Raw genomic sequence first — 144,179 nt, forward strand, 5'->3', positions numbered from 1 at the left:
TTGAAATGGACCTTAATGGTAGTTTAGGTCACTTTGAGACGTGATTAAATCACGTTGTTTTGTTGTGGTCGTATTTTGAATTTTTGACCTGTTTGTGCCCGAATTGGCGTAAAACTGCCTTTTTGAGCTCTGAAAAATACCCATTTGTGTCAGGGATTTTTGTTGTTTATTTTGTGGGCCTTGTGTGGGCCTTGAGGTGTTGGGTGGTTTTTGAAATTTTTGTCGTTGTTTTGACTCATCTTTTGCTTGAAAAGAAGGGCGAGTCATTTTTTGTGCGATTTTTTTTAGAGTGTTTTTGTTGGATAGGTTTGGGCGAGTTTGCCCTTGTTCTGTTTTGTATTTGCAGGTGTGTTTTTTGGATTTGTCCATTTTGTGTCATCGCAATGCCGAAATTTCGGCTGACGTGTTTTGTTTTGTCCTGATTGCAGGGGAGTGTTCTGGGCCCACTGGGTCCGTTGCTGAGGCTTTCGAGGAGGAGGATGATCCAGGAGGAGGAAAGATGGCTGTTGCCTTGTCCTCATCGAGTTGTGTTTCTCCCAGGTGGCCTTTGTCCAACCTTTGATCAAGTGTTGATCATTGGCTGTTGTCTGCAGAGATTCGAACGTCTGATGATTGGGGGTTAAGACGGGTGCACCGTTCCATGTTACCGTCTTCGATCGTTGTTGAATTCTGATGATTGAGGTTCAACATCGGGGTGACGCCCTATTTCATGGCTCCTTCTCATCGCAGAATTCCGACGATTGGGGGTTAACGTCGGGGTGATGCACTGAGTCACAATTCCTGGCTGTCATGTCGTCCGAAATCTGCCATGCATTGTTTCCCTTTTTGTCATGGAGTAGGAATGAGGTATTACCGTCATGGTAACCACCTCTGCTTCCGTGATTAGTCCCTTCTTTTCCATGTTGCTTTTTTTCTTTTCCGATCAGAAGGAAAGGGAGTGCTTAGTTCGGTAGGTGGTGGATAGCCCCCAGTTCATTATTTTAGGCCAGTGTCTGTATGATAATTACTTGTACCGGATCCTGTTTGTATGGTCAGTTATTTGTATCGAACGTGTGTCGATGTATTTTGCGTGAGGCGGTATGTATACGTGTGTCAAGTGAACTTTCTCCTTGCTCCCCATGGTGTGGATATGTTGGCTCTTATCAACATTTCCTCAAACCGGTTGGATGTTAATGTTTCGAAGGTGGCTAGGAGAAGGGCTCTTGCCTTTTGCCTAGTGCATGCATACCTCTTTGTCAATGCCTTGAAGAAGGAGGGGTCAAAGTGTTATGGTAGTATGACCCTTGTGCATATAGTTGAGCAAATGGAGCATGGTAGGGATCCATCATGGTTGGTGCTTGGCGAGATCATCCAAGCTTTGGACAAGAAGGGCTTTTATAGAGAAGCTCCCTCATTCGGATCTCTAAGGATCCTCCAAGTGTGGCTATTGGAGAGGCTAAGGTATGTAGAGCCTCCAGCCAATTCTTCTTCTTAGTCCTTCCGTCACCTTACTGTGAGGAAGAAATTGTACTCGGATAGTTTTGCATCCACCGAGGCCTATTGGACCTCGAGATTGGTGGAGGAGGGTGGTCGTCATATCCGTTGGGTGGTGCCATGGTGGCACTTGAGGTCCTTCACGGGGTTGCCCGCCTCGGCTGCTAGTTCTTGTTCTTTGATGGTGGTAGGCTTGAAGGTTGCTTCCTTCATTTATCCCGAAAGACTTATGAGGCAAATGGGGCGTCAACAAAAGGTGCCTGCTCAAGATATTCTCGTCCAAGAGAGTGTTTTTCAAAACTCCGAGCTTGTGGAGGTCTTCGAAAGGTGGTGGACCACTTGGCCTATTTGGGAGGTACCAAACCCCGTTACCACGACATAGGTGACTCCCGCTTATGCCAAGTGGTCAAGAGCTCAAACCTTGGAGGAAAGGTCCAAGTCTCGTAAGGTTGAGGTCGTCGACTTGAAGTATAGAGAGGTTTGTAAGGCCGACCGTGCCTTCTTTGATGACTTTGTCGATGGAGCTAGCCCGGATGTAATGAGGCCACCAAAGAGGAGAATCTCGGGTCCCAAAGAGGTAGTGAGCCGTGTATGGGCTCGACTTGGACCGAGTATGGGGTCTTGCAAGAGACCGGAGGCCGTCGCCGTTGTAGATTCGTTGAGGATCCTTTCCGATGAGGAAGTTCAAGCTAGGTGGGCCAACAAGAAGAACAAGGGGAAGATGTACCCCGAGGGAAAAGGCAAGGGTAGAATGGAAGAATGAAGACCTCCGTCACCCGTTTTATTATTATGTTGTATTAGTGTTGTGAGTTTTTATTATGTTGTACTAGCTAGGTATTGTGTATTTTGTGCTAGTTTTATTATGTGGGATGTCTTAGTCGACATTCTAGCTTTGACAAGTTGTAGACTTGCTTAGCTTTATTTGTTGTCAAATTTGTAATCCTTCTCATTATTAATTAAATAAGAGGATTGCTTGTCTCAAAAGAAATTGTGAACGCTTATTTCTTCCATCCGTTTTGTAAAGGCAATTTGATTTGAATTATCCTAAACATTGCACTTGGGAAAGTGATTTTTGTGCGAAGGAAGAAAGGCTTCTTTTTTTTTTGTATTTTTGTGGAAAGGGGAATGTTTTTCCCTTTTCTTTTTTTGAAGTCGATATGGTCGATGTTTTTTTTTTGTGTGTGTGGGGATGGTTGTATCCTTCTTGTGTTAGAAAGGACTGCCTACGTATCCACCTGAAGAAGGTGAAATCAAACCACGCTCGTAGTTTAGGTGTTTTTGTATGAGTGCAAATGGATGTTGCCTTTGACAGATCAAAGGACGTTCGAAACATGGCAGGGTGCCGTGACTTAGACTCGGTAAAACATGCAATTTCAAATCAAAATGCGTTTGAGGAACTTGACTTGAAAGGGATATGGTGGTCACTAGTTGTGAAACTAGGGTAAGGTTTGTGGGTTGCTAGGTCTCAAGGGTAGTATTCCTTGAGTTGGTCTAGGTTGGTCGGGTATGTGAAATCCTCCCCGTCTAGATCACTCAGTCTCACTGCGCCCCGCGAAAGTATTTTCTTGACAAGGTATGGCCCGACCCAATTGGGTTTGAATTTCCCCCTCGGATCGACGGGTAGTATAATACTACGGATTTCTTAGGCTAAGTACTCGACCGAGTAAAGCCTACTCGACCGAGTAGTGTAGATTGTGTAGTCTGTTTGGCTACTGCCGAGGAATACTCGGTCGAGTATGATGAATACACGACCGAGTAGAGGATACTCGGCCGAGTATACTCTATACTCGACCGAGTATCCGGTCTGGCGAGTAATATTTCAGCGGTTTGATGCGGGAGTGTTTAGGGATTATTTATTCGATAAAGCAGTTTCTAAACATCATTTTACAAAACCTAATCATACTTACGACATCCTAATCACTCCTAAATCTCTCCTATGTGTGTGTGGTCATCGTAGCTTTTGCATTCAATCTTTCATTGTTCCGTCGGCGATGACTTCGTAGAGGAGCCGTTCTAGTGATTGTCTCCATCGTTGTTGATTGTTGCTAAGGTAGGGTTTCCCTACTCAGTTTCTTTTGGTTGATTTAAGATGTGTTTGCATTGTGATTGTTGTTATCTGCTGATCATCGGAGCTGTGGTGTTATGACGATTGTGATGTTGTGGTTTTGTGACGATTGTGATGTTGTGGTGTTGTGACGATTGTGGATGTTGTGGTGTTGTGATGATTGTGGTGGAGTCACTTGCGGGAGTGGCTTCACACCCTAGTTCGCCCTCCGTGGAACCCGCCACGGGAGGGGATGTGTACATTAAGGGACAGGGATATCGCTTGTTGATGAGCGGGGTTTAGGTGGGGATTAGCTGCGGTCCCCCACTGGCGGCGAGGATTACCTGTTGCAATGGGTAATCTGGCAGGGCTACAGACTTCAGTGTATAGTCAGTTACTGTGTGACATCGGAAGATTGGGGTTGGAGGATGATCAGCTGGTTGCTTTATACGCTTGTCTTATTTTGATTATGCAGAACTGACCCCGTTGTTGTTTTATAAAACCTGCGATGATCCATTCGGGGATGGTGAGAAGATTGTGACAGGTAATGCAGGTGTTTAGCTATGAGACCGTCATGGGGAGTCATCACTCGAGTTTAGCTTCCGCCGTCAAGAGACTTAGCTTGCATTCTTTGTAGTTGTTAGACCTTTCACAGTTATACTTTGGTTTGGTGTTGGAAACATGTAATCACTAACTCTTTATACTTTAATAAAGGTTGTTTGGAATTGGTAACTTTGATATACTAACCTCGGGAAATCGAGATGGTAATAGCCTTTCATGCTAGGGTAGTCCTTGGTAAGGTACCTTGGTATGAGGGGGTGTTACAAAGTGGTATCAGTGCCGAATATTCTGGCACCTAAAACTAATCAATCCAATGAACTTAGGGAGTCTAAATAAAATGAACCCGGGGAGAGTTGTTTGGAGCTACCGCAAAGACTTGGGAGACATCCCGAAGTCGCACTAAGGCCCTTACGATCTCTAACCGGTCATATGGAGGAGTCTTGGAAACTGTTGTATGTCGAGTCATGTATGTGTAGTACTTGTAACTTGAATTTTGTGATATGGATGGATGAAATGATTAGATAAAATGGTGAAAGTGATGGAATATGATAATATATGAGAGGTGGATTGTGAATTCGTATATGATGGATCTTGATTATGAAGAATGTGATCATTTTACCTGTTTGATAGAATCATGAGCATGAAGTATGGTAGTAGTATTTGTACATATGAACATAATGATGTTAATGTTTGGTTGTTGGTAGTAGCATGTGATTAAGGCCATGCATCTATATATATGAATGTCATGTTTAATTTTCATGTGGGTATGATAAAAGTTCAGCTATGCACTAGTTCTTAGAAGTGTTGGGTTGTTATTGTTGCATTATGCATGTTCAAATTGTGTTGGTTTAGAAAAGTCGATTTGTATGAAGACCAATTATTGAAGGGTTGTCTTAAAACTGTCATAAGTCGAGTTCTAGAAATGATATTGCTGTGATTCCAAGTTGAGGTGATAGCTTGTCTTCTTATGATTCTTACGATAGGTCACACGCCCAAAACGACCAAGTAACGAGTGAGATATGACTGTTTTACGAAAACTGGACGGTGCTGAGAACTGCGCCAATACTCGACCGAGTAGTCCCTACTCGACCGAGTATCTTTCATACTCGACCAAGTATTCCATATTCGGCCGAGTAATTTGTCTGTGATAAGCCTGTTCAGCTTCTGGAGTCGTGAACTCGGCCAAGTAGTCTCATTACTCGACCGAGTTTGCTGTACTCGACCGAGTACTCCATGTACTCGATCGAGTACCTCAGTGGGCGGTCATTATGAGTTGGTGGCTATGTTCTTACATTTGTTTTGAGTCGGTGGCTGTGTTCTTACATTTTTTTTGAGTCGGTGGTTATGTTCTTACATTTGTTTTGAGTCGTGGGGTATGTGCACCCGTATGTTTTGAGTCTTTACGCATTCTTTTATATATGTGACGGTCTTGATACGTAAGTTACCAAATGCTATGATAGGGAGAATGCCGGCTTATGAGGGATATGTGTTGGATAGGAAGGACATGAGTGATATGTGGTTGTGAGGGATAGTGGAAAAAGGAAAGGGAAGAATGGTGAGCTAATCGAGGTAAAGAGCATGTTTTGTGAGATATGGTGAGTGATATAGTCGAGTGTTGAGTAATATAAAAGTAAGTATATATGAGCAAGGGTGATGTAGGTGTACAGAAATATGAGAATGAAATATTGAGATGAGGGTGTGAATAGTGACAACTTGAGAGGTGTAAGGATTTATAGAGGGAGATGGTTAGGATTGTGTTGGTTAAGAATATATAGGTAATGAAAGGTTGTTATAGAGAAATTGAGAAGAAGGGTATTAAGTGAACCTAGATGGAGCTATATCGCGACATGAATTTGTAGAAAATGAATGCGTTTGGGAATTTGAATTATCAAGAGGCGAGCCTAGTGTATAATTCTTTGGGCAATTAACGGTATGAGGTGAATGGTTGGTTTTCTAGGGATACGAAAGGGAGATATAACTAATTAAAGGGTAACTGTTAGTTATGGGGACTTGATGGTGACAAGTGCGAGTGAATAATATGAAGGGAGAGGATCAATGATAAGAAAGAATGATAAGATATTGATATGAATTAATGGAATTAGAGTTGTGGAGTTACGAGAAAATAAACAAATTACGAAAGAGTTAGGTAGAAAGAGGAAGGAAATGAATTATTAATTGGTATTATTGCGTGAAAAGGGGGAAAGAGGGATGGAAAAAAGTAGGAAATTACGGAAATTTACGATAGCCTCATTGGAGGGGATGAGTTAATGGTTATATAGGAGAACAGGACGACATGCTAGCCATGAGTTTCGAGGTATTAAGGGAATAAGAATCTTGTAGAGTGTTAGCGCGATCTGAGATTTTGGTGGAGAGTTAGGTGACGATACTTTAAAGGATAGAATTAGGAATAATGTTGAGGAAAATTTTGTTGATGGATCAGATGCTCGTTATATGGGATGATAACTAAAAGAGGAGATAAACTGTTGTATAAAGAAGTGATAGTGAGAGAGCGGTCACATGAAGGATGGTGGTGTCGTATTGTTGTCACTAGATGATGTTACATTAAGAAAGTTAGTTGTCCTAATTGGGTTGATTATGTGGAGATTGATTAGTATGTATGGTTATGAGGGAGTACAAGAGGTGGATATATGAGGTGTTCGCTTGAAGTTGAGTACTGATGTTATGGCTACATTTGCCGGGGGGGGGGGGGGTGATAGTTGTGTGTATGAGAGAATATGTTTTAAGGGGAACCTAAGTTAAGTCCGGATGAGAGGTATTCATTATCAAGTGGTAACTTATGTGATCAGGATTGGCTAGTTAGATTCGATTATGGGTCCATGAGGTGTGTTAAACTTTGTGTGAGGTCCTGGCCTCATGAGTAATGGTGTGGCGTGATAGTTACGAGTCGTTATATGGGTGTTCTGCGTCATATGTTATACTTATATGTGTATGTATGATATCTGTAAGTAATGGTGTGAGGTTCCGGCCTTAAGAGTCTTGGTATGGATAATATTCATAAGGTTGGTATTTATGATCCCGTATAATATGTTGCGTCGTGATCTGGTAGAGCAGTTTTAAGAAAGTCTTGTGGTCAAGGAAGTTGTGCTCAGTCAGTGTTATGCGATTGTAAAAGTTGTGATGGCTATCGATCTGGTGTTGTGCACTGGGCACGGTAATTCGTGTTGTGATATGAGTATTTTCATGTTGTCACAGATTGTTGTTTCTTACTGTTGCTTGCTGTTAGTGTCGGTGTTGGCATATCGAGTGTTGTTTTATGTGTTAATGTTTCTTATCAGTTTCGGCTTCGGATTGAGGGTAGAGTGGGATATGGAAGAAAGTTGAGTATGTTTCCGTTGAGGTCATGGTTTAATGGCATTCTGTCAATGGGACACAGTTGTGAGAGGTTGTTAGAGTACTTTTGATCTCGTTTTAGATGAGGCATTGGTGGACATAGTTGTGGCAAGAAAATTGTGGAGCACGTGTGGCATTGAACTGGAACTACATGTGGTTTAGCACCTTTTCTTGGGACAGTGAGTACGGAGTTTTGGGACTTAGTATCATGTCAAGTCAAGGGTGAGTTTTGTGGTAATAAAAGAGATGAACTTGAGAAGCTAATGTCAGTATGTGTAATATTTTGGGGATTATGAGCTAAGATTGTGGAGAAGAGTGTATAAGTATATAGAAGTATGTCGTTTTGCGGTAATGGGGAAGAGATGGAGTAATGGTGGTACTGAGGATTTTATGATATATGTTATGTGAGTACAGAATAATTGGATGCACGAGAAGTGTTAGGGAAAGAGAGTCCTGGATATAGGAATGGTTGTAGGTCTTAAGGTTATAGTGGGTTATCGTTGACATACGATGGTAATGAGGTTTATGGGAGGTATAGCAAAGGACCTAGTATTAGTGAGTTACGAGGACGTAACATTTATCTTAAGGGGAGTAGAAAGGGAAAAGAGAGTTTGATGGTTGTACATGTTATAGTACATTTGGAAGTTTGAGTGTTGGTGTAGAGTAAAGGATGGATTCGTGTTGTGGTTGATTTTATTACAGGTAATAGTAGTGCTCGTAGTAGTATGATGTTTAGGTGTGGGAGTAAACTTCGAGGACGAAGTTCGTTTTAAGGGTGGTAGAATGTAACATTCCGTTTTGATGGTTGATCTTGTTTGGTAGATTGTCTTGGTATTGAGGTGCTAGTGAGAGTTATAGTAGTGAGACAGAGTTGGCAACACTTATGTTATGGTTATTCGATGGTATTATGGAGTTAGTGTCGAGAGGCTATGCTGTAGTTGAGACGATATCGTAAGTCGTGTTGTGGAAGTAAGCTTGGTTGGTGGAGTTAGTGTTAGGTATCCATGTTTTATAGGTTGGGTTGGAACTTCGGGGATGAAGTTCTTTTTAAGGGGGGAAGATTGTAATACTACGAATTTCTTAGGCTAAGTACTCGACTGAGTAGAGCCTACTCGGCCGAGTAGTGTAGATTGTGTAGTATGTTTGGCTACTGCCGAGGAATACTCGGCCGAGTATGATGAATACTCGACCGAGTAGAGGATACTCGGCCGAGTATACTCTATAATCGACCGAGTGTCCAGTCTGGCGAGTAATATTTCAGTGGTTTGATGCGGGAGTGTTTAGGGATTATTTATTTGATAAAGCAGTATCAAAACATCATTTTACAAAACCTAATCATACTTACGACATCCTAATCACTACCAAATATCTCCTCTATGTGTGTGGTCATCGTAGCTTTTACATTCAATCTTTCATTCTTCCGTCGGCGAGGACTTCATAGAGGAGCCGTTTGACAGGGCAGTAGTATACCTATAAAAAATAACCAACTGGCTCTAACTAATATAGCTAGGGAAGTCGGGTCGATCTCCACAGGGAGATGGGAAAATGTCGGCTTTAACTAAGTTCGTCACGGTAACCAATTTGGGGGTTTTAATTTGGTTGTTCTAAACTAAAGAGGTTGAGAAAGAGAAAAAGGCAAGAGAACAAAGATTAAGCAAATAAGGAAGAAGCAGCTAAGACAGTCGGTTCACCATGATCATTCAGTCAAGTAATCTAGGTCTCATATCAATGCAAGTATGGTCTATGGGGCAGTGAATATCTCCTTCCGGTCTCAATGTGCCCTAAAGCACAAATAGCTGAGCTTCCGCCCTCACTACGGTGCCCTAATGTTCGCTACGAGTCTCACCCTTTCCAACCTTCCGGTCCAGGTCAAGGTTTACTACGATAAAATGCCTAATTGTGTCGACTCAATTAGACAGATACAATTGATAGTAGTGATTAACAACAAAGACTACACAAGCATAAAACCTAATGTGGCGATTAATATTCCTTCATAATCATGGATTCCCTAGTCTTAGCAAGAGGGAATTAGCTACACATCATTATCGAATCAACAACAATAATATATAGATAATAATAATTGAACATGATAATAATAAACAAGAAGAATTCAAATAAGAAATCACAGAGATAAGAGAAGAGAAAGAAGTATTAGCAATAAGATCAATTAAGAATAAGAATTAAGAATTAAAAGGGAAAATAGTACCGATTACAAGTTCCGAATTCGAGCAATAGAATAGAAAAGAGTAGTGGAAAAAGAAGCAGTGAGTAAAGATGAAGTTAGGAAGAGTTACGCAGTCTACTCCTTAAAGTAGCACACGAAATCTCCCCTAAACCTAATCCAAAAGCCTAATTACAAAAGCCCATACGAAAATAGGCGGAAAAACATAATTACAGGGTAAAACCACTCGTTCGAGTGGAATAAAACCGCTCGATCGAGTAACTAAGCAACAAACCCTTCGATCCAGTGGAAATAAACCACTCGATCGAGTAACTCCTTATAATGCCTTCTTGATCGAGTAATATTTATGCTCGATCGTGTGATATTCATGATATAAAGAATTCGATCGACTAGAAAAGTGGTCGATCGAGCTATTTTGGCACGTTACGCACTATGACACCTTCCGAGTTCTCCATAAATGTATGCAAATGGGACGAGTTTGGGCTCGATTTATCTTCTTTTCGGTTTGAACCTGCAATTTACACAAGACAAACCAAAGTAGACTATTCGGGGGTATTTGTAGCTAAATGCCACGTAAAATAGTACAGAAATGCGTGTAAAAATGAGGTAAAAACCTTATATAAAATACACGCATCAAATCTCCCAAAACCAAACCTTTGCTTGTTCCCAAGAAAACTATGAATGCAACTAAGAATAAACAGTAGAACGAGACCAACGCATTAGCTACAAATCATCCGCCAAAACCAATTTAATGCAACAACTAACAAAGTGGCAGATGATAAGTGCAAACGAATTAAATCAATGTCTCAAACTTTACTGAACCGTCGACCTTGCAAGACTCAAAGATATCAGACTCTCATGGGTCGCTCATCACTCAAGCCTATGCACAGGGTGAGTATATATGTGAAAGATAAAAAGAAGTAAAGACACTCACCTAACTCGACCTATAAGAACATGCATGCAGTTAACATGAATAAAGTCTCTACAACCGTACATATGCATTCCAACCAAACTAATGACCAAGACACATACCGAGGACTTACATTTGGGTAAGTGAGGTAATGGGTAAGAAGGGGCTAAGATGAATTTGGAAATGTGGAGTTAATAGCCAAACTAGCAACACAGATCCAAATTATGAAACTGCATCCCAACTTCGTACTCAATATAACAATACAGAACGGTGCAAATTCGATGCACTCAACTCACAAAACACCATAAACTTGTCAACTCCCCATAAAATATAAATAAGACATGGAAGTGAAAATCATCTATACAATTTTTCATTTTTCGCATATGATTTTTCTTTCTTACTTTTCATTTTTCTTTTTCAATTCTTTTTTTTTCATTCATTTTTTTCTTTTTCACAACATTTTCTTTCTTTTCATTCCCTTTGATTCTTCTACCAACTTCTGAAATCAGATATATAACCAAACTGCAGTAAAGCATTCCAAACAGCTACTCATCACTAGCTTGGCTAGGGTAAACAGAATTATAGAATGTAGCTAATAGGACAAAAAGGCAATTTGGCTATGTGAGGCTCATGGGTAGAATGAAATAAAGGGAACTGTCTCTCCTAACATGTGTCACCAGCCACAGACCGAATGCATACGGGTATTAAGAAGACTAGACTCATGCTTATACAAATTGATGTTACATGCCTTACAGAGAGTACTACTCACATCCTTAATGAAACCGGTCATGAATGTCACCAGTTTATAAAGCTCTAACCTCAGAATGCATAGTAGCTTGCCAATATATGAGTCAAGTCTATTCATTCAGATAAGAGAGAAACATAAACTCGTAGATTATGCACATTATCATGCCGACTAAATGTCAAGAATATGCAAGGCAAAGGTAAAGATTCAATGTAGCGTCTAAGTTCAACCGTTCCGACTCAAATTAAACGTGCAAATTTTTGAAAATTTTAATTTTATGTGATTTTTGAAATTAAAAACGACAATGCATGCAGAAATAAATAAATGTACAAGCGGGAATGCAAGAAAACATGCAGACACAGATATGGATGCATACCTCCCCAAACCAAACCGTACAATGCCCTTATTGTACCAAAAATAGGGAAAGAAATGCAAACTAAGGAGAAAAGGATAACTGGAGTCGGAATACTTACAACACGTCATGAAGAGGGACCTCCCCAAACCGACCATGAACATGGGAGGTCATAGGTAGTCACACAACAGCTCAATAGACGAAAACTAGCAGCTGGAAGATGAATGGCTCGATCGAGTGGTTTGGTGTCAAAAATGCTCGATCGAGTAAATATATCACTCGATCCAGTGATTGTGAATATGTAGCTTGTTGATCGAGTATAATTGTTACTCGATCGAGTGATCATCAAAGCAAATATACTCGATCGAATGGAAAAACTTCTCGATCGAGCAGCTGCACATGCAAAACACGAGTAAGGAGCAAAGGAAATACAAAAGACGCATAGTTCAGCATTTAAAGTTCAACAAAAAGCTAAAGGCAAAGAAATAGTTCAACAAAAATACAATAAAACAGTCCGGGTTGCCTTCCGGAAAGCGCAGGTTTATGAGGTCCCGCACGACCTTTCTGGCATTAATTAACTGGCGCGTCAAGCTCGTCGAAGTACAAGACTTCAACACGATTGTCTGCTTCATTTGCTTCGTGATAATGCTTCACATATTGCCCATTCACCTTGAATCGATTTCCTTCGGGACCTTCTAGCTCAACGGATCCAAATTTAGTAACAACTGTCACCGTATAAGGACCACTCCACCTGGACTTCAGCTTGCCAGGAAATAATCGCAGTCGGGCATTAAACCGTAACACCTTCTGCCTGACATGAAATTCCCGAGGTAGAATTCTTTTGTCATGCCATCACTTCGCCTTTTCTTTGTAAATGCGCGAGCTATCATAGGCATTAAGCCTAAACTCTTCCAATTCATCTAGCTGCAAAAGACGATTCTGTCCACACAACTTAGGATCAAAGTTAAGTTCACGAATTGCCCGCCAAGCCTTAAATTCCAATTCAACAGGTAAATGACATGATTTCCCATAAACTAACCGATAAGGTGATGCACCGATCGGCGTCTTATAGGCAGTTCTGTAGGCCCATAATGTGTCTTCCAAATTAAAAATCCAGTCTTTCCGTGATTTAGAAGCTACCTTAGACAAGATCTCTTTAATCTCGCGATTATAGACCTCAACCTGACCACTGGTTTGGGGATGATACCCCAAACCACGCCGGTGTTGAACACCAACCTTAGACAGAATGGAAGTTAGTTTCTTTTCTTTAAAGTGCATTCCCCCATCGCTAATGACGACCCTAGAGACACCAAATCGAGGAAATATGACCTTTTTGAACATCTTAATCACGGTCTTGGCATCACAATGGGGGTGAGGTAATTGCCTCAACCCACTTCGACACATAATCGACAGCTACTAAAATGTACCTGTTACCTTTACTAGACGGGAACGGTCCTTGGAAATCAATGCCCCAGACATCGAAAATCTCAACCTCTAAGATACCATTTTGTGGCATCTCATGTCTCTTTGAAATGTTCTCTGATCGTTGGCACGCATCACAAGCCGAAACAAAAGCCTTAGCATCAGCAAACAAAGAAGGGCAGTAAAAACCGGACTGAAGTACCTTAGCCACGGTGCGTGATGGACCGTGGTGACCACCATAGGGAGAGGAGTGATAGCCTTCCAGGACTACTTTGGTCTTCCACTGTGGAATATACCGTCTGTAGAGACCGTCTGCACATTCCTTAAACAAATAAGGATCATCCCAAAAATACTGCTTAGCGTTTTACAGAAAACGCTTCCTCTGCTGATGAGAAAGGTCAGGCGGCAGCTTGCCACAGAAAACGTAATTAGCTATATCTGCATACCAAGGTTCTTGGTTAACAATAGAAGACAATACGGCAAATAAAAAATCATCAGAAAAAGACTCATCAATAGGTAAAGAATCTTCCCCCTCTTGTCGCGACAGATGATCAGCTACAATGTTTTCAGCTCCTTTCTTATCTTTTATCTGCAAATCAAACTCCTGAAGAAGGAGTATCCATCTCAATAGCTGTGGTTTAGCCTCCTTCTTAGCAAGGAGGTGCCTCAGAGCTGCATGGTCAGTAAAAACAGTAACTTCTGACCCAATCAAATAAGAACGAAATTTCTATAAGGCATAAACTACAGCTAGCAGCTCTTTTTCAGTGGTGGTGTACTTCACTTGAGCCTCATCCAGAGTTCGGCTCGCAAAGTAGATTGCATTTAAAGATTTGTCTTTCCTTTGGCCTAGCACCGCTCCTAATGCATATTCACTGGCATCACACATTATCTCGAACGGCAAATCCCAGTCGGGAGGCTGTATGATCGGCGTAGATACCATAACCTGCTTTAACCTGTTAAAAGCAGAAAGACACTCGTCAGTAAATACAAAAGGGGCATCCTTAAGTAGTAGTTGTGTAAGTGATTTAGCAATTTTTGAGAAATCCTTGATAAACCGGCGATAAAAGCCGGCGTGACCAAGGAAACTTCTCACTCCTTTAACATTAACAGGAGGAGGTAATTGCTGAATCACTTCCACTTTTGCTTTATCAACTTCTATTCCCCTATCAGAAACTAAGTGCCCTAAGACAACTCCCTCGTTGACCATGAAATGGCACTTCTCCCAGTTAAGCACGAGATTAACCTCAATGCAGCGCTGCAACACTTTATCAAGGTTAGACAGACAGTTAGAAAAATCACTTCCATAAACACTAAAATCGTCCATGAAAACTTCTATAATAAACTCGATATACTCTGAAAATATCCCCATCATGCACCTTTGGAAAGTGGCAGGGGCATTACATAAACCGAAAGGCATCCTGCGATAAGTAAACACGCCATGAGGACAAGTAAAAGTAGTCTTAGCTTGATCATCTGGGTGAATAGGGATCTGAAAGAACCCTGAATACCCGTCTAAATAGCAGAAAAACTTATGAGAAGCTAACCTTTCTACCATCTGATCAATAAAAGGAAGGGGAAAGTGATCTTTCTTGGTGGCGGCATTCAAATTGTCTGTAATCTATACACATCCGTCAACCAGTCACTACTCTAGTGGGTATTAACTCATTTTTGTCATTCCTAACCACGGTAGTCCCTCCTTTCTTAGGGACCACCTGCACTGGACTCACCCACTTAGAATGACCAACAGAATAGATAATACCTGCGTCGAGCAGCTTCATTACCTCAGCCATCACAACATCTTGCATCTTCTGATTCAGCCGGCGCTGACCCTGTCTGCAAGGTTTGTGATCTTCCACCAGCTCTATCTTGTGCATACAAATATCGGGACTAATCCCCTTGATATCGTCCAAGGAATAACCCAAAGCTTTCCTGTTTTTCTTAAGCACAGCTAACAAGGAAGTCAGCTGATCATTATCAAGCTTAGCACTAACAATGACTGGATATTGCTCAGTATCATCTAAGAAAACATATTTTAGATGAGAGGGAAGAGGCTTATGCTCAGGTACCTTTACCTCAATGGAGCAAAGGGTACTGATCATCTGTTCCACTTGCTCTCCCTCAACGTCGGTGAGTTCACGCTCATCTAAATCATCTTTAAGCAAATCCAATATAGCGTCATCGTCATCTGGGTTATCTGCACATTCATCCAAAAGCATAAGAGCCTCTAGTGGGTCCTTTATAAAAGAACCCGACCAGAAGTTATAAATAGGCTCGTCAATAATGTCAACAGAATAACATGTATCCTCTATCATTGGTCGAGCCAAAGTGCTAGGCAGACTGAAAGTGATCGCGACATCTCCTACTGCAAGAGTCAAACGCCCTTATTTGATATCAATAATGGCCCCAGCTGTACAAAGGAACGGTCTTCCTAATATAATTGAGGTCCGGGTGTCCTCAGCTATGTCTAGAACAATAAAATCTACTGGTATAAAGAACTTACCTATTTTCACAGGCACATCCTCTAAGACACCCAAGGGTCGCCTAACAGATATATTAGCCATCTATAGGGTAATGTTAGTCAATTTAAGGTGACCCATATTCAATTTCTTGCGGATAGATAGGAGCATGACACTGACACTGGCTCCTAAATCACAAAGAGCCTTATCAATTACCTCGTTGCCTATAATACAGGTAATAGAGAAGCTAACCGGGTCCTTCATTTTAGGTGGAGCCTTATTTAAATGTAAATTACTAGACTCTTCCAAAAATGAAACGGTCTCAAATTCACTTAACTCTCTCTTATGCGTCACAATATCTTTCATGAATTTAGCGTAAGTAGGTACCTGGGTAATAAGTTCGGAAAAAGGGACAGTTACCTGGAGGTTCTTGACAACGTCCACAAACTTACCGTACTGTCGCTCAACCTTTGTGTCCTTCAGACGACCTGGAAAGGGTACTCTGGTAGCAATGAGTGGACCCGCGACTTTCTCTTTACCTTTATCAGCACGTGACGTCTTCACTGCAGGGGAAGATGACACGGTAGTAGAATTAGATGTCAAAATAGGATTTTCGCTGGTTCTGGCACTCGATCGAGCACTTTCCTCACTCAATCGAGTGAATTTATCTTGAGAACTACTCGATCGAAGTGTTTGAGCCACTCGATCGAGCTCTTGTATTTCATGCTCACTCGATCGACCACAATTTTCACTCGATCGAGTTACTTCTTCTGCCAGATCACTCGATCGAGAGGAATATATACTCGATCGACCATCTTTCATTTGGGCACCTCTCGATCGAGTAATAATTTTACTCGATCGATCATCTGGATTGGATATTTCACTCGATCGAGTTGTATTTTCACTCGGTCGAGTACCTGGACAATATACAGTAGGGATATCGTCCGTAAACTCGTCCAACTCTTCTTCTGGGGCATTATAAGCTGTCACAATCCCATCTTTTGGCATTTTTGGTCCCTCATAAGCACGGCCACTTCGGATATTGATGGCGTTGACTGGGTCGCACATCGGTGGATGGTTAGCTTGGTCTTTCGCGAGTGTTAACTGCGCGACTTGTTCTCTTAACTCCACGATAACGGTATCATCCTTATTGCATTTTTCCCCAAACTGTTGTGTTAAGTTCAAAACCAAGGATTTCAGTTCGGCAATCTCCCCATTTGTAGAAGGTGGGTCTAGCTGCGGCACTGGCATAGAAGGAGTAGAAACATTTGTCATTTCTTCATATAATTAAGAAAAAGGAACTCCTTGCTTGTATTTCTGATAAGCAAGGACGCGCTCTATTCTCGCCATACAATCAATGGGGTCATGTCCCTCCATGACGCATCTACCGCATATCTCCACATGCTCAGTAATTGCACAAACTTGTGCATGCTCACCCATAGCCTCCGCAATCTCCACATTACCTTGACTTTTGCTAGGACTCTCCACTTCAGCTGCTACCAACTCGTTAACTTGCCCACTTCCTCAGGGATTTCCATATTCGGCAACATGGATGGCCATCTCCTCAATAAGACGCCACCATTGATCATCCTCCACGTTTTTCGTGAATCTCCCCTTAGCTACACTATCAAGGATAGGTCTCTGGTTTCGATATAACCCGTTGTAGAATTGGGTACATAGGAACCAGCGCTTGAAATCGTGATGAGGCACAGAACGGACGAGCTTCTTTTACCTAGTCTAAGCCCCATTCAAGTCTTCGGTGGGCAGTTTCTCAAATGAAGTAATCTGAGCTCTCAACGCATTAGTGCGCTGTGGCGGAAAATATCGCATGTAAAAGGCCAAGGCAAGGGAATTCCAGTCAGTTACACCGGCTGCTTCCCTGTCTAAATCCCTCAACCATTCCCGGGCATCATCAGCTAAAGAGAAGGGAAAGAGAACTCCCTTCACTCTATGTTGTGTCACCCCAGCAGCAAGAGGAATGGTAGAGCAATACTCTGTAAATAACTCTATGTGCCAGCACGAATCCTCTTCAGGTACCCTCTGAAGAGATTTCTCTCGACCAGCTGTATGTAGGATGGGTGGATTCCAAAAGTTCCCGATTCAGTAGTGTGTAGTAAGAAACCTTTTGGAAAAGAATCCACGTTAGGCTCTGAATGGCTGGCTATATTCGACATCCTGGCAGATAGAATTTATAGACTGGAGCAGGTATGACAATGTTCTCTTTCTAGAACAGATATCCTGCAAACTAATCAAAAACTTTGCAAAAATGAGATCAGTCTAAAGGAGTAAGTTTCTTGAGACGAAAGACAAACTTAAATAAAGCAACAAAATTATGCCACCTCCCCGGCAACGGCGCCAAAATTTGACAGGGCAGTCGTATACCTATCAAAAATAACCAACTGGCTCTAACTAATATAGCTAGGGAAGTCGGGTCGATCTCCACAGGGAGATGGGAAAATGTCGGCTTTAACTAAGTTCGTCACGGTAACCAATTTGGGGGTTTTAATTTGGTTGTTCTAAACTAAAGAGGTTGTGAAAGAGAAAAAGGCAAGAGAACAAAGATTAAGCAAATAAGGAAGAAGTAGCTAAGACAGTCGGTTCACCATGATCATTCAGTCAAGCAATCTAGGTCTCAGATCAATGCAAGTATGGTCTATGGGGAAGTGAATATCTCCTTCCGTTCTCAATTCGCCCTAAAGCACAAATAGCTTAGCTTCCGCCTTCACTACGGTGCCCTAATGTTCGCTACGAGTCTCACCCTTTCCAACCTTCCGGTCCAGGTCAAGGTTTACTACGATAAAATGCCTAATTGCGTCGACTTAATTAGACAGATACAATTGATAGTAGCGATTAACAACAAAGACTACACAAGTATAAAACCTAATGTGGCGATTACTATTCCTTCATAATAATGGATTCCCTAGTCTTAGCAAGAGGGAATTAGCTACACATCATTATCGAATCAACAACAATAATATATAGATAATAGGAATTGAACATGATAATAATAAACAAGAAGAATTCAAATAAGAAATCGCAGAGATAAGAGAAGAGAAAGAAGTATTAGCAATAAGATCAATTAAGAATAACAATTAAGAATTAAAAGGGAAAATAGTACCGATTACAAGTTCCGAATTCGAGCAATAGAATAGAAAAGAGTAGTGGAAAAAGAAGCAGTGAGTAAAGATGAAGTCAGGAAGAGTTACGCAGTCTACTCCTTAAAGTAGCACATGAAATCTCCCCCTAAATCTAATCCAAAAGCCTAATTACAAAAGCCCATACGAAAATAGGCAGAAAAACATAATTACAGGGTAAAACCACTCGATCGAGTGAAATAAACCTGCTCGATCGAGTAACTAAGCAACAAACCCTTCGATCGAGTGGAAATAAACCACTCGATCGAGTAACTCCTTATAATGCCTTCTCGATCGAGTAATATTTATGCTCGATCGTGTGATCTTCATGATATAAAGCATTCGATCGACTAGAAAAGTGGTCGATCGAGCTATTTTGGCACGTTAGGCACTATGACACCTTCAGAAAGCAGCTAACGCGTCTTCAAAGTGATAGATTCCAAGCTCCGATTGCTTGTTCTCCATAAATGTATGCAAATGGGATGAGTTTGGGCTCGATTTATCTTCTTTTCGGTTTGAACCTACAATTTATACAAGACAAACCAAAGTAGACTATTCGGGGGTATTTGTAGCTAAATGCCACGTAAAATAGTACAGAAATGCGTGTAAAAATAGGTAAAAACCTTATATAAAATACACGCATCACCGTTCTAGTGATTGTATCCATCGTTGCTGATTGTTGCTAATGTAGAGTTTTCCTACTCAGTCTTTGTTGGTTGATTTAAGATGTGTTTGTATTGTGATTGTTGTTATCTGCTAATCATCGGAGTTATGGTGTTGTGACGATTGTGATGTTGTGACGATTGTGATGTTGTGGTGTTATGACGATTGTGATGTTGTGGTGTTGTGACGATTGTGGATGTTGTGGTGTTGTGATGATTGTGGTGGAGTTACTTGCGGGAGTGGCTTCACACCCTAGTTCACCCTCCGTGGAACCCGCCACGGAAGGGGATATGCACATTAAGGGACAGGGATATCGCTTGTTGATGAGCGGGGTTTAGGTGGGGATTGGCTGCGGTCCCCCACTGGCGGCGAGGATTACCTGTGGCGATGGGTAATCTGGCAGGGCTACACACTTCGGTGTATAGTCAGTTACTGTGTGAGATCGGAAGATTGGGGTTGGAGGATGATTAGCTGGTTGCTTTATACGCTTGTCTTATTTTGATTATGCAGAACTGACCCCGTTGTTGTTTTATAAACCTGCAGTGATCCATTCGGGGATGGTGAGAAGATTGTGACAGGTAATGCAGATGTTTAGCTGTGAGACCGTCATGGGGAGTCATCACTCGAGTCTAGCTTCCGCCGTTAAGAGACTTAGCTTGCATTCTTTGTAGTTGTTAGACCTTTTACAGTTATACTTTGGTTTGGTGTTGGAAACATGTAATCACTAACTCTTTATACTTTAATAAAGGTTTTTTGGAATTGGTAACTATGATATACTAACCTCGGGAAACCGAGATGGTAACAGCCTTTCATGCTAGGGTAGTCCTTGGTAAGGTACCTTGGTATGAGGGGGTGTTACAGGTAGTGATGCTCGAACGGACTTGAGGACCAAGTCGCCCTCTTTGATGTTACTGGGTTTGACGTTTTTGTTGAATGCCCGTTGTATACGTCGTTGGTACAGATGGACATTGTGCAAGGCATTGAGTCGCCGTTCGACTAGAAGCGTGAGTTGTTCGAATCTTTAACGGGTCCATTCCGCCTCAGGAACTTGACTCTCTAGTAGGATGCGTAGAGATGGGACCTCCAACTCTACTGGTTGAACCGCCTCCATACCGTATGCTAGGTAGAAGGGTGTGGCTCCTGTTGGTGTTCGAATGGAGGTTCGGTATCCCCAGATTGCAAATAGGAGTTTGCTCGGCCAATCGGGGTAATTATCTTGCATCTTCTTGATAATGGTGACAAGAGTTTTGTTTGCTGTGTCTACCGCTCTGTTGGTTTGGGGACGATAGGGGGATGATCGATGCCGATTGATTTCGTATCTGTCCATCAAGGCTTGTGTTTCCGCCCGGAAGTGGGAGCCTTGGTCGCTGATGATTTCATGGGGTACCCCATATCTGTAGATGATGTTGTCCTAGATGAACTTGGCCACTTGTTTGGCGGTCAAGACTTTATAGAACTGTGCTTCCACCCACTTGGTGAAGTAGTCAACGGCGACGAGGATGAAGCAATTCCCTTTGGTGCCTACTGGGTTGACTTTCCCGATGATGTCGATGCCCCAGGTCGAGAAAGGCCAGGGTGATGTCATGGTGTATAACAGGGATGGTGGTATGTGTTGTATGTTGGCGAAGATTTTGCAATTGTGGCAATATTTGACGTAGTTTCTGCAATCGGCTTCTATGGTGGTCCAGTAGTAGCCTAACCGCATGAATTTTCGAGCTAGCATCATTGCGCTCATGTGAGGGCCGCATTCACCGTCGTGGACCTCTTCCATGACTTTTTTGGCTTTGTGGTGATCAATGCAAAGGAGAAGAATGTTGGAGTATGTGTCCTCAACAATAGTGCGATCACATGTTTAAATCTCAAATTAAGAATACGTAAGAGATGATTCATTTGTATAGTCAACTGATCAACATTAATCAGTAATGATTGGCTAACTAGAGTTTGACATTACTGTCGTTTGACGGTGGTGATTAGTTGATCCCTTAAGGTCACACCTAAAGGACAATTCCCTTAATAGACAAATTGATTAATTGTATGACAAATTGATTAAATCAGTTAATCAATTCCTTAAAATTAAACAATTCAATTGTGAGAGAGAATATTTATATCTTATTGTAATTTGATTAAATAAGATTTATTTTAGTAATTAAAATGCTTTATTACTAAAATTGATTATTGTTTGTGAAACAATTGAGATAAGAATGAATGGTTAATTATAATTAAAATATGTTGTGAATTATAATTATATGACCCATTTTATTTATGTGATCAAGAATCACTAGTCAATTCGTAGTATGTAATTTAATTAATATATAAAATGATATTTATTTGATAAATATGCATTAAATTAATTAATAACATGTAACATACTACATGTGACATATTGTGTGACAAATAACAAATTGACAAAATAAAATGGTAGTCCATTTTATATATATGGACCGGAATATTGAGGGTGGAAGGTGTTAGTGGGTGATTTATTTTATGTGATAAAATAAATTAATCAAACCTACTCTACTTATTCTTACATACCTACAATATTGAGAAGAGTAAAAAGCAAAAGCAAGATGCCATTTTGGCCTCATGCTACCCGGCCACACTCCTGTTTTATGAGTAGTTTTGGTTCTTATTTTTACTCTTACACATTCACATGCATTCATTCATATATTCTCTCCACCTCTCTCTAAAACAAGTTTTTAGAAACAAGAAGTTGTTCATCTAATATCATCAAAATATTAGATTACTAGTGTAGTAATAGTGATAATATTAGAATCTATTTTAAGGTACAATAATACGCTAATCTAGTTAATTAGTATATTATTTTGAGGGATTTGTCTTAGGTGCAATCAAAGGCGAATCTCTACATTGGGATTTTGGAGGATCATCCAATACATTTTAGCTCAATAATAAATAAGGAAGGTGACTTTATTTGTGCCCAATTTTTTGAGCCATATAACAATGTAAGGGACATTGTTTTTCATATTTAATCTCTTATTTAGTTATGCATGCACTAGATATAAAAAACTAATAATTAAAATGTTAATTTGTTCACTATTAGAAGAGTATAATAATAGGTATATGAACCTTTCAATTGATATAGAGCATAGGATGTTGCATGCATAATCGATTTATAGTTTTTTCGAGTTATTAGTAACTTAATTAAAACTAAAAATTTGTGATTTATTAGAGTAAGTAACGAAATCATGATGCATGTTACATATTCTGGTCCTAAAATGTTTTTAGGTCATTTTTATGATTTATGGTAATTTATTGCTCATTTTAATGATTTTTAGTGATTTTATTACATTTTTTATGACTAAAATGGAAATTAAAATGCTAAAAATAGTTAATGTAAGTTTCTAATCTTAAAATTTTCATATGACCTCACATGCATATTTTAATTATTGTATGTAAAATTTCGTATTAATGTGATTAATATTGCATGATTTATGATTTTTATGAGATAAAAATGAATTAAAAGGAGGTAAAATGGTTAAATATACTTAAACTTCGAATCAGGCCATGAAATTTTAATATGTTCACATACATGTTTTACTCACTGTGTGTAAAATTTTAAATGAACTTGATTCATTTAGCATGATTTATGAATTTTTAGAGTAAAAATGACATAAATAGTGACTATTTTAGCATAAATAGCTAAAACGAATTGCATGGCATGAGAAAATTATTTGAGGTTGAATTAATATCCCACTTATCAGATCTAAAGTTTTAAAATTGATTGGATTAATTTTTGTATATTTTAGATGTTTTATTTGATAAAACCGATAAATCGCAACTATATTTTCTCAAAATAAATTCAAAGATTTTAACCATAATTTTTGATATTATGAGTGTCGTGGATATATTCCAGAATATTCAAAAATTTAAAATTCAAAATTCAAAATTATTGTAATTTAATTTGGATTTATTTTATAAATGTTATGATTTTAAGGTAAAAAAATGAGCATAAAATTAAATCAAGTTGAATTATTGTCAAAAATTGAGTGATGACTAATTTTTGTGTCCTAATAGTGTTAGGATAATTAACTTGAGCTTAAATTTGATTTAAGTATTGATTTGTGGTTTTAATAAGTTATTATCACGCATTTCCATAAAACCGGGTTACATATACGATATAAGTTAAATAGGGCGATTTGGTACATAATTTGGCATGATAGACACATATTATAATGCTGCATATTTCAATTGTTGAATGTCTTTTTGGTTATATAATTTTGAATTATGTAATTTTATCTTAGCATGGCCTTAGTTTTAATCGATATTACCCATAATGAAAGGGAATATTGATTCGGTTGTAATTTAATGTAATCTCGTATCACTTTTATTTTTACTAGTTTTTCATATTACAAATTTATAATACGAATAGCTTTGTATTTTTATGTCATGGCATTGGAAATTGGATGAGGAAATGCCCCATATATTTGGGAAATATTAGGAATGGACGTGTTATTCCACTCGGTAAAATTCCTTCTGAAATTTATGTTATTGATGTAAATTTTACTTCCACTACAATGTGGGTATTAGATACCGGTTGCGGTTCTCACCTTTGTAATCATTTACAGGGGCTAAGAAACGTGGAAAAGTTAAACAAGGGTGATGTTGATCTCTGACTTGGGAATGGAGGTAGAGTAGCGGCCACATCCAAGGGAACTTATGCACTTGTTTTAGCAAATGGATTTGAGTTGTATTTTCATAATTGTTTTTATGTACCTTCTCTTTCTAAGAACATTATTTCAATTGCTATGTTAGACATAGAAGGCTTTAATTTTGCCATTAAAAACAATTGTTGTATTATTTCTAGAAATGACTTGGTCATAGGCCAAGGCTCTTATATAAATGGCATTTATGTTCTAGAGACTTCAAATCCAAGTAATGACATCTATAACATACAATCCAAGAGACTCAAATCAAGTGATCCAAATGATTCGTACATTTGGCATTGTCGATTAGGTCATATTAACGAGAATCGCATTAAAAGATTAGTTTCAACTAATGTTATTAAACCATTTGATTTTCAATCCTATGGTATATGCGAATCATGCCTCCTAGGCAAAATGACTCGTAATCCTTTTAGTGGTAAAGGGACTCGAGCTAGTAAACTATTGGGCCTTATACATACCGATGTGTGTAGACCAATGACTTTCACCGCTAAGGGTAATTATGACTACTTCATTACCTTCACCGATGATTTAAGTAGATATGGGTATATCTACTTAATGAAGTACAAGAGTGAAGCTTTTGAGAAATTTAAAGAATTTCAAAACAAAGTAGAAAACCAATTAAACAAAAAGATAAAAGCATTACGATCCGATCGTGGTGGAGAGTATCTTAGTAATGAATTTGATTCACACTTGAAAGGTTGTGGCATTGTGTCACAACTCACTCCACCCAGTACACCATAACTTAATGGTGTTGCCGAGAGGATAAATCGAACCCTACTAGATATGGTTTGATCTATGATTAGTCAAACCGAGTTACCCGACTCATTTTGGGGATTTGCAATCCAAACCGCAATCAAATCATTGAACATAGTCCAACAAAAGCAACCGAAAAGACTCCATATGAGATGTGGAAAGGAGGGGTTCCTAATATATCCTATATGAAGATTTGGGGATGTAATGCTTACGTCAAGGTAAAGACCGATAACAAGCTAGCCCCACGATCCAAAAAATGCATCTTTGTAGGTTACCCCAACACCTCTCGAGGCTATTACTTCTACAAACCTCATGAAAACAAAGTTTTTGTGTCTAGTGAAGCTGTCTTCTTAGAAAGTGAGTTTATTTCTAAGAGACAGAGTGGGAGAAATTTTGAACTTGATGAAGTTCAAGAGCCACAAACCGAAGTAGAGGCACATGAAGACATTCCTTCGTCGTCTAATTCGGTTATTATTCCTCAACCAAGGAGGCCTGGTCGAGTTTCTCGCCATCCTAATAGATATGTTGGACTTATCCAAGAGGAAAGGAGTCTTTATGTGTTACTTTTAGAAAGTGACAATCCCGCCACCTACAAAGCTGCAATCTCTAGTCCCAATTCAGCTTCATGGCTTGAAGCCATGGAATCCGAAATGAGTTCTATACATGAAAATAAAGTTTGGAACTTGGTGGATTTGCCTGAAGGAGAAAGACCTCTTCAATGCAAATGGATCTTTAAAGTAAAGAATGACATAGAAGGACATGATGATGTCTAAAAGGCTAGGCTAGTGGCAAAATGTTTTACCCAAGTTTATGGTCTTCACTATGACGAAACCTGCCCCTGTTGCCATGCTGAGATCCATTCGGATACTGTTAGCAATCGCCGCATTTCATGACTATGAAATATGGCAAATGGATGTCAAGACCGATTTTCTAAATGGGCATTTAGAAGAGGAGGTGTATATGATGCAACCTGAAGGTTTTGTAGATCCTAAAAATCCTAATAAAGTATGCAAGCTTAAGAGATCCATTTATGGTCTTAAGCAAGCATCATGAAGTTGGAATCATCGATTTAATCATGTTATAAAAGAAAATGGTTTTACTCGAAGTGTTGAGGAACCATGTTTATACATGAAGTTCAGTGGGAGCAATGTTGTGTTCTTAATATTGTATGTGGATGACATACTACTTATTGGATGACATTCCAATGTTATCCTCCGTCAAGGAGTGGTTGGGAAATAATTTCCAAATGAAGGATTTAGGAGAAGCACAACGCATATTAGGTATCCGGATCTATAGAGATAGACTCAAAAGGATATTGGAATTAGGTCAAGAATCTTATATTGATAAGGTTCTTAGACGCTTCAACATGGATCAGTCTAAGAGAGGCTTAATTCTTATGGGTAGTGGAATAATTTTGAGCAAGTCTCAATCTCCCTCCGAACCCGAAGATGTTGAACGTATGAAGTTGATTGCCTATGCTTCCGCTGTTGGATCAATCATGTATGCCATGATATGAACTTGTCCAGATGTCTCATATGCTTTAAGCATGACTAGTATATATCAAGAAAATCCAGGTGAGAGTCACTGGATAGCAGTTAAGAACATCCTCAAGTACTTGCGAAGGACTAAGGATTCTATCTTAGTGTTTGGAGGTGACTCTGAGCTATGTGTTAAGGGTTACACAGACTCGAGTTTTCAAACAGATAGAGATGACATGAAATCCCAGGCTGGTTTTGTTTTCATGATTAATGGTGGTGCGGTTAGCTGGAAGAGCTTCAAAGAGTCGGCCATTGCGGATTCTACAACATAGGCTGAGTACGTTGCAGCGTCTGAAGCTGCCAAGGAAGCCTTGTGGATTAGATAATTTTTGGAGGGGCTAAGGGTAGTTCCTACTGCCAAAGATCCTATCACGATCTTCTGTGACAATAGTGGGGCAATCTTTCAAGCTAAAGAGCCCAAGTCTAGCAACAAGTCTAGACACGTACTTAGAAAATTTCATGTAATTAGATATTTCATTGAAAGAAAGGAAATAGCGATTTGTAAGGTTGGGACGGATGACAACATAACTGATCCTTTAACCAAACCTTTATCGCAGGCTAAGCATAACCAACATGTTATTTCCATGGGTCTGAAACGCATGCCAAGTTTGTATTAGATTATGAGATATAAAATGAAAAACTTTGTTTATTGTTTATATGTGATAAATCGCATTTGTCGTTTGAGTTTCTTTGTACAAACTCATTTATTAATTACTTTGTTGTATCCAAATGGGTTCTTGAGATAATATTGAACCCCATTAAAGTGAACTGGATTGACATGGTATTCACCCCTAGTTACTTAAAGGAGGTGACGTCTCGAAGTTACTAGAGTGTGATGCGATTGATGGCAAGTTCAAGTGCCATAGAGTCATATGGGATGACTAGTCGATCACATAGATGGACTGTATGTGACACTCTGTCGGGCAGTGACCGCTTATAGAGTTCTGGTAATTCATAAAGCATGCTCGTGGTAAGAGCTACTATAGTATTCTTATGAGTCAATTCATTTGACTAGAGACTATTCGCCCAAGTTGGCACAAATTTATGAATGGCTTTAATATATGCTCTACGACTATCGTAACTGAGGTCAAATGAGTATATTTTGGGTCATTATGAACTGTGGCTATATGAAGGGAATGGTGCGATATGAATCGTTCACCCCCTTGTTAGGGTTATTTGAAATCTCAAGGCCACTCGAGGAGTAGTGAACTGAAAATGTATGGCCACGCTCGAAAGGTATCTACGGTAGATAATTCCGGTCAGACAGTTACTCTCCAGATCGACAAAACCACTCAAGATATGATCAAATACAAGTACGACCTACGAGACACCTTGCATTGAGTGGGAGATAGTAATAGGACAAGAGAATTGGTGACGCACACTTGTCTCGGACAAGTGGGAGATTGTTGGAGTATGTGTCCTCAACAATAGTGCGATCACATATTTAAATCTCAAATTAAGAATACGTAAGGGATGATTCATTTGTATAGTCAACTGATCAACATTAATAAGTAATGATTGGCTAACTAGAGTTTGACACTATTGTCGTTTGACGGTGGTGATCAGTTGATCCTTAAGGTCACACCTAAAGGACAATTCCCTTAATTGACAAATTGATTAATTGTATGACGATACAATTTAATCAATTCCTTAAAATTGAACAATTCATTTGTGAGAGAGAATATTTGTATGTTATTGTAATTTGATTAAATAAGATTTATTTTAGTAATTAAAATGCTTTATTACTAAAATTGATTATTGTTTGTGAAACAATTGAAATAATAATGAATGGTTAATTATAATTATAATATGTTGTGAATTATAGTTATATGACCCATTTTATTTATGTGATCAAGAATCACTAGTCAATTTGTAGTATGTAATTTAATTAATATATAAAATGATATTTATTTGATAAATATGCATTAAATTAATTAATAACATGTAACATACTACATGTGACATATTGTGTGACAAATGACAAATTGATAAAATAAAATGGTAGTCCATTTTATACATGTGGACCAAAATATTGAGGATGGAAGTTGTTAGTGGGTGATTTATTTTATATGATAAAATAAATTAATCAAACCTACTCTACTTATTCTTACACACCTACAATATTGAGAAGAGTAAAAAGCAAAAGCAAGATGCCATTTTGGCCTCATGCTACCCGACCACACTCCTCTTTTATGAGTAGTTTTGGTTCCTATTTTTACTCTTAAACATTCACATGCATTCATTCATATATTCTCTCCACCTCTCTCTAAAACAAGTTTTTAGAAATAAGAAGTTGTTCATCTAATATCATCAAAATATTAGATTACTAGTTTAGTAATAGTGATAATATTAGAATCTATTTTAAGGTACAATAATACACTAATCTAGTTAATTAGTATATTATTTTGAGGGATTTGTCTTGGGTGCAATCAAAGGAAAATCTCTACATTGGGATTTTAGAGGATTATCCAATACATTTTAGCTCAAGAACAAATAAGGAAGGTGACCTTATTTGTGCCCAATTTTTCAAGCCATATAACAATGTAAGGGACGTTGTTTTTCATATTTAATCCCTTATTTAGTTATGCATGCACTAGATCTAAAGAACTAATAATTAAAATGTTAATTTGTTCACTATTAGAAGAGTCTAATAATAGGTATATGAACCTTTCAAAGAATTCCTTGGGGTGTTCTTTTGTATAGTTATTCTTGGTTTATCACGAATTGTGATGCAAGTAAACGGATGACTCTTTGTCCTCTGGTATCAGAGTTGGGAGGGAATTCGTTTTTGGTTTTGTAGTTGAGGATAACTTGCTACCAAGGTTCGACATGGTTCTCCTCGTCGTTGTTGATGGCGCAGATGCGAGCTGGTTCACTCCTTATCTCGACACATAGGGGCATCGATGTCATGTTGTCAGGTATGTTGACGAGCGCGGCAAGTTTTGCCAGGGCATCAACAAATTTATTTTCCTCTCGTGGTAAGTGGAAGTAATCGACTTGGTCGAAGAACTCGGCCGCTTGATTGATTTTTGCTCGGTAGGGTGCTAAGCTGTCGCTTCGGATTTTCCATGATCCGGACACCTGATTGATGATGAGTGAGGAATTGCCGTGGACCCACAACTTTTTGATGCCAAGTGTTATAGCTGCTTGTAGGCCGATGAGGCATGCTTCGTATTCGGCGGCATTGTTGGTGACGACGAAGTCTAGCTTGACTGAGATCAGAACATGTTCTCCCTCTTGTGATATTAGAAGGATTCCTACCCCGAAGACTCTCAGGTTTGTGCTAGCATTGCTCCCATGGGTGTGTCGGTGACATTCAGGTATAGGGATAAGAGAATTCCTTGTTGAGGCGACATGAGGACAAGAGGTTTGGATAGGATTTCCTTTTTCCTGTCGAAGGCCTTTTGACAGTCGTCGTCCCAATCGGTGTGATCGGAGGCCCGAAGCTTCTTGAAGATTGGTTCGCAAATCATAGTGAGCTTGGCTATAAAGCGGCTGATGTATTGGACTTGATCGAGAAACCCTCGAATCGATTTCTCATTCTTAGGCCGAGGCATTTATTGAAGAGCCTTGATTTTGGTAGGATCAATTTCGATGCCTCTTTTGCTGACGAAGTGTCCCAGGTGTTTTCCGGAGGTAACCCCGAATGCACACTTCTGAGGATTTAGTCTCATGTTGTATTTTTGAAGGTGAGCGAAGAATTTCCGAAGGGCACTGATATGGCCGTCCCGCTCTTTATATTTGACTATCATGTCATCGACGTATACCTCCACTTCCTTGTGCATCATGTCATGTAGGAGTGTGGTGGCAGTTCTTTGATAGGTTGCTCCGGCGTTGATTAAGCCGACGGCCATGACCGTGTAGCAATATGTACCCCACTGTGTAGTAAATGCAGTCTTATGCTTGTCTTCCTCAGCCATTGTGATCTGATTGTACCCAGCATACCCGTCCATGAATGATAATAGGGCGTGCTCGGCGGTGTTATCCACCAGGATGTCAACATTTGGTAGAGAGAAGTCGTCTTTTGGACTTGCTTTGTCCAGATCAGTGAAGTCGACGTAAACCCGAATTCTCCCGTCTTTCTTGGGTACAGGAACTATGTTGGCCACCCAGTCAGAGTATTCGGACACTTTGATGAACCCGACTTTGAACTGTTTGTCCACTTCTTCCTTGATTTTCAGCGCCCATTCAGGGCGCAACTTCTGTTTCACAGGTTTAGCTCCGGGTTTGATGGGTATCATATGCTCTGCAATCTCCCTGTCGATCCTAGGCATGTCTTTGTAGGACCATGCGAATACGTCCTTATATTCGTGTAGGAGGTCGATGAACTGTTGTCTTTCCGAGGGGTCAAGGGTTGTCCCTATCCTAAGTTCTTGAGGTGCGTTGTCGGTCCCTACGTTAATAGGTTTGGTCTCCTCAATGATGGGGGTCCTATCTTCTCGTTTGTCAAATTCTTTGGCTAGCTGAGGTGGGTAGTCACTCAAGTAAAATTCCTCAAGTTCGTTTAGAATTGCATTGGAGTTAAAATGAGACGAGTCATAAGGAAACTTAGCGTTCATTAAGTCGACTTGAGCGAAAAGCTCGGATAGGACAGACATCTCATAGGCAGTCAGAGGCGACACAACAGAGGAGGTGGCCCCTGAAACAAGCTCCAGGTTGCTACCTTCCATGGGAGTAGGGATAACCTTAGTTGACTCGGCCTCTGATGCAGCCACAAGTTTGTAATAAAACAGTGGAAATGGGTCTTTGACCGGGAAATCAAGAGTATCAGGAGCTAAGACAGACTCTGACTCAGACTCAGACTCAGACTCCTCTTCACTTTCCTCTTTGAACATAGGGCCTTTTCTAGTCGTGACCTTGAGGATGCGGCTTTGGCGATCGGTCCACTTGACAGTTTTCCTCCAGCCTTGTGTAGCTTTCTCTGGGTCAGTATCAGAGATTAAGGCGGTGGGATTGAACTGGTCATCTTTTAGAGCAATGTTGATGATGTCCTCAAAGCCGAGGTGCTTGATATTGTCTTCCCCAAAGAGGAGACTAACGACTTGCCCGTCAAGGCATAAGGTCAACTCAGATTTTGTTGGCGCAGCATTGGTGTTGTCGGGGATGAAGTAGCAGTCTTGAAAGACTTCTACACCCGGGTGTTTGACCTTAGCTACGGAGTCATAGATTGGCTTGGGAAACCGGTGTAGAGCTCGGATTCTCCTTAGGGGATGAAGTATCCATTGAGAGTCAAATGGTAGGGACGGAGGATGACTCCGTGCTTTTTGCGCTTCTGTATTAGGAGGTTCATCTCATGGATGTCTTCATCGGTAGGCTCATAGCCTAGCCCGAAGGGGATGCTGGGGACCTTGGCCTGTTTCATAGGAGGCAAGGTGTTCTTCAGCGGATTGAGTGGTAAGCCCGGGAAGTAACCTTGGCACATCAGAATGCTATTGACTGTGAGGTTGGATAACGGATCACAATCAAAAGGTGCTGATTCGTCAGTTAGGGCATTCACAGCTTGGAATCCCAACATTTCACTGTCGTCCTCCTCAATGACCTGAGAAGCTATTCCCTTCTTCATGATAGCCTTGATCGGGGAAGCGGGAATTGTTATTGTCTTCCCGTTGAAAGGGACCTTGATTTTCTGATGAAGGGTTGAGGTGACGGCCTTGACGGCGTGAATCCAGGGGCATCCCAGGATCATGTTAAAAGAGGCGTCGATGTCGACCACCTGATAACTGGCTTGTCTTTCCAAGGGTCTAGTTGCAATGGTCAAGGTGATAAGCCCTGCAACCTTACGACGAGTGCCGTCATAGGCACGTACTCCTTGGCTGGTTGGGACCAAATCAGCTTCCTTGATACCAAGTTTGTGAGCCGTCTTGAGGGGAATGACATTAACCGCGGATCCGTCATCCACCAGAACCATAGACACATTCTTTTTGAGGCATTGTACGGTGATGTACAAGGCCAGGTTATGGTTGGCTCCAAATGGAAGGATATCTTCGTCAGAGAAGACAACCGGGTTGTTCAGGTCGGAGACATCCCTTGTCATATGTGCCACCACTTCTTCACGAGAGGAGGTAGAGGGAACTGTCAACTTTCCCAAGGCTTGTAGTAAAGCCTGCCGATGTTCAAAGGATGTAGCAATCAGTTACCAAATCAAAATTTCAGCCTTTGCTTTTTGCAGTTGTTTAAGGATCGAGTTTTCAGGAATCTTGGGTTCAGTGTCCACGTCCGAGACAATTCAGTCATTCGTCGTTGGAATGGCTGTTGAATTGTCTGGGTTTTGGTAGGGGCGTCCGGACCGGGTAAGATGACCGACCTCTTTTGCTTGTTTGCCCTATCCTGGAACTATATAGACATCCTCCGCATCGTCTCTCCAGATACCGTTGATTTCGGGATCACGAGGGTACCGTGCAGGGGTATTCCTCGGTGGGTAGTTTTTGTAGGGGATGTTTTTGTGGGGGTAATTTTTGTGGGGTCGATTATTGTGCGGTTGATTATTGTGGGGTTGATATTTTGGGGTTGATTATTGTGGGGTTTATTATTGTGGGGTGCGTGCCAGAATGGTCGCGAAGCAATCCTTCCTGGCGAGGACAGTTTTGGATGTTTGGAGGACTCTCCCTCGGGCACGGTGTTGGTGTTGGTGGGTTGAAAATAAACCTGTGGTAGGCGTCCTCAAGTTGGGTAATCATTTCTGAGAGACTGGCTATAGCCTCCTCAACTTGTTGGAACATGGTAAGCATAGTTGCGATGCTGAATACGAATATCCCTTCCGGGCTATCATTCTCCAAGGCATTCACCTCGTCATCAATTGGCAGGATGAGGTGTGAGAAATATAAGGTTGGCTCATCATCAGAGATGGCATGGATTCCCAAGGGGTTTCTTTTGTTGTTCGTTTTGGTTGGTGGAGGTAAAGGCAACTCCCCCTTTTCGATCATATCTTGGATGGCGTGCTTCAGTTTAAAGCAGGCCTCTGTGTCATAACCCTTTCCCTGGTGATACTGGCAGTAGGCATTAGGATTCTAGAAGCGGGTTTTCTTAGCCTCAGACGGGTCCAGAGTGGGCCCAATCGGTTGTAGTTTCCCTTGGCCCATGAGTCTTTTTAAGGCACTGGCATAGGTTGACCCCAAGTTTGTGAACACTCTTTGAGGATGCTCAGTTTTCTTTGTGGTTGGTTCGAGGAGATTGACCTCGTCAATTTTGTTTGTTTGACCATAAGCAATTTTGTTTGTTTGACCATAAGGACGAGATCCGTTTGATGTAGATCCCTGATAGCCTCTACCGGTGGTTTTTGCTAGGACACCCTTACGCAGATCGTCTTAAATGCGGGTCCCGAGGATTTGTAGGTCCTGGAACGTTTTGATGTTTTGATATCTCAACAAGTTGGCATAAACCGGGCGGAGGTTTTCCACCAGAGTTGATTCACTCTGCCTAGTGACCAATTAAGTGCTTACCCTCCTCCAACGGGTTAGGAATTCTGTGAACCTTTCCTTATCATTCTGAGTCAGGACCTCAAGAGTGAGGGTGTTAGCTTGGATTTCAACATTGTCGGCATACTGTTTGGCAAATTCGACGGCGACTTCATCCCAAGTAGTAAGGTTCTTGGGGTCTAGGGAATAGTACCACTGGCGGGGAATTGGTTCCAGGGATGACGGGAAGATCCGGGTGAAAAGTTCCTGTTTGACCCCCTTTATGGCCATGTAATCCTTAAAGGCCCGAATGTGATTGAGCGGGTCCTCCACTCCCTTAAACTTGGGTACATCAGTCAAGGTGAAGTTGTCGGGTAGTTGATCCCTAACGGGTTCGAATCTTCTATTGTTCTCAAGGTGGATGTTGTTACCACGGCCTAGGAGTTGTTCTTCCAAGAGTTTGAGCCTTTTCTCAGTTTCAGTCAAAGGCGGAGTGTTGTGTTATCCGGTTTCCTTGTTTTCTATGGTGTCGATACGGGTCTCGACACGGTCCAGGATGACCTTAAGAGCAGTGAGCAGGCTGGCTAGCTGAGCAGTTGTGGGATTTTTGTTGTCATTGTTGTTGTTGGATGAAGCTGAAGATGGGTCCATGGCTCTGAGGCAGAAAAATGGTTCACATTACATCCCAATCCGACATGGTTTAATGACTAAACGCAGACAACATGAGAGACGGAAAAACAGATCAGACTCGACAAGACGAGGGAGACCGTGTATGGTGCCTCGGTGGTGACACAATTTGTAATGTGACAGTGTTGACCGGACTTTGACTCGCGTCTAACGTAATGACGTGACGCCGTTAAACGAGTCTCGAGGTGAGATGACTTATAAGTAAAGACCCATAAGTACGCTTGCTTCGACTCGATAGACACGAGGCGGAATCGGAATGGTGGACTGATGTTTTATAAAATAGAGATTTTCAAAAAGATTCGTTTGTTGTTTTATGGACGGCTTCCGAAGAATGGAGATATTCGAAAGTCGGTCAGTTGAAAAGTTGTCTTAAGTTTGTTTTCAAAGGACGGTTTGAGTTTGAGTCGGCTCTGAAAACAATGTACTTTTTCCAAAGACGATTTTTGAAATTCAAAATTGTATGTTTTGAAAATCGAGTTTTGAAAGGTTTGAAAAGGTCTCGGGGACGATGTATGGTCCTCGGCATTTGAAAAAGTTTCGAAAAGGGGTGTGTGCCTTTTCGGGTTTTGAAAAAGCCATTGTGTCGGCGCGAAACGGGTTAAAATCCGTGTCTTGACGCGGCAATTATAACGGCGTAAAAAGGTGTTTTTGAAATGGTTGTAAAAACCGGGTTTGAAAACCGTCATTACGACGGCCTAAAAAGGCGTGTTGTTTTAAATGGTTGTAGATAACTAGGTTTGAAAATCGTCATTACGACGGCCTAAAAAGGCGTGTTTTTGAAATGCGACAGTCGGCGAAAGCCCGAGGTTGAAACGGCCATTATAACGGCGCAATAAGGGTTTTAGAAAGTTTGAAATGACACGGAAGGACTTATGATCACATAACACATAAGCACTCGCAGTTTCATTATATTATGCATAATGCTGACACGGGTTTTGGCTTAAAAGGGTGGGCTACATACCAAGCGATTAAACACCGATTTTGGAGAGGGATACCAATACAAACAAAATGTGTAAGAAGGGTGCCCTAACCTCATGCTCGAAGGTGATGAAAGCTCTTTGACGAAACAGAAATGTGTAACGTCAACGGTATGATTGACTCAATCGGGATTCAAAACGCGGGGATGAGAAGACTCACGCCGACGGGACGAGCCAATTGGTCGAAAAAGGTTAGGTTATGGGCCCTGACAAGGAACTCGACTATGACCGTAATATCAATTAACGCATTTAAACCAAGACCTCGTTCGAGTCTCAGCATCTAGGGATCACAAAGATAAAAGTGTCCTAGTTTTCCCCAGTGGAGTCGCCAATCTGTGGACATGCAGCAGTCGGAAAGCCACGCTCGGTGGCATAAAAATGCTTTCGATCGGATCGTTTTAGATCGGTCGGTTTCGTCTCGGCAGGGGTCTTGAAACGATGCAAGAGATGTTCGGAGTCGCCACCAAGAATTTGTGGGATGCTTGGAAACCGTTCGAATCCACTTTATACCTAGGTCAACCAAGGCAAAAAGCGGTGTTTAACATAGGTACTAAAGATAAGGAGACGTCCCTCTTTAGCATCCTATCTCTAGAATGACTCTCGTATGCCCTGGATAAGGTCGTCCACTATCCAAAGTTTCTAAGTAAGAGGTGAAGGTACCTATTGGGAAGCCCTTTAATCGGACACCCAATCTCGTCCGCGGTAGCGGTCTCTAATGATCAATCTTGGTTGGTTTAATGCGAAAGTTGAGAAAATGGGTAAATGCATGAATGCACATCCACAAGTTTGAACCTAACATGTGAGCCTTCTATGTCGGTTGTTTTATCCAAGTATCAAGTATTTGATGTCAAGTTGGATTTAATGTTGATTTGCATGCAAGACAGAAATTAAACATCTATTTACCGAGTTAGGTTTATGGTGCATAATGTGATCCATTTGTCTTAGTAAGGCGTTTTTGCAAATACAATGTAAAAAAGAGGATTTGTCATCTGATCCGTCCTGTATACGGGTTATCCGAAGTCAGGATCGTCCTAGACAAGTGCTGGAAAGAAACAGGGTTTGTATCAGGCAGCCTATATAGGCGCGAGCCATCCGACGATGCAAACAGGCATGTCCTGGTTTGAAAATTGGAAAATGATTAGCCTGTTTAGGCGCGAGTCAGCAGACGGTTCAAGGGCGTCTTCCGACTGTTAAAACATTTGTTAAAATGGTTTGAAAATGGGGTGTTTGAACCCGTCTTGGTTTGATAAGGTCGTTTATACCGCTTTTGTGTTGATATGAGGAATGGGACTTGAATAATCATCATTGTATTGATGATATTTGATGTCGGGTTCGGTTTTTCAAGCTTGACATGAATAGTTTCAAAAAATGATTATGAACTAATTGTTTTAAGTTCATTTATTTGTGATTAGTCAATGTTTATCATCATACTCGGGTTGAAACCGACATGGTATGTGGAACCAAGGATGATTTCGTATTTATGACTAATATGTTTGTTTTTAAAATGTAAAGAAATGAAATAAAAGATTTTAAAATGCCTTTTAAAATGTAATTAACCAAATATTATCACCGAAACACGAATTAAACCGTCATGGTATTAGGAACCAAGGGTGAAAAATGTTTCATGGTTAAAAGTATATTATGAAAATGATTTGAGATATTTAAAATGGTAAAAACCGACTGCAAATAAGAAATGGAATAAAGAGGAAGATGAGACCGAACACGGCTGGATTAAGGCCTGAAAGGGGGTTTAGGCGCGAGCCTACCTGCTATACAAGAAGCCCCTGTCTCCGGCTAAAATCCGGTTTTGGCTCATCTAACCTATTTGAATCATGTTATGCATGTTTTAGCATGTTATAGTCATAAAACGGATGAAAAACATGATAGAAGAGGATTTTTACACTCTCATACTTACATGCTAGGGTTGAGACGAGAAATCGACGAAAGTGTATCAACTTTTTTGGTCGGAAAACTCGGTTTAAAAACCGTTTTAGCAATGTAAAAGAGTGTTTTAAGTTTAGTGATGGTGTAGTTGGTCGAGATGGTCGGTCAAGTGATTTAATGCACGATGACGGTACCAAACAATGTGTAAGGCTTGTGTTTTCGATCGGTAGGTCGAAAACACGTGTCATTTTGTGACTTGATAAGTCGAGTCTAGAATTTTAAGGGAGAGATGAGGAGGCGGACACTCGCGTAAGGTGTTATGGTGTGTGAAGGTGGGTATATATAGATAAATGGGTGGTTGTGTGCGTTTTGAGCGACGTGGCAGCATGGGCTGCTCGAAGAGGCGCGAGCCATTTCGCGGATTTTCGAGGTGTCTTGTCACTATCAAGCAATTCAAATCATGATTTGTTCTATCCTATGTTTTGGATGACATAATTTGTACTTGACCATGAAGCATTCCCAAAATACTTAACATGGAAGTCTTGAAAAGTTTTGTTTTTTGTGTTTGACTCGGTTTGACTTGTTGTTGGAGTCGGGATTTGAATTTTTGAGTTGGTTTTTTGTCCGGTGTTCGTTTTGACTCTAGTTAGTGTCATTGCTACCCCGTCGTCATGCATTAAACACTCTAGGTACTTTTGAGAGGTTTTGAAAAGTTTTGTTTTCGAAATCGTTTTAAGTTTTCCGACGTATAGTTTTACAATAATGTCGATCAAACGCCGCGATTCCTAAGCATGTTGTAGTCTGATAATCATCGGGTATCTGTTGGAGACTCGACATATACTGGGTATCTACAATGCTCATTATAATTCATCTTAATAATAATACAAATTGAGGCTCGAGCTCGGCTCGGGAAAAGCTCGAGCTCGTTTTGTCATTATATATGTTCACCTTCTCACTTTTAAATCTAATTAAATATAAATATTTTTGAAAAACAACTAAATTATAAAATACTTAAGAATATTATATCATAATATATTTATATAAATGTCTAAATAACATATAATTTGAAATAAACATAATATTACAACATAAAGATGCATACAAAATAAATTTATAAACGAGCCCAAACGAGCTTTTGAGCCGAGCTTTGCTGAGCTCGGGCTCGGCTCGAGCTTGAGCTTGAGCTCGTTTTGACCGACCACTGTAGACACCTCATTTCTGCACCTCCCGCCTACCAACAGTGATGATTGGGCCGCATGTTTAATTACGCGGAGCGATTTATGACATTTCGTAAGTTCGTCGACACGAGATAGCTCAAGCAGTCGAGTCAACCTCATGGTTGTCATCTACACGCCGATACGGTCATTTTGATAGTAATTTGAGTTCCTTTGGAGTAAGGGTCAAAACCGTTTCCATTTTCTAAATCGTCTTAAACCTGAGTTGGAAAATTCTGGAATTTTCCGGAGTAATATTCTTAAATTTTATATATCATCACGAAAATATCTACCTTTTGAAATAGGGAAGCCTACATCTTCCCTAATTCCTAAAACCAACCGCGAAAATCTTTCTTGCATGACTGATGTGACTCTTAATTGCGCACATTTAGTTCCCTAATTGAGCCTATTTTGCATACTAATATAGCATTTCATGACCATTTTATCCGTCAATTCCTTCCTATTTTGCTTTCCTATTGCATTGTATGTCTTGTAGGAAAGAAGATAATGAGGCAGATTTCCCGTCTCTTGTGCATATTAGGAAGCTTGTTGACGATCTTGGATGGACTAGTATGAAGAGGAGGCAAGAACGAGGACCGACAAAGCAAGAATAAGGAGTAATGCGAAGATTAAAGGCCGTGAAGCAAAAGGATCACACTGTGCAACAATCCGAGCGGATTGGACACAAGACGAGCGGACTGGCATAGTATGATCCGAGCGTCCCGTGCAAGAGACGAGCGGATTCTCCCCTCCTGAACCGAGCGTCTCCAATCCTGGTCCAAGCGGATTGTGGTAGCACTCTCATCTCCTCGCAAGACTTGCATTTCCCCACTTTAAAATATAGCATTGTTATTTACTAATCTATCCTTACTTAACCTAATGATGTACCACTATATATACTCCATTTGTAATAATCAAGAGAGGGACTCTTAGCTTAGATTAAGTTCCCTTAGAATAAATCAAGTTCTCTTAGATTAGATTAGGAGTAGATTAGAATAGATTAATCTCAATCATTACACATTAATCTTTCCCCAATCATTGTTCAAGTTTATTATTATTGGGTAATTGAAAACTATTGGGTCATTATTGGAGAATTGACAACTCTTCATCAATCAATCAAGTTTTTTTCTATTATCCTTTGCTTTATTATTTGGATCACCCTAAGTTTGGTATAATCTCTTTACCCTTTATTTTTTATTTCCTCATTCTCTTATCATGTTTATACTTGTTGTGATGATTGACACCATTAATGACATGTATCCCATGATAATGAGTGAGTAGTCTTTTAGCTAGGATTAATGGGTAATTAGGGGAAACCAACACGTGGATTGATTCATGCTTAATCTAATATGTTTTCATAATTAATTTGCTTGCTTGTGGTGATTTCAACTTATGCACATGTTATGTTTGATGAAATGCTAGCCTATGAATCCTTGCATTTTTTACCCATCACCTATCTTTTCAATGAGGCTTGTATGCATATAAACCAATTTGAGTCTCATTATACCATGCATATAGTTGAATAAAAAGGATTAAGTCGACTTGTAGGTGTTGTAAAATCAAATCGATTCGGCTATGGGAATATAATTGAGAATATGTTTGTATGATCAACTCCCATGAATCCTCTATGATCCCATGACATCCTAATATCCTTTATTAATTGTCTACATCTTTATTCGCTTTATTATTTGTTTACTTTATTGCTTGCATTAGTCTAGGACACAACTACAAACCCAAATCAATTGTGACACTAGCATAAATTGAGATAGATAGACTTAGAACCCAAAGCACAACCGTCCCATGGATCGACCTCGACTTAACCACAAACTAGTTGTTTGTTGAGATTATAAATGTGTTTGATGGAGTGAACAACGACTCGCTTCTATCATCAAAATGGCGCCGTTGCCGGGGACGATGTTATGTGATTAAGTTCTTACTCGTTTGTCTATGTTTATTTGTGCTTTTTCTTGAGGAGCCTTGGTTCCTTGGGAATTTCGTTTCTTGTGCTTTAACCTTGAGGAACTGGTTCCTCAAGGTCGTTCTTACCATTTTCTTGTAGTTTCCATGCTTGTAGTTGTTTCCTTGTCTTAGCTATGATGATGGATCAAGACTTGACTTATGGAGTTTGTGATGGATCTTTTGAGTATGACTATGGGCATGGGGAGTTTGAGGAGCAAGTCAACACAAACCTACCTTACTACTCATACAACGAAAATCCTAAATACTACCCCAAATTTTCTCACAAAAATCACCAAATCCAATATCCACATTAACCACCCATCCAAGGCCCACCTTACAATGAATTCTAAATAACACAATACAACCACTCTTACACCCACCCACAACAAAAAGATGAGCCTAACTTTGACATCGAAAGTATAATTTTTCCAAATGACGGGAGATCAACAAAACTTCTTCAAATAAGTGCTAGAGGAGAACCAAAATAGAGACAATGTTCTTTAAAATATTGTCACCCATGGTGAGGAGTTGGCAAATCAAATTGCCTAAATGAAGGAAGCCCAAGTGGCTACTCCCCACCAATCCTTCAACGTTGTCCATGAATGCGAGTTTGAAGGGGTGGCCTTTGATATAGAAGATGAGAAGTGGGAAGAGCCAATCCCCTTGAGCTCTTATGAGTACGAAAGTGTTGTGTTCGATGGAGAAGACATGTGGTTGAGTAAACCAATTACTATTAGCCTTTATGAGTATGAGGGTGTGACTTTTGATGTGAATATTGAGATGGTGGAGGAAGGATTATTGGAGAGAGATGAAGCCCCATTTATGATTCTTATGAGGATAGCCATGATGATGAGACCGTGAAAGAAGCTTATGTGTTTTGCAAGGACTTTTGGAATAAGGAAGAAGAAACTTGTGAGATCACCTTAATTGAGGAACCCATCCTGAGAAATTTTAGATTTCTTATCATGAAGAAGATGATTGCCTCTTCCGTATTGCCTATGAAGACCATTTCACACCCACCATGGAACCTATGATTGTTGGAGATGATATAGTGGATCTTCTCCAAAAAGTCAAATCGACATATAAAGGGTACTTGGTGGAAAAGCTCAAGAACAAACTTGCAAATAAACTCACTTGTGGAGATTTGGCACCCACAATCTCAATTCCTAAGCTATCCCATCATCAATGTTGTGAAAATTCTCTTTCTACCTTGGAAGGATTGAGTAATCAAAGTGCTATCATCATCACCGAAATTGAGGAAGAAGATGGTAAGTAGAAGCCTCTGGACGAAAATAAGCCAAACTTCATTCCTAATATTGACAAGAATCATGGGCTTACTTATTGGAAGCATTGCAAATATTCAAGTGCCAAGAGCAAGGTGAAAAAGAGAATGAATGACAAACTACCTTGGCCAAGCTTTATTTTGAATTGGAGCAACCCATATCTATGCTTATTTGGGGCTTATTCACAAGCCTTTGACCTTTTTCTAAGAGCCTTGAGCTCTATGGACAAAGAATTCCGATACTAGTTTGGTGGAGTTCTATCTCAAACCACCAATTGTAATATATTCCTTCCCATAATCTTTGCATTATATAAATATTGTATATACCCTTGTTTTTCTTGCATTTTCTTACATGAGAGTGGTGAGAGAGGGTTTCTTACCCATTTATTAAGCATATTTTCAGAAAAAGATAAGAAGGAATCATAAAAGGGTGCAAGGGAAAGAACCCAAATGAAGGAAACAACGGATTGACGAAGAACGACACGAAACTCTCGTCCCGACTACAAGACGCTCGTCCTGAGCCTTGCCATGAGTTTAATTCAGCACTGATGTAATACCCCGTAATTTATTGGAATCCATATAACTAATTTACGTAATTCGAATAATTAATTAAAGGCGTTATAATTAATAATTGTATACAAGACGGTAATTAAATAATAAAATAATAAAGCAAGACGGGAATTGGATTGGGTTGCAAGTACTACTTCGGCCGTGTGTACTCGTGATTTTAATAGTAGTAATAATAATCGTATTTGTATAGTAATAATAATAATGATAATAATAATAATAATAATAATAATAATAATAATTGTGAACCCCCGCAATAACGCGGAAAATATAACTTATAAAATGCGGAATTTTAGGAAATTTTTAAAACTTTTAAAGTTTATAAAGCGCGGGTTCATAAAAAAAATCTAAAAGACAAATAAATAATGCCGAAATAAAGATTAAATTATACAAACGCGATAGTCAAAGGTGAAGGAAAATATATCCCTCGAATGACAAAAGATAAAAGGGGAGTCTAAACAATCCTAATAAACCAACTACTAGTCCAAGGTTTAGTTCTCGCTAGCCCACACGTCTTCCTCACGTAAGCAACTTCACAACCTGTCATTCATGTAAACATGAACGCCACAGTCAGTGGGGAGTAACTCAAGGTTCTCCCAGCCACAAAATGTCAAAACATAGATAAACAAGAACATATTAGAACATCATAGATATAACCATTTGATGCAAGCATTGAGACATGAGACTAACATTCAAAACATGCGTAGTAAATCGTATATAAGGCATATGATACATCCATGTGAGACAATCCAACCAAAACGTCATAAATGATAATACAATTATAAATACAATAGAATATCATATGTCACGGATTAACAAGATTACAAAATAATACATGTGAATGGAAACCTTAGCCATGAACTTAAAAACCAAATAACATACAATACACGAAATGGGACTACTAACATCACATAATAAGCAAAGCATCCGGCTCAGAGGCTACCTTTAAAGCATGTCCGAGATACAAATCATTAAGTACCTTGGCTCAGCGGTTACCTTTAAAACATGTCCAAGGCACGACCTCTAAAGTATATGGCTCAGCGGTTACCTTTAAAACATGTCCAAATACTACAAACAAGTGCCCGACTCAGAGGTTACCTTTAAAACATGTCCGAGGCACAACACATAAAGTATATGGCTCAGCGGTTACCTTTAAAACATGTCCAAATACTGCAAACAAGTGTCCGACTCAGAGGTTACCTTTAAAACATGTCCGAGACACAACATATAAAGTATCTGGCTCAGCGGTTACCTTTAAAACATGTCCAAATACTACAAACAAGTACCCGACTCAGAGGTTACCTTTAAAACATGTCCGAGGTACAACAAACAAGTATTTGGCTCAGCGGTTACCTTTAAAACATGGCCAAATACAACAAACAAGTGCCCGACTCAGAGGTTACCTTTAAAACATGTCCGAGGCACAACAAACAAGTATCTGGCTCAGCGGTTACCTTTAAAACATGGCCAAATACAACAAACAAGTACAACAAACAAGCACAACAAACAAGCACATAGAACGGATTTATTAATGTCACATTCATACTTATGGCTTGCATCTCACCATAAGTACGGATGGGAACATCAATCCCGACGAATCATATCGCAACTAGAGTACCTCTGGCTCACCCCTAGTATCCGATAGGACCAAGACACAGGGACGGGATGACTAATGTCACATTCATACTTATGGCCTGCATCGCCATAAGTACGGATGAGAACATCACTCCCGACGTTCATACCGCAACTAGAGGGCCTCTGGCTCACCCCTAGTATCCGGTAGAACCAAGACTCACACAACCGAACAATACTAGACATTATCTAGAGTATGACTCACTACAAGTAACTATTTATAATAAATATTTCATACAAGTATTATATTAATAAATATTTTCCTTCATAATTTAACATGCCGGTTAAATAAAATAAATAAAATATAATAAGTAGTAATGGATACTTTACGTGATGTGAATTTACGGAATACAAACAAATCTAATACAAGTGAGAAAATGAGCCCAACCATTAAATTGTGGTGAGCCCAACAATTTAATGATGGTGAACCCTAACACACCAAGAAAATGAGTCCAATTAAAATAGGAAAGTGAGTCCAAATAGAGTAAGAAATCGAGTCCAAAAGATACAAGAATTGAGGCCCAACAAGCAAATTCAAAATGAATTAAACAATGTAAGTTTAATATGTAAAAGAACGATATTTACGAGTGTCACGTTATATAAAACACGAGACGGAAATTAATAATTCATATACTAAACTTGGCGCCAAATGCACCCACAATATAAGTGGGGCCCAAAACTACAAGTCATGTTCAAGGCTTAAAATAGGACATAGGAAGGCATAGAACAGAGGAGGAAATACGGTTGCGAACTGCACAAAATAATGATGCGTGCTAATTGAATAACTAGAGCATCTAATGACCGACAGTACGCAAATTATGGCCTGGCCACTGCCCGTAACCAACTTGGCAGACCCTGCACAACCGGACGCAGCAGACGAAAGAAGCAAAGACAACAATATAGAACACACCAAAAAAAAACGCAGCATGCATTTAGTCCAACAACTCAGTAATTCCCCTCCTGTCCAGCCGTCTTGGGACGGTTTTCTAGGCCAAACTGAGAAGTATTTCACCCAAACAAAAGACCCAATCCAAAAATGTATATGCACTTGAGATAATAGCAAGGAAGTTGGTTCAATTTAACATAAAGAAACCCGTCAAAACAGCCCGCGAAAACTGCTCGACAAGGTCCATTTTTTTTACGGTTTATAAAGTTCTTTTGTGACGGTCTTAAGACGAATTTTTAAGCATGAAAAGGGTGAAGTTTCTCGCATACCACCAACCCATTACATACTTGGATATACATAGGAGGCGGAAATCAACTGTTTGGTTCAAATCATCTGTGGGATCGACTCAAAAACAGTCCACAAAAGTCACTCTTCATCAACTTATTTGGTTTTTCTAGCAAATTCATGAGGCCGTCTTAAGACAAGTTTTTAAGTATGTTACAAGGCCGAATCTATCCAAACAAAAGACCATATTCATTTATGTATATACACACAAGACGTGAGTAATCAAATTGACTCGAACCAACAAAAATTTCAGCTCACAAATCGCGTCCAAAAACACCCAAAACAGTCCCCTGTTTCACTTTTCATTTACCAGTTTTGCGTCCGTCTTAAGACAAGTTTTTAAGCATGTTACAAGGCGGATATTAACCACACAAAGGACCCATATCATACTTGGATATACCCTTGAGACAGAAATAAGAGAGTTGGTTCGAACCACCCACCAAAAATAGACCAAAAACGATCACAAAAATCGTCTCACAACTCATTCATTCACGTTTTTACTTGGCCAAATTTAGTTATATTTCGACCCCCATTAAAACAAGGTTTAAGACGGAGTTTAACACAATAAATTCGAGCATACAAGTGAGTAAAGCATAAAGAACCAATCTTTAACATATAAGAGCATGAGAAACGACATATAAGTCTAAATTTCGACATTTTGTCGAGTAACCTATCACCGTTACCTTAAACGCTCCTTATTCTTCGAATAAACTGTCCCCAAAACATGAGTCTTACTCCGGGTCTTCAAATCCTTCATTAAAGAGCAAGAAAACGGGATAAAGAACCTAAAATACGACACTTTTATAAGACGGAGAAAAACGAAACCACCACAAAAATGAGACTTTATTACCTTGAAAGATGAAGGAGGAAGTAAGGAGGAGAATAGTACAAAAATTAAGAGGAATGGTGAAGAAATGAAGACGAAATCTTGGTTTAAAGCTCCGCCAAAAATGGTGTCGTGGTCTCGTTTTGTAGCTGCAAGGTCATGGTTGTTTTTTTACAGGAATTTTCTAAAAAAGGAAGGGGGAATTAGAAAGGAAAACGGGTTGGGACTGGGCAAAAGGGTGAGTGTGTGTGAAACAATTATTAATATTTTAGTGAGTGGTAATAAAGCTAGGTAGATATGTGTTGTTGATACGGGATTGGTTGAGAATAGATTAGCCTCACATGTGAAAATGTGACGGTCTATAGCTAGACGGAATTTCATTTTAAACCTACTATAATCTAGGACGGAACTTTATTATTATTAATATTATTATTATCCGACAAAAACACGTATTTTTTTATAAATTCAACTTTAATATATTACTTTTATAGAAATTATGTTTAAAATACAATTAATAAAATTAAATAATATAAAAATATAAAATAAAGTAATTAAAAGGTTAAATAAATTATAAATATCAAAATGAGAAATTCGCGGGTGTTATAATAATAATAATAATAATAATAATAATAATAATAATAATAATAATAATAATAATAATAATAATAATAATAATAATAATAGTATGATCAGTACATATTTTCCTAATTGGTTTCCTTATAACCTTAACATACCAATATAAATAGATGGTAAACCTAACAATAATTTTAATTATTCATCAAATTTGAAGAAAATAATTCACATAAGAGAAAAGAGAAGAAAGAAACAAATTTAAAATCGTCATCGCGAGTAATTTTCTAATCGTCTCATAACATACTCGTCTTAGGACTAATATAACTTGTTAATTAGACCACCGTTGACTGACTCGAGACTATGACCTTGGCCGTGGACCACCAGGGTGTGACCGGACCCACCATTGACCGCCAATGACCTTCGAAATAGGGGTGTTTGAAGGGGGTTTTTTATGGGTGGTTGCTTATTTTATTTTACACGTTTTATACGGTTTTGAACCAAAACCGAGGCTTGGCTGACCTGGGTTTGGGGTAGGGTGGTTCCTGGTGTTGGGTAAGCTTATGTGGGTGGTTAAGGGTGCCAAAGGGGTGGGTGGTCGTAATTTCGAAAGTGGTTTATGGTTTGTTGTTTACATGTTAAAACCGGATTTACACTCCTTGTCGTAGTTTGCTTGAGTCGAACCTGGGTTAGTTGGGTCCGTTGAGGTAGGTCGACCATAGTGGTGGTTCTAGGGTCGTTGTTCGTGGTGGGTTGTGCGAGGGTTACCGGAGTTGCGCCAAAACAGGGGAAAAAAGGGGTTGTTGATTTATTGTTGAAGTCGTGTATATGGTAGTTGATTTAGGACCTTCGCTCTCGGCTTAGACCGTGACTAGGATGGGCTGATGCTAGTGGGACCACTATGGGTCAGAGGAGACCACGGTGGTGGCTGGTGGTGGTGTGTGGTGGCGGTAGTTGGCGAGTTGTATATGTTATTTTTGTTGGGTTGTTTGTTGTTGCCGTGGTGTAAGGTGTGGTGGTATAGTGTGTTCGTAGTGTGGTGCATGGTATGGTGCGTCGTACTCGGGTTCATTGGTTTAGTGGTTTTCCTTGTATGGAGTTGTACGTGCTGGTCATTTTTAATGCGAGCGAAAGAATGCTGTTGTTGGGTGATTACACTATAGATTAAGGATGGACTATGATGCATGTATGGCTTTGTATGATCCAATGGATGCATGCATGGCTTTGTATGATCCAATGGATGATAGGACATAGCATAGTAAGTTTACATGTTGTGACTTGTGACAAGAGTATATACATAGTACGTAAGTTAGTAGTTTCAGAGGGCAATATTAATGTATAACGTGTATGTGTTATTTAGCGTAAATCGTATTTTTAATTCGGTAGATTGTTTGATAGTGAGACTTACTTATTTTACGACGGGTTTGTATTATTATTTTATACGGGGAAATATAATTAAAACAATGAATTCTCTAATTATATAAATTGAGTAATTAGTAATTATAATTAGTGATTATAAATATTATTATTAGTTGTCTAGGTGACGGAGTTGTGAGAAGCTTTGTTATTGGATTTCTATTTACTTGGATTGCTTTAATTGGATTTGCCGACGAGGTAGGAAACTACTCAATCGAATGTTATTCTTATTGTCTTATTCCTTGTTTGGCGTATTGAGTTAAATGGATTGGATGTAGCTTAATTTATTATTATTATGAGTATTTGTATGTTGTGGAATTATTATTGTCTTGCTGGATTCTATTGTTGTTATAGTGGACTGTGTGTCCAGGAGTATTTAGACTGTGTGTCTGAGGCGGGACTGTGTGTCCAGTGAACTGTGTGTCCGGGAGTATGACTGTGTGTCTAGAAGTGGAGTATGACTGTGTGTCTAGAAGAGAAGTATGACTGTGTGTCTAGAAGTGGATGTGTGACTGGAAGTTATGTGCTATGGTATGGGTGGACGGATTGATAATTGTGGAACTTGTTTATGTAACATTGTTAAAGCTAATAGCTTTATATTATTCATTGTTTAGTTTTCTACTCAACCTCGTGGTTGACCGTGTTTTTGTGAACACCTGTGATGAACCATAATGGGGAGCAGATTTGACAGGTACTAAAGATTAGCTGACTTGGGAGTATTAGGACGTGAGCTCGAGGTGGACCATAGTTGCTGTCTAGATCACTTAGCTGACTTATACAACTTTATTTATGTAATTTCCGCTACGTAGTATATTGCAATGTTAAGGTTTAAATTTAATCGGTTGGCAATGTAATAAAACCATTATTTCAGTTAAAGTTATTAAAGTACTTTGGTTTGTTTTAATTTGTATCATTTACCTCGGGCAACCGAGATGGTAACAGTCTTATTTATTGGGAATGACTTGCTAAAGGCTTCTAAATAAATGGGGGTGTTACAAAGTGGTATCATAGCAAAACGATCCTCAGGCCTAACAAATGAATATAATAATGAATTTAGGATGTGTCTAATAAAATGAACCCCGGGTAGGAACTGTTTGGAGCCCTTTTGGCTTAGGTTGAGAAGGTACCCTCACTCCGAACCCCGACCCTTCCAGTTTTGAACCGGTTACCTTGAGAGATAATGAAGAGTGGGGTAATTTAAAATGAATTTTGTTTATTTTTTTAGGAGTAATGGTTACCTTGTATGTGTATTTTTTTCGTTGATGAGCGAGGTTACGGGACATAACCTTGATTTTAAGGAGAGTGGAATGGATGAAATGAGAATTTGATGATTGAATTGTTTTTATCATAAGCATGAAGTAATTGTGAATTGATATTGATTATTTGATTGGATGATTATAGTAGTATCATGTCTAGCGATATGCGGTTATGTGAATCCCGAAACCATGCTATTTACAATATTATGAAATGATTAAAATGACGATATGAATGCTTTAGAGTAAATACTAGTCGTGTGTGAGAGTTTGATGACCAAGATGGGTTGATACAAGTATAGGAGGGTGTTAATGAGGGCTGGTGTCCTAGTTAAAAGGAATGTAGAATTTGAACCTTAGCTGTCAGATTTTACCCCTATTTGATTTAGCTACCGTTTAACCTCTGTTTATCGTATAAGGTTGAAATTTTTATGAGTAATAACTCATGGAGTTATCTTTTCAATGACGTTGGTTGCATGTTTAAAAGTCTTAAGGTTTGGGAGAAATAAATATTTTAGTGGAAAGTGGTCAGAATGTTCGTGTATAGTTATGTTTTCGACAAGTGATTTTATAAAACTTCTCATTTAACTTGTACTTAATATTTTGGCCTAATTCTAATTCCACTATTTAATAGATTCAAATATGTTTTTAAATTAATAAGCCACGTTACAAGGTAAATTTTCGACAATTAATAGTGATTTTTACAAGATGACCAAAGTTTTTGACAGATTGTTGATCAGTTTCTGTTTGGACCCACTTAATTATAAAAATCTTTATAAAATGATTATTCGGGATTTGGGCTTAATTTTTTTTCTCATGTTTGAAAACTCTTTATGTTCTCTGGAAAGTATAAAATCTCAACATGGTGATTTTTGAAAGTTACAGCTTGACTTTGATTTCTGAAAACACGGGTTTTACCAAAAGTTTAATGTAAATGTTTTATCAGTTCTTAACCTATGATAGTAAGAAAGGTGGGAGTGATAATAGGAGGACCTAGGGAGGGGGTAAGAAAGAATATAATTGACCACACCTTATCTTTGTAAGTATAGAATATTTAAAATGTTAAGCCATCTTTACTCGGGTAGAAACTTATGTTGTCTTGTTTTACTTTTATAGAACCATGCCTCCAAAGAGATCTACACCTACACCCTCTACCATGTCCCAGGAGGAGATTGTCCATTTGATATCTATGAATGAGGCTTTGACGTGGGCAATCGAAGGCTAAGGGGTCGATTCGGATCCAAAGAAAGATGAGTGCTAATATTGCAAGGCATAACCCGATGAAATATGACGGATTAGGTGAACCATCTTTACTTGGGGATTGGCATAGGGAGTTTGAAAACCTTTTTGAGTTGCTAGGATGTCCTGCGGAGTTGCAAGTAGATTAAGCTGCTTACTATCTGAGGGAAAAAACGGGTTTGTGGTGAAATCGTAGTAAGGAGGTCATAAGGGAAGCTTGGAGGGAGAGTGATGAACCTTTTATCACTTGGAAGGGTTTCAAGGGGAATATGAGAGCTGTATTCGTACCAGAACATATTAGGAGTAAAATGAGAGCTGAATTTGATTCTTTCAAGATGACTGATGAAATGACGGTGGAGAGCTATCACAATAGGTTTATGGAATTGTCATAATATGTAGCTGATTTGAATTTTAGTGATGAGATGTTGGCGCTCAGGTTTGAAAAAGGATTAACAAACACTATTAAGAAGAGGCTTGCAGTTGGTCAGCCAAGTACCATGGATGATGTTTAACAGTGAGCTGGGCACACAGAGAGGATTGCTGACATGTTAAAGAAAGAGAAGAAGGAGAAGGAATGGAAGAAGGAAAAGGGGGAGAAAATGAAGACTGAAGGTGTGAGTGATGAGGTAAGTAAAAGGACATATGGTGGATTTGGATATGATGGGGGCATGGGAGCTGGTAGTGGAGTTGGTATTGCGGGAAAGCAAGTATGTTACGCATGTGGCAAGTACGGACACAAGGCAAGGGAATGCAGAACACCAGCAAGGTAAAACAATGGAAATGGAGGCTATAGAAATTGAAACCAAAGGAACTATCAAACCTTGTTACCAAGTATTGGGAGCAATAGGAATCCAGGGCAATGGAGTACCCAGAGAAGCTACAACTATAGGCAAGGCAATGGAGGTGATCAGGGTAATGGTGAGAAGACATTTGAAACAACTAGTAGAGTACAGGGGAATGGGGAGAAGGGTAACTAGTATTTATTGAGAGGATTAGAGTTATCATTTACTTAAGTATTTTAGTTGTTAGTAGTTTAATAAAGTAGTAGTAGTTCCGAAACTTCGGGACGCAGTTTATTTTTAGGGTGTAGAATGTGACACCTCACGTTTTATGTTTATTTTGTGATAATTTTTTTTGTTTTGAGTTTATTTTGGGATATATTTTGATAAGTATGAAATGGTTTGATAATGATTAAGTAAGTTAATTGTGTTACAATGATAATGAGTTGAAATAGCAGTCAGATGCGTTGATGGTTTCATGAGACTTTTGTAGCATTTTTGGGTGAACTTCGAGACGAAGTTCATTTTAAGGGGGGAAGACTGTAATACCCCTTAATTTAATGTAATCCATATACTAATTTACGTAATTTGAATAATTAATTAAAGGCGTTATAATTAATAATTGTATACAAGACGATAATTAAATAATAAAATAATAAAGCAAGACGTGAATTGGATTGGGTTGCAAGTACGACTTGGGCCATGTGTACTCGTGATTTTAATAGTAGTAATAATAATAATCGTATTTGTATAGTAATAATAATAATGATAATAATAATAATAATAATAATAATAATAATAATAATAATAATAATAGTATGATAAGTACATATTTTCCTAATTGGTTTCCTTATAACCTTAACCTACCAATATAAATAGATGGTAAACCTAACAATAATATTAATTATTCATCAAATTTGAAGAAAATAATTCACAAAAGAGAAAAGAGAAGAAAGAACTAGCTAGGAAATCGTCACAAGGTAATTTTCTAATCGTCTCATAACATACTTGTCTTAAGACTAAAATAACTTGTTAATTAGACCACCGTTGACTGACTCGAGACTATGACCTTGGCCGTGGACCACCAGGGAGTGACCGGACCCACCATTGACCGCCATTGACCGTCGAGATATGGGTGTTTGAAGGGGGTTTCTATGGGTGGTTGCTTATGTTATTTTACACGTTTTATATGGTTTTGAACCAAAACCGAGGCTTGACTGACATGGGTTTGGGGTAGGGTGGTTCCTGGTGTTGGGTAAACTTATGTGGGTGGTTAAGGGTGGCAAAGGCGGTGGCTTTATGGGTGGGTGGTCGTAATTTCGAAAGTTGTTTATGGGTTGTTGTTTACATGTTAAAACCGAATTTACGCTCCTTGCCGTGGTTTGCTTGAGTCGAACCTGGATTGGTTGGGTCCGTTGAGGTGGGTCGACCATAGTGGTGGTTTTAGGGTCGTTGTTGGTGGTGGGTCGTGCGAGGGTTACCGGAGTTGCGCGAAAACAGGGGAAAAACAGGGGTTGTTGATTTATTGTTGAAGTCGTGTATATGGTAGCTAATTTAGGACCTTCGCTCTCGGCTTAGACCGTGACTAGGATGGGCTGCTGCTAGTGGGACCACTGTGGTTCAGAGGAGACCACGGTGGTGGTTGCTGGTGGTGTGTGTGGTGGCGGTAGTTGGCGAGTTGTATATGTTGTTTTTGTTGGGTTGTTTGTTGTTGTCGTGGTGTAAGGTGTGGTGGTAGTGTGTTCGTAGTGTGGTGCGTGGTATGGTGCGTCGCACTCGGGTTCATTGGTTTAGTGGTTTTCCGTGTATGGAGTTGTACGTGCTGGCATTTTTAATGCGAGCGAAAGAATGCTGTTGTTGGGTGATTACACTATAGATTAAGGATGGACTATGATGCATGTATGGTTTTGTATGATCTTATGGATGACAGGACATAGTGTAGTAAGTTTACATGTTGTGACTTGTGACAAGAGTATATACATAGTGCGTAAGTTAGTAGTTTTAGAGGGCAATATTAATGTATAACATGTATGTGTTATTTAGCTTAAATCGTATTTTTAATTGGGTAGATTGTTTGATAGTGAGATTTACTTATTTTAAGACGGGTTTGTATTATTCTTTTATACGGGGAAATATAATTAAAACAATAAATTCTATAATTATATAAATTGAGTAATTACTAATTATAATTAGTGATTATAAATATTATTATTACTTGTCTAGGTGACGGAGTTGTGAGAAGCTTTGTTATTGGATTTCTATTTACTTGGATTGCTTTAATTGGATTTGCCGACGAGGTAGGAAACTACTCAATCGAATGTTATTCTTATTGTCTTATTCCTTGCTTGGCATATTGAGTTAAATGGATTGGATGTAGCTTAATTTATTATTCTTATGGGTATCTATATGTTGTGGAATTATTATTGTCTTGCTGGATTCTATTATTGTTAGAGTGGACTGTGTGTCTGAGGCGGGACTGTGTGTCCGGGAGTATGAATGTGTGTCTAGAAGTGGAGTATGACTGTATGTCTAGAAGAGAAGTATGACTGTGTGTCTAGAAGTGGAGTATGACTGTGTGTCTAGAAGAGAAGTTTGACTGTGTATCTAGAAGTGGATGTGCGACTGGAAGTTATGTGCCATGGTATGGGTGGACGGACTGATGATTGTGGAGCTTGTTTATGTAACATTGTTAAAGCTAGTAGCTTTATATTATTCATTGTTTAGTTTTCTACTCAACCTCATGGTTGACCGTGTATTCGTGAACATCTGTGATGAACCATAATGGGGAGCAGATTTGACAGGTACTAAAGATTAGCTGACTTGGGAGCATTAGGACGTGAGCTCGACTTACACCATAGTTGCTTCCTATTTATTGGGAATGACTTGCTAAAGGCTCCTAAATAAATGGGGGGGGTGTTACAACTGACTTGAAATCCGCTCGGATTGTAAGGAAGACGTCCGTCTCAAAAAGAAGACGCTCGTATTGGTTTTGGGACGCTCGTCCTGAACGGAGCCTTAGAAACAATTCTGAACTGGATGTGAATCCGCTCGGATTCCCAAGAATCCGCTCGTCTCCCCCAAGACGCCTGTCTCCAAGACAATATGCTTGTCCTCAACCGCTGGCAAAATATCCAGGCTCCCTGTCTATGAATCCACGCGTCCTCTCATCAAGACGCTCAGATTACAGCAACGAGACGCTCGTCTCTCACACAGGACGCTCGAATTGCCTCAATTTTCAGCCGAATTCTCAATCTATCCGCCCGAGCCCAGCCCTTATCCGCTCAACTCCCACCCGTTTTCCTTTATAAACACCCCCACCATCCCTCATTTTCCTTATCTTATCTCCTAAAAATCTCACATCATCATCTCTCAAAAATCCCCAGCACAAAAATCAACCCAAAACCCTAACTTTTCAACCAAAAATGATGAACATAAGAGGCAAGGGCAAGAAATCCGCCGAGACTGCACCTAAGAAGCGCAAGGGTACTTCTTCATCCACTCCAAGGGAGGCAAGGGGCCATCACAATGTGATGATACAAGGTGTTGAAAAACTCGAATACTTCCGCGAGGTAATCTTTACTTGCGATGAACACCGCCAAAAATTCGTTCATTTGCTAGGTAAGCGTTACGAGCCCACTCAATTTATTGATACCGCTGTTTTAGAAGTTCTCGGTATATGGTATCAAACAGAGATGTTCTTCGATGGTTTGGGTCTCGGGAAGCTATTCTATGCCCATGAGGATACTTACCTCAGTCTTACCCTCGAGTTTTTGTGTAGTCTTCGAATCGTCACTAATAGACGGAGAAGTGTTTCTATGGAGTTCCGACTTTGTAATCAAGACCATAGGTTAACCTTGGACCAATGTGCAAACATTTTTGGTCTTGTAGTGCCAAATGACAACACCGATAAGCCCTCCGACTTCAATGTTAACCACATTTGGAGAGCCATTTCGGGGAGGGAACTCTTTGCCTTGAAACAATGCTATACCTTTGCCATCCAACACCCAGTGATTTGGATCGCCGAGCGCTTTATAGCCGGAACCATCAATGGGAGGCTAGAACAAGATAGGTGCACCCTTATTGACTTGACCTTCTTAGAGTCCTACTTAAATGTTCAAGGGACAAGGGCTTACAATTTCAACAAGCCCCTTGAGATGCTTACAAGGCTCTTCGATTATGCTCAAGGGAACTCTAACATTAAGTTCTTTGTGATGGGAGGCCTAATCACAATGTTGGAAAATGATCTTTGCCTCGGGTTTAACCTTCATGGGGCCTATGAGAAGATCCAAGGGAGCACTTTGATTGACGAAGATGCTATCTTCAACCACCATTAGTGGTGCACCTACACTCAAACCGGAAGTGTAGAGTGATTTACAGATGGATGCTCTTCAATTGTCCTCATGGGGTGGAACGTACCACCTTCCGAGCCACAGTTGAGTTGGGACTCACCTACACCGAGCTACCTCCTCGATATCGAGATCCATCCCAACCCACCACAATGAGAAGAAGCACCTCGTCAACCTCGTGAGTTGCCCGGATAGGGTAATGCACCACCATCCTATGTACCCATTCCACCCTACCCAACACCACATGTGCCATTCGCTCCCCAATATCCAAGAGCTCCAAACATCGATGATTTTATAAAGCTAATGCAAAGTGTCGATCTTGGAGTTTACGATGGGAGGGTGGACAACTACTTGGCACAATTCCCCTCCTATTATAACATGGCTCAACAAGGGTATATCAACCCTGCAGTCCCTCACCCATCTTGGGCTCAACTGCACCTTTTGTTCCCCAATCAAGGGAACCAAGACGGGAACTTTGGTGGCCAAGGTGGAGGATTCTTTGGCCAAGGAGGAGGGTATGACCAAGGAGGTTCTAGCGGGCGTGGATACCGCAATGATGATGATGATGACGAGTGAGATGGCAAGAGGTGTCTACCACACCACCTCTAATTGTAAGATATTCTTTCTTTTCTTTTCTCTCATGTTTACTTGCATTGCACTTTCAATTACCTTAGTTGCAATTTGTATTACATTTCATATTACATTTACATTAATTAGTTCATATAGTATAATTGTATGGTAACATAAATAGATTAGTTTGCATTGTGATATTTTTAATATAATTAGTTGATTTCACAAATGACCAAAACTATTCATTTATACACTAGAAATAGTGCTTAAAGCGGTTTGGGGAGGTTTTATCATAAGTGATCTAAGCATTTACTTAGAGCATGCATCATTTAGTATAGTTTAGATTGCATTGATTTGTTATATATGTTATATAGAATTGCATTTAGTTAGAGCATGCATTCATTCATATCATATCATTGCATTTATTTCCATAAATTCTAAAATCCAAAAAACATGTATTTTTTTTTCATTCCTACTCCTACATGTATATTGAGGACAATGTCCAAAATAAAGTGGGAGATGGGAATTTATATTCCAAAATACATAAAAATTAAATTTTTTTGAAAAACTCAAAAATATGTTCTTTAATTTCATAAAAAAAAAATCCATAAAAATTTGAAAATTTCAAAAATCAAAAACATGTTCTTTAATTTAGTAGTGTAGAATTGTATATACTTGTATATACTTGTATTTATGTTCACTTCTCACATAGATACAACATTACATTTGAGGCATTGTCAAGGGAATGTGAAGACCGCTTGGTATGACCGCTCTAATCTCTATTTCCCTTCCATTTCTTTTCGTTATTCATATGAGGAGGATGGGCTTACATGTCAAGGTGGATGTGGTGTATTTTATTGTCGCGGTTCGTGTATCTATGTGTTGTTAGGAGTTTGCATTTAGTTTATGTGGAATTATAGTTGATAGAAGCATATGCATTAGAGTTGTATATATGTTAGTTGCATCATAGCATGTAGTTGCATGGTTAGAAAAATTTTGTGAAAATGCCTATTTAGGAAGCTTGACAAGTGTATATAAGGCCCTTGTAGATAATTTTTCTCCTTGAGACTTTGTTTGCTAGAATACTCTCAAGACACCCTAGGATGTGTCATACTAGTATCTTTTGACCCATGGACTAAGGCCTAGTCAAGAGTACCTTGTGGTATGATAACTCCTTGGCTACCGTTTATTCCAAGGTGACCTTCGAAGCCATGCAATCGTTATTACACTTCTATCATCATATTTTGTCAACAAAAAGGGAATGGGCACAAAAATCTCTAAATTGAGTTCAAGTACCAAAATAAAAATCAAAAAGTTTGCAAATTGCATCAATGAAAAGAGGAGCAAAAATAGACTCCTATGCTTTAATAAAAGTACCCTTGTTACAAATGGGGTTACTTTGAAAATATTCAAAAAGAATGCAAAAGAAATTGTCAAGTATGAAATTGCCAAACATAAAAAGTGGCAAAAGAAATGTTATCAAAAAGTCAAATACCACAAGAAATTGGGGTGAAAAATAAATCAAAAAGCAAACTACCAATATGAAACTCAAAACATCTTGATCCATTTCATCCATTGATCTTAGTCATTGGATGGTGGAGAGGGGACGACCTTTCTTCTTGTCTAGGCAAGAGGGGAAATTCTACGATCCTACATTGTTTCTAACACGATAAGGAGCCTACTCTTGACAAAAGCATTTAGCGATTGAGGATAAAAGTAACCTAGTTTAACACAACTTAAAGGTGATTTGTTGGTATCCTTTTAGACTTAGTAGCTTGGAGAAACAATATCTATGATGGAGTGTGTACCCTTAAATTGCTTCCCTTGTAGATGATTTCCGCCACTTAGATGAGGAAAGTGGCTATTCTTTTGTAGGTGCATCCATTACTTGTTTAGTGTGCTTAATGATTGGATGTGTCGCCATTTTGGCAAGCCCCACCTTGCCTTCGAAGAAGGCATCCTACCTCATGGTTGTCTTGTTGTGAGTTGAAGGGGTGGAGTGAGACCCGCTAATTGTCTCACATCGGCTATATTATTAGAATAGTTTAAATAAAAGTCTAGTTCTAGTCACCTCTTTACTCGGGACGAGTAAAGGTTCGGTTTGGGGATGTTTGATGTGACTCTTAATTGCGTACATTTAGTCCCCTAATTGTGTCTATTTTGCATACTAATATAGCATTTCATGACCATTTTATCCGTCAATTCCTTCCTATTTTGCTTTCCTATTGCATTGTATATGTCTTGTAGGAAAGAAGATAATGAGGCGGACTCCCGTCTCTTGTGCATATTAGGAAGCTTGTTGACGATCTTGGATGGACTAGTTGTTGGAATATGTGTCCTCCGATAATAATGCGATCACGACTGTTGATCATGATGATCACGTGTTTAAAATCTCATTATAAAGAATACAATTGGGAAGTAATTTTGTTACTGTCAACTGGTCAACATATATCGGTAATGATTGGCTGACTAGAGTTTGACATTACTGTCGTGCAACGGTGGTGATCAGTTGACCCCCTAGGTCATACCTATAGGGCAACACTCTTAATTGATTATTTAATTAATCGTATAATGTTACGAGTTAATTAAATTATTTGAAAATTGACGGACGATTTTGGAAGTAAAATTTACGTATCAAATTAAAATGTGATTATATGAGATACGGTCTGAGTAATTGAATCGTATAATTACTCGGATGAAATTATTGTTTATAGAAACAATTAAATTTGAATGAATTATTATAAATACAAACTGTTGTGATTTATAATCGGTAAAATATTTTGGTACAAGTAATTATGAAATTACTAAGTCGTTTTTGTATATGACGTATTTTTATCAATACGTTGATTTTTAATATGTTAAAAATACATAACAAATTTATGTGACATATGACATGTTACATATTGACAAATTGACAAAAATAATATGGACTCCATATTATAATTGTGCCGAAATAAGGGAGGGGTTTTAGACTAATATTGTGTTGTTTAATTTACTAATAAACACAATGATTACCTATTATTTAGCCATGCAAGCCTATTATGTATTGTAAAGAACAACAATTGCATGCATTGGCTCCCCTAAAAGCCCCCCTTCCACCCGGTTTTGAGAAGACAAAAACCATCATGGTTTTTGATTATTTTTACCTAATAATATACAAAATGTGTTCAATTTTCTTCAAATTAATATTGTACTAGCTTCTATAATATTAATTTTATTAAGGGTAAGCTTTGGGTATTAATCCTAAGGAGAGATCCTACACTTGGATCTTGGTTCTTCCATCATAGGAAAGCATAAGAAAAAAAGAAAAGGAGATTTCTTTTGTGCCCATAAAACCGAAATCACCAATGTAAGAACATGATTTCTCCTCTATTTTTATCATTTGTTTGCATGCATAAAATCCATATTAATTTTATGACAAATTAATTTATTACATATATGAGTATGTTTATGTATAAAGATCTACATTTCCTTCAATCGGTATCAAGAGCCACGGTTGTTTGCATGCAAATCGGTTAAAAGTTTTTCCGAGTTATAAGAATAACATATAAAACTTGTAAAATTTGTGTTATTATGATATATCACGAAATTAATTCATGCATGTTAATATTTCTGGTCCTAAAATGTTTTAGGATAATTTGGTTAATTTTACGGATTTTTATTGTTCATATTATACATTAATGGCATTTAAATATGATTTTATGAGTAAAAATATCATTTTCGGTCTAAAATTAGCTATACTTCGAATTTTCCATTGATTTTTGGATATGTTGTCACATATATTATTTTGAGATAACCTGTAAAGTTTCATAATTTTTGGACTTGTTATGCTCGAAAAATGCTCGAAAAATGGATTTTTCATTATTAAATTCGGATTTAGGTGAAAAATAGGTTAATATGAGTTAAATTTCTAATCTGGTCATAAAACATTAATATGTTGTCACATGCAATTTTACAAGATGTGTGTAAAATAATTGGATATTAAGAAGTCTTTTTGCATGATTTATGGATTTTAGAAGAAAAATAGCATAAATAGTGACATTATTAGTGAAAAATTAATAAAACATAATCTATGACTTAGGAAAAACGTCTAATGTTGCATTTTATTATCTATTTCAGATCTAAAATTGAAAAGTTTATGAATATAATTTTTTCCATGTTTTTATGATTATTTTATTAAAAATCGATAAACCGCAACATTGTTTTTCCGGAAAAATTTCAAAATTTTTAACCTAATATTTTGAATATTATGAGTGTCATGGTATTTTTCCAGAATGTTCATGAGTTTAAATTTCAAATTTTGAATTTATTTGAAATTTTGTGATTTATTTGAAGTTTATAGCTTATTTTTGTAATTTTTTGTCCATTTATGAACAATTTTATAAAATATGGGTTAATTATGGTCAAATTATTAGTGAAGACTAAATTTTGAGACCTAAGAGGTTAGGGTAATTAACTTATGCATAAATATGAGTTTATGTATTTTTGTGATTATAAAAATGTTGAAATCACGCAAATCCGTAAAAACCGAGTAATATACGATATTGGCTAATTAAAGGCGATTTAGCATAAAATTGGGCATGTTCTTACATATTATAATGCTGCATTTTTCTTTATGATTGTCATAATTTTAATTTATGTAATTTTGAATTATGTAATTTTTACTTAGTATGGCCTTAGATTTAATTGGTATTTCCCGAAATGTATGGGAATATCGATTCGGTTATAATTTATTATGATCTCGTATCACCGTTTTGTATTTTAATAGATTTATTTTTTTTAGTTACAAATGTATAATAGGAAATTATGTAATTTATTATGTAATTTTATTTATCTCGGAGTTCCCAAAGACGGATTTCTTCAAGATGTTGATACATAAAGACGGTGTTACCTCGAGATGCGTGCCACAACTGAAGTTCAAGGGACCAATGGAGTTGGTTTCCGAATATGTAATAGTTAAATAGTTTTTCTATTTTAGGAAAGGCCATACTAGGATTTGTTTATTTTTATGCTTGCATTTTATTTTATGTCGCATGCATCGCTAAATCGCCATAACTAAAACATGCATTATCTTCTTATCGAGTTAAATCGACCGTGTCAAATATAATTATCGTAGTTCACCGCTTTAGTTCACTTAAAACGTGATAGATAATAATTTGACATGACCTCTCGCTAAAACAATTAATTGAGACATAGCCTTACCAAAGAGTAGAAACCATGAAAACCTATTTCGTGAGGGAGTGCACTCGGCCACACCGGGGTACAAACCTTGTTACGTAGGGGAAGTGGGTGATAAATGTCTATCCACCGAATTCATATTGATAAGGGTTTCATCGGCCACACAGTGCCCAAGTTAAATATGGGTTTGGATCATGGACACATTTATTCGAAATTTGGATTGAACTCAACAAAAGTTTTTCGATAAGGGTTTTATCGGCCACACCGTCCCCTTGTTGAATGTGTTTTGGGCTAAAGATATATGTTAAATGTAATATTATCGACCAAGAGTTCTAAAAGTAGAATCGATTAAACGTTAATCCACCGAGTTATATTGATAAGGGTTTCATCGGCCACACCGTGCCCAAGTTAATATGAATTTGGGTCTTGGAATCATTTATCTAGTTGGGTAGAGGTCACTAGAAAAATGCATAAAACTTGTTTAAATCATACATTTTTACGAGTATTATTAAAACGACATTTGTTTTACTCCTTATATTTTGTTTTGTAGACCATTTCTTTTTCATAACAAATGGCAACACCAACACCAACACCAACTCCAAACGCCACACCTCTCGCTAGTTCATCATGGCTCAGATCCTTTATGGATCGATGTAAACTTGAAAAGAATGGGTCAAATTTCTCCGATTGGGATGCCCAACTCAAATTAGCCGCCGAAGGTGACGACAAGCTTCGTTACCTTACCGAGGCCTCTCCACCCGAACCCTCCACTAGGTCCACCGTGGCCACTAGGGAAGCATATGAGGCTTACCAAAAGGAGTCCGCCGCAATGAAAAATGTCTTGATATTTGCGATGGAGGCGGACCTCCAAAGGAGAGCCTTTAAAATGGGCAATGCTAATGAGATTTACTCCAAACTTGTGACCATGTTTTCACAAACTCCGCGGATCGTCCAATATGAGGCGGCCGCGGCATTCTGTGATCTCGACTTCAAAGAGGGCTAAAAGGTTAGCCCTCATGTGCTCAAACTCATGGAGCTTGTCGAGACCTTGAAAATTCAAAAGGTTGAAATCCCCAAAGAACTCATCGTAGATAGGATTCTACCCTCCTTGTCCAAAGTCAAGGCATATGTGCAATTCCGAGTGAATTTTAACATGCAAGACAAGGATGTGTCTCTTGAGGAGTTGTACAAGTTACTTGTGCAAGCCGAGAGGGACATGGGGTTAAATGTGAACCCTCCCAAGGATGTGCTTAACATAAGCACTAAGAGTAAGGGGAAGTTCAAGAAGAATGGGAGAAAGGGCAAGAAGCAAGCTCCCACATTCACCAAAGCTAAGACTTGTGAAGCTAGCACCTCAAAAGTCAAGAAGGGTCCTCTTGATAAATGCCATTATTGTAATGGCATGGGACATTGGAAAAGAAATTGTTCCAAATACCTTGGTGATATTAAGGCTGGAAATATCACTCCAGTAGGTAAATGACTATCCTTCTTTTATGTTTCTAATTCAACTATGGTATTATGATGCAAAGTTGTGATAATGTATCTCCCTTTTATTGTAAATAGGGCCTCCACCAAGCAAAGACAAGGGAAAGGAAAAGCAAGCATGAGAAACCATGGAGAAGCTATGAATAGCTTTTATGGAGCTTTGCTTTTCATTGTCTTATTTTAAGTTATGTTTTGGATTTTAGAACTTTAAGTTTCCGTGTTCGACATGGAAAGGTATTTTGGATAATGATTTGTATTTTGGATAATGGTGACTTGGTTTGCAACCCAAGTCACCCATTTTATCATTTATCCTTTATGTTCTAAAATTTCATCTTTAAATGCTTGCTCTTAGGAACATAAGATTATTCACTTAAAGTGATCTAATAGACAAATATAATGTCGGGTTTCATTATATGTCCACATGCTTAAGGCTTGTGTATGATCATTTATAAAGCGATTTTTTGAGTCTATGAACTCTCTTAAAGGAATGTCAATCACCAAGTACACATATGAAATCAATAACTATTAGTCTATCTATGAGATAGTTCTCCTTATACTTCAATATCATTTATTTGTGTCTCATATGCTATCTTTGAATCTATAGTGTATTTATTCTAAAGATAGAGTGGGAGAAAATGAGGACACAACACACAAGGCAAGATAAAATTGTGTACTTGTGTATATGAAGATCTACGCAAGAGAGAATGATTTGAATGAAGGTATATCTATTTACATAGTATGCCGAATAGATGAGATCTATGATCTCAAGTTAGTTCTATATGACTAAAGAGACCAAGTGAAGTAATCATAAGATTATATTCTCAAGATAACTACACGAGGAGACCAAAAGAAAGTTTTGGAAGAAAAATGACTAATGTAAAGTCTTAACAAGTTTTTGACTAAGTTTATGAAATTTTTGACCAATAGTTTCAACCTTGAGATTTACTTAAGAGCCTAAATGAATCATAGTAACATACTAGTTATGATCGAGTTGCAAAGATTGATATACCGATATCTTCAATGGCCAAAGTTTTAACCACGCAAATGTCATTGCTTAACCTCACTATGAAATGGTTAAACCTCCTTCCAAAAGGGTATTTGCGAAGGACGTATTCTAGATATTGTTTATATTTGAATAATGACATTACTACACATCATTATGACATGAGTGTGTTGGAGATTTAAAATCTATTTCCGTAAGGTTAAGATGAGACCACTTCAAAATAGGTATTTTGAAAGGATATGATGGGAACATATATGGTTTTATCCTAATAACTTGGCAATGCAATTTATATTTCAATTCTTGATAAAGTTTCGATTGAGAAGTCAATTTCGAAATGTGTGAAATTGAGTGGGAGTTAGGAAATTCTCATGTGAAGACATGAAATTTAGTGGGAGCTATCATCCTTTGAATGTTTACGACTCATCACTTATTAAAGAATGACGAGCTAATACCTTCTTTCATAAAGAAGCATTTGAGTTTTCAATTCTGGATGAAAATGGACAATGATGAATCCAATTACATCAAGGGATGTTGGATTAGTATTAAGAGATACACATCGTATCAACATTCAAATAGGTTATTCATGTAGATGAAAATGGAATTGCCATTAGCAGTCATGGTCGTTCATTGAATCTATGAACGGTTGATCTCATGATTATTAGTAACTAATGTTTCCGCCATTAGAATGATCATGTACATGTCCAATTATGAATCATATGCATAAGAGCATGATGATTGATTGGTAAGCCATAATAGAAACGTCATGAATTCTCAAGTAGAATCCGATGAGCGATTTCGGTGTTTGACGGAATACTCCATTATTTGATAAGAGGTTGCACATATTATAGAAAGTCCGAGCACATGTAAGGATTTATGAGAATCCCAAATCTTTCAAGCCTAGAAAGAGAAATAAGAAGTTTTGGAAGGATGCTTAGTTGAATAAGAGGTTATTCAAAACTAATCTTTCCTAGTTAAGCTAGGACTTGTGAGAAGTGCTAGGCTAATAATCTTGACAAATTGTTACAAGAATCTACAAAACATATACCTAGTGCATTGTGTGTGGATGGAGTACTTGATCAGTACAAGTTATATCATTCATCACAAATTCGTTCGTTATGAGATAATCGATAAGAAAGTTCTTTCAAGTTAAAGAACCAAAACCAAGGTCGGGAACCTTGATGTGTACTTGGTAAGATTCATGCTATGAGAGAGAATATGAATGTAAAGGAAATTGCAAGTTTAAGAAGTTTGAACATATGGACACATGGTATGTTAAACTTCAATTGCAATCAATGAGTGTTTACACTTACGATATACATCACAAGGTTGTAATATGATATTGACAACCCGAGTGTGATGTCGACATTTGTCGTTTGAGTTATTATTAACTCACCTTGTACATTGTTATATCCAAACGGGTTGTGGAGACAATTGAACCCCGTTAAAGTGAACATGGATTAACATTGTATTTGCCCATAGTTACTTGTATGAGGTGACGTCTCGAAGTGACTAGAGTGTGATGCGATTGATGGCAAGTTCAAGTGCCATAGAGTCATGTGAGATGACTAGTCGATCACATAGGCAGACTGTTAGGTACATTTTGTCGGGCCTTATGACCGCTTATAGAGTTCTGGCAATTTATATAGCCTGGTCGTGGCGAGAGCTACTATAGTATTCAAATGAGTCGATTCTTTTGACTAAAGACTATTCGCCTAAGATGGCACGCTTTGATTAACTTTGATTTGTGTTACTACGACCTTCGTAAATGGGGTCAAATGGGCATATTTTGGGTTATGATGGTTGTGGCTACTCGAAAGGAATGAGTGCGATAGGAATTGTCCACCCCTAGTCAGGGTTATAACAATATCTCAGGGCCACTCGAGGAGTAATAAACTGGAAATGCGTGGCCACGCTCGGAAAGTATCTATGATAGATAAGTCCGGTCAATCAGTTATTCTCCAAATCGAGGAAACCACTCTCGATATGATCACTTGCAAGTACGACCTGAAAGACACCTTGCATTGAGTGGGAGATAGTAATAGGACAAGAGAATTGGTGATGCACACTTGTCGAGGACAAGTGGGAGATTGTTGGAATATGTGTCCTCCGACAATAATGCGATCACGACTGTTGATCATGATGATCACGTGTTTAAAATCTCATTATAAAGAATACAATTGGGAAGTAATTTTGTTACTCGTCAACCGGTCAACATATATCGGTAATGATTGGTGACTAGAGTTTGACATTACTTGTCGTGCGACGGTGGTGATCGATTGACCCCTAGGTCATACCTATAGGGCAACACTCTTAATTGATTATTTAATTAATCATATAATGTTACGAGTTAATTAAATTATTTGAAAATTGACGGACGATTTTGGAAGTAAAATTTACGTATCAAATTAAAATGTGATTATATGAGATATGGTCTGAGTAATTGAATCGTATAATTACTCGGATGAAATTATTGTTTATAGAAACAATTAAATTTGAATGAATTATTATAAATACAAACTGTTGTGATTTATAATCGGTAAAATATTTTGGTACAAGTAATTATGAAATTACTAAGTCGTTTTTGTATATGACGTATTTTTATCAATACGTTGATTTTTAATATGTTAAAAATACATAACAAATTTATGTGACATATGACATGTTACATATTGACAAATTGACAAAAATAATATGGACTCCATATTATAATTGTGTCGAAATAAGGGAGGGGTTTTAGACTAATATTGTGTTGTTTAATTTATTAATAAACACAATGATTACCTATTATTTAGCCATGCAAGCCTATTATGTATTGTAAAGAACAACAATTGCATGCATTGGCTCCCCTAAAAGCCCCCCTTCCACCCGGTTTTGAGAAGACAAAAACCATCATGGTTTTTGATTATTTTTACCTAATAATATACAAAATGTTGTAGATTATTCATTCATTCAACTACTCATCCAAAATATAATTCTAGAGAGAAAAATAACTCTCTCCTTATTCTCTCTACAAAACCGAAATATTCAAAGTGTTACATAATATTTTGGTTCAATTTTCTTCAAATTAATATTGTACTAGCTTCTATAATATTAATTTTATTAAGGGTAAGCTTTGGGTATTAATCCTAAGGAGAGATCCTACACTTGGATCTTGGTTATTCCATCATAAGAAAGCACAAGAACAAAAGAAAAGGAGATTTCTTTTGTGCCCATAAAACCGAAATCACCAATGTAAGAACATGATTTCTCCTCTATTTTTATCATTTGTTTGAATGCATAAAATCCATATTAATTTTATGACAAATTAATTTATTACATATATGAGTATGTTTATGTATAAAGATCTACATTTCCTTCACTAGTATGAAGAGGAGGCAAGAACGACAACCGAAAAGCAAGAATAAGGAGTAATGCGAAGATTAAAGGCCGTGAAGCAAAACGACCACACTGTGCAACAATCCGAGTGGATTGGACACAAGACGAGCGGACTGGCATAGTATGATCCGAGCGTCCCGTGCAAGAGATGAGAAGATTCTCCCCTCCTGATCCGAGCGTCTCAACTTCTGGTCCGAGCGGATCGTGGTAGCACTAGCGACGTGATATGCTCATCTCCTCGCAAGACTTGCATTTCCCCACTTTAAAACTTAGCATTGTTATTTACTAATCTATCCTTACTTAACCTAATGATGTACCACTATATATACTCCATTTGTAATAATCAAGAGAGGGACTCTTAGCTTAGATCAAGTTCCCTTAGAATAAATCAAGTTCTATTAGATTATATTAGGAGTAGATTAGAATAGATTAATCTCAATCATTCCACATTAATCTTTCCTCTATCATTGTTCAAGTTTATAATTATTGGGTAATTGAAGACTATTGGGTCATTATTGGATAATTGACAACTCTTCATCAATCAATCAAGTTTTCTTCTATTATCCTTTGCTTTATTATTTGGATCACCTTAAGTTTGGTATAATCTCTTTACTCTTTATTGTTTATTTCCTCATTCTCTTATCATGTTTATACTTATTGGGAGGATTGACACCATTAATGACATGTTTCCCATGATAATGAGTGAGTAGTCTTTTAGCTAGATTAATGGGGAATTAGGGGAAACCAACATGGGGATTGATTCATGCTTAATCTAATATGTTTTCATAATTATTTTGCTTGGTTGTGATGATTTCAACTTATACACATGTTATGTTTGATGAAATGCTAGCCTATGAATCCTTACATTTTTTACCCATCACCTATCTTTTCGATGAGGCTTGTAAGCATATAAACCAACTCGAGCCTCATTAGACCATGCATATAGTTGAATAAGAAGGATTAAGTCGACTTCTACGTGTTTTACAATCTAATCGATTCGGCTCCGGGACCCAAACCTTCTTAGGGATTGTAAGCTTATACACCAACTCGATCCCATCATAACAATAAGTGCTTGCTATATAATTGAGAATATGTTTGTATGATCAACTCCCATGAATCCCCTATGATCCCATGACATCCTAGTATCCTTTATTAATTATCTACATCTTTATTCGTTTTATTACTTGTTTTACTTTATTGCTTGCATTAGTCTAGGACACAACTACAAACCTAAATCAATTGTGACACTAGCATAAATTGAGATAGATAGACTTAGAACCCAAAGCACAACCGTCCCATGGATCGACCTTGACTTAACCACTAACTAGTTGTTTGTTGAGATTATAAATGTGTTTGATGGAGTGAACAACGACTCGCTTCTACCATCAATGACGACCAATTTGACCACTACACTTTAATCAACTCAATCAATTTGTTCTAAATCCTCTTAAGAGGGTACTTTCATATTACAATGAGTCGAGCAATCACTAATTCGACAACTTAGTTAATCTCGCTTCGTCAAACATGTAAGTCTGAGGGTGTAAATCCCAATTTTATTTATTGCATTTTATTTTGTATTAATTAATGTACGAGTTTATAGCAGCAAAACGTCCTAGAAGAAACGCATCAGCAGATGCGCCTTCTGGAAGGATTGCAGCCTTTGCTACGCCTTTTCCAGGGGTTGCCTTTCTGCTGCTGCCTTTCTTCTTCTTCCTCGAGTGTCTATTCTTTCTTTAGTCTTTCATTTCTTCTTCTTTCTCTCAAAGTTCTTATATTTTTTTATTTTATAATTAGTTTTTGTTAATGCTTTTCAATTACTTCCGACTTAAATCCCTTATAGTTAATATTTGCGGGTTTTCGTCATTAAGATCGAACCCTGATTTAAGAGGCTCGATTTGTTCATATCAAGTCCCTTGAATTCGTTTTTGATATATGATTTTGATTTTGTTTCTTCATCGATCCTTATCTTCCAATTTTCATCTCTAACTCGAGCTATGTATATAAATCCATTTCCGACATCGCATGATAACTAACATATAATATTTCGTTTCAAATCGTTTTTATCGCTTTATGACGACTCTTAATGCATGTAATTTGACTAAATCACCTTCACTAAATTTATATAACGATAATCGACATTAATCAATCAACGAACATTAATGATTCAACAAGCCTGACTTTCACAGTCAGAACCCAACTCAAGAACAGAGGCAAGGTCTGATGCGCCTCTTCTAAGGGACGCAACAAATGTTACGCTTGTTCTGAGATGGTTTCTGCCTCAGAACTTATCTCGTTCAGACGTAGGCATTCTAGCTAAGTCTTAATCAACTATTATTTGTATTATCGCCAATAATTCAACATATTTTCATATTTCCTTCAATTATTTAATTTTCTTTTACCCCTCTTTATTTCTTTTCTTTTCAAAATCCTATATTTTTCAAGCGTACTTGTGACGTAAATTCAAGTTATCTATTGTAATTCAATTGTAATTTATTTCTTTTTGTAATATTTATTTATTTCGTATTATGTATGATTTATTTACTTGGCAATCACATGTAATTGATCTAACCTCCTACTTTGACTCAATTAGGTGCTACAAATTGTTTGTTAACCGACTTAGGCTAATTCTCACATGCTAGGATTAACCTGTTAGATGTTGCATTGCATGCATACAACTGATGATATATCAAGTATAAATAACTTCCCTGATCATTTGTAGAGGCCGCTATCGAGGCGGGCGGGATTAGGTGTTCAAATAAACGAGCTCCCTAATACGTACCCTCACCTATTACTCAAGATCTCTGTGAACGTCCGTGTTCATTGGCATCATGAGAGTCATTCTAGAAGTAAAATGCTAAGAGTAACTAATTTCTTGGTGTTTATGTCACTACTTTGTGTCTTGTCATGACGCGAAGTATTTGAACGGTTCCAATTTTCCATAAAAATTGGTGGTGAATCCACAAATGCAGACTTGTTAGACCTTTCACCGGTTTCAATGCCTTAAAAATAGGCAAAGGCCCATGACGTGCCTCGGCCTCGCGCTGGAGTTTCGTGGGAGAAGTCTCGCCGCTTTAAAACCAACGTGTAGGTGCGCGCGGCACGAGTGGCTATGTCCACGGTTTGGCGACTCCACTGGGAATGATACACTTAGACTAAGTCTAGTGTTACCTAGGGTGAAACTGGAACAAGGTTAGGCAATAGTTTATATGAGTCAGTTGTCAATTTTCATTACTCGACCTTCTTAGGTCGTTTTAGCTCGCCTTCCAAAGTTTAACCCAACCAATTCGACCAATTGTCCCGTCTGGACAGTGCAAGTTCCTATTTGTGCCCAAAGATGGATAACGATTAACGTCATCCATACCACGATGCTTACTCATGTTTGTATCAAGGGCTTTCATTACTCGAGCGAATGGACTAGAAACCGACCCAACTCATGTTTGGCACGAACCTCTCCACAGACCTGGGTATGATAGCTTAGTATGGCAACCCGCCCTTTGAACCAAAACCTTCTTAAAGCACTCAGCATACCATTGATGTAGATCAAGTCGTCGTTCACTCAATCAAACACATTTATAATCTCAACAAACAACTAGCTAGTGGTTAAGTCGAGGTCGATCCACGGGACGGTGTGATTTGGGTCCTGAGTCTATATATCTCAATTTATGCTAGTGTCACAATTGATTTGGGTTGGAGTTGGTGAGTCTAAACTAATAGAAGCAATAAATTAAAACAAGAAATAAATTAGAAGATGTAAACAATTAATAAAGATACTAGGATGTCATGGGATCATAAGGTAATCATGGTAAGATAGCATAAATGAGTTATACATATGTAAGCAATTTATTATTGTTGGAATTAAGTTAGTTCATGTCATATAATTCATAAGAAGATTTGGGTCCCGGAGCCGAGTCATTTGTGATTTTACAATACCTACAAGTCGACTTAATTCTTCCTATTAAGCTACATGCATGATAAACCAATTCCTAGGAAAACTTACGTCTTGGAGCCGAGTCAGTTAAGACTTTACAACACCTACAAGTCGACTTGGGTTTTCCCTATTCAACAATATGCAAGGTCTAACAAGGCTTGAGTTGGTTTATATCTTACAAGCCTTGTTGAAAAGATAAGAGAAACATGCTAGGTTGTCAATCAAGCGTTTCATCAAACATGATATATGTATAAGTTAAAGAACAATAAGCAAGCATTCATATGAACTCATTAAGCATAAATATATCCCATGATTGACTCCCCTAATCCCCCACTAGTCCTAGTTAAGTAAGTACTCACTCATTATCATGGAAGACATGTTATCAATGGTGTCAATCATCACAACAAGTATAAACATGATTAAAGAGTGAGGAAATAAACAATAAAGAGTAAAGAGATTATACCAAACTTAAGATGAACAATTGGAAAGGAAAGAATAATAGAAGAAAACTTGATTGATTGATGAAGAGTTGTAAATTCTCCAATAATAACCCAATAATATTCAATTAACCAATAATAAACTTGAACAATAATTAAGGAAAGATTAATGTGTAATTTTGTGGAATGATTAAAGGATAATCTATTCTAATCTACTCCTAATCTAATCTAAGAGGGGTTTTTATCTAGGCGAGAATTGGTTCTAATCTCCTAGGACTTGGTCATTAGCTAGGTAATACAATAATGGGGTATTTATACTAAAGATTAAGTACAAGAATTAGGGTTACAAAGGACTTAAATGACAACTAGAACCCTAAGAGAAGCTTGACGATTTGCAAATCCCGACGAACATGCGTGGCCTGAGTAGCTAGTCCCGAAGGACACGCTCATTCTCGCCTGGAGTATACTTGGGACTGTAAGGGAATCCGCGCGAGTTGAGTCTTAGGACGCCCGGATCCTGGGCTGGGACGCTTGTCCTGAGCTCGGAACGCCCGTATCGTAGGACAGGGTTCCTCCTCCATTCTTGACAGCCTAACAATCCGCTCGTCCTGGCTTGGGGAGGCCCGTCCTAAGCTTGGGGATGCCCGGCCTGAGTCTGGGATGCCCGGTCTGAGTCTAAGATGCCCGGCCTAAGTTTGGGACGTCCGGATCATAGGTCAGCTTGTCTATTTGAGCTCGAATTGTAAAATGGACGTCATTTTATGGACATGGGCCAGGGAGGCGCTTGGGACAAGCGTTGAATTTGTTGAGTAGCCACCAATTTTTATGGGAAATTGGAACCGTTCGATTACCTCGTGACATGTCAAGACACAAAGTAGTGACATGAACACTAAGAACTCGTTACCCTTAGCATTCTATGTCTAGAATGACTCTCGTGGATGCCAATGAACACGGATGTTCACAGAGATCTGGAGTAAAGGGTGAGGGTACGTATTAGGAAGGTCTTTAATCTAGCACCTAATCCCGCCCGTCTCGATAGCGGCCTCTACTAATGATTAGGGAAATCGTTCATATTTGATATGTCGTCGATTATATGCATGCAATGCAACATCCAACGTTTTAGTCCTAGCATGTGAATTAAACTATGTCGGTGAACAAATAACTGGCACTCAATTATGTCAAATTGGGATTTAAAATTAAATACATGTGAATACAAGTAAATAAATCATACAATAAATAAATAGCAATAAATAAAATAGCAATAATTAAAATTACAATGAATTACGATGGTTTAGCTGATTTACGTCAAAAATACACTTAAGACGGAAATTTGAAGAAAAGAAAATAAAAGTTTGAAATCAAAGTGACAAAAAGGATAAACTAAAGGTGATATTATGATTAGTAGTTAATTAATACCTAATTAAAGCTACGTCAAAGTGAGAACGGAATGTTCAGGGATAGAAGTTACCTCAGAACAGGCGCATCATCTGCTGTGTCCCTTAGAAGAGGCGCAGCTATTCATGCGTCTGTTCTTGAGTTAAGCTCTGGTTGTGAAGTCAGAACCGCGGGTAGTTAATATTCTTTGGTATGTTTTACGATAGATTATCGATAGTTAACTCAAGTGAAAGTGAATTAATATATTAATTACATACTGACATCGTCATGAAAGCGATAAAAACGGATTAAAACTAATCAAAACGAATTAAAACGAATTAGGTTTATTTACAAAGGCGGAAACGAACTTTAAAAAAACTTGATAAACAGGAAATAAACATAGGAAATATGTACAAAGGACGAATTCCAGAAACTTGATATGAGTAACTCGAGCTTCTAAAATCCAGGTTTGATTTAATGACGAAAACCCGCCAATATTGATTATAAGGGATTTAAGTCAAAACAAATGCGATAATTTGAAAGGAATAATTAAAATACGGTTTAATGTATAGAAGAGTGGAAGAAAATAAGAAAATAAAATAAAAGAACAAAACTACAGAAACCCGAGGAAGAAGAAGAAGAGCAGGAGCAGCGGCAACCTCTAGAAGAGGCGTAGCAGGTGCTGGGACCCTTCGAAGAGGCACAGCTACTGCTGCGTTTCTTCTTGACGTCTGGTAACTGTTGTTTCGTAAAAACAATTTATAATAAAGGTTTTTAAAATCGGTTTTGAATGTGTTTTTGACGTGAACCTTACATTAATTGATACAAAAAAAATAAAATACAATAAAAAGGAGATGGGATTTACACCCTCAGACTTACATGTTCGATGAAAAGAGATTAACTAAGGTAACGTTTAGTGATTGCTCGACTCGAATGTATGTATAAAGTGCCCTCGTAGGAGTATTTTAGATTAATTGATTGATTGATGTGTAGTGGTCAAATTGGTCGGTCATGCAACGTGACTGGAACTCAGAATGATCTGAGCTTACGTGGTCGATTGATCAAGCACGTAGGCGTCAAAAGCTTAGAGCAAGGTCTAGAATGCAAAGGGAGTAAAGAAGGGCAGACACTCGCATGAAAATTATGTGAGGCCGGAGGTCTCTATTTATACTAAAATATATGAAGAGTTATGGAATGACCCAAACTTTGGTAACAAATCACGAAAAAATTCTGTAAACAGCAAAAACAGGCTGGAGAAGAGGCACAGCAGCTGCTGCGATCCTTCCAAGAGGCGCAGCACCTGCTGCGTCATTTCCCCAGAGGTTTCCTCCTGCGGAAGAAATTTTTCCGCGTTTCTATTATGGAATTGCGGTAGATCTCTACTTCCTTATTCCTTAAAATATGATATACAGGATATACTTTATCATAAGATATAAATTTAATTTATGGAATAAATATCCGGAATATTCTGGAGCATTTCGACTCGGCATTTTAAACGGTTTATTAGAAAATAAAGTGGTTTTTGACCCGGACTCCAAATGAACTCTAGTTACTATCAAAACGACCGTATCGGCGCGTATATGACGACCAAGAGGTAGACACAAGTGTTTGAGCTGTCACTTGATGATACGAACTGTCATAAATCATTCCGCGTACCAAACATACGGCCCAATCATCACTGGGTGGTTGGCGGAAGGTGTAGAAATGAGGTATCTACAGAGCTCCCACTTAGACTGAGGCTTGGACAAGGCGAAAGTCAAAGTATAGCCATCAGGCCAATCAGAGATTATAACCTGACGACTATGGCGACGCGAGGCGGCTCAAGGGGTCTGAACCAAGGACCTGTCGTCGAAAACATTTTAGAGTCTGTCGACTATCGGGAAGGGTCGTTTAAAGTCCATTAGACTACGTAAGGAGGCTCGCCAGACATAAGAAGAAACCATACCTGAGAAACTGCCTGCCTCTGTTTTCAAGCAAACTCTCGTTGGGGAACATATGAAGTCTTGATTGTCGATAGCAACACTGCAAAATATCACTGGAGAGATACATATATCGACGACTAGAAATATCTTGATCATCACGAAAGAAATCTTGAGCGAGCAATATTGCAAATTACTGTTGCGCTGGGGAAAATGAAGACTCGAACGATACTGCATAATACCGCTGCACTGGGCATAACGATTTGAGCATGACTACGAAGTACTGCTGCACTGGAAGACTCGAGCAACACTGCAAAATACTGCTGCACCGGTCGTATGGAAGACTCTGTCTGGGTTGAATCATCTCCGGGGGAATCTGCTTGTGTCTGTTTCCAAACAAACTCTGCTTCTCGAGAAGTACAGTATATCGACTATAATGAAATCTCGCTCGGGATAGAAATATATCGACATAGGCGTGTTTTAAGACACCGTCGAGGAAAATGAAGAGGCTTGAGTGATAGTGGCGCGTCCTAAGCACCGTTGGAAGTCCACTCGTTGTTGTAAGCGAAATACCGGTAAAGAAATGAATTTGTTAATTGGGTTCAACAAAAAGATCTTTGCTGGGAGATAAAATACTGTGATGGCTTTGCGATTTGTTTAGAAAAATACGTGATGTGACTCATATTTGAGCATATTTAGTCCCCGAATTAACCTCGTTCCCATGCTTTATAGCACATAATTGGTCCATTTACTATCTTTATTTTCCCATTCTGCATATTCTTTGAGGTTTTATCTCCTTGGTAGGAAAGGATTGCTAACCTTGTATTTATGAGGCGAAATGGAGCTAAATTGATCGCATCCAATGACCAAGCATCAAAGAGAAGACCAATACTAGAGGCCTAAGTACATAATAAAGTGAAATGGTTAATGATGAAAGGATCCTTGCATCCCCAAAATGATCCTTGCGGATTGCTAAGGAGGAAAAGAAGAGAAGCAGTCTGCCCAAGAATCCGAGCGGAATAGGCATGATCCGGGCGTCTCACAACAGCAAGATCCGAGCGTCTTGTACCCAAAACGAGCGGATTGTAGCGCAAGGAGCCGAGCGTCTTCCCCTGGATCTGAGCGGATCACAAGTCAGAAGAGCCCGTGACTTACCTCAAGCCGAGTGGATCATGGCAAGACTAGCTATGGGAATTCGCTCATTTCCTTCGAGAGGAGCATTTCCTTAACTTTTCTTAGAGTCTTAATAGTTATTTTAGCCCTTAGTAAACCTAATCTTTGTACCTAATCTTTAGTATAAATACCTCTTTGTACTACCTAGATTAGTATCACCTCTTAATCATATCATATACTCTCCTAATCTCATCAAATTTGTCTTAATTTAGTTGTTATATAATTCTCAATGTTAATCACATCTTAAGCTTTCCTTAAATTTTCTATTGTTCTTCCTTTATTTTGGGTAATTAGAAAATTATTTGGGTTTATTTGGAGGATTGACAACCTTCCATCAATTATCAAGTACTTCTATTATTCTTTGCTTTATTATTTGGAATCAACTTCATAGGTATAATTCTCTCATAATCTTGTTTAATTATTGTTAATCACTTTCATTTATTCATCATGTTTTGCCTTGTTAGTATGATTGACAACCTTATTAACATGTTAAACTTGATCATGAGTGAGTAGTTTCCTTAGTTAGGGTTAATGGGGAATTAGGGAAAACCAACATGGGGAAAGATTCATGCTTAATCTAATATGTTTTCATAATTAAATTGCTTGCTTGTTGTGATTTCAACTTATGCATATGTTATGTTTGATGAAATCTGAGCCTATGAATCCTTGCATTTTTTACCCATCACCTATCTTTTCAATGAGGCTTGTAAGCATATACACCAACTCGAGCCTCATTAGATCATGCATATAGTTGAATAGGAAGGATTAAGTCGACTTGTAGGTGTTGTACAATCTAATCGAGTCGGCTCCGGGACCCAAACCTTCTTAGGAATTGAATGCTTATACACCAACTCGATCCCATCACAACAATAAGTGCTTGCTATATAATTGAGAACATGTTTGTATGATCAACTCCCATGAATCCCCTATGAACCCATGACACCCTAGTGCCTTTAATCAATTGTTTACAACCCCTATATTTGATTTACTTTGTTTTTATTCAACTTGTTGATTAGTTTAGTTTATCTCCTACATCAACCCGAATTGTGACACCCTAAGACACAACCATTTACAATTGAAAATCCTACATCAATACCTGTCCCTTGGGATTTGACCTTTACTTGCCTCTTTGCTAAGAGTAGTTTGTAAAGTTATAAATATTGTTTTGGTTGGTAGCTTTTGACGACGAGTTTTAAACCGAACCAATACGGGTCCGGACAAATAAGAATGCCCAAAAGAACCAAATATGTGATATAAGGTGTCGAGGAATAGGCGTAAAAAGTTGGGCCCACAAATAACAAACTCATAACGAACTTTCCAAAATTGAGCAGAGAAGATGCTGGGGAATAGGCACAGCAAGAGTTGCGGCATTTGGAAAGGGCGCAGCAAGTGCTGCGTCATTTCCTGGGACTGTCCTTGTCTCAGTAAAAACACGACAAACTGTGTGTTTATTTCATAATTTCAAAATACAAAACCTTCTCAAATTCTCTCAAATTCCAACCAAAATCCGTTAAAATTCTATCAATTTGTGCCATAAATCAGGACTAATCGAGGTATGCATCACATTATTGCTTTTAATATGCGTTTTTGATCGAATTAGAGCCGAAAAATTAGGGTTCCCTCTCCCTTTATGTCGAAAATTTGGGGGTTTTGCCTCTAATGGGTTTGTTTGATGAAATTGAGAAATGGATAATTAGCAATGTTAGGAACATAACCATGTATTCTTTTTGCATTTTCGTCAAGTATTGAGCATTTGAGCGAAATTGAGACGGTTTCTCAGCTGTTTTGAAAATTGCTTCGAAAATGCCCTTAGGATTGTCCATTTTTATTAAACTTGGTGTTTTGGAACCCTTGTGTAATGGGTAAACTTGCTATCATGTCGGATTTTTGATTTATGACAACTCTTTCAGGACACTTTTCTAGGGCTTAATTGCTATTATAGCGAAATGCTGCCGAAAATTCGACTCAAACCTGCAACTAGGTTTGAATTTAGACTTGACTTGACCCAATATTCCACATGCGTGGTCGGGTTTTAAAACAAATGGCCAAAGATGGCGAGAAAAGGCCACTTTTAGGGCTTGAAAATGCTTGAAACGACCTCACCGAGGCTTGTCGCGGCCTGGTTTTCTTTAATTTTGCAAGTGACATTCCTTCGACGTCGGGGAGGGTCCCCATGGACGTGGACTTCGACCCTTCTCTTGCTCTCGTGGGTGGCGAGAGACAGGAGGAGATGCTTGAGGAGGAGGCTGAGGAGGTCCCGAGGACGGCCAACGTAGGGCGAGGCAGTCGCCAGCTAGAGGGTGCACCCGAGTGGACCGAGAAATGGGATGGTAGACATCTCATTTGGGTGGCAGAGAGCCACTTGTCTTACAGAACGGCGAGAAGTTTGGTAAGTATCGAACTTGTCATTATTCCTTCTTGCCTTTCCTATTCGTTTGCCGTTTCATTTCTCTTTCGTCTTGTGCAAAAGATAGCTTTTGTAATTAAAATAAAATAAATCTATTAAATTACAAAACGGTGATACGAGATCACAATAAATTACAACCGAATTGATATCCCCATACATTTCAGGTAATACCAATTAAAAACTAAGGCCATACTAAGTAAAAATTACATAATTCAAAAATTACATAAAATAAAATTACGACAATCATAAATAAAATGCATCATTATAATATGTATGAACATGCCCAATTTTTATGCTAAATCGCCTTTAAGGAGCCAATATCGTATATTAAACGGTTTTTATGGATTTGCGTGATTCAACCTTTTAAAATCACAATAAATTACATAAAATCACATTTATGTATTAGTTAATTACCCTAACCATCTTAGGACTCATAATTAGTCTCCACTAACATAGTGACAATAATTAACTTATATTACTTAAAATTGTTCATAAATGGACTCAAAAATTACAATAAAATGCTATAAACTTCAAATAAATCACAAAAATTTCAAATAAATTCAGAATTTGAAATTTAAACTCATGAACATTCTGGAAAAATACCATGATACTCATAATGTTCAAAAACTTAGGTTAAAATTTCGAAATTTATCGGAAAAAACAATGTTGCGGTTTATCGGATTTATCAATTATAATCATAAAAACATGAGAAAAATTATATTTATCAAATTTTCAATTTTAGATCTGAAATATATGATAAAATGCAACATGTGACGTTTTTCCATAGTCATGAAGTATGTTTTAGCAATTATTCACTAATTAAAGTCACTATTTATGCTATTTTTCATAGAAAATTCATAAATCATGCATAAAGACTTCATTATAGCCTATTATTTTACACACATATTTTAAAATTGCATGTGACATCATACAAAATTTATATGACCAGATTAAAAATATTTATCATATTAACCTATTTTATCATTTAAATTCGATTTTATCATGAAAAATCCATATTTCGAGCATAAGAACTCATAAAATTATGAAAATTTACAGGTCATCTAAAAATAATATATGTGATAATATATCCAAAAAACACTGGAAAAAACGTTGTTTAGCTAATTTTAGTGCAAAAATGACATTTTTATCATAAAATCACATTTTTAATGCCATTATTATATAAAATGAACAATAAAAATCCATAAATTAACCAAAATATCCTAAATACATTTTAGGATCATAAACTTTAACATGCATAATTGATTTTGTGATGTATCATAATAAACACAAATTTATAAGTTTTATATGTTAATCGTATAACTCTGAAAAACTATAACCGATTTGCATGCAAATAACCTAAGGCTCATGATACCGCTTGTTAGAAATCTATATCTCATTACTTTACATATTCATATACGTGATGAATTAATTTAGTCATAAAATTTAATATTGATCTTATGCATGCAAACATAAATAAATAAAGAGAAGAAATCGTTTTCCTCACATTAAAATTCGGATCAAAGGGCACAAGTAAGATCTCCTTCTTACTTGTTCTTGAGCTTTCCTTATATGGATGAACAAAGATTCAAAGGTAGAATCTCTCCCAAAGACGAATACCCAAGATAACCCCTTAATAGATTAATATTACTTGATCTAGAATAATAATAATCTTAATAAAATTGACCCAAAATATTTATTTTGTACTCTATTATTTCAGTAAATAGAGGAAAGAATTTTGGAGTTTTTATCTCTCTAATTTTATGAGATGTAGAGAGGAAATTTTATATCTTACTCTAGAAATAATTGTGTGTAGTATGAATGAAAATTAGAGAGTAAAAACTCTCTAAATTGGTCTTAGGAAACCGGTGGGAGGAGGGATTGGGGAGCCAATGCATGGGCTTAATTCTCTAATCAAGAAATAGGCATGCAAGGCTAGGTGTTGGAAGTGTAATCATGTTGTTTCCACTCAATTAATTAAACATAATTTAAACACCATACTCCCTCCAATTTTTCGGTCCATATTAGATAAAATGGATTCCATTTTATCTTTGTCAATTTCTCAATTTGTCACATGTCACAAGTCATGTAAAATTGTCATGTATTTTTAAAGTATTAAAAATCAACGTATTAATAAAATACGTCATGTACAAAATCGACTTAGTAATTCACAATTACTTGTACCAAAACACTTTACCAATTATAAATTACAACATCTTGTATTTATAATAAATTATTCATTCAGTTCAATTGTTTCCGTAAACAATAATTTCATCTAAGCAATAAAACAATTCGATTACTTAGACCGTGTCTAATTTAATCAAATTACAACGAGACACGTAAATATTACTCCCAAAATCGTCCGTCAATTTTAAGCAATTTAATTGACTCGTATCGTCATACGACCAATTAAATATTCAATTAAGAGTGTTACCCTTTAGGTATGACCTAAGGGGATCAATCGATCACCACTGCCGCACGACGTAATGTCAAACTCTAGTCGACCAATCATTACCGATATGTGTGGACCGATTGTGATAAATATTACTTCCCACATGTATTCTTAAAATGAGACTTAAACATATGATCATCATGATCGACAGTTGTGATCGCATCATTGTCGGAGGACACATATTCCAACAATGTCTAAGTGTGAAATGTATTGAAGACGAGAAGTGAAAAGATTCCCCTAAAAAAGAAAATAAAATAAAATGGTTAAGTGTGCTCGTTTGGCGAAAATGTCGACTTTGTCTTGAAAAGTGAAACCGAACGGAATTAGGAAACATAAAACTTGGTAAATTTGACGGAATTACCAAAATTAGATCCTATAAGAATAGGAAAATATAGCCGGAAGCAAATTAGGAAAGATCCAAAGCTGAAAAACGCGAAGAGGGCACGGGGAAGAGCGCGATAAGAAGAGTCTGCGACTTTTTCGAAGGGGCGCAGAAAGGCGCCACAATCATCTCCCGGCTAGTCGACTTAACGAAATTATGAAATAGAAAATATTATAAATAGAGACTTCGGAGAAGCTTTTATTCACAAAATTCTTTCTTCCGTCTATTACATAAAAGCTCTTATATCTCCTTAAAAAATTCTCTAAATTATGGATGCTTTAGAAAACCGTCTTAAGGAGTGGACGAATGAGTTCACAAATGTTAAGAAACATGACATGGGTGCTTTTAATCTGGGATCGATCTTAAGTCTCAAGTTAGTGAAAATTGTGAAGCCTTTCTTGGATGCTTGTCTTGAGTATTGGGACCCAAATTTTCACGTGTTTGCCTTTCCTAGAGGCGATATTTGTCCTTTCCCTGAAGAAATAACTGCTATTGGAGGATGGGAACCATAAAATGCACCGGTTGTATCCCTTAGCTCTCAAGGATATAAGAATAAATTTAGGGACTTGCTTGGATTGACCAAGGCTGAGGTAGACCGTCTTTTGACCTCAAAAGGTGTCCGCATGTTTGACTTTATCGATCGATTTATAAATAGGGAGGACCCTTCTATTTCTTATGTTGTGAGACGCAGGTCCTTCGGGTTTTGTCTACTTCATTGTTATGTCCTTCGAGGGCATGTTGATGATGACATGAGAGGTGATCCCCGTTTTCTGAGCCTAATGGAACAAATGGAGCTGCGCAAGAGCCCATCATGCCTTTGCTTAGGGGAGACCATTCTTTGTTTGGATAACAGAAAGGCCAACCACAAGCTTCCTTATTTGGGAAGTCCCGTTATTCTGCAGGTAAGAACCTCACTTATTTTTTTTATATATATTTCAACCGTTTTTCTTTTTTTTTTTCGTTTTTTTTTTGTTGGTTGAAATATCTGCATTAATTGTCGTCTTCTTTTTTTTTGCAGGTTTGGCTGATGGAACGACTGCGGTTGATCGAGCCCCCAGTTAATGTGCCAGGATACCATGCTCGATCAATTGCAATGAGAACTAGACTCTATATGGTGGACTTCACTCGGGTATGCAACTATTGGGAGAATAAGTTGAAGAGTGAAGGAGGTCCCTTGATCCGATGAATTGTGCCTTGGTGGCACCTCAGGTCAGTCACTGGAGTTTCATCTTTGGACCCGACGCGGTCAATTCGCATCCCTGGCTAGGAATTTATGATTTGCATTTCCCGGAGGGATTGATGAGGTAAGTGGGCCTTGGGCAGAAGATCCCGAAGCTTGACACCGTCCCTCAAACTGCGTCGGCACACACTACGGAGTCTCGTCGAGAGTGGGCAATTAGGTGGGCTCAGAGGAACATGTGGTTCATACCAGTTCCTATTGGCTCCTTATGGGTATCTGACTCATACTTGCAATGGAGAAAAGCTGGTACTCCCGAAGAACGTGAGAAGTTGAGGAAACACGAGCCTGTGGATTACAAAATCCGCGAGGTAGCAAAGAAGAATCAAAAGTATTTGACTGAAGAGGAAGAAGTAGCCGGATTCTTAGTTGCTTGTCCGCCGAAGAAACCGAGAGTTGCTCCTGTCGTAGAGATGGTGATGGATCGAAATGGTAAGGCTAGACCACGAGAGAGACCTTTGGTGATTAGGTCGGAGATAGCACAAGAGCGCCCAACTCGTGGTCAAGACAAGAAGTATTATAAGGGTGACAAAGGCAAAGGGAAAATGGAAGAATAGCCTTAGTCATTTATTATAGTATTATTATTATTATTATTATTGATTTGTAATAAACTGCGGGGTTTTTGGAATCCTAGGCTAGCTCTTATTTCAGCATTTTATTTTATATGTATTTGGCATATTATTATTATTATTTATGAATAAAATATTTATTAGTTAAGATACTGTTATGATTTTCTTTTATTATTCTTGTCAAATTTCAAATGCAAATGCAAATGTCCTTCTATTCACATTTAAAAAATAAATAATGGGTTGTATCCTGTGAATGATTGCCTACGTATTCATTAGAAAAAATTAAATCAAACCCTGTGCGTAGTTCGAATAAATGTAAAAGAATAATTGTTCGAATCAAGAGCTTGTAATGAACTTAGAAAAATAAGCATGTGCTTTGTACTTACTCCTAAAGGGAGTACAATTCAGTTTATTTTGATGATATGAGGATGTTGAAATGTCAAATTGCAAGAGCATAGAGACATAAGGTTTTAACTGGCCAGTGGCCAATTTTATTTAGTGTCGCATGAGCGGAACATGGGTTACGCGAGGCGCGTTTTCTTGTCCTATGCTAAGGGTAGTACCGCTTCAATTGGTCTAAGTTGGTGGGATTAGAAAATTCATTTCCATCTAAGTCTATAATCCTAACAACACCCCCTGAGAGTATGGATTTGACTAAGAAAGGTCCAACCCAGTTGGGCTTAAACTTTCCTCGTGGATCGACAGGTAGAAGAGCTTTGACTGACTTGAGCACCAAATCTCCTTCTTTGACGTTCCTGGGCTTAACCCGTTTATTAAAGGCTCGTTTGATACGTGCCTGATATGTTTTCACATTATGTAGCGCGCGTAACCTTCGTTCATCCAGGATGATGAGTTCTTTATATCGATCCCTATTCCATTCAGCTTCTAGAATTTTACTTTCGAGCAAAATGCATAGGGATGGGATTTCTAATTCGACTGGTTGTACAGCTTCCATGCCATAGGTTAAGAAGAAAGGAGTGGCCTCAGTAGGCGTCCTAACTGATGTGTGATAACCTCATAAAACAAAAGGTATTTTTCTAGGCCAATCTTGATAATTATCGATCATTTTCTTGAGGATCAGACGACATTTTTGTTATCTGCCTCCACCGCGCCGTTGGTTTGAGGTCTGTAAGGCGAGGAATGGTGGTACTTAATTTTGTATTTGGCTAGAAATTGTGCAGCTTCGGCCTAGAAATGTGATCCATTGTCACTAATGATTTCATGTGGGCAACCATATCGACAGATGATATTTGTTTGTATAAACTTTGCCATATTTTTTGCGGTGAGACTAGGGTAAGATGCCGCTTCGACCCATTTAGTAAAGTACTCAATGGCTATCAAAATGAAACAGTGACCTCCTGTCCCGGCTGGAGTAATCTTTCCAATGATGTCAATTCCTCAAGCAGAAAATGGCCAAGGAATGTCATGGTGTAAAGCATTGAGGGAGGAACATGTTGCACATTCCCGAAGATTTGATAATTATGGCAATGTCTGACATATTTAATACAATCTGATTCCATTATCGTCCATTAATATCCCAGACGCATGATTTTCTTTGCCATCATGGGTCCACTCATATGAGGACTGCATTCTCCATCGTGAATCTCTTCCATCACTTTCTGTGCCTGTTATTGATCAAGGCAACGCAAGATGACACCAAGAGGCGTTCTTTTGTACAATTCTCCCTACATGAGGAGGTATTGAGAGGATAGTAGGCATATGGCACGTTGTCCCCTCTTATCCATATCTGGTGGGTAGGTACCATTGAGCTTGAAGTTTAGGATGGCTTGGAACCAGGGTTCCTCTTGGCTTTCTTCCTCATCCGTAAGGTGGTGTACATAGGCTTGTTCTGACCACCGTTAGATGCATAAAGGAATTTCAACCATGTTGTCTGGCATATTGATCAAGGCTGCAAGTTTCGCAAGAGCGTCTACAAATTGATTCTCTTCATGAGGTAGGTGTAGATAAGTGACCTGATCAAAGAATTGGGCAACTTGATCTATCCTAGCCTGATAGGGTGCTAGACTTTCACTTCAAATTTTCCAAGATCCTGTAACTTGGTTAATGATCAAGGAAGAGTCTCCGTGAACTAGAAGATTCTTAATGCCTAAGCTTACCGCTGCTTGTAGACCAATGAGGCAAGCTTCATATTCTGCTGCATTATTTGTCACCTCGAAGTCGAGTTTGACAGAAAGTGGTGTATGCTCGCCTTGAGGAGAAATGAGCAACACTTATATTCCAAATTTTCTTAAATTTGATGCTCCATCAAAATAAAGATCCCAAGAGTCTACACTGGTCTGTAGGATATCCTCATCTAGAAATGACCATTTGTCTATTGCTTGGGTATCGTTGATAGGATTATCAGCAAAGAATTCAGCAACGGCGCGTCCCTTTATGACTTTCAGAGGTACGTATTTGAGATCGAACTCTGAGAGCATTAAGGTCCACCTTGCCAAACGTCCGTTGAGAACGGGTTTCTCGAAGAGGTATTTGACGGGATCCATTTTAGAATAGACATTGACAGAGTAGCTAAGCATGTAGTGGCATAGGTTCTTTGTCGCCCACACAAGAGCGAGGCATGTCTTTTCTAGAGGCGTATACTTACACTCGTATTCTAAGAACTTCTTACTAAGGTAGTAGATATCTCTTTATTCTTTTCCAACAATATGTGCAAGCATAGCCCCCATGGCTGTTTAGGTGACTGTGAGATATAGACCAAGAGGTTGATCTCGTTGAGGAGGCATTAGCACTGGTGGCTTAGCCAATATCTCCTTAATCTTGTCAAATGCCTTTTGACAATCGTCGTCCCATATGGTATGATCTGTTTTCTTGAGCCTTTTGAAAAAGGGTTCGCAGATCATAGTAAGCTTCGATATGAATCGGCTTATATACTGCACTTTGCCTAGAAATCCTTTAACCCCCTTCTCTCTTTGGGGTTGTGGCATTTTGATTAAAGCTTTGATCTTGGATGGATCGATTTTTATTCCCCTCTGGCTGAAGACATATCCCAGAAGCTTGCCTGAAGTTACTCCGAAAGCACATTTCTGAGGATTGAGCCTCATGTTGTACTTGCGCAATCTTAGGAAGAATTTGCGAAGGTTATCGATATGCCCCTTCTTGTCTTTGGCTTTGACAAGCATATCATCCTCGTATACTTCTACCTCTTTATGCATCATGTCATGTAGCAAGGTGGTCGCGGTGTGTTGATTTGTAGGTCCAGCATTGATTAGCCCGAATGGCATAACTGTATAACAATATGTGCCCCACTGAGTGAGGAAGACTGTCTTATGCATATATTCTATGGCCATTTTGATCTGATTATACCCCACATAACCGTCCATGAAGGATAGCAACGCATGATCTGTTGTATTATCTACCAATGTGTCGATGTGTGGTAGAGGGAAGTCGCCCTTGGGACTTGCTTTGTTCAGGTCTCTGAAATCAACACAAACTCGAATTCGTCCATCTTTTTTGGGTACAGTGACTATGTTAGCCACCCAGTCTGAATACTCGGAAACTTTGATGAACCCGGCTTTGAATTGCTTATCAACTTCTTCTTTGATCTTAAGAGCTCATTCGGTCCTCATCCGATGGAGTTTCTGCTTTACGGGTTTGAAACCTGGTTTGATTGGAATTCGATGCTCTGCAATATCCCTGTCGATTCCTGGCATGTATTTGTAAAACCAAGCGAAAACGTCCTTGAACTCGTGTAGGAGGTCGATGAAATTTGCCCTTTCGGTTGGGTTTAAGGTCGTCCCTATCTTTAGTTCTTGGGGTTCTAGTTCGGTGCCTACGTTGATGGGTTCAGTGTTATCTATAACTGGTGCCCCTTCCCCCTCTTGTAGTATTTCTTTAATTATATAGGGAGGTAATTCGACTAAGTCTGGGTAAGGATCATCCTCATTATCATCGTAAATAGAATTGCATTCAGAAAAAGACAAGAAGTAAGCAGAATCTGATTTATTCATATTAAATTTTGAAAATAGCTGAAACAAAGAAGCCATCTGTTTAGTAGTTAGTGGTGGTAAAGGGACAGCTGCTGTGACGTTTCCCATGCTACTGTTACTATTTGATGTTATGCTAGGAGAAACAAGGGGATGGGAAGTGATGATAGAAGAAGACTCTCTAGTGACTTCTCTAGACTTAGACTCTGATTCCGACTCCGACTCCGACTCTGACTCGAATTCGTTGTCTTCGGGTTCTCCTTTGAACATCTCTCTTTCTCCAGTAGTGACTTTCAAGAGCTTTCCTTGGTTGTTAGTTCACTTGATTGACTTTCTCCATCCATTCTGCTGATTCGGGCTGGTGTTAGTGTTCAATGGTGTGGGGTTGGAAAGGTCATCCTGGAAGTATCATGGTAATGATCTCATCCTACGCAGCTCTGACGAATCGGTCTTCTCCAAACAGAAGGCTAACAGCTTGTTCGTCTAAACAAGGTGTTTGACGAGTTTTGACGGTAGGAACCGTTTATGAAGGGATGAAGTAGCAATCGTGGAAGACCTCAATTCCAGCTAGTTGTATTCCCTTATAATGCCAAGGCTCGGGAAACCCGTGAAAGTATTCTTGACTCCCCTCCCTAACGAAGTATCCATTTAGGGTAGGGAGATAGGGTCGCATCTGGATTCCTCTATCTTTACGATTTTGGAATTGAGTAAGCATTTCTAAGGCTTCTGCTTTCGTGGGATTGTAGCCCAATCCTAATGGTATCCTTTGAGAGTTTCCTTCCTTATAAGGTGCAAAGGTATTCTTCTTGGCCGGGTTTAATGGCATTCCTGGGAAGTATCCCTGGGACTTGAGTATGTGGTGGACCACTAGATTAGAGTATGGGTCGAAGTATAGAAGTGCTAGTTCGCTCTCTACAAAATTTATGCTCTGAAATGCCCCAAGCTAGTATACTGGGTCTGTGACTATTTGATTGCTTGACATGTTCTCTATCACAGCCTTGATAGGTGACAAATTAATCGTCACTACTTTGCCATCTAGAGGAATCTTGATTTTCTAGTGCAAGGTGGATGTTATCGTTTTGGAAGCATGAATCCAAGGTCTTCCCAGAAGTATATTGAAGGATGCCTCGATGTCCACTATCTGAAAATTAACCTTTCGCTCGATTGGTCCTGTTGCTATAGTGAGATTGATTAGCCCTACTACTTTACGTCGTGTCCCATCGTATGCTGGAACACCTTGGTTGCTAGGAGTCCAATCTGAGTCTTTCATGCCCAACTTGTATGTTGTCTTTAGTGGTATGACGTTGACTGCAGAGCCATCATCCACCAAAGTCATTGGTACGTTCTTCTTTAAGCATGTGACTGTAATATACAGATCGAGGTTATGACTGGCGCCGAAAGGAGGCAAATCCTCATCCGAAAAAGTAACTAGGTTATTTAGCTTAACTGAGTCATGTAAGACCAAGTTGACTACGTCATCAGGTGTAGAGTTGTGTGCCACGTTCAATTTAGCCAATGCTTGTAGTAAAGCTTGACGATGGGGGAAATGAGCTCGTAACTAGTTGCCAGACTGAAAGATCAGCCTTCGTCTTCTACAATTGTTTTAGCAAGTGGTCAGTAGATGTATGTTCGCCATCATTTAGGGTGATGACATTGGTGTTAGTAACTGGACCATTAGCCGTAGGACCGTTCTGATAAACATTTTGATATGGATGCCCTGAACGAGTAAGGTGGTCTATTATCTTGATCTTCGCTAGCTTTGACTATATCTTCACTAACCTTGACTAGATAGTGTTCTGTGAGGTATTCATCTTTATCATCATCGGCCCATATTCCGTTGATGATGCTGAGCTCTCTCAACCTGATGATTTCAGCTTCCAGACTGATTATTTGCTCGACTAGATTGTCAACTACTGTGATTACCTCTTGCATTGTAGACTCCTGATATAGGCTTAGTGGCACATTTCCCTAGGTGTGGTGCTTAGATTGTGTAAGGACGCCACTACAGCTTCCAGCTCTGAAACTTGCCTACTTACACTCTTTGCCCATACGATAAAGTCGGCAATGGTAGGAGAAATGGTGGAATAACTCCCTTCATTTTCTAGTGTATGAATCTCATCCTCGACTAGAGAAATAAGGTGTGAACAATTCAAGGTGGATTCTTCATCTGTGATCATCAAAACTCCAAGAGGATTCTGAGTATTGTTAGGCTTACCTCCGAGAGGTATGGGTAAACGACCATCTTCAATCATATCCTGGATGACATGTTTCAATTTGAAGCATCTCTTTGTATCGTGTCCTTTGTCTCTATGATATTCACAGTACGTATTCTCATCCCATGATTTAGATTTCTTCTTCGGGTCAGGCGTAGGTCCTATAGGTTAGAGCTTATCTTGTTTCATGAGCCTTTTCAGAGCGTTGGAATATGAATCACCAATGTTCGTGAATTTCTATGGTGGGTTATTCTTCGTAGATGATTCGACAAGGTTAACCTCATCGGTCTTGTTAGTGGAGCCATAAGAACGACTCGTTGAACCCTGGTATCCACGACCTTCCGTTTTGGACAAGAGCCCCTTTCTGATGTCGTCTTCAATTCTTGTTCCTAGCATAATCAAGTCTTTGAAAGACTTTATGTTTTGGTACCTTAAATGATTTGTGTAAATAGGCCTCAAATTATCCACGAACTTTTCCACAAGAGTGGCTTCATCTGGGCGTTCAACAAGTTGTGTGCTAGTCTTCCTCCACCTACTTAGAAAGTCGGTGAAGCCTTCTTTCTCATTTTGGGTAAGAACCTCTAGAGTGTGCATATTGACTTGGATCTCAGCATTATCCGCGTATTGCTTAGTGAACTCAATTGCAGCATCATCCCAAGTTGCAATTTTCTTGTGCTCCAAAGAGTAGAACCATTGTTAGGAATAGTGTCGAGAGATGAAGGAAAGATCCTTAGAAACATCTCGGTTTTGATGGCTTTGATAGACATATAGTCTTTGAAGGCACGAATGTGATTCAAAGAGTTTTCATGTCCCTTGAACTTTGGGATGTTAGTCATGTTGAAGTTGGTAGGCAGTTGAGCATTTACCGCCTCATACTTGTGATTATTCTCCCTGTAGATATCATCTCCCTTAAGGTACATTAGTTGTTCCTCCAAGTATTGGAGTCATTTTCCAGCTTCAGTAGGACCTAGTCGGGGGTTAACTTCTGGTTGTCCCACAGAGGGTGGAAGGTTATCATGCACGCTCATGTCAGGAGCATCATTTTCTGCAGGAGGAAGTCTAGTTTCTACAACAACAATTCGGCCTTCAATAGCATTGAGGTGAGCATAAACTTGGTTCTTGGCTTGTTTGGAGACGAACGAGCGTAGCTAAGATTAGATGATTACCATTTTGGGGTTGTCCATTAACACTTGTGTGACTAGTTCCAAACATCTTCAAAACTAAGGATAGGAGATCAACGATGAATCAAAACATGATCGACCATTTTAGCACACTTACTCAAAAGAGACTCGACTCGTGAAGTGGGCGTGTGCCACTGTGTCAAGTGAGGCTTGAAAATGACAGAATTTGAAATATTTGTCCTAGGCAACTGTAGTTGTAGTTGTAGGAGTACTGACTCGAGGTGAGTTTTTTTTTTTTTTGAAATGGGTTTTGAGGCCCGAGTTTTGACTGGACATTTGGACAGAGTTTCGACTCATTTTATGCTATTTTAGGGCACTTTTAAAATATTTACATTTTAGAAAAGGATTTTATTTCGTCGTGTTTTTGTTTATAAAATGGTGATCACGTATATGATAAAAATATTCATACAGGCATTATAACGGTATGCTGCGTGCATTTAAAGGGTTTTGGCTTAAATGATGGGTTGCCATACCAAGTAATCAGACCCTGGTCTCTGAGAGGTCCGTGCCAAACATGAGTAAGGTCAGTTCCTAGTCCATTTCCTCGAGTAGTGAAAGCCCTTGATACAAACAAGAGTATCTACCACGGTATGATTGACGTCAATCGCTATCTATCCTTAGGCCCAGATAAGAATTTGGACCGTCCAGACAGGACGATTGGTCAAATGGGTTGGGTTGGGCCTAGGAAGGCCGGATAAAATGACCTAAGAAGGTCGAGTAATGAAAACCGATAACTGTCTCATATAAACTATTCCCTAATCTTGTTCAAGTTTCACCCTGGGTAACATGTAAGTGTATATTCCCCAGCGGAGTCGCCAAACTATGGACATGAGCCACGGAGGCGCTTGGGACAAGCGTTGCATTTGTGGAGTGTCCACCAATTTTTATGGGAAATTGGAACCGTTCGAATACCTCGTGCCATGTCAATGTTAGAAATATTAATCTCATTAATTTACATATTCATATATGAATTAATTTATTTAGTCATAAAATAAATTGTTGATCTTATGCATGCAAACTAAATAACAAGAGATGAGAAAATCGTTTTCTCACTATCAAAAATTCGGCCAAATGGGCACAAATGAAGGTCTCCTTCCTTCATTTGTTCTTGAGCTAGAAAATACATAAGGATTATCATCCATGACTTCAAATAGAAGCCCTCCAATAAGTAGCACCCAAGACTATCCCAAAATCCCACAAAATAATATGTACTAGATATTTGTAATGTGGTATACCTTAAAATCGAGTAATAATACTCATATACTACTACTAGTATTATTAGTGATTGATTTGTACAAATTTGATTCATAAAAATAATTTTTATGAAGAAGAAGAGAGAGAGTGTTGTGTTTTTCATAAAACATGAGAGAATAAAAATTGAGAGAAAAATCTCTCAATTGTTACACCTAAAAACCGGTGGGTGGGGGAGTTTTAGGACCTTTTTTTTCTTTTTCCTTTTTGTCTTCACAAGACTAATTAGTGTAAGCCTGTGTCATAATCAAGTCACTATCAAATGTCATAGACAAATTAATAAGACAAATGAATAAGACAAAACTACTAAAAATGCCCACCAATTTTCGGTTATCATGTGTAATATGGAGTTCATTTTATTTTTGTCAATTGTACAATTGTATGTCATGTGACATGTGACATGTCTTATGTCATGTTTTAATTTAAAATGCATATTTAACAAATTAAATATCATTTACAAATTAAATAAATCACATTTAACAAATTGACTAGTAATTCAAAATTACTTCCACATAAAATGGTCATTTAAATACTAGTTAGTATAATTCACAACATCTTGTAATTATAACTAACTTATCATTCTCATCTCGCGTGTTTCGCAAACATCGATTAATATTAGTAATATAACTTTTTAAATTACTAAATAAAATCTTATTTAATCACATTATAATAAGATGTCATTTTCTCTCTTATGATAATAATTTGTTCAATTTTAAGGAATTAATTAATCTGTATCAACATACAATTAATTAACCTTTTTCAATTAAGGGAATCGTCCTTTAGGTGTGACCTCAAGGGATAAACTGATCACCATCGTCGCACGACAGTAATGTCAAACTCTAGCCAGCCAATCATTACCGATATGTGTGGACCAGTTGACTATATATGTAATGTATCATCCCTTTCGTATTCTTATTATGAGATTTAAATATGTGATCAATATGATCGACAATTGTTATCGCATTATTGTCGGGGACACTTACTCCAACAGTCAAGACACAAAGTAGTGACATGAACACTAAGAACTCGTTACCCTTAACATTCTATGTCTAGAATGACTCTCGTGGATGCCAATGAACACGGATGCTCACAGAGATCTAGAGTAAGGGGTGAGGGTACGTATTAGGAAGCTCTTTAATCGAACACCTAATCCCGCCCGCCTCGATAGCGGCCTCTACTAATGATTAGGGAAATCGTTCATATTTGATATGTCGTCGACTATATGCATGGAATGCAACATCCAATGTTTTAGTCCTAGCATATGAATTAAACTATGTCGGTGAACAAATAATTAGCACTGAATTATGTCGAATTGGGATTTAGAATTAATTACATGTGAATACAAGCAAATAAATCATACAATAAATAAATAGCGATAAATAAAATAGCAATAATTAAAATTAGAATGAATTACAATGGTTTAACTGATTTACGTCAAAAACACACTTAAGACGTAAATTTGAAGAAAATAAAATAAAATTTTGAAATCAAAGTGACAAAAAGGATAAACTCAAGGTGACATTATGATTATTAGTTAATTAATACCTAATTAAAGCTACGTCAAAGCGAGAACGGAAAGTTCTGGGACAGAAGTCACTTCAGAACAAGCGCAGCATCTGATGTGTCCCTTAGAAGAGGCGCAGCTATTCCTGCATCTGTTCTTGAGTTGAGCTCTAGCTGTGAAGTCAGAACCGCGGGTAGTTAATGTTCTTTGGCATGTTTTACGATTGATTATCGATATTTGACTCAAGTGAAAGTGAATTAACATATTAATTACATACTGACATCATCATGAAAGCGATAAACATGGATTAAAACTAATCAGAATGGATTAAAACTAATCAGAATGAATTAAAATGAATTAGGTTTATTTACGAAGGCGGAAATGAACTTTAAAAAAACTTGATAAACTGGAAATAAATAAAGGAAATATGTACAATGGACGAATTCCAGAAACTTGATATGAGCAACTCGAGCTTCTAAAACCCAGGGTTGATTTAATGACTAAAACCCGCCAATATTGATTATAAGGGATTTAAGTCGAAACAAATCCGATAATTTGAAAGGAATAATTAAAATACGGTTTAATATATAGAAGTGAGGAAGAAAATAAGAAAATAAAAGAAAAGAACAAAACTACAGAAACTCGAGGAAGAAGAAGAAGAGCAGAAGCAGCGGCAGCCTCTAGAAGAGGTGCAGTAGGTGTTGCTACCCTTCGAAGAGGTGCAGCTGCTGATGCGTTTCTTCTCGACGTCTGGTAACTGCTGTTTCGTAAAAATAATTTGTAATAAAGGTTTTTAAAATCGATTTTGAATGTGTTTTTGAAGTGAACTTTACATTAATTGATACAAAAAAAATAAAATACAATAAAAAAGAGATGGGAATTACACCCTCAGACTTACATGTTTGACGAAACGAGATTAACTAAGTTAACATTTAGTGATTGATCGACTCGAATGTATGTAGAAAGTGCCCTCGTAGGAGGATTTTAGATTAATTGATTGATTGATGTGTAGTGGTAAAATTGGTCGGTCAGGCAACGTGACTGGAACTCAGAATGATCTGAGCTTACGTGGTCGATTGATCAAGCACGTAGGCGTCAAAAGCTTAGAGCAAGGTCTAGGATGCAAAGGGAGAAGAGAATGGCGGACACTCGCGTAAAAAATATGTGAGGCCGAAGGTCTCTATTTATACTAAAATATGTGAAGAGTTAAGGAATGAACCAAACTTTAGAAACAAATCACGGAAAAATTCTGTAAACAGCGAAAACAAGCTGGAGAAGAGGCGCCGTAGCTGCTGCGATCCATCTAAGTGGCGCGGCACCTGCTGTGTCATTTCCCCAGAGGTTTCCTCCTGCGGAAGAAAGATTTCCGCGTTTCTATTATGGAATTGCGGTAGATCTCTACTTCCTTATTCCTTAAAATATGATATACGGGATATATTTTACCAAAAGATATAAATTTAATTTATGGAATAAATATCCAGAATATTCTAGTGCATTCCGACTCGGCATTTTAAACGGTTTATTAGAAAATGAAGCGGTTTTTGACTCGAATTCCAAATGAACTCTAATTACTGTCAAAACGACCGTATGGGCGCGTAGATGACCAAGAGGTGTACACAAGTGTTTGATCTATCACTTGACAATAAACTTATGAACTATCATAAATCATTCCGCGTACCAAACATGCGGCCCAATCATCACTGGGTGGTTGGTGGAAGGTGTAGAAACGAGGTATCTACACATTTCCTCATCTGGACTCCTATTGGAGTAATTTAAAAGCGTAGAACACTTGATTTTTCGACGCCGTTTCATCTATCATAGTTTCATAGCCAAAAAATCATCTCTTGGTTTGGTTCCAAGCAATTTCCTCTTGTAATGGCTCCCTTCCAATTCGTGGGGATCCTTCATGGGTCGTGGGGATCCTTAGTCATTGCCCAAATACTTGTTTTATTGACTTAGACATTTAGTATTGGTCTCCTCTTTAGTGCTTGGTCGTTATAGGTTTATCAATTTAGCTCCGTTTTACTCCATTTAGGCAAAGTTAGCCCTCCTCTCCTACCAAGGACACCAAACCTCATAGAATATGTATAATAGGAAGCTAAAGACAAGAAACGACCCTAATACACACTGAAAAAGTATAGGAACTATGCTAGTTACGAGACTAAATGTGCGTAAATATGAGACACATCAAATATCCCCAAACCGAACCTTTGCTCGTCCTGAGTAAAGAGCTGACTAAAACTATGATCTTTATTTATACTAATCTAATAATATAGTCGATGTGAAACAATTAGCGGGTCTCACTCCACCCCTTCAACTCACAACAAGACATCCATAAGGTAAGATGCCTGCTTGCAAGACAAGGTGGGGCTTGCCAAAATGGTGATACATCCAAGCATTAAACACACAAAACAAGTAATGGATGCATCTACAAAAGAATAGCCACTTTCCTCATCAAAGTGCCACTTTCCTCATCAAAGTGGCGGAAATCATCTAAGAGGGAAGCAATTTAAGGGTACACATTCCATTATAGATATTATTTCTCCAAGCTACTAAGTCTAAAAGGATACCAACAAATCACCTCCAAGTTGTGTCAAACTAGGGTACTTTTATCCTCAATCGCTAAATACATTTGTTAAGAGTAGGCTCCCCATGGTGTTAGAGATACTGTAGGATCGCGGAATTCCCCCTCTTGCCTAGACAAGAAGAAGGGTCGTCCCCTCTCCACCATGTAACAAAAATGAGATCAATGGATAAAAAGGATCAATATACTTTGAGTTTCACAATGGTAGTTTGCTTTTGATTTGTTTCCCCCCCCCCCCCCCAATTCCTTGTGGCATTTGACTTTTTGAGAACATTTCTTTGCCATTTTTTATGTTTGGCATTTTGATACTTGGCAAATTTTTCAATCTTTACGTTTTTGAACATTTTCAAAGTACCCCATTATGTAGCAAGGACACTTTTAATGAAGCTTAGGAGCCTATTTTTACTCCTCTTTTCATTAATGCATTTTCGTGCAAACTTTTTGATTTCGATTTGGTACTTGAACTCAAGTTGATTATTTTGTACCCATTCCCTTTTTGTTGACAAAATATGATGATAGAAGTGAAAGAATGGTTGCATGGTTTCAAAGGTCACCTTGGAATAAACGGTAGCCAAGGAGTTATCACACCACAAGGTACTCTTGACTAGGTCTTAGTCCAAGGGTCAAAAGATACTAGTATGACACGTCCTAAGGTTTCTTGAGGGTATTCTAGCAAACAAAGTCTCAAGGAGAAAAATTATCTACAAGGGCCTTATATACACTTGTCAAGCTTCCCAAATAGGCATTTTCACAAATTTTCTAACCATGCAACTACATGCCGTGATGCAACTAACATATATACCACTCTAATGCATATGCTTCTATCAACTAGAATACCAAATAATCTAGATGCAAACTCTTAGCAACACATTGGTTCATACCGCATCAATCAAAATACAGCCACATTGTCATTAACATATAAAAAGGAGGAAGGAGATTTGGAAAAATCATACCATGCGATCTTCTATTTCCTTCATGCCTCGAATGAGGCGTAGTCGACCCAATGGGATAAGAGTGACAAACAAACAAACAACCAAACAAACAAACAAATATATACAATTCTACACTACAAAGAAAATAACATATTTTTGGTTATTGAAATATTCAAATTTTTATGGATTTTGTTTTTATGAAATTAAAAACATATTTTTGAGTTTTTTCGAAATTTTTCAATTTTTATGTATTTTTTGGTATTTTTGGAATATAAATAGTCATCCCCCACTTTATTTTGGACATTGTCCTCAAAGTACATGTAGGAGTAGGAATGAAAAAGAAATACATGTTTTTGGATTTTAAAAGTTTGTTTTTTTTTTTTTTGAAAATTGAAGTACAAATGCAATGATATGATATAAACGAATGCATGCTCTAACTAAATGCAATTATATATGACATATATAACAAATGAATGCAATCTAAACTACACTAGATGATGCATGTTCTCTATTAAACTATGGTCACCTATGATCAAACCTCCCCAAACTGACTTAAGCACTATTTCTAGTGTAGGAACAATGAGGTTTGGTCATTAGTGACTATGCATGAATGTGAGTTTAACTACATGCTACTAACTACATGGGACATGTGAGATATATTACAATGCAATTTATACTATATGAGCTAACTAATGCAAATGCAATATGGAATATAATACAAGTACAAGCCTAAATTATATGATTACTATAATATATGTTACTTCATGGTTTAACCTCCCCAAACCGATTTTAAACACTATTTCAAATGTAGGAAGAAAGGGGTTTGATCATGAGGTAACTACATAAATGCAATTATACATGAGAGATAAGGAAATAAAGGGTTCTTACAATCATTGTAGGAGATGAAGATGGTAGATAGGATGCATATATAGCCATGCCACGAGCCAAATGAGAGAAAAAGTTGAATTTCAGGGTCAACCCTCTCGAGTCAAATATAACCCACTCGAGTTCAGCCTCAACCCGCTCGAGTTGATTTCGACCCACTCGAGTTCATGCTCTGGGATACCCGTTTTCTCAGAAAATCGCCCTGATTCTCTTACAGGAAGAATTTTTTTTTCTTTCCTTAGGTTTCAACTCGCGCGTGTTGATGTCGGGCCCCACGGATTGATGCAAGAATTGGCCCAAAGCTCGAATCCTTCATTTTATTCATTTCTTTGCATTTCCTATCTTCTTATTTTCATCAATTTCCTTCAAAAATGCTCAATCAAAATATGGGACCCCTTCTTTTCATGTCTCATGTGATGAATGCATGCAAGACTAAATATAAGTATATTACAAATGGCAGTTTGAGATAGGACTCCACCAATACTAAGTCAAATGACAAATTTTATTGTCTATGGAGCTTAATGCTCTTAGTAGGCGATCAAAGGCTTGTGAATATGCCTCAAATAAGCACAAGTAGGACCTTGGCCACTTCAAAATAGAATAGAGCCAATCCTCCACAAGGGGCTTCTTACGAAAATTTCTCCCCTTCACTTTGGCCTTTTCACCATAGCCTTATTGTCTCTCCAAACTAGCAAGCTTAGAATTATTTTCATCGGGAGGATTCCCTTCTCTCCCGTCTCCCTCAAATATGGTGATGATGATAGCATTTGGATTTATCAATCCTTCAAGAATAGAAGGAGAATTTTCATAGCATTGATGACGTGGTAGCTTAGGAATTGAGATTGTGGGTGCCAAGTCTCAACAAGTAAGCTCATTCATAGCTTTGTTCTTGAGCTTCTCCACCAAGTACCTTTTATATGACAATTTGACCTCTTGAAGAAGGTTTACCATATCATCTCCAACAATCATAGGTTCCATGGTGGGTGCGAAAAGGTCTTCATAGTCACTAGGAAAGGGTCATTCATCTTCTCCATGGAAGCATACCTCAAATTTCTCAAGGATGGGCTCCTTAAGTGAGGCAATCTCACAACTCCATTCCTCTTCTTCATTTCATAAGTCCTTGCAAGACACATATTATGCATAATCCTCTTCCATAGGCTTGTCATCATCGCTATCTTCATACGAATCATAAATGGGGGCTTCACTCATGTTTATTAACTCTTTCTCCAACACCTCAATGTCCACATCAAATGACACACCCTCATACTCACAAAGGCTAAGAGTACTTGGCTTACTCAACCTCATATATTTTTCATCAAATACCACACTTTCATACTCACAATAGCTCAAGGAGATAGGCTCTTCCCACTTCTCATCTTCCACATCAAAGGCCATTACCTCAAATTCGCATTCATGGTCAATGCTCAAGAGTTGGTGAGTAGCAGTTGGTTAGGTGGCCTTCATTTGGGCAATTCGAATTGCCAACTCCTCACCTCGGGTAACAATGCATTGAAGAACATTGTTTATATTTTGGCTCTCTTCTAGCATTTATGTGAAGAAATTTTGTCGGTCTCCCATCATTTGAAGAACCACATTTTGAATGTCAAAAGTTTGGGTCATCTTCTTGTTGTGGGTGGGTGTGAGAGTGGTTGTATTGTGGTATTTGGAATTGGTTGTAAAGTGGGTATTAGGAGGGTGGTTGTTATGGATATTGGATGTGGTGATTTTGGTGGGGAAAGTTGGGGTAGTAGTTAGAATTTTCATTGTATGATTTGTAAGGTAGGTTTGTGTTGAATTGCTCCTCAAACTCTCCATACCCATAGTCATACTCAAAAGATCCACCACAAACTCCATATGTCAAGTCTTGAGCCATCATAGCTAAGATAAGGAAACAACTACAAACATAGAAACTACAATAAAACGGTAAAAACGACCTTGAGGAACAAGTTCCTCAGGGTTAAAGCACAATAAAAAATAGACAAACAAGTAAGAACTTAATCACAAAACACCATCCCCGGCAACGGCCCCATTTTGATGTAGATCAAGTGTAACACCCGCGAATTTCTCATTTTGACGTTTAAAATTTATTAAACCATTTGAATTACTTTATTAAATATTTTTGAATTATTCTATTTAATTAATTTTATGTCAAACACGATTTTTATAAACGTATTATATAAAAGCTCATTTTTATAAAAATACGTATTTCTAAATTATATCTTTGAGTCATAATTTATACAAGAATAAATGTATACATATTTTTGGTCGGACAATAATAGTGACAGTAATAATATTAGTTCCGTCTCAAGTTAAAATAAACTCGAGACATTTTTCCGTCTAGCTATAGACCGTCACATTTCACTTTGTACCTACCTTAATCCGGACCAACTAAAAACCAACAACACATACACCTACTCACCCACACTCTACTTTTACATATATTTATATATTATTATTATATATAATCATTATTTTTATTATTAGTATTATTATTATTATTATTATTATTATTATTATGAATGTTGTTGTTTATCCAACCGCAAACCCCACACCCCCTGCATTTCCCCTGCCCTCACTTTCGTCCTCTTCTCCTTCTTTTTCAAAACAACAAAAACAGCAAGTCCGTACGCCATTTTTACAGACCTTCAACCACAGATTAATCCCCCATTTCTCAACCAAACTCTATTATTTTTGTACCATTAGCTTCCCCTCCTCATTCTCCTTCTTTCTATGTAAAAAAAGAGCCAAACTTTCGTCTGTTGCATTTCGGTCGTCTTTCAAAGGATCCGATTTTAGAGCTTTTCTGTGCCATTTTTGGGTTTAAGATCATCGTAGGGCGATTTCTTGGACGTTTAGGAGAGCAAAAAGGTAACGGTGATAGGTTACTCGACATTATGTTGAATTTATGTGGTTGTTTACTCTTTTAGTGAACAAGTTTACATTTTTACTTGTGTTTGTACCATGTTTGTATGTGACAGTTTTATACAAGTTTTACTAATCTATTTTGAGAAAAGATGGTACCTTTAGATTCATGGTGAAGTGGGTAAATGAATTGGGTAGTTTATTTGAATGGAGATTACATGTTTCGTGCTTAAAATTTTATCTTAAGACGGCTTCACTAATTGTCTAGAAACCATGTGTGATATGGGAGGTAGACTGGTTTGAAACGCGTCTTTGCTCCATTATTCCAGGCATTAATGGCTATTGCAGTGGTGTTTTATAGTCTATTCGAGAGTGCAGTGGAGGCTAATGTTAAAGTTTCCTTCCTTTCTCCCTCTCTCTCTCTTTTTTTTTAGCCTACAATAACCTGATTTGAATTGTGTAATTAGTGTTGTTTTAGGGTTAATTGGATGAAAGTGAGTCTATTTACTATTTACTCCTTCGTATTGGTATTGAACTAACAAAGTTGATGTATGTTAGACACCTTGTCATTGCTAACGATATTAGGGTCGTACTTGGTGAGATTGTGTTCAGGACAAGGTCTTCAAAGCAACCTTGCTGATAGTGGGTATTTGTTTTGGATATTATCGTTCCTAGAAATTGTATTATTGTGAATATGGGTGATTTTTTTGGATGTACTCCCATAATTTAACTATCTGTGGATTCGTTGCAATTTGGTAGGGCTCTAGTTTTGTAATGTGTTAGATTAATGGCAGTGGGAGAGATGTTCTCTTGATATTAGGAAGCTCTTCCCCCTAGTTATTCAAGGATTGGGTTTGAGTTCATATTCATTTGTTTACTTTTTGCCATGTGTTTTGTATTACTTGTTCCATTTTGAGCTCACTTGTTCCATTTTGAGCTCAAGTGACATATAAATACGAAATATAAGTTTTATTCAAGTTACATAAGATTGAAATGGTATTATATACTCCACATATGAGTTCTTATTTGTTCATGGTCGAATCTTTATCAAGTTTCAAGTATGAAATGACTTAGTATATTTCATTTATGGTTGTACTTACTCATTACCATGTTTCCATCATATTTCAAGTATGAGTGATTTATTCTAAGTAACCACTTGTAATGAGTCGTATTCTTGTGAAAATGTCATAATGATACGCCTTACTTGTGCCGTTCTGCCAAGTATTGGTTTACGTCGCTCTCGTGTCGTTCTGCCGGGAGTTGGTTGATTTATGTTTTTCCCGCCCCTTTCGGACTGTTCTGCCGATTGTGGGATAGCTCATATCGTATTCTGGTGATAATGCCTCTATGCTATACCGTATTGCTTGACTTATCTTTACGCCTCTTTCGGACTGTTCTGCCGATTGTGGGTTTAGCTCATATTTTCCGCCTCTTTCTGGATCGTTTCGCCGATTGTGGGTTCTCGACTTCCGTTCGTCGATCGAGTCTTGATGCGGACTGTTCTGCCGCATGTCGAATCGGGGACCGTTCTGCCCCGAGAGTCTGGCCAGATTTAGACTAGGACTGAGTCTTGGGAGTACCATTGTCGTCCTACCAGGGGAATTATATATTTATATATGAGTAGTAAAGGTCTTGCTTGGTTATAGATCTTGGTATTTGTCTTGCAAGGTAAGCGTTATGCCTTGTGTTATTTGTCTTGGTCCTATCGGATACTAGGGGTGAGCTATAAGCCCTCTAGTTGCGATATGATCGTCGGGATTGATGCTCCCATCCGTTCTTATGGTGAGATGCAAGCCATAAGTATGAATGTGACATTAGTAGCCACGTCCCGTGCAATGTTTGCTAAGTGGTTTTCCAAATAATGGCTACGGTTTCTGTTCTTGTAATTTGCATTGGTCGATCCCCTACCTAACTGTTTCACATGATTCGGATTCTAATCTCATATTTATGTTGTAATCCCTTGAAATGCGTGTTTTTGTATAAATGACCGTATTCTTGTCTTTCATATTATTTAATTGTCTCACATGATCAGTCGAATCTCTATTATGCTAATGGTCGCCTATCTTGTTCCATCTCCATTATTTGCCATGTTTACATATAAACTTGATATTCTTATCTTTTGTATGCATCTTATACGACTTACCTGTTTTAGTTCCTTGTTATGTTCGTTTTGACATTTTGTGGCTGGGAGAACCTTGAGTTACTCCCCACTGACTGTGGCGTTCATGTTTACATGAATGACAGGTACTAGTTGGTGCATTTATGGGGTGAAGACATGTGTGAGCTAGCGAGCACTTTGACCTTGTAGTCGGTTTATTAGGATTGATTAGACTCACCTTTTATTATATTGTCATTCGAGGGATATATTTTCCCTCACCTGGACTATCACGTTTGTATAATTTAAATCTTTATTTCCGCACTCTTTATTTGTGTTTTAAGTTTTTGGTGAACCCGCGCTTTAAATTTTAAAAGTTTTAAAAATTCCCTAAAATTCCGCATTTTATTAGTTATATTTTCCGCGTTATCGCGGGGTGTCACAGTTGGTATCAGAGCCTATGTTGCTCCCGACGCACACACGTGTACCCCAAATTTAATTTGAACTTGACCTTAAATAATGAATGAGAGATGGGTAGACTTAAGGACCTAAGGTGGTAGTCTATAGTGTGTTTGCTCTTTGTTAGGTTTTAACATGTTTGTTGATTGTCATTTAATAATTTTTGTGCCCTTGGATCAATAACGGTAAACTTACCATGTGGTGATCAAGATTTGGTGCCTATTGCCGAGGATTGAAGATTTGTTCAACCTTGAAGAATGCTTCTACTTCCACGAAGATGTTTCTCATTCTTTGTGTACCTTGCCATGTTCTTCACTTCTTAATGCTTATTCCTTCTTCTAAATCCTCTTTTCTTTTTCCTTGTAAGTCACTCTTATATTTCCTACCTTGTCCTTTGTTCCTTGCTTATCCTTCCTTAACGCCTTTTTATAGTACTCTTTCTTTTGAGGAATGTTGACCTTGGTTGGAAATTTTGACTTTTGAGGAGATTGTTTGTGTTTGACCCCTGATTTTGAGAGGATTTGATGTTGGAAAGACTTAGGTAGTGTGATGAGACATACTTGATGGTTCTTATACCTAGATCCTTGATAGAGTGAGTATATTTGATTGGTGGATTTTGTGTGTCAATTGTGAGTTGCATTGGTTACTAAGGTTATAGAACTTGGCTTTGTTGTTTATGTTTGGGATACTAGTGCTTAGTAATTGACCTAAGATGGATGAAATTGAATGGTGGATTTGAGGATATAGAATTGACTAAGTGGGTCGAGTTTTTGATTGGCTTCCATAATCACTTTGGACATGAGAGTTTGATAATGTATATAACCATGTGAGAAAAGCTAATGGTGGGATTATTAGTTGGTTTAAGTGAGTGATATTGATTACTATTTGAGGTGATAAAGTGTTGTTACAACTAAGACCTTGTTTCTTGGGAACTCGATGGTAAGTAAAGCTCTAGGATACCAGATTTGAAAGAATATTCCTTGGGATGTTGACGAACATAATCGATGGGTGATGTGATTTGATTTTAGCTGACTCTTGAGTGTTCTTGAGTTGAGAGAGACTTAGTATTGAGAAGTATTTGTAACCCTATAATTTTAGAAACTTTGAGGTTGTATTGAGCCCTTGAGATGATGGGATGATGTTGTAGATGAGGGTAGTAGAGTGGACTTTCATAAGAGAAGACTTCGAATTGACATGTTATTACCTTGTTTTGAAATGAGAACCGTGTGGAACATTTGAGGAACCTTTTCTGGGAATTTAGAGCTTGGTATTGGGATTTTTGATTGAGGGTTTTACCATTTTGAGAAACCCATGGTTGACACCAGTTGGATACGAGTATAGCTTTGTCGGAAACCTTGACCTTGATCTTGTGGAAGTTGTTTGTGGATGTTTGAGGATCTAGAGTGATGAGATCACACTTATTGTGGAGCACCTTGTTTCATGGAATAACTTAGGGTGAAGTAACATAAGTGTTCTGAGGATTCTTGGGAGTGTTGTGATTATAAGTTCTGTTACTAGAAAGTTTTCAGAATCGTTTAGGATGATGTTGTGGTTTGAGTACCTTGCGCTCCCTTCTTGTATAATTCCCTTCTTCTTTGACCATAAGCGTTACCGTTCATACCTCTCTTTCCTCGCTTCATCTTGCTCCTCCCTTGAATTTGATGCTAATGATCTATAAAACCCTACCTTTGACTTTCTTAGTGACTTGACTTCAATTCTTACCCTATGAAATTTATCATAGCTCTCTTGATGAGTTAAGTTTGGACTCTCTTAACGTACTTTGTTTCTATGCTATATAAGTTACCTTCCTTTTTGGTACAACTTCTAAACTTTCAAGCTACCAGTTTTGATTCGTTGTTAAAAGTTTATGATACTTTTGCAAAACCTTACCCATTTTAAAGGTTTGAAAATGAAAATTTGGTTTAGTTTCTTATTTGTACTTGGAATATAGACTACTTTATCATGATTTTAATTGCTAAACCCGAGATTTCTTTAAAGTTTATCCAATTTCTGTTAACTTTGATCTATTTATGATTTCTTTGTCGAAGTATAATGTTATATTTTCAGGAATTTGATTCCCTTTTTAGTTAAAAATGAAACATTTATCTCTATTTCGGCTTTTGCGAAAGAAAATTTGAGTGAATTACCTTTTTCTTCTGATTTTAACGCTGATCGGATGTTAGGACTCGTTATTGGAGACGTTTGATAACTTGTTCTACGCTTGTCGGCGAGAGAATTTTTGTTTTAAATTTGTCTTTGACTTGGAAAGTTAGCGTTCTTGTGTGCACGACAAGAGCAATTTCGTTCCATGAATGAGACTTCTACTTGGAAAACTCTTCATAAATATTTTTGAAAGCATTTTGATTTTTGATTTATACAATGATTTACATTTCGACCTGGTTATGTCGGAAAATTTTATTTGAAACTTTTGAAAGAATTTTAATTCTCACGATAAATAACCTCTTAAATGTTTTGGTTACCAAATCCAAAATTCCAGTTTTATTTTATATAGCCTTTCATTTCTACTTTCAAGTTTCGAGGACGAAACTTTTTAAAAGATGGGGTGATTGTAACACCCGCGAATTTCTCATTTTGACGTTTAAAATTTATTAAACCATTTGAATTACTTTATTAAATATTTTTGAATTATTCTATTTAATTAATTTTATGTCAAACACGATTTTTATAAACGTATTATATAAAAGCTCATTTTTATAAAAATACGTATTTCTAAATTATATCTTTGAGTCATAATTTATACAAGAATAAATGTATACATATTTTTGGTCGGACAATAATAGTGACAGTAATAATATTAGTTCCGTCTCAAGTTAAAATAAACTCGAGACATTTTTCCGTCTAGCTATAGACCGTCACATTTCACTTTGTACCTACCTTAATCCGGACCAACTAAAAACCAACAACACATACACCTACTCACCCACACTCTACTTTTACATATATTTATATATTATTATTATATATAATCATTATTTTTATTATTAGTATTATTATTATTATTATTATTATTATTATTATGAATGTTGTTGTTTATCCAACCGCAAACCCCACACCCCCTGCATTTCCCCTGCCCTCACTTTCGTCCTCTTCTCCTTCTTTTTCAAAACAACAAAAACAACAAGTCCGTACGCCATTTTTACTGCACCTTCAACCACGATTAATCCCCATTTCTCAACCAAACTCTATTATTTTTGTACCATTAGCTTCCCCTCCTCATTCTCCTTCTTTCTATGTAAAAAAAGAGCCAAACTTTCGTCTGTCAGCATTTCGGTCGTCTTTCAAAGGATCCGATTTTAGAGCTTTTTCGTGCCATTTTTGGGTTTAAGATCATCGTAGGGCGATTTCTTGGACGTTTAGGAGAGCAAAAAGGTAACGGTGATAGGTTACTCGACATTATGTTGAATTTATGTGGTTGTTTACTCTTTTAGTGAACAAGTTTACATTTTTACTTGTGTTTGTACCATGTTTGTATGTGACAGTTTTATACAAGTTTTACTAATCTATTTTGAGAAAAGATGGTACCTTTAGATTCATGGTGAAGTGGGTAAATGAATTGGGTAGTTTATTTGAATGGAGATTACATGTTTCGTGCTTAAAATTTTATCTTAAGACGGCTTCACTAATTGTCTAGAAACCATGTGTGATATGGGAGGTAGACTGGTTTGAAACGCGTCTTTGCTCCATTATTCCAGGCATTAATGGCTATTGCAGTGGTGTTTTATAGTCTATTCGAGAGTGCAGTGGAGGCTAATGTTAAAGTTTCCTTCCTTTCTCCCTCTCTCTCTCTTTTTTTTTAGCCTACAATAACCTGATTTGAATTGTGTAATTAGTGTTGTTTTAGGGTTAATTGGATGAAAGTGAGTCTATTTACTATTTACTCCTTCGTATTGGTATTGAACTAACAAAGTTGATGTATGTTAGACACCTTGTCATTGCTAACGATATTAGGGTCGTACTTGGTGAGATTGTGTTCAGGACAAGGTCTTCAAAGCAACCTTGCTGATAGTGGGTATTTGTTTTGGATATTATCGTTCCTAGAAATTGTATTATTGTGAATATGGGTGATTTTTTTGGATGTACTCCCATAATTTAACTATCTGTGGATTCGTTGCAATTTGGTAGGGCTCTAGTTTTGTAATGTGTTAGATTAATGGCAGTGGGAGAGATGTTCTCTTGATATTAGGAAGCTCTTCCCCCTAGTTATTCAAGGATTGGGTTTGAGTTCATATTCATTTGTTTACTTTTTGCCATGTGTTTTGTATTACTTGTTCCATTTTGAGCTCACTTGTTCCATTTTGAGCTCAAGTGACATATAAATACGAAATATAAGTTTTATTCAAGTTACATAAGATTGAAATGGTATTATATACTCCACATATGAGTTCTTATTTGTTCATGGTCGAATCTTTATCAAGTTTCAAGTATGAAATGACTTAGTATATTTCATTTATGGTTGTACTTACTCATTACCATGTTTCCATCATATTTCAAGTATGAGTGATTTATTCTAAGTAACCACTTGTAATGAGTCGTATTCTTGTGAAAATGTCATAATGATACGCCTTACTTGTGCCGTTCTGCCAAGTATTGGTTTACGTCGCTCTCGTGTCGTTCTGCCGGGAGTTGGTTGATTTATGTTTTTCCCGCCCCTTTCGGACTGTTCTGCCGATTGTGGGATAGCTCATATCGTATTCTGGTGATAATGCCTCTATGCTATACCGTATTGCTTGACTTATCTTTACGCCTCTTTCGACCGTTCGCGATTGTGGGTTTAGCTCATATTTTCCGCCTCTTTCTGACTCGTTCGATTGTGGGTTCTCGACTTCCGTTACGTCGATCGAGTCTTGGATGCGGACTGTTCTCGCCGCATGTCGAATCGGGGACCGTTCGCCCGAGAGTCGGCGATTTAGACTAGGACTGAGTCTTGGGAGTACCATTGTCGTCCTACCAGGGGAATTATATATTTATATATGAGTAGTAAAGGTCTTGCTTGGTTATAGATCTTGGTATTTGTCTTGCAAGGTAAGCGTTATGCCTTGTGTTATTTGTCTTGGTCCTATCGGATACTAGGGGTGAGCTATAAGCCCTCTAGTTGCGATATGATCGTCGGGATTGATGCTCCCATCCGTTCTTATGGTGAGATGCAAGCCATAAGTATGAATGTGACATTAGTAGCCACGTCCCGTGCAATGTTTGCTAAGTGGTTTTCCAAATAATGGCTACGGTTTCTGTTCTTGTAATTTGCATTGGTCGATCCCCTACCTAACTGTTTCACATGATTCGGATTCTAATCTCATATCTATGTTGTAATCCCTTGAAATGCGTGCTTTTGTATAAATGACCGTATTCTTGTCTTTCATATTATTTAATTGTCTCACATGATCAGTCGAATCTCTATTAAGCTAATGGTCGCCTATCTTGTTCCATCTCCATTATTTGCCATGTTTACATATAAACTTGATATTCTTATCTTTTGTATGCATCTTATACGACTTACCTGTTTTAGTTCCTTGTTATGTTCGTTTTGACATTTTGTGGCTGGGAGAACCTTGAGTTACTCCCCACTGACTGTGGCGTTCATGTTTACATGAATGACAGGTACTAGTTGGTGCATTTATGGGGTGAAGACATGTGTGAGCTAGCGAGCACTTTGACCTTGTAGTCGGTTTATTAGGATTGATTAGACTCACCTTTTATTATATTGTCATTCGAGGGATATATTTTCCCTCACCTGGACTATCACGTTTGTATAATTTAAATCTTTATTTCCGCACTCTTTATTTGTGTTTTAAGTTTTTGGTGAACCCGCGCTTTAAATTTTAAAAGTTTTAAAAATTCCCTAAAATTCCGCATTTTATTAGTTATATTTTCCGCGTTATCGCGGGGTGTCACATCAAGTCGTTGTTCACTCAATAAAACACATTTATAATCTCAACAAACAACTAGTTAGTGGTTAAGTCGAGGTCAATCCAAGGGACGGTGTGCTTTGGGTTCTAAGTCTATCTATCTCAATTTATGCTAGTGTCACAACTGATTTAGGTTGGAGTTGGTGAGTCTAAACTAATAGAAGCAATAAATTAAAACAAGCAATAAATTAAGAGATGCAAACAATTAATAAAGATACTAGGATGTAATGGGATCATAAGGGAATCATGATAAGATAGCATAAATGAGTTATATAGATGCAAACAATTTATTATTGTTGGAATTAAGTTAGTTCATGTCATATAATTCATAAGAAGATTTGGGTCCCGGAGCCAAGTCATTTGTGACTTTACAACACCTACAAGTCTACTTAATTCTTCCTATTAAGCTACATGCATGATAAACCAATTCCTTGGAAAACTTACGTCTCGGAGCCGAGTCGGTTAAGAGTTTACAACACCTACAAGTCGACTTGGGATTTCCCTATTCAACAATATGCAAGGTCTAACAAGGCTTGAATTGGTTTATATCTTACAAGCCTTGTTGAAAAGATAAGAGAAACATGCTAGGTTGTCAATCAAGAATTTCATCAAATATGATATATGCATAAGTTGAAGAACAATAAGCAAGCATTCATATGAACTCATTAAGCATAAATCTATCCCATGATTGACTCCCCTAATCCCCCACTAGTCCTAGTTAAGTAACTACTCACTCATTATCATGGAAGACATGTGATCAATGGTGTCAATCATCACAACAAGTATAAACATGATTAAAGAGTGAGGAAATAAACAATAAAGAGTAAAGAGTAAAGAGATTATACCAAACTTAAGATGAACAATTGGAAAGGAAAGAATAATAGAAGAAAACTTGATTGATTGATGAAGAGTGGTCAATTCTCCAATAATAACCCAATAATCTTCAATTAACCAATAATAAACTTGAACAATAATTAAGGAAAGATTAATGTGTAATTTTGTGGAATGATTAAAGGATAATCTATTCTAATCTACTCCTAATGTAATCTAAGAGGGTTTTTTTTTATCTAGGAGAGAATTGGTTCTAATCTCCTAGAACTTGGTCATTAGCTAGGTAATACAATGGGGTATTTATACTAAAGATTAAGTATATGAATTAGGGTTACAAAGGCCTTAAATGACGATTAAGACCCTAGGAGAAGCTTGACGATTTGCAAATCCCGAGGGACATGCGCGACCTTAGTAGCTAGTCCCCAGGGACACACGCGTCCTGGCCTGGAGTATGCTCGGGACTGTAAGGGAATCCATGCGAGCTGAGCCTTGGGACGCCTAGATCCTGGTCTGGGATGCTCGTCCTGAGATCGGGACGGCCCGATCCTGGGACAGGGTTCCTCCTCGATTCTTGACTGCCTAACAATCCGCTCGTCCTGGCTTGGGGACGCCCGTCCTGAGCTTGGGGATGCCCGTCTTGAGTCTGGGACGCCTGGCTTGAGTCTGAGACGCCCGGTCTGATTCTAAGACGCCCGGCCTGAGTTCGGGACGCCCGGATCATAGGTCGGCTTGTCTATTTGAGCTCGGATTATAAAATGGACGTCATTTCCTCATCCGGACTCCTACTGGAGTGATTCAAAAGCCTAAATCACTTGATTTTTGGACGCCGTTTCATTTATCATAGTTTCAGAGCCAAACAATAAACTCTTGGTTTCGTTCCAAGAAATTTGCTCTTGCAATGGCTCCCTTCCAATCCGTGGTGATCCTTCATGGATCGTGGGGATCCTTAGTCATTGCCCAAATACTTGTTTTATTGACTTAGGCATTTAGTATCGGTCTCCTCTTTGGTGCTTGGTCGTTATATGTTTATCAATTTAGCTCCGTTTTACTCTGTTTAGGCAAAGTTAGTGCTCCTCTCCTACCAAGGACACCAAACCTCATAGAACATGCATAATAGGAAGCTAAAGACAACAAACGACCCTAATACACACTAAAAAAGCATAGGAACTAGGCTAGTTAGGGGACTAAATGTGCGTAAATATGAGTCACATCAACCATTATAATGTCTATGTTTGTGTTTGTAAATTGAATGTTATCAACTTTTGTAATCAAAACCATGACGAAATTTTCAAAAATCTTTCTTCAAAATACAAAAATGTAAATCTTTCAAAATGGCCTAAAAAGCTCAAAATTAACAAAGTAAAGTCGAACCTCTGTTAAAATTTCAAAAAAAATCAACCATTTCAAAAATCAAAATCACCACTCCTACAATCACAAACAATGATTGTTTAGGATAACATTTCAAAATTAACTTTTTTTCAAGCCACGTGACACACACGTGTCCTTTCTTTAGTCAGTCCACGAGTCTTGACTTGTTTGAGTAAGTGTGCAAAGTAGTCGAGTGTGTCTTAATTTTTAGTCAGTTCTTATTCTCAGTCCAAGATGGTTGGAACAAATGAAAGCGCATCAAGTGTCCATGGTCCACCCGAAGAAAATGGCAACAATCAAGTTTGGGCCGCGCTACTCTGTCTTCAATCTAGTCAAGATGTTGCATATGCTCATCTCCAAACAATCGAAAGTCGCATAGTGGCCATAGAAGCTAGGCTCCCTCCTACGGAGGATATTATTTTGAATGTCCCATTGCATTATGATCCTCCACCATTCGTAAACGATTCTTCCCAATCCTCACCGACGCTGAAAAACGTCTTGAATACATAGAAGAGCAACTGTTGTATCTCAAATAGGATGACATTTACAGGGAAAATAGCCGAAAGTATGAAGTAGAAATGCCCAACTACCAACCAACTTCAACATGACTGACATCCCAAAATTCAAGGGGCACGAAAATCCTCTAAACCACATGCGTGCTTTCAAAGATTACATGTCTATCAAGAGCATCAAGCTAGATATGTTCTTAAGGATATTTCCTTCATTTCTCAACACCATTCCCAAACAATGGTTTTACTCTCTAGACCACAAGAAGATCTCTACTTGGGATGATGCGGTCATCGAGTCACTAAGCAATACGTGGATAATGCCGAATTTCAAGTCAACATGCGCACTCTAGAGGTTCTTATCCAAAATGAAAAGGAAGGGCTCACCGACTTCCTAAATAAGTGGAGGAAGACTAGTACCCTACTTGTTGAGCGTCCAGACGAGGCCACTCTTGTGGAAAAGTTCGTGGACAATCAAAGGCCCATCTATGCAAATCACTTGAGTTACCAAAACATCAAGTCTTTTAAAGACTTAACAGTATTAGGTATAAGAATGGAGGATGATATTCGCAAAGGACTCTTGTCCAAAACGGTATGACGCGGCTATCAAGGGTCAACATCAACCGGAAATCGTTCCTACGGTTCCACTAGCAAGACCGACGATGTCAATCTCGTCGAGTCATCCAAGAAGAACTATACACCGAGAAAATTCATTGGCATCAGCGATACATATACAAATGCGCTAAAAAGGTTGATGAAGCAAGGAAGAATCCAACCAATAGGACCTACACCTGAACCGGAAAAGAAGTCCAGATTATGGGATGATAATGCTTATTGCGAGTATCACAGGGGCAAAGGACACGACAGAGAAAACTGTTATAGGCTAAAGCATGCTCTCCAAGACATGATTGAAGATGGACGTTTCCCTATCCCTCCCGCAACTAAGCCTAACAATACAAAGAATCCTCTCAGAATTCTAATGATCTTAGATGGGGAATCCACCTTGGATTGCTCACACCTTATCTCTCCAGTCAAAGATGAGGTCAATATGGTCGACCATGGAGAAGCCTACTCTACCATCACACCAACTATCACAAATTTTATCGCATGGGCAAGAAGTGTGAGTAGACAGGTTGTTGAACTATAAGATGTCATGTCATATTTGCGAATGTCAAAAATATCGACACCAAGAGCCACGCAAATGGCCATCACCCCATCCTGCGAATCTACAATGCAAGAAGTCATCATGGCAGTTGACAATTTGGTTCAACATATCATCCATCTAGAATCCGAAATCCTAGGCCTCAAAGAACTCAACACTATCAATGGCGTTTGGGCCGACGATGACGAAGATGTTTACCTCAAAGAACATCCCTTGGTCAAAACTTTGGAGAATCTTGACATAGATCACCTAACTCGATCTGGTCGCTAGTACCAAAATGTCACTCCAGTGCAAACAAATAATTCAGCTATAAATGGGAATGTCTCATCTCCAACAGAAAATAATGAAGATTCAATCACTGACCACTTAATGAAGCAACTACAGAGGATAAAGGCTGATCTTTCAGTCTGGTAACTAGTTTCTAGTTCATTTCCAAGTTGCTAGTTCATTTCCACATCGCCAAGCTTTGCTACAAGCATTTGCTAAACTCAACGTACCACACGACTCTAATCCAGACGATGTGGTCAACCTGGTCCTCCAAGACTCAATCAAGCTAAGTAACCCAGTTACTTTCTCAGATAAAGATTTGCCACCTTTTGGTGTCACTCATAATCTAGCCTTGTACATTACGGTCACATGTCTCAAAAAGAATGTACCCATGACACTAGTGGATGATGGTTCTACAGTCAACGTCATACCACTGAAAACAGCTTACAAGCTAGGCATGAAAGAGTCAGACTGGACTTCAACTAATCAAGGTGTTCGTGCATACACTGGGACATGACGCAATGTGATAGGTCTCATCACTCTTACTATAGACACTGGACCAATCGAAAGAAAGGTCAACTTCCAGATAGTAGACATCGAGGCATCTTTTAACATACTTTTAGGAAGGCCATGGATTCACGCTTCCAAAGCTGTGACATCCACACTTCATCAAAAGATAAAAAACCCTCTAGATGGCCGAATAGTGACGATCACTTCGTAAACTATCAAAGCAGTCATCGAAAAAATGTCCAGCAATTAGGTCGTGTTGGACCCATTGCACGAGTAAGGAGGATTTCAAATCATCAACCATGTGGAAAGTGAATTGACACCTCTATACTTCAACCCCTATTCTAATCTAGTGGTCAACCATATACTCAAATCTCAGGGATACTTCCTAGGATTGCCATTAAACCCTATCCGGAAAAACACCTTCCCGCATTTCAAAGAAGGCCATTCCCAGAAGATACCACTAGGATTGGGATACAAGCCTACCGTAATCGTTGCTTTCAAAATGCTCACTCAAGTCCTCGATTGCAAAAATCGAGGAATGCAAATACGACCATATCACCCTACGCTAAATGGGTACTTCGTCAAGGAAGGGGACCGTGAATCTTTTCACAGATTTCCTGAACCTTGGATGTTCAAAGGCAACAAGCCAGCTGGAATTGAGGTGTTCAATGATTTCTATTTCATTCCTCAGGAAACGGTTCCTACCGTCAGAAATCGTTCGACACCTTGTCTCGACGAACAAGTCGTTAGACTTTTATTCGGAGAAGATTGATTCATTAAGGCAGCCCAAGACGAGATTATTACCATGATAGTTCAGGATGACCATTTAACCCTGCAACACTCATCACATATGCAAACCCAGCCAATCAGTAGAAAGGACAGAGAAAGTCAATTTAATGGACCAACAATTAAGGAAGGCTCTTCAAGCTCACAACTGGAGAAGGAGAGATGTTAAAAGGAAAACCAGAAGACAACGAGTTTGAATCTGAGTTGGAGTCGGAGTCAGAAACTGAGCCTAAGTCTAGGAAAGTCATTAGAGACTCTCCTCATGTTGTCACTCCCCATCCCTGTGTTTCTCCTAGTTTAGCATCATCTAGTAACAGTAGCTTGGGGAATGCCCCAACAATTTTCCCCTTACCGCCACTGACTACAGCACAGATGGCTTCTTTGTTTAAGCTATTTTTAAACATTATTATGAAGAAATCTGATTCTTCTTACTCTTCGTATTATCTTAATTGCACTTTTGTTTATGATGATACTGAGGATGATCCTGACTCAGACTCAGTCGAACTACCTCCCTACATAATTGAAAGAAATACTAGAGGAGGGTAAAGGGGCACCATTTATAGAGAACAGTGAACCTATCAACGTAGGGACAGACTTAGAACCCCAAGAACTTAGAATAGGAACAACCCTGGACCCAAATGAAAGAGCTCGCTTCATCGACATTCTTCACGAATTCATAGACATCTTCGCTTGGTCCTACAAGGATATGCCAGGGATAGATAGGCATATTGCAGAACATCAAATCCCAATCAAACCAGTTTTCAAACTCGTAAAGCAAAAACTTCGTCGAATAAGAACAGAATGGGCTCTCAAGATCAATGAAGAAGTGGACAAACAGTTCAAAGCCGGGTTCATCAAAGTTTCCGAGTATTCAAAATGGGTGGCTAATATAGTCCCCGTACCCAAAAAGGAAGGGTGAATATGAGTTTGTGTTGATTTAAGGGACCTACATAAGGCCAGTCCAAAAGACAATTTCCCACTCCCACACATCGACATACTAGTAGATAATACAGCTGATCACGCACTCCTCTCTTTTTTGGATGGATACGCGGGGTATAATCAAATCAAAATGGCTAAAGAAGACATGCATAAAACAGCGTTCGTCACCGAGTGGGGTACTGTAAAACCCCCATTTATTTAAAAGCCTTTAAGAAGACATTCTCAAATAAATAGGACTGTTACCATCTCGGTTTCCCAAGGTAGTGAATAACAAAGTACAACAAACCAACGTACTTTAAATTAAATTTAGCAATTGCATATTTATTACAACTTAACCAATCTAAAACTTAATATAAAATTAAATACAACTCGCAGCAGAAATAAATAAAGTGATTAATAATTTTATGATCTAGACTTCTAGGTAGACTGGCCGAGTCCTCACGCATCCCCATAAGCTCCCAAGTCAGCTAATCTTAAGCACCTGCAAATCTGCTCCCCATTTATGGTTCATCACAGGTGTTCACATATACACTGTCAACCACGAGGTTGAGTAGGATAACAATCTCAAGACATATAATATAAATAGTAAAAGATTCAAACATAAATGCCAAATCAACTGTTCTCATAATTCAGACCTCAACCTCCCGTTGAGTCACAATTCAGCCCTCAACCTCTCGCTGAGTAGACACACCAGAGACAGGTCTACAGAACCAGCCTGGGGCCTTACACCACCACGAAGGTATTAAACGGTGTCTGGCAGTAAGTTTATAATACATCACCCGAAGGCTCTTACCATGATGTCTACCTCAGCCGGTATGTTTATATCACATCACCCGAAGGCTCTTACCATGATGTCTGCTAAGCTAAACCTGATATCCAACCCATTATCAAACCAACAGTAGCGACAACAATGGCTACCAACCACACCATCTCAGGAATAATTAATACAACCGCATTTAATCACAATATGCAAGATATGTAATAATCCAATAATCCAAACAATTTAATCCACAACATCCAATTAAATGACAAATAATAAGTTTAGTAGAATTGTTATCCTACCTGGCAAGCAAATACTCCGTATACAGCAATCCAATAAGTAGAAATCGAAATAAAGCTTCTCAACAACTCCCTCACCTAATATAAATATTTATTCCATTATTATTATTTATACTTTATTTATATTTCATTGTAAATTATCATATTTATTCATAGCTCATTATTATTATTATTATTATTATTATTATTATTATTATTATTATTATTATTATTATTATTATTATTATTATTTATTATAATATACGAAAACCCGGGTCAACTAAACTTTGAACCCGACTCACAAATATTTTTTTTTGGGGGGAAGGTTAAGTATATATCATTATCAAAAAATGAGAATGTACATCATGGTTTGTCAATTATACATCAAAGAAGAAAAAAAGAATAGAGCAACAAATAAAGAGTTATAACAATTGTAGCCATGCCCTATCTCTACTCCTCAAGATATTACTAATGTGTCTCAGAAATCGCGTCTTGATATCCTTTATAATCTGCAGAATCACAACCTCAGGCCTCCTTATCACATTGTCCACCCTAGGTTCATTTCTAATTCTCCAAATCCAATAGATCATTTCAACACAACACGATCCAATGAATCTCCTCGGCAATTTAGTCCTTCTGCCGGTGGAGAACCATGAAACCAAATGCAGTAGGTTAAACTTGAACCCAAGATTGTCTTGTAACAACGTGAAACAGGTTCTAGCATAAACACAGTTATAAACCAGGTGATAGTGACTTTCAGGATCCAACAAACAGATTGGACAGGAAGAATCTCCAACCAGGCCCATTCTGGCCAGCCTATCCCTAGTAGACCACCACTGATGCATGAACACCCAGAAAATAAAAGAACTTTTTGGTAAGTTGAGCGACTTCCAACAGAGAAACCGCCAATCAACTTTGGACTTGTGCATTCTCATCCAATCATAACCAACAACAACAGTATACTCCTTAGGAGAGTGGAGCCATTTGCTGTTAGAATAGGCTTGCTTAAAAAAGTGCATAATATGAGTGATCTTCTTCCATGACCAACTACAATCAATAGGAGCCTTGTAATCAGTCCACTCTTTTCCTTTCATATAGACATGATTGACCCAACTACCCAAAGATGGTCTTTTTTTATTAGCAAGCCACCAAATATATTTCCCTAATAAAGCCTTGTTCCAATTTTTTTCATCTTTTATCCCAAGACCTCCCTCATCCTTTAGTAGGCAACATGTATCCCAACTAATGTTAGCGGGGCTCTTGTACTCAGACTTGCCACTCTAAAGGTAGTTTCTACAAATTGAGGTGATTCTGTTCATAATCCCTCTTGGAATCAGAAAGATGGTGGCCCAATAGGAGTGCAGAGTAGAGAGGACAGAATTGACCAAAACTAATCTGCCATCATAAGACAAGTGCTTGCCCCCCATCCCCTAATTCTAGCCACAATTCGATCAGTAAATTTTCGACCTTCATTTTTTGTCAATCTCTTAGACGAGATGGGAACTCCTAAGTATTTAAATGGTAGGGAACCCCTATGGAACCCAGACACTTAAAGGATGGCATCAACTGTAGTAGAATCTACTCCATTAAAATAAATATCAGAATTAGACATATACAAACACAGACCTGAGGCAGCTGAGAACGTTGCAAAAGCCCTCAGCATCCACATAATAGATAAATCATTTCCTTTGCAGAAGAGAAGGAGATCATCTGCAAATAGCAAGTGATTTAACCTGATATGACCACATAAGGGGTGGAATCTAAAATCTGCCTGCTGTGCAACAACTCCAATAATTCTGGATAAGTACTCCATACAAAAAGTAAAGAAAAGAGGAGACAAGGGATCTCCCTGCCTTAACCCTCTCTTACCCTTAAAAAACCCAAACTTATTACCATTCACAAATAAAGAGTAAGAAGGACTTGTAACACAGGCTATAATTAGATCAATGAATTTAGAGGGAATTTTAGAGCACAGAGCATTTGATGCAAAAATTCCCACACCACTAAATCATAAGCCTTCCTTAGGTCAATCTTGATTAAACATCTAGGAGAGACTGATTTTCTATTGTATAATCTCACCAAGTCCTGGCAGATTAACACATTCTCCACATTATTCCTGCCCTTTATGAACCCCCCCCCCCCCCCTGACTCTCATTCACTATGTCAGGTAAGATTTTACTGAGTCTATTACATAAAAATTTTGCCAAAACTTTGTAAACTGTGTTACAGCATGTAATAGGTCTGAATTCCAAAACACTAACTCACAAATATTACTAATTAATTAATTAATTACCCCGACTCAACTAATTAATCAAACCCGACTCAACTAGAAACCCAAGTCACATAATCACCTCCGATCACCACCCCGTGTCAAAACCCGCAAACTCATACTCATATCCAATAAACACGTGAAAACAATCATAACATACACACCCATAACCCACGTTTAACTCGTGTAATACAACCCTTTTAGCCCCCCCCCCCCCCCCCACACACACACACAACAGCCACCACCATACACACCATGAGCCACAGCCAGCCACCCTCCTCGACATCCACCCGACGCGACCCTAATACAGCAGCCCTAACACTAATAACACCCGACACCAACAACAATACAAACAATTCAACAACAACAACATATCCACCCGCCAATACCCCCTATTCATGACCACCACCACACTACAGACCACCACTGTACCCAAGCACCACCAATAACACCTCCCTCACGGCCACAAACACCTGCACTCGACATAACGACAACAACTAAGAACAACCAACCCGCCAGCAACACTCCCCTGTTTTACGGTTTTTCGACCACCACCATCACCAACCACCACCCCAGACCAGTCTAGTGCCACCACTAGAACCGCCTACCCCCCACAAACCCAACCAACCCAGGTTCGAGTCAAGCAAGTCACGTGAAAGGGTATAGAACTGGTTTCAGCGTGCAAAACAACATCCTTGCCCTAACTCGTAATTCTGGTAACCACCGCGCAAAACACCAGCAATAACTACCCATGACCACCCCTAAGTGGTTGACTAATCACAATGACCCTACCCTACCAAGCCCAGGTCAGACGAGTTAGACTAGGGGTTGCATACTCGTGTTCATCGGGTAACCAACATCCCACAACCACCCTTCGAAAACCCTAATAACAACCACCTTCCCGCCGCTCAACGTTGGTCAATGGTGGGTCCGGACATACCCTGGTGATCCACGATCATGGTCACGGTCTTAGTTAGTCAAACGGTCGTCTAAGACACGAGTTATAACAAAGCAAAGTGTATACATGAGATGGTCTTAAAATATTACCTTGAGACGATAGAAGACGATAAATTCGTTTGCTTTTCTCCTTCTTATTCTCCCTCTCTTTCTTCTATGTGATATTATGTCTTTTATGTGAAAATAAGCTTTCTTACTAGGTTATGCCATCTATTTATAGTGATAAGGTAGGTCTTATAGAGCGATATTAGGAAACTATGTTATATACTATTATTATTATTACTATTATAAATTCTATTATTATTATTACTAAAATTCCCGAGTCAAAACTCCTTTATCACGTGTAAGTCAACCCCTCGGTCAATATTACCCAACTAATCTATTATTTTATTATATTATTTCGTCTTATTTGCAATTACTATTATAAATGTCATTAATTAGTTATTCGAATTACGTAAATTATTCTTATAAATACTTATCAAATTACGGGATTACGGAGTATTATAGTCTTCCTCCTTAAAAATGAACTTCATCCCAAAGTTCACCCAAAATTGCTACAAAAGCCTTATGAAACAATCAACACATCAGAATGCCATTTCAACTCATTATCATTGCAACACAATTAACTCACTTAATCATTATATACCCGAGCAAGTGCCAGCCAGGAGGGGAAGACAGGTCAGGCCGTCTATCCAGGCCAGACCACGAGGAATAACTTTCCAGCCGTATGTTGGGTACAACTAGGACAAGTCAGGCAACAACTAAAGCACAACTAAACCTAAACAAATGGTTCCTACTTTAATGGAAGACTTACTCAACAAAATATACGAAGAATATGGAGCAACTAACTGAGCTAAATTAGTGATAGGCGGATTATGGAGTCAAATAACCACTTCCGAGTAAATAGGGCATGAGGCCTATTACCTAGGAACATCCAAAACAACAATGAAAGAACCGTTATTTGCAAGATATAAATAGCAAGGCAGAAGAAAGAAGGGGCATCATCTATTATTTACTCACCCTTACTCTGGTTTTATTATTGTAAAGTACTTAAGAATATTCATTAAGTACTTATTCAATACCTCTAGCCTTACATACATATTCCCTGTAAGGATATCCTAAAAGATAGTAACAATCCCTCGTGGCTTGGTGCCCATGGTTTTTTCCCTTATTCCCAATGTTTTTCCACGTATAAATCCTTGTCTTTCACTTTATTGTTCATTCTTTAAGTTATTAATCGTACTAGTCAGGCATAATTATTTGAGTTAGATTGCCCTGCAATTAAATCCCTGGCAAAACTTTATCTCTGTGTGAAATCTTGCTAAAATAATTGGCGCCCACCGTGGGGCATCTAGCTTAAAAATAATCAAAACCTAATCCCAAACAACACAAAAACTCTTCCAAAAAAAATGACTTGAGATAGTATAGAACAACAACTGGCAGCCGCCAAACAACAACTACTGGAAATGGAGCACATGAAGCAAAAGATGGCCGAGGCTGAAACTGAAGTCCAGAAACTGAAAGAATCAGAGTCCAATCTGAAGCAAAAGCAGGGAGATAAAGCTTCAGGCTTAAAATTGAAGATTCAGCATGGAACACCATTTTCTTCAATCATCAGGAATATTGATTTCTCCAACTTTTGTACTCCAACTCCATCAAAAACCAAAGCAGGGGATCTTGATTCAGACTCAAAAGAATTCCCAAATGAAGAAACCATCCCAGATCAAACTAATGTAGCCATAATGATAGCCATGGTCCAGGAGATCCAGAAACACCATGAGAAATTTGAGAAAATCCCTGGAGTGCCTGCAAGAATTGTGGAAGCCAACCCTGAAAGTTATGCTGACTCTCCCTTCGTGGATGAGATAGCTAAGATAGATCTGCCTAAAAAGTTTGTGGTACCATCAATGAGAACCTATGATGGAACTGCAGATCCTCAAAACCATGTAGCCTACTACAAACAGAGAATGTTGGCAGCCTCTATACCCAGGGAGCTACACCAAGTATATATGTGCAAGGGCTTTGGAACAACCGTGACCGCGCTTGCCCTTCAATGGCACATAAACCTGCCAAAAGGAAGCATCAAGTCCTTTGCAGATTTGATAAACTCGTTCAATCACCAGTTCGCTAGCAGGAGGGAGCTCAAAAAGAGATCCACTGACCTATACAGAATCAAGCAAAAGTCTGGCGAGACAATCAGAACATTCCTGACCAGACTCAACAAAGAGAAAGTATCAATCCCCAGATGTGATGTTGGAACAGCCGTGGAAGCTTTCAGGCAGGGGCTATCACTGGATAGCGATTTCTAATGACGAGTTGACCATGAAACCTTGCCTAACTTTTGAAGACGTTCAGGCAAATACAATTGGCTACATCAGACTGGAAGAAGATAAAAGCTTCAAGGCTGAAACCACTGACAGTGTTTCAGGATATGAAAGATCTAACAGAAAAAGCTCTAATCACAGGGGAAGCAGCTCCAGACCATCCCCCTACACCAGGCATGAGAGATCAGAGGTCAACTATGCTCATGAGCAACGAGGTAACTCTTATACTTATCCACCTATTCAGGAATATAACTTCTCTGTTGATAATGCAGCACAGATCAAAAGGCTTGACAATATGGGAGACATTGTCAAGTGGCCCAAAAAGACGGACAATCCCAACTCAAGGAAAGACACAACAAGATGGTGTGAATTTCACATGGACATAGGATATACCACAAAAGAATGCCTGGGTCTACGCAAACAAGTGGCTTACATGCTAAAGAAAGGCTACCTGAAAGATTTAATGCCATCAAAGAACAGGGAAGACAGCGGATTAAGAAAGGATCAGGAAAGACCACAACGTGATCTGCCCGCAGCACCACCAATTTAAGAAGTCAAATTAATCAATGGAGGTTCTGAGATATGTGGCCTGAGTAGCTCAGCTACAAAGAAAATAGCCAGAGAGTCAAAAATGAAATCTCCTTTTAAACCTAAAAATTTACCTTAAATTACTTTTGATGATACTGATATACAGGGAATCTCGGACATCCATCATGATGGCCTAGTCATTACTATGCAAATTAGCACTGCACATGTCCTGAGGATCCTAGTAGTTGGTGGCAGCTCAGTCAATTTAATTATGCTTGATGTCCTGAAAGCCATGAAGATCGATGAGAACCAGATCATAAAGAAGTCAAATGTCTTGGTAGGATTCAGTGGTGAAACCAAGAACACTCTAAGAGAGATCTACCTGCCAACCTACGTTGAAGGAGTCTCATCATATGAAAGATTTGGAGTCCTGGATTGCCTCTTATCCTACAATGCAATCCTAGGCAAGCCTCAGATCCATAATGTCAGAGCCAGTCCTTCAACCTACCACCAGTGTGTCAAAATACCAACAGAATGGGGAATAGAAACCATCAAAGGTGAACAAAAGTCTGCCTAGGAATGTTACACTGAATCATTAAAACAGATCAAGTAGTATTAGACCCTGAGTACCATGACAGGTATATACTGGTTGGATCTGATGTCCCTGATAATGTCAGACCAGAACTAGTAAGTTTTCTCAAGAATAAGTTTTCATGTTTTGCCTGGTCCCATTTTGATATGACTGGCATATATGCTAATATTATTATCCATAAACTCAATATTGACACTTCCTTTAAGCATGTATAGCAGAAAAGGAGAAAGTTTGCCCCTAAACGCAATAAAATCATTAACGAAGAAGTAATGTCTCAAGAATAAGTCTTAGACATGGGAATGATCAGGGAAGTAATGTACCCTGAATGGCTGGCCTACGTGGTCGTGGTGCAAAAGAAGTATGGCAAGTGGAGGGTCTTTGTAGACTACACAGATCTCAACAAAGCCTGTCCAAAAGACACATTCCCACTCCCTGACATTGATACAATAGTAGATGCTACAGCTGGGCATGAACTACTAACATTTATGGATGCCTCAAGTGGATTCAACCAGATCAAAATGCACCCAGTTGACCAGGAAAATACTGCATTCATTACAGAAAAAGGCATATATTGCTACACAGCAATGCCCTTTGGCCTGAAAAATGCAGGGGCAACCTACCAACACCTGGTTGACATGATGTTCAAAGACCAAATTGGCAACACAATGGAGGTCTACATAGATGACATGGTGGTCAAATCAAAGAAGGCAGAAGATCATGTGAAGGACCTGGAAGTAGCCTTCAAAATCCTGGAAGAATTCAATATGAAGCTCAACCCCGCCAAATGCCACTTTGGAGTGTCATCAGGCAAATTACTAGGATACATGGTGATAACAAGAGGGAATGAAGCCGGCCCAGAACAAATAAAAGCCATGCTGGAATTAGAATCTCCTAAGTCAGTCAAAGATATCCAGCGATTATCAGGAAGAGTTGCAGCCCTAAACAGATTCATATCCAGATCATCTGAAAGATGCAGATCCTTCTATGACCTTCTCAGAAAGAACAAGTCGTTCAAATGGATGCGTGAACATGAAACAGCCTTCCAAGAATTAAAGACTTACCTGGCTACACCTCCACTACTGGCCAAACCTAAGAAAGGAGAACCCCTGGTGGTCCACCTATCAGTCACTGAGACAGCAGTAAGTGGAGTCCTGACCAAGGAGGTTGAAGGCCAACAGCACCCCGTCTATTACGTAAGTAAATGTCTCCTGGATGCAGCAACAAGGTATGTATTACTTGAAAAATACGTACTTGCATTAATTGTATCCTGCACAAAACTCAGACCTTACTTTGAGAGTCACCAAAATATAGTCAGGACCAATCTGCCTATCAAATCTGTCCTTAGAAAATCCGAACTTTCTGGCAGAATGGCAAAATGGTCAGTACAACTGAGTACTTATGACATAACCTTTGAACCTAGGATAGCAATTAAATCCCAGACTTTAGCAGACTTTATGGCTGATTTCAGTCCCAACCTAGAACCAGACCTCATAAAAGAGGTCAATCAACTAGGCAGCAAAAAATTGGGCCAGGAATGAACCTTACACGTAGATGGAGCAACCAATATGAGAGGAACTGGCCTAACATTAGCACTAAAATCACCACAAGGGGATTTAATAGCTCAGGCTATTAGTTGTGAATTTAAAGGAACAAACAATGAACCTAAATATGAAGCCCTGATAGATGGACTCAAGCTATGTATAGATCTTGGCGTGCAAAATCTCAAGGTAAAAACTGACTCACTTTTAATTTCCAATCAAGTCAAAGGAACCTACGCTGCAAATGATTCAAAAATGGTTCTTTATTTAGAATATGTCAAAACCTTTGCAAAAAGTTTAGTTCATTTGACATTGATCAAATACCAAGAGACTTAAACACCCAGGCTGATGTCCTAGTTAGCCTGGGATCAAATTTTGGCCCTGCTATATTTGATAAGATACCTATTGTTCACCTGATCGAACCGACCATTACAAAGCCTGACCAAATTTGTGCCGTCACTGAGGACACAAACTCCTGGACCAAACCATACTATGACTGGTTCTTACTGGGGATCCTACCCAAAGACAGGCATGAAACAAGGGTCCTTAGAATTAAAGCTTCCACCTATACCATTATAAATAACACCTTGTTTAAAAAGTCTCAGGCTGGACCTTACCTGCGATGCCTAGAGCCTCATGAAGCCAAACAAGTTATTGAGGACTGATAAGACGAATTTAGTACGGTATATAAGTGTCGATTTAAATGTCTATTGGGAAAATAAGAGGAGATTTAGAAGAGTAATTGCACAAACTCTCATTTTATCATTTTGTCATATTAATGGTCTATTGGGATTTTAAGTGGTGTTGAATTAGCATTTGAGATGATGCATATAAGAGGAAGTCCGATTTTGCCTTGGATTATTGCAAACGGGTCAACAATGCTAAGTAATTCAAGAGGCCATTAGTGGCCAACAAGATCACATGGGCTTGTTCCCACTTGAACAAGCATGCAATTGTGTGGAATCACGGACCAAAAAGAATACGAAGCATGAGCAGGTTTACGTGCAAGTCGCAGCCAACAGTGCGGGTCGCCCGTACTGCAGTCAGCTCGAAGAATGCCTTCAGTTTTTGAGTTAACTGTTTCCTAATTCTAATTATATCTTATTATTATTATTATTATTATTATTAGAGGAAGGAAGTATTCCATATATTATTATTCATTCAAGTTGTAATTTGGGAAAAAAACTCTCTTAGAACCCTAGTTGCTTTTTCTTAGAAATTATGAGGAACTAATCCTCCCTTTCTTGGATCGATAAACTGAAGCTATCTTGCGATTAATTGTGAGATTGTTCTTTCTTTCTTTATTTCTCAAGTATTGTTTATGTCCCTTGTTCTTATTTTATGATTATTGTTCCTCTTACTAATCTGATCAATTGGTAATTGATTACATTAATCTATTGCAAGTTTAGAAATTGAATCTGTAGTTGTTCAATTAATCTAAACTAAAGTAGCAAACTTTACCCTAATAATTTGTATGCGTTTCATCGTTATTAGGACGAAGTAGAGACTAAACATATAATTTGAATCGTTAACCGCGTGTGTTAAAGATCGTTATCTTTATTGCTTCCTTGAATTGTTAATACTGTTGTTGGATTAAATCTAGACGCGTGGATTAGGTTGTTCAATAATTAGGGTCTTTTAATATCGCATTTCGAGTGAGTTGACTTTACTTAAGAGGAAGAAGGAAACTTGTATTTCCACAATAGACTACTTGATAATAATTGAATTAAACACAATCAAAGACCAATTAGTTTATTGATAGTGGATGTTTGTTTCCCCAAGACCTTTTAATCATCTGAATTCATCTTATTTACTTATTCCTTGTTTAATTAGTCTTTAGTTAATCAATCATTATAAACCCCCATATTATTGTTACTTGTACTCTTTACTTTTTACACATTAATTACATCGTCTTCCCTGTGGATTCGACATCCGACTTAACTCTACTATATAGTTAAGAAGATATGACTTTATTACTTATTTTTGGGAGCATACGCTTTCGGCTCACCAAATTTTGGTGCCATTGCCGGAGAAGACAATTGTTTAATTTTTATGTGTTAGTGTAGAGAGTTTTAGTTAGTTCTATTATTTGTCAAGTGTCTATATCGAGTCTTTATTCCTTGTTTTATGGCTGCCAGATTGAATTTTCCTCAATATAATAATGAATTGTTTTATAAGTATTTTAATAGATTGAGTGATTATGTCTCTAGATGTCGTTACCCGTATCAAACATCGGAACTTTATCATGGATTTTATAATGGGTTAAATAATGACACTATGAAGAATGTTCATTCTTTTAGTGGGGGAAAGTTCATTAATGGGTTGAGCTATGAGGAAAAGTGGGAGCTTTTTCAATATTTAGCTTATGACAGTGAAGAATGGGAGCGATATTATTCACTCCCTATACAACCTCAGCCCCTTTATTCTTATGCTTTGAATTGTCATGATAACTCACCTTTGTCTACCAAGAATTTGATACGTACTTATGTGGCTGATGTGAATTCTTCTTGTGTTAATGTTACTCCCTCCCCATGTGAGACTAACTTGCTAGTTAGATAAGATTTACAAGACCGAGTTAAACTAGCGACTAATCACTTTGATAAGCGTGTGACACAAGAAGAACTTGATTCTTATTATCTTAAGTGGCAAGCTAAGCATGTTGATAAGTGTCATGACCCCCTTCATCTTGAACCTGATGTGAAGCACTCTTATAAAGAGAGTGATGTCGATAGCGATGATGATGGCTTTTGGGATGATGATGAGGAGGAGGATGGCTATAATTTGAGACATTCATTACCCTCTCCCTCAGTTTTAATGTCAATTGACCCTTGTTGTGCTATTGGTGAGATGATACACGTGCAGGATGATTCCTCGATTCATAGTGTTTTGAACGAGGATTCCAAGTTTGAGGATATGTTGAGTGTTATTGTGGAGGATGTAAATGAAGGGCGTTTGATTGAGGTAAGTGAAGTCAATGAGGAAGTGGATGAGGTCCTTAGTGAAGTTGGAGATGATCTTTCAATGTTTGACAACATAGAGGACACCCTACCCTTTGGAGAACCTACAGTTGTACTAATAGGGAGTGAAGAACTGAGTATAAACGTTCAAGAGAGTAGAGTAAAAGATGATGAGAAAGTACAACATGATGATCTCCTTGTGGTTTTATCTCAAAAACAGGAATCACCAACTGCTCATCCAAAGGAGATAGACAAGGTAAATCCCAAATCTCCTTATATTTTCTCCTTTACATACTTGATTTTGCCTTTTGATTCCTTATATTATAAAGAGTCATATCGTGATTTAGTAGCTAGTATGGAACAACCAAGGGGCTCAGATAAATTATGGTTATTTGCTTATACCTCTTTTGTTCATGTGTTGTTTCAATTGATATTGAGTTGCTACTGTTATTTCACGGACTCTTTTGCTAGCATGTTTTATAAACTCTTAAGGGCATTGAGTTGTCCCGCTCTTGACTACTAATCACTTAGCTGAAGGAGATTTTGACAGGTAAATCTCTAACTTTCTCTTAAGTCGGGTGGTTTACCACTACGCGAGATGTCAAGCCAACGACGTAAAACAACAGCGCTTCTGGGAGGTAACCCATAGATTTGTGTGTGCAATTTTTGCAAAAAAAAAAAAAAACAAAACAAAACAAAAACCAAAAAAAAAAAAACGAAAAAAAAAGCAATCAGAACAACCTTGATTTATGGTGTTTGGCGATATAAGAAGGGAGACAAAGAAGGTCGGATGGGTAGGATAGTGGCTAAGGTGTGGAGAAACCGCGGTGTGTTGTTGTGGGCACCATGCTAATGCGGTTGGCTGGTTCGTTAATTTGGCGTAGAGGAGATTAGGAGTGACCATGTAAGCTCGGAGTTGTGGAAGTATTTTATTTATGTGCAATTTGTGGCTGGCACACATGTTACTAGAGCTGCTTGGTCATTTTTTTAGGATGGAGCGATAAGGGGCGTTAGTGTGTTTTACTTGTTACATTGTCATTTTTTGACATTTCTTTATTGCCTTGGAGTTCATTCGGATGATGTCCTATGCAAAGTGTGGAGAGGAGGTGTGGTGTTGAGGCTTGATATATCTATTTGGTCGTCTGGAGTTTTCTCTGTTGAGGTTTGTTCTTTTTTCCCCTTTATTGTGTCCTTGCAACAATAAGGACAATGTTTCATTCAAGTGTGGGGAGAGAGAATCGTTCCGATTTGTAGTCATTTGTACTTGTGCGGTGTGTTTATTTCAGTTATTTATTTCAACAAAAACAAAATTGAAAAAAAAGAAAAAGAAAAAGAAAGAAAAGTATTCTGGCTAGGTGAAAACCCGAAAGGCGCCTAGGCAATATTGGGATGTGGCCGAGGACAGAGTGAAAACCCGAAAGGGCGCTTGGGGTAAAATGAAGAATCGAGTTGCGTGCCACTGAGAGTAGAGTGAGTTGAAAAAAAATGAAAAGCTAGAGTGAAAACCCGCAAGGGCGGGCGCTCTAGGCAAAATTAGATATTTAGGTAAAAGAAAAAAATTCCTCCGATGCTATTTTATCTCCCTTTGCTATGTTGAAGACCGTCTGGTAAGAGTTTCATTGTAAGTCTTTTAAGCTTCCTTATACTTATGTGGATCAGTGTTGGCATGAGCTCTTATTGAATCCTTTTGAGTTTACTTGAGGACGAGTAAAGATCTAACTGTGGGGAAGGACATACATGATGTATACTGTGGAAATCACAAAGGCGACAGAAGCCAGCAAGCAAGGTTCTAAGGACAGGCTACTTCTGGCCAACCCTAAGAGCTGACTGTCGCCTAGCTTACAGCTTAAAGTGTGAAGCCTGTCAACTTCACTCTCCATTCATTCATCAACCATCAGAGCTACTACATTCCATTTCAGCCCCCTAGCCATTCATGAAGTGGGGAATGGACATTGTAGGCAAACTACCACAAGATCCAGGATAAAAAGTCTACATGTTAGCCATGACTGATTACTTTTCAAAATAGATAGAGGCTGACTCATATAAGCAAGTCAAGGAGAAGGATGTCATATCATTCATCAAGCAAAACATCATATGTAGATATGGCATCCCCTCAGAAATAGTTTGTGACAATGGCACTCAATTTTTGGGAAAAAGGACAATGGCCTTCTGTGCACAATGGAATATCAACCTGGTGACCTCTACATAAGGTTATCCAAAAGCCAACGGCCAGGCTGAATCTAGCAACAAAGTGGTCATCAGCTGCCTGAAGAAAAAACTAAAGAGAAGAAAAGGCAGATGGGCTGAAGAACTCCCTCTAGTCCTTTGGGCTGACAGAACTACACCTAAAACATCCACAAGCCAGACCCGTTACTCCCTAATCTATGGCTGTGAAGCAGTGATCTCAGCAGAAATCCATGTATTAACACCAGAAGCATCCTGAACACCGTGGAAGAAAACCAGCCACTAATGCAAGATAGCCTGACCCTGGCTGAAGAACTGAGACATGTAGCTAAGATCAGAATAGCCTCATACCAACAACAGTAGCCAGAAGCTATAATAAAAATGTGAACATCAGAGTATTCAAGGAAGGAGACTTAGTCCTATGTAAAGTCTTCCCAAATACAAAAGACAAGAATGCTGGCAAACTTGCTCCTGCGTGGGAAGGACCTTACCTGATTGATTCAATATTAGGGCAGGGAGCCTACAGACTATAGACCCCGGACGAAGAAATGATCCCCAAATCCTGGAACATCTCCCACTTAAAACTATTTCATGTATAAACCACTTATCTTATGCTTTAACCAGGTAAGACTATTAACCTTATCTCTTACCTGGCAAGATTCTATGTGTAAACCCCTGAATAAAATAATCCATGTTCCTTCTATGCTCTTTATATGTGCTTTCTTGCTAGTTGCAATTACCTGTTATAACTACAATTTTTACCATATGTTTCAAATTACCATGCTAAATCCTGAAAACTTTTTTTACGCTTTTACTACAACTATCTAGGTCATTATAATTGCATGGTTAAACAAATATTCAGGATTGAGGGCCACTCCACCCAACCTAAAGAGCATCCTAGAAATGCTTCACAAACTTTGGCATTTTTGCCACATCTAAAAAATACACAAAAACTGAGCTCAGTAAAAAAGACAGGTACAATGGTGAGATAAATCCAGACTACTTGTCTTAAGCCCTCCTGACAGGTTGAGGGCCATAAGCCCTCCTGACAGGCAACTATACGTCTTACTCAAAAAAGCCCTCCAGACAGGCTAAGAGCCATAAAATCCTTGGACGGATTGAGGGCCATAAGCCCTCCTGACAGGCATTATCTTTTTAAATATTCCAAATTTCACTACTTCAACAGGTACTATCTAATCAGACCAAGCACACAATGGAAACAAGAAAGCAACTTTAGATGCACTGAAACGAAAGCAAGGAACAAAGTTTGTCCAGGGAACATCCCCCCTGGATAGGCCAAAACAGAGTACCCTAAACTAAACTATCAACCTGCCTTGGAAGCAGTAGCAGAGCTTAAACCCTCATCAGCTGCCTCCTCCTCTTCATCATCCTCATCCTCGTCAGCCTCACCGCTCTTGTCTTTAGTCGGAGGAGAGTCAACCTCATCATCAGCATGCAGCTTGCAAAGATCAGGATAGGTAGCATTGAGGTCAGCCATTTCTTGCTCCGGGTTCCTGTACGACCTGACTTCCACAAGCTCCTTCATGTCATCAACATGACCCTTGCCAAAGATATACAGGGCATCATTCTTATACCTGCCCTGCACCACATCCCTTTCAGCAGCCAGCTCCTCATTTGCCTTCAAGAGATCCTGCATAGCCTGCTTCTCAGCCTTCAACTCGTCCTGGACTGTAGCAAGTTTAGCCTGGATAGACTTCACGACATTCTGAGCAGACCCCAACTTGGACGTTTCAACAACCAGCCTTACCTTGCCTACCTCATTCTCCTTCTTCAAAGGCTCATTCTCCCTTTTCAACACTTCCAAATATGTCTTCAAAGATTCAGTGTCCTTCTACAGGCATTGCACCTCCCAGTCCAAAGTCTCATTCTTGGCATTTGAAGATTTCAGCTCATAGGCACCCCTCAACATGTCATTCACATTCTGCAAGAAGATCACAAATGAGGCAAGCCAGAGTAAAAAAACGTACAACCAAAATAAAACTAAGGAAAAAAATTATACCTCCTGCAGCATGGTAACCAGATTAGCAGCACAGTCCCTGGAAAGGTACATAGCAGCTACTGCCTGAGCAGACGTCTCCTCAGCCTGATATTTATAATAAGGATCATCAACCAGAAAGGAATGAGCTTGGATTTGTTCCTCGAAAAATTGAACATCAGCTAGCCTAGCCCTAACCTCCCTAACCTCACTCACACCATCACCACCAACTCCCTCAGAAACCTCATCCGACCCTTTTCTTTTACCAGCCTGACTAGGCTCATCAATATCAACCACAACCTGCGTAGGAGACACCAATTGAGCCCGATGAGCAGGGACCTGGATTTGAAGCATACTATCACTCCCTGTAGCCTCACTATTCCGGGACTCTTCCCATGTAATTTGAGAAATGCCTGCCTTCACCAAAGACAAGCCAAAACTAGCAATCCTTGCAGAAGCCCTAGTAGCTACACAACGAAATTATATATCAGTAATACTAACATATGCTCGGGCATCAAAATCTACAAAGAAAAGACAAAAATTTACTGCCTGATGATGAAGCCCCTGAAGCCTTGGCACCTTTAGCAGCCTTATAAGTACTCAACTTAGCCTTCCTGAAGCGAGGCAAGGGCTCTTGACCAAGACAAGCAGGCCACGCCTTCTCCTCATCTGGCAAGGCAACAAATGTTGCAATCCGATCAGCCGACCCCTCAGCATCAGGATCACAAGCCCAGTCAGGCACTGTGGTAAAACACAAGTAAGTTTCTCATTAAAATCTGATTTACATACTATTATAATTTGAATTGAACGCAGGAGAGAAAACTTACCACCCTCCACAGCCGGATAACTAAGATAATCTAAGTCAAGGGCAACATAATCTGCCTTGATGAACATATAAGTTGTGGCCCAACCCTTATCACGCCTGAATAATAGTTGGTTATCAGATGAGTCATCTTAGCCTTGACTCGAAATTTGAAACGTGCAGTGGTATTGCTTTTCAAATCATAAACATTCTTGAAATCCGCAAGAGTAATCACCAAGTTGTGCTTGGCACATAGATGTTAGACAAATTGAACAATCTTCCAAACCATCGGCATAAGTTGAAAAGGAGCAACCTTGATGGCCCTAATAACCTCAACCATAAACAGAGAAAAGGGAAGCCAGCAACCCCCTTTGAACGCCCATTCAAATATATAGAACCAGTCAGGACTACACCAGTTAGCCCTGACTGGACCACTCTCAGGGACCCAGACCTCAGCATCAGAGGGAAGTAGACCTCTACCCTTCAACAAATGTTCAAAGGAAGGTTTAAGTTGATTGGCCTCAGGGAAGAAAGCAGACAATGATTTCACAGGGGCAAAAGTGACACCCTTGTGTGTGATAGACAGAATTTTTGCAGGTTAGAAATTTCGATAACCTCATCCTCAGGGATGATTTCTGGCACATCTACCATCACCGGAGGATGATCAGCCCCATCAACCTTTGATGCAGCAGCCCTTCTTCTTCCACCGGCCAGTTTTTCTTGATTAAAGTATGAAGATTATTGAACAAGGAAATTTGTCTCACAAAGAAATTAGAGAAGAAAGAAAGAGAGTTTGAAGAATTGAAGAATGGAGATATGGAATCAAATGACAGCTCAAAATGTTTTATAGCCGCAAAAAATCCAACGGATAATGTAAGTGGATGAGTCCAATCATGACTCTCCTAGGTTTTGATGAACCTACCTCGTTTATGGTCACTAGCCGTTAGGAAGTTGAAGGGGTCTCAAATTCTTTTCTGGTAAAGATTCTTATATTTTTTTACTGGCCCGATTTTTTATCTCCTTATAACTGGCCAGATCCTATGAGAATAAATAGATAAGGGGCAATTGTTGGGCCACGAATTGTCCTGCCTGACCAGACAATAGTCAGGCAAAGAAACACCAAGCCTAGCCTGAACGGAAGCAATCCAATACAAAGCATACAATACCCGAGCAAGTGCCAGTCAGGAGGCCGGGAAGACAGGTCAGGCCGTCTATCCAGGCTAGACCAGAAGGAATAACTTGCCAGCCGTATGTTGGGTATAACTAGGATAAGTCAGGCAACAACTAAAGCACAACTAAAACCTAGAGAAATGGTTCCTACTTTAATGGAAGACTTATTAAACAAAATATACGAAGAATATGGAGCAGCTAACTGAGCTAAAATAGTGGCAGGCGGATTATGGAGTCAAACAACCACTTCCGGGAAAATAGGGCACGAGGCCTATTACTTAGGAACATCCAAAACAACCATGAAAGAACCATTATTTGCAAGATATAAATAGCAAGGCAGAAGAAAGAAGGGGCATCATCTATTATTCACTCATCCTTACTCTTGTTTTATTATTGTAAATTACATAAGCATATTCATTAAGTACTTATTCACTACCTCTAGCATGGCATACACATTCCCTGTTAGGATATCCTAAAGATAGTAACAATCCCACCTGGCTTGGTGCCCATGGTTTTTTCCCTTATTCCCAGGGTTTTTCCATGTATAAATCTCTGTCTTTGACTTTATTGTTCATTCTTTAAGTTATCAATCGTACGAGTCAGGGATAATTATTTGAGTTATATTGCCCTGCAATTAAATCCCTGGCAAAACTTTATCTCTGTGTGAAATCTTGCTAAAACAGTAAGGTTGTAAACTTACTCAGTTATCATCTTTACAAATTTCTCAGAGGGACTATGTCCGCAATAGTCAATCCAGTACACTATGCTTTTTCTCGCATTGATCGCCACTAGTAGCCAACGCTTGTTAGTTCATATACATGCATATAAGCATGTTAATAAATAAATAGAATCGCGATTTATTATAATAAGGTATAATACATACCGATTCTCATTGTATGGGGCAAGCCATAGGCTTTTGGGCGTCGTCAACCATTGAGCAATTTTATCGATGTGATCTTCGTATGTATCTCCATGCACCTTCACAAAGAACACATCAGGTTTCAAGAATCCGTAGTCATGAGAAACGTAGTTCCCTTCAGCAATGTGTGTAAACAGGTACCTATTACGTCAAATGGAACGAAGAATGTTATTTTCATTGATGATTTAAATAAACATCACTATTCGTAAAACCAAATGACAAGTTTTATTAATGAACTTACTTCATCCAAAGTAAAATATGCATAGAATCTAACTCGTCAAGGTCGAGAAACTGACACAATGATTCCCGATCCATTATAACAATTGTACCTTCGCCCACAATATCCTCTTCGATTTGAATAATGAGTACATCCCCGATAGCTGCCTTCCTTTCAGCCAGCTGGTGCAAAGCTCGGAGCGTTGGAGTATTCAATTTTTGCTTATAATCATCGCTCTGATATTTTGCTTTAAGAGGAGCAGCAGACATGGGTGCAGCAGTTATAAACTAGTCGTAATAGCTAATACCTCGTCAAAAGCCGGATTGGAGATTAGAAGAACGTGTCATCATCAACTACCTCCACCCCCTCTATCACGGCTTCATGGCTTCCTCTTCAACTACCCGATCTTGATCATTTGACATGTCTTCGGCTCCCACCTCATTCTCCTTTGCCATGTTATCCTCAGTTCGCATGCCCACTTTTTTCTTCTCCTCCCCTGCTTCTTTTATGACTTGCCGAACTATAACCAACTCTACTTCAGTTGGCTTATCCCCCGTTTCCACCATTCTCAGTATCAACCTGGCCATTGTTTGTAGTTGTGTAGTAGAAATGAATATGATTAAAGTAAGTAGTATAATTTCAGCATATACATTTATAAGTTATGTTGAATAAAATAGAGTATTTATATACCTTATCATCACACCTCATTGTCCTCCGAGTAGTTTCCCAAAATACTTAGTGATACCAACATACGTCGATACCCCTCTCACACGACCTGGATGCTCTGCTTTGCCGATTGCCCTAGCAAGAATGTCATCACGTCCTTGAGACTTCCATGTTCCTTCCTCTACCTCCTTCTCACAGATCCTCTACATACACAAAAAAGCATTATGCAACTAAATTTTATTAAACTCACAATTATATAACCGACCACCAGTGGTAGGAGTGACATATTTATTCAAACTTACAATTTTCTCTTTGATGTCCTTATCATATGAAGATTCTAACTATCCATTCATAGGAGTGTGACCGGCCACCCAAGCGTCGTGACGATTGACAGTTCCAAGCTTTAGCTTCTATTCATTCATCACATTTATATCCTCTGAAAATATGTATGATTACTATGAATATATATATATATATATATATATATATGATCTCGTGCGAACTTAAAGTTCGGTGCAAACTTACGAACTAACTTAGATGGTCAGAGTAAATAACGAAATAAATGGCCCAACTTAATAATCAACCCAAACTGAGAAATCTACCCACATATCCTGTAACACCCCGTAAATTTGAAGACCTTTATTATATTTTAAAAGTAATATTTTAATCTATTTTAATTTTATATTAATTTATTTGAGATAAAATTTATTTGATAAAATATATCTTATTTTATTTTGAAGAAATGTAATTATTTTTGATAGTTTAGAAATGTTTAAAAGTGATTTAAACTATATTTAAACCTTTTCCTTTGATAAAATAGATTTCGGATAAAAGTCGTAAAATTGAGATTTTCCCATTTCTTATGGTCGTTGGGTAAACGAGTTTGGATATTGGTCATATGAGTACTTAATCTTTTAGTAAAATCGTGTTTAAGAACTTTAATATTCTCGGAAATCGCGTTCGACGAATATTTCTAATTATCGTCGAAGCGAACCCAAAACGTAAACAATTGACCACCTTCCCACACCATTTAGACCGAACACCTACCCCCATTTGTCCCCTCTTCCAATTTTCATTTCCTCCATAATTCACTCTCTTTCTTCCTTTCATCAAACACCAAAAATCTATCAAAATAACCTCCTTACAAACCCTAAATCCTTCATAAATCCTTCATTTCTCCACCAATTTGCATAAAAATTATATATTTGGAATCCTCTCTTCAATCCTCATCTCCTAGTAAGATTTATTTTCATTTCCCCCAATTTTGTTTTAAGACTCATCTTTTAGGGTTTTCGAATTTAAGCTTAATAATTGTGTTTTTGTTGTTCTTATAGGTGAAGAATATGAAGATGAGTTAGGAGACTCATATATTGTGGAAGATGATGCATAATTTTGGGTTTTAGAAGGTTTCTCAAGTTATTACTTGTCTCTTGGCTAGCTTAAGGTAACTATTTCGAGTCACTCGACGAATTAATGTCACATTAGTAGTTGTATTTGTTGTTGTTGTCGTTTGTTGTTGTTTGTTGTTGTTTGAGACGATCTTGTTAATAAATGAATGAATGGAGTAAGATGAGTATGCTTATGTTTAATGTATGTTACCCATTTGTATATTATTATTTTGAACAAATTTGGATGAGGAATTATGTGTTGTGACAAGTCCGTGTTTTGGCTGGAACGCGTCAGTACCAGACCGAGACGGTATCTAATGTTTCCAAAAATATGACAGATTGAACGACTATGAAAAATTAGGTGGTTTAGCCACTTGAATCACTCAATTCGGAGTCCGTATGAGTAAATGGCGTCGTTTTATCGATTAAAAATTTATAGAAAAGTTTACCCTTGTGTGAGACGGTTATTTATGCTATTTTATTATGCGAGAATTTTGTGGAATTAGTTATTTTGTAAGTTGGAATGTTTTCTTTATGTTGATAGTGTTCACATGATAGAAATTGAAATAGTGCATGAGAATGATATTGTAATGAATGTTGTGATTTGGGCCAAAATGGGCCAAGACTCTGAGCTGGGCCAGTTTAACCGAATGAGTTTTGTCAAACTAGGTTTAAACCGGTCAGCCTCGATTTGACCAATGACCCGTCGCGGGACTCGGGTCGTGGGTTTGTCTTTGAGGTGAGATTGGTTGTTATTGGATGTTTTATGTTGATGCCTTGATATTTGTGATTATCATTTCACATGTTGGTTGTTGGATGCTTTGGATGCCTTATGCTTGAGTCTTGTTGCCTCCTTGCCATTTTAGCTTGTTCTCATGGTTTATGGTACTGTTGGTTAGCTGGAATTTGGATTATTATTGATATTGAAGATATTGTTGGATTGTCAGCTGAATATGCTCTTGCGTAGCCTTTCATATGCTAGGGTGTGTATGATCATTTGTGTGTGCAAGTTTGGACTCTTTGCCCCATTTATGGTTAATTGGGTGTCCTACTTGTCTTGTGTGGCGTGGGCTAAAGTATTCAAGCTGGGACTAGTTCCTAGGTGAGTATTTCGGCCTTCGTCATAGATAGGCCATTATAGTCTTTGACGAGTGTATGTTTGCGGCTTAGCTTGGAAGATCATCCCACTATTATCACAATAGAGAGTGATGGGATCTTTGGCAGTAGGTATTACTCTTAGACCTTCCGTGAATTGCCTGATCCACACAGCTTCCTTGGCAGCTTCTGATGCTGCAATGTACTCAGCCTCCGTTGTTGAATCCGCGGTTACAGCTTCCTTGAAGCTTCTCCAGCTAACGACACCACCATTGAGCATGAAAACGAAACCAGCTTGTGATTTCATGTCATCTCTATCCGTTTGGAAACTTGAGTCCGTGTAACCATTAACACGAAGTTCGGTGTCTTCTCCAAACACTAAGACAGAATCCTTAGTTCTTCTCAAGTACTTAAGGATGTTCTTGATGGCTATCCAGTGACTCTCACCTGGATTTCCTTGATATCTACTCGTCATGCTCAAGGCATACGAGACATTAGGACGTGTGCATATCATGTCGTACATGATTGATCCAACAGCGGAAGCATAAGGGATCATCTTCATGCGTTCAACATCATGAGGTTCAGAGGGAGATTGAGTCTTGCTCAATATAGTCCCAGTTACCATAGGTACCAAACCCCTATTTGATTTGTCCATGCTGAACCGTCGAAGAATCTTATCAACATAAGATTCTTGACTTAGTGCCAATATCCTCTTGGATCTATCTCTATGGATCCGAATACCTAATATGCGTTGTGCCTATCCTAAATCCTTCATTTGAAAATGGTTACCTAACCACTTCTTAACAGAAGACAACATTGGAATATCATTTCCAATGAGTAGTATGTCATCGACATACAAGATTAGGAACACAACATTGCTCCCACTATATTTCATGTATAAACATGGTTCCTCAACACTTCGAGTGAAACCATTCTCCTTTATAACATGATTGAATCGATGATTCCAACTTCTTGATGCTTGCTTAAGACCATAAATGGATCTCTTAAGCTTGCACACTTTGTTAGGATTCTTAGAATCAACAAAACCTTCGGGTTGTATCATGTACACCTCCTCTTCTAAATGCCCATTTAGAAAAGTGGTTTTGACATCAATTTGCCATATTTCATAATCATGAAATGCGGCAATCGCTAACAAAATCCGTATGGATCTTAGCATGGCTACGGGGGCGAAGGTCTCATCATAATGGAGACCTTGGACTTGAGTAAATCCTTTTGCCACTAGCCTAGCTTTGTAGACATCATCATGTCCTTCTATGCCATTCTTGACTTTGAAGATCCATTTGCATTGAAGAGGTCTTGCCCGTTTAGGCAAATCTACCAAGTCCCAAATTTGGTTTTCGTGCATAGAATCCATTTCGGACTTCATAGCTTCAAGCCATAAGGAGGAATTAGGACTAGAGATTGCGGCCTTGTAGGTAGCGGGCTTGTCACTTTCTAAAAGCAACACATCGAGTGTTCCATCTTCTTCGATAAGTCCCACATATCGATCAGGATGGCGAATAACTCGACTCGTTCTTCTTACTGGAGGAGGGACAACCGCGTTAGACGACGAAGGAACATCTTCTTGCGTCTCTACCTCGGTTTTTGGCTCTTGAACTTCATCAAGTTCAAAATTTCTCCCACTCTGTCTTTTAGAAATAAAGTCTCTTTCTAAGAAGACAGCCTCGCAAGACACAAACACTTTTTTATCTTGAGGTTTGTAGAATAGTATCCTCGAGTATTCGAGGGGTAACCTACAAAGATGCATTTTTCGGATCTTGGGGCAAGCCTGTTGTCATTCTTTGTTTTGACGTAAGCATCACATCCCCAAATTTTCATGTAGGATAGATTAGGAACTCTTCCTTTCCACATCTCAAATGGAGTCTTCCCGGTGGCCTTAGTGGGACTATTATTCAAAGATATAATTGCAGTTTGGATTGAAAATCCCCAAAACGAGTTTGGTAACTCGGTTTGACTCATCATGGATCGAACCATATCAAGTAGGGTTCAATTTCTCCTTTCGGCAACACCATTGAGTTGTGGTGTTCTAGGTGGAGAAAGTTATGATATAATACCACAACCTTTCAAGTGTGAATCGAATTCAAGGCTAAGATATTCTCCACCACGATCAGAACGTAGTGCTTTTATCTTTTTGTCCAATTGGTTCTCTACTTTGTTTTGAAATTCCTTGAATTTCTCAAACGCTTCACTCTTATGTTTCATTAAATAGACATACCCATGTCTACTCAAGTCGTCGGTGAAGGTTATGAAGTAGTCATAATTTCCACGAGCGGTGATACTCATTGGTCCACATACATCGGTATGTATGAGTCCCAATAGTTCACTAGCTCGTGTCCCTTTACCACTAAAAGGATTACGAGTCATTTTGCCAAGAAGGCAATATTCGCATGTTCCATAAGATTGAAAATCAAATGGTGTAATCACATTAGTTGAAATTAATCTTTTGATGCGATTCTAGTTTATGTGACCTAATCGACAATGCCAAATGAACGCTTCACTTGGGTCACTTAATTTGAGTTTCTTTGATTGAATGTTACAGATATCATTAGTCGGATTTGAGGTCTCTAAAATGTAAATGCCATTGATGGAAGAAGCTTGGCCTATAACCAAATCATTCCTTGAAATAGTACAACGATTGTTCTTAATGACAAAACAAAATCCATCCATGTCTAGCATAGCGATAGAAATAATGTTTTTAGAGAGTGTAGGCACATAAAAACAATTATGTAAATATAACTCAAATCCATTAGGCAAAGCTAATACATAAGTTCCTTTGGATTCGGCCGCTACTCGAGCTCCATTTCCAAGGCGTAGATCCACATCTCCTTTGCTAAGCCTCTTCACGTCTCTTAAACCCTGTAAATGATTACAAAGGTGAGAACCACAACCGGTATCCAGTACCCATGTCGTAGTGAAAGTATAATTTATATCAATAACATAAATTTCCTGAGGAATTTTACCTTTTGGAACGATGATTCCTTCCCTTATATTACGCAAATATACGGGACAATTCCTAAGCCAATGTCCCATGCCATAACAATAATGGCACTCATCATCAACTTGCTTGAAGTTTCTCACTTTCTTTCCCTTCTTCTTGAACTTTTTGCCCTTTGAAGCAAGAACTTGATTGCTTGAGCTCCCACTAGTTTTGGCATCTTTATCTTCCAGAGACAACGATCCTATAGATTGTATGAGGCGGTCTTCTTGAGACCGGCTCACACGAGATCTAGTAGTAGTAGGTGGTCTAGTAGAAATGATGAAGTTAAGGTTTCCATCCGATCCTATCCCAAAATGAAGTTCTCTAGTAGTGTCGAAATCATTGTTGGAGCAAATGTCGTAAAAAACATTGTGGTATGACTCAATAGTTATCGGTGCGGTAGCGTTTGATGGATTAATTGTAATGCACTACAAGTATGGAGGAAAAGGAAATATTAACATTTGTATTTTTGAATCATACTTGTAAACAGATTAACAAGATATGAGCATTTATATAGTGACCTCTACCCAACTATTATAAATGATTCCAAGACCCAAATTCATATCAACTTAGGCACGGGATAGCCGATGAAACCTTTATTAATATAACTCTGTGGATTAACGTTTAATCGATTCTACTTTTAGAACTCTTGGTCGATAAAATTACTCTAATGTTTATCTATAGCCAGGAACACATGCGACTACGGTCACGAATACTTCCGTTGAGGTCAATCCAAATATCGAATAAATGTGTCCATGATCCAAATTCACATTAACTTGGGCACGGAATGGCCGATGAAACCCTCATCAACACGAATTTGGTGGATAGACATTTATCACCCACTTCCCCTACGTAACAAGGTTTGTACCCCGGGATAGCCGAGTCCACTCCCTCGCGAAATAGGTTTTTCATGGTTTCTACTTTTGGTAAGGCTATGTCTCAATTGTTTATTTTTAGCGAGAGGTCATGTCAGTTTATTATCTATCACGTTTTAAGTGAACTAAAGCGGTGAACTACGATAATTGAAATTGACACGGTCGATAAACTCGATTAAAATGATAATGCATGTTTTAGTTATGGCGATTTAGCGATGCATGCGACATATAAATAAAATGCAAAGCATAAAATAAATCCTAGTATGGCCTTCCTAAAAAAGAAAATATAGATAACTATTACATATTCGGAAACCAACTCCATTGGTCCCTAGAACTTCGGTTTTGGCACGCATCTCGAGGTAACACCGTCTTTATGTATCGTCTTCCTTGAGTGACACCGTCTTCAAGGAACTCCGGAATAAATAAATTACATAACAAATTACATAATTTCCTATTATACATTTGTAATTAAAATAAAATAAATCTTTAAATTACAAAACGGTGATACAAGATCACAATAAATTATAACCGAATCGATATTCCCATACATTTCGGGTAATACCAATTTAAAAACTAAGGCCATACTAAGTAAAAATTACTTAATTCAAAAAATACATAAAATAAAATTATAACAATCATAAATAAAATGCAGCATTATAATATATATGAACATGCCCAATTTTATGCTAAATCGCCTTTAAGTACCCAATATCGTATATTTAACGGTTTTTACGGATTTGCGTGATTCAACCTTTTAAAATCACAAAAATTACATAAAATCATATTTATGCACAAGTTAATTACCCTAACCTCTTAGGACTCAAAATTAGTCTCCACTAACTATTTGCCTATAATTAACTCATATTTCTTAAAATTGTTCATTAATGGACCCAAAATTACAATAAAATGCTATAAACTTCAAATAAATCACAAAAATTTCAAATAAATTCAAAACTTGAAATATAAACTTATAAACATTCTGGAAAAAATACCATGACACTCATAATGTTCAAAAACTTAGGTTAAGAATTTTGAAATTTATCCGGAAAAACAATGTTGCGGTTTATCGGTTTTAACAAATATAATCATAAAAAACATGAGAAAAATTATATTTATTAACTTTTCAATTTTAGATCTGAAATGGGTAATAAAATGCAACATGTGACGTTTTTCCTTAGTCATGGAGTATGTTTAACAATTATTCACTAATTAAGTCACTATTTATGCTATTTTTCATCAAAAATTCATAAATCATGCATAAAGACTTAAATATAGCCTATTATTTTACACACATCTTGTAAAATTTCATGTGACAACATACTAAATTTCTATGACCATATTCGAAATTTATCTCATATTAACCTATTTTTCATTTAAATCCGATTTTTATCATGAAAAATCCATATTTCGAGCATAAAAACTCCAACAAATTCTGAAAATTTACAGGTCATCTAAAAATAAAACATGTGATAACATATCCAAAAATCACTGAAAAATTCGAAGTTTAGCTAATTTTAGTCCGAAAATGACATTTTATTCATAAAATCATATTTTTAATGCCATTATTATATAAGATGAACAATAAAAATCCATAAATTAACCATAATATCCTAAAAACATTTTAGGACCAGAAACTTTAACATGCATAAATTTATTTCATGATATATCATAATAACACAAATTTACAAGTTTTATATGTTAATCGTATAACTCGGAAAAACTATAACCGATTTGCATGCAAACAACCAAGGTTCTTGATACCGCTTGTTAGAAATCTAGATCTCTTTACTCAACATATTCAAATATGTTTTATTTTAATTTAGTCATAAAATTAAAAGGTGATCTTATGCATGCAAACAATAAGTAAAATAAGGAAGAAATCTTCATTCTTACATTGATTTTTCGGATCAAAGGGCACAAGAGAGTTCTCCTACTCTCTTGTTCTTGAGCTCTACTTAAATAGATTAACAAAGGATTCAAGTATAGAATCCCTCCCAAGGAATAATACCCAAGAAATACTCTTAACAAATTAATATTATTATTACTTGAACAATATTAATCTTTAAATAAAATTGACCCAAAATCTTTATTTTGTTCTCTTATTTTCGGTTAAGAGGAGGAAGAATAGAGGAAGATTTTTATCTTACTAAAACTCTTATTTTAGATGTAAAAATGAATGAATGAATAATGTTTTTCCAAGAGTAATCTATATGCAAAAATAAGACAAAAACTCTTTGCATGGAGGGTGGAAAAACCGGGTATGGGTGGGAGAGAATGCCCAATGCATGCACAAGGTGGTCTTCACAAGATTATGTAGGTATGCATGGCTAGTATTAGGCTAATATGATCATGTTTTCCACTAACTCAATTAACATAATATATTGCTAATACTACCCCATTATTTCGGTCCAAATAGATAAAATGGATTCCATTTTATTTTTGTCAATTTGTC

The sequence above is a fragment of the Silene latifolia genome, chromosome Y (genome assembly GCF_048544455.1).
Source record: "Silene latifolia isolate original U9 population chromosome Y, ASM4854445v1, whole genome shotgun sequence".
NCBI classification, from domain to species: Eukaryota; Viridiplantae; Streptophyta; class Magnoliopsida; order Caryophyllales; family Caryophyllaceae; genus Silene; species Silene latifolia.